General features: G+C 42.8%; 6 protein-coding genes across 17 annotated transcripts in view; 2 read left to right on the top strand and 4 right to left on the bottom strand.

Moving 5' to 3' along the window:
• KIF1B (kinesin family member 1B) overlaps positions 1-47,391 on the bottom strand; it is a 96,818-nt gene extending 49,427 nt beyond the window's left edge. For 2 of the 6 annotated variants that reach the window (XM_056508203.1, XM_056508206.1), the window contains exons 1-22: positions 46,720-46,977; positions 41,427-41,607; positions 28,109-28,185; positions 26,805-26,984; positions 26,387-26,452; positions 25,420-25,598; positions 24,648-24,759; positions 24,451-24,528; positions 24,220-24,285; positions 23,247-23,322; positions 22,867-22,945; positions 22,432-22,574; positions 21,249-21,290; positions 18,524-18,735; positions 17,427-17,506; positions 16,990-17,065; positions 14,549-14,628; positions 13,107-13,213; positions 12,603-12,686; positions 12,280-12,460; positions 11,827-11,899; positions 377-476 (exon numbers count right to left, since the gene is read on the bottom strand). In XM_056508203.1, coding sequence (XP_056364178.1) covers positions 377-476; positions 11,827-11,899; positions 12,280-12,460; positions 12,603-12,686; positions 13,107-13,213; positions 14,549-14,628; positions 16,990-17,065; positions 17,427-17,506; positions 18,524-18,735; positions 21,249-21,290; positions 22,432-22,574; positions 22,867-22,945; positions 23,247-23,322; positions 24,220-24,285; positions 24,451-24,528; positions 24,648-24,759; positions 25,420-25,598; positions 26,387-26,452; positions 26,805-26,984; positions 28,109-28,185; positions 41,427-41,532 — 2,197 coding nt within the window. In that variant the 5' untranslated portion in view covers positions 41,533-41,607; positions 46,720-46,977. Of the gene's footprint in view, positions 1-376; positions 477-2,876; positions 7,769-11,826; positions 11,900-12,279; positions 12,461-12,602; positions 12,687-13,106; positions 13,214-14,548; positions 14,629-16,989; positions 17,066-17,426; positions 17,507-18,523; positions 18,736-21,248; positions 21,291-22,431; positions 22,575-22,866; positions 22,946-23,246; positions 23,323-24,219; positions 24,286-24,450; positions 24,529-24,647; positions 24,760-25,419; positions 25,599-26,386; positions 26,453-26,804; positions 26,985-28,108; positions 28,186-41,426; positions 41,608-46,719 lie in introns of those variants that run through there. The other 4 variants (XM_056508205.1, XM_056508207.1, XM_056508204.1 and 1 more) reach the window with 3 other exon arrangements.
• Positions 47,392-50,367: 2,976 nt separating this feature from the next.
• On the bottom strand, positions 50,368-83,641 carry UBE4B (ubiquitination factor E4B). 2 transcript variants are annotated; one of them, XM_056507947.1, is made up of 29 exons: positions 83,404-83,641; positions 76,892-77,078; positions 74,002-74,137; positions 73,416-73,503; positions 73,098-73,242; positions 72,068-72,293; positions 71,198-71,608; positions 70,223-70,336; positions 67,933-68,074; positions 67,351-67,451; positions 66,542-66,656; positions 64,902-64,985; positions 63,829-63,885; positions 63,366-63,482; positions 63,152-63,250; positions 62,610-62,723; positions 61,934-62,132; positions 61,577-61,715; positions 59,759-59,858; positions 59,069-59,196; positions 58,617-58,715; positions 57,991-58,226; positions 57,125-57,251; positions 56,694-56,838; positions 55,491-55,625; positions 54,924-55,115; positions 52,638-52,812; positions 52,095-52,241; positions 50,368-51,722 (listed from the first exon to the last, which is right to left on the bottom strand). In XM_056507947.1, the coding sequence occupies exons 1-29, from the start codon at positions 83,425-83,427 to the stop codon at positions 51,664-51,666; spliced, it is 4,041 nt and encodes a 1,346-aa protein (XP_056363922.1). In that variant the 5' UTR covers positions 83,428-83,641; the 3' UTR covers positions 50,368-51,663. The 2 variants fall into 2 exon arrangements, with proteins under 2 accessions (XP_056363922.1, XP_056363921.1); XM_056507946.1 differs by lacking the exons at positions 70,223-70,336; positions 71,198-71,608 and having other exon boundaries at positions 83,404-83,638.
• Positions 83,642-85,764: 2,123 nt separating this feature from the next.
• RBP7 (retinol binding protein 7) lies at positions 85,765-88,097 on the bottom strand. The gene is made up of 4 exons (XM_056507964.1): positions 87,898-88,097; positions 87,217-87,395; positions 86,868-86,969; positions 85,765-86,594 (listed from the first exon to the last, which is right to left on the bottom strand). The coding sequence occupies exons 1-4, from the start codon at positions 87,968-87,970 to the stop codon at positions 86,544-86,546; spliced, it is 405 nt and encodes a 134-aa protein (XP_056363939.1). The 5' UTR covers positions 87,971-88,097; the 3' UTR covers positions 85,765-86,543.
• Positions 88,098-90,007: 1,910 nt separating this feature from the next.
• On the bottom strand, positions 90,008-95,176 carry NMNAT1 (nicotinamide nucleotide adenylyltransferase 1). 2 transcript variants are annotated; one of them, XM_056507959.1, is made up of 6 exons: positions 95,083-95,161; positions 94,722-94,857; positions 92,920-93,093; positions 92,292-92,475; positions 91,980-92,125; positions 90,008-91,609 (listed from the first exon to the last, which is right to left on the bottom strand). In XM_056507959.1, the coding sequence occupies exons 3-6, from the start codon at positions 93,041-93,043 to the stop codon at positions 91,206-91,208; spliced, it is 858 nt and encodes a 285-aa protein (XP_056363934.1). In that variant the 5' UTR covers positions 93,044-93,093; positions 94,722-94,857; positions 95,083-95,161; the 3' UTR covers positions 90,008-91,205. The 2 variants fall into 2 exon arrangements, with proteins under 2 accessions (XP_056363934.1, XP_056363935.1); XM_056507960.1 differs by lacking the exon at positions 94,722-94,857 and having other exon boundaries at positions 95,083-95,176.
• On the top strand, positions 94,537-100,854 carry LZIC (leucine zipper and CTNNBIP1 domain containing). 3 transcript variants are annotated; one of them, XM_056507961.1, is made up of 7 exons: positions 94,537-94,811; positions 95,919-96,060; positions 96,433-96,568; positions 97,049-97,147; positions 97,801-97,896; positions 99,624-99,705; positions 100,455-100,854. In XM_056507961.1, exons 2-7 carry the CDS (start codon positions 95,960-95,962, stop codon positions 100,511-100,513), a joined length of 573 nt encoding a protein of 190 aa, XP_056363936.1. In that variant the 5' UTR covers positions 94,537-94,811; positions 95,919-95,959; the 3' UTR covers positions 100,514-100,854. The 3 variants fall into 3 exon arrangements, with proteins under 3 accessions (XP_056363936.1, XP_056363937.1, XP_056363938.1); XM_056507962.1 differs by lacking the exon at positions 94,537-94,811 and adding an exon at positions 95,145-95,229; XM_056507963.1 differs by lacking the exon at positions 94,537-94,811 and adding an exon at positions 95,355-95,443.
• Positions 100,855-103,924: 3,070 nt separating this feature from the next.
• Positions 103,925-128,166, top strand: CTNNBIP1 (catenin beta interacting protein 1). Of its 3 annotated transcripts, none has more exons than XM_056507966.1 (5): positions 103,925-104,020; positions 117,256-117,342; positions 120,360-120,481; positions 120,891-120,981; positions 126,602-128,166. In XM_056507966.1, the coding sequence occupies exons 3-5, from the start codon at positions 120,386-120,388 to the stop codon at positions 126,658-126,660; spliced, it is 246 nt and encodes an 81-aa protein (XP_056363941.1). In that variant the 5' UTR covers positions 103,925-104,020; positions 117,256-117,342; positions 120,360-120,385; the 3' UTR covers positions 126,661-128,166. The 3 variants fall into 3 exon arrangements, with proteins under 3 accessions (XP_056363941.1, XP_056363943.1, XP_056363940.1); XM_056507968.1 differs by lacking the exon at positions 103,925-104,020 and adding an exon at positions 105,353-105,568; XM_056507965.1 differs by lacking the exon at positions 103,925-104,020 and adding an exon at positions 106,156-106,361.
• The last annotated feature ends 12,396 nt before the right edge of the window (positions 128,167-140,562 follow it).

Genomic DNA, 140,562 nt, shown 5'->3' with positions numbered 1-140,562 from the left:
CTCTAAGAATTCCTAGCAAGGAGGAAAGAGAAACTTTGAGATCAAAACAAGGAAACAAAGGCAATAGTGTTATTTTGTTTTAAGACATCTGAACTCTGTTAGTGCCAGGAAGAAAGAGATTCCTGCAAGACCACAAAACTGGGGTAAAACTAATCTAATTTGTGCATCAATTGTATCTGATGAGTTGTCTATTGTTCATGTGGAATGTATTCTATAAATGAGTATTTGAAATCTTGATGCTGAGAGGATTACAGATCAAGAACTTACAGTGTTTTGCAGCTTTCCAAAGCAAGTTTCCTATCAATTACAGGACATGATACAGCAGCTGTTCCTTTAGACTCGGCTATATCCAAATTATTTTCAGCTTCAAACTCACCTTCTTCCTCCTCCTCCTCCTCCTCCTCCTCTGTTGTTTCAGCTGCCAAGGACCGTGTCTCTACCTGCTTCTGGAGGGCCTGCAGTTTGCTCTCATAGTCCTGTGGGGAGAGAGGAGACACTGTGTAGGAGGACAGACAGAGGCAGGAGGAAGCTGAGAGACACCAGCAGCTCAGAGTGAGACACAGATCCCATCCACACAGGCACTGCAGAGCTCTCACACAGCACTGCTGCAGGGCAGCCTCCCTTGGAGAGAACACAGGCAACACAACTCAGATGTAGAGCTTTCTAAAATCACATCTACATGTTCACAGTGGCTAGAAGAGGGAAAGGTTTAGGATGCTCTTTTGGTGGAGTTTTTGCTAAAGACAGGAAGAAGAGGATTTTATTTGGAAGCTGTCTGCTGCTTTCAGAGAGGTAAGAAAGAGGCAGAAACAGAGAAAAATGTAAAAATAAATTTGAGAGAGGATGATTATTCACCTTCATTTTCTCAAACAGAAGGATTAACAGCATCACTAATTTGCCTTTTTACATAAAAAAAAATTCATTTCAGATATTAGTGGGGGAAGCACTTTGTTTTCAATTAGATTTTCCCCATGGCATGTAAGTACCACTCTCCCATTTGTATTTAATACATCAGAAGATAAAATCCCACCACTGCCCTGGCAGCGAAGTCTGTGCAGTGCCTTCCCCATGAGGAACACTCCAGCAACAGCTTCTGGTACAAGAGCATTGTCTTCCTGTACAGACTTTTTCGTGCCTTGAAACAAATTCTACTAAAACCTAATGAGCTCATTATTATTTGCTGGTAAAACAAATACAAATGAGAACAGACTGTCACTGTCACAAAGCCTATCCCACTAGGGTATTTTATTTTCTTAAGATAAACCTTTGGCATATATTACACAAATTAAACTGGTTTCTCAAGATTTTTATACAAGAGTTACAACAACAATTCGCTAAGAGTGTTGCTGAGTTCTTAAGGAGAATTCTTGAAGCCACTCATCTTGTATTCTAACCCTCTCTCTTCCACAGCTCCAGATCCTACAATTCTTCTCCAACACCCAGTTTGCAATAATATGTTCTTAAGTCCAAGAGCTACAGAATAAGAGCTTTGCGTTTTCCTCCCATCCCACTTACGTGCCCTGCCTAAAGAGCTGCATCACTTAACCACAACATGATTGTGTAAACTTAAACCAGCTTCAGCCAGAAAGGAGATACAGCTCCAGGACATTCCTTCAGGTTCCTAAGCAGTATTTTCTGGAAATAACAGTAACAAATGGTAGCTGTGCCCTTAGAAAGTGCAGGATTTCAAACACCACAAATTCAATATCCCTGAGAGCAAACCTGAACTTCATATGGCCCTCATATGATGGTTGCACTTTAATTTTCTAATTTCCTCTTGAATATTTGGCTAAAATGCTCCTTCTTCATTTGTTTCTGCTCCATTCACCATAAGTTAGCTACTTAGTTCCACAGGAAGTAACCTCAGCTCAGCAGCATACAAAACAAATACATATCCTTTCTTTTGATATTCATTCTGAAATTCTTAAAGATTCACCAAAAATCTATTTGAGACTCCATGAAATTTCTCATGAACTATCAGACTTCTCTACCCTTCTGAAATGCCCAGCATTGCCCTGATTTTTTTTAACATAGAGGCACTGTTTTGGATCCATGCAGATAATGCTATTACATTTGAAACCAAGATAAAACTGGTCAGATGCAAAGTGACACAAATAAACTTCTTTCACTTGCAAGGAAAGGCAAAATAATTTACTTTCCTGTAGTCTGAAGTGGATAATGTCATTTTGAGCAGCTAGATTGTAGAAATGGAAAGCTCTTCAAGTAGCATTTTAGTAGAATCTTTTCAGATCCTTTTGAAGAAACTGAAAAGCTGCAGAGGGAATGGTAGGTTGGGGGAAACAAAAAAAAAAAGAAAAAGACCTCAACCCACCAACAAACCCACACCCCATGCACCCAGACTAGACAAAGCTCTGTAACAACAGACTGGAGCAGTTAAAGCAGAACTGCACCACAAATGAGACGTGATGTCTGCCAAGGAACTGCTGGGGGGATCTTCCCCAGCACTGGAGGTGCACAGAAAAGTCCATTTCTTTTGCCTTCAATGAGCAAGTCAATGGATAAGAGCCAGCCTGTGCTTCTTCCAGAATTTAGACAAACAGAACACAGGATGGTACAATGGGACAGCACTGAAGACAGGAATGGTTTACAGCTCCTTGTGCTACAAAATGCTCCTATTTTCTTTCATACTGAATTTAAATAAGCTGAGATGGACACAAGTCTGTTTTGTTGCTTTCCACATAACAGCAGAAACACCAGGATGGATGAACTTAAAAGAATCAGATTAAGAAACAATTAAAGAAACCTTTATAACTCTGCTGGAACAAGCCCAACCCCAAGATAAGAAAATAAAAGCAGGACAAGCCTGCAGTCAAGTTTCATTTCCATTTCACTGAGACAAATCTGACACTTACAAGAGTATTTCATAGTTTATTGAAAGAGCACTTGTTACAATACAAACCAGTTCTGCTTCTCACAAGGCAGATACTTGCTCTTTAGACAATCCAAAATAATAGACAGATCTGAAAATCCCGTTTAATTCAAAGGCAGCTCAATGCTTTCTTTACAGTACAAATAGTTACACAGCATAGATTTCTCATGTGGCAGCTTTTGAAGAGATTTAATGGGAAGTATCCAAGAAGAAATTTCAACATATAAAAAACAAATTTCAACATATAAAGGACACAGTGAGGGAGATATTGAAACTATGCTGAATGTACTGATAAAAATAGCATTTGACAGATCCCTAAATTCAGACTGCTTGAGGAAAGATGTTGGAGTCAATCTGAGTGAGGAGCATCAGTGATGTGCATTTAACCCCATCCCCTAAATCCAGTGTCCCAGTGAGTCCTAGAGAACCTTGAGCTGTGCCCAAGGCACAGGTGGATCCAAGCCAGCTGTCACAACAGCACTTGGCAAAGGCAACTGAACTCAGGAAAAGAGCACTTCCACCATGGATGCCACATTTCCATTACCCTGAAAGCCTTTTCACACAGACATCAATGGAAGCAGCTGTCTCATTGCTCATTAACTCCATTAACACAGGATTTGGAGTGAGAGTTGTATGTATTTCTGAATAGTGCAAGGAGAACCACAGTTCTCACACAGCTTCCCTTATCAGATGAAGCACTGCACTGAACTCATAGCAAATTCTTAAATATCCTCCTAAAAACAGGAAAGAAGTTGCTTCCTTGAAGCAGGCCTGTCCTTTTTCTGTTTTGCCAGATCATGCAGCAGAACAGGCAGGGCTGTTCTTGTAGTGCTGCCCTAAAACAGTGGGGTGAGACAGACTGATGGCACCTCTGCTCACCAGCACCACCAAGGCTTTTACAGAGCTCTGTTCTGAGTTGAAGCTGAAGGAAGTTGGCACTAACATTCAGCATGAAGGCACCAAGCAGCAGGCGTTTTAGTCTCTGTCAGTACAGGTAGCTCCATGCACCTCAGAACAACTCCATGCTTGGTGACATGGGGATGTCACAGAGCAGCACAGCCCAGAGCAGGGGCAGGAGATGGGGCTGCTCTGCTTTCCTCCCACACCCATCCCAGCTCGGGCTGCCCCACACACTCCTATGGAATTGAGAGGCTTTTCCCAAGCACACATTACCAGAGTGCAAGGCCTTTTGAGGATATGTAAGAACTCATTATGCTTGACATGCACAAAACCAAAGTGCAATGCACCGCTAAAACAGGATTCTAAAATAAAGACAACAGCAAAACATTACCTGCAGCCCAAAACTCATTTTACAATTTGGACTCAAGCTCAAAGAAAGTATTGCTCATCTACAAGCCTTCTTTTCTTTAAGAATCAAGACATTTTTGGAAATTATGCTTTATTTCCTTTGTTCAAGTAGGCCAAAGCATGAGACAAATGCAAGTTACAAAGCCAGATCTGGGCACAGAATTAAACCTGCCATAAAGTAAAACTCTCAAGTGACCAGACCAGGTTGCTCTTTCAGGAGTTGGAGGAGTGACTTTGTATCCCCTGCAGCAGAGGCCACTATCCCATCAGTGATACATGTGCTGAGAGTTAAGAGCTGACACTTGATTAACTGATATGTAAATGCACGTGAGTTGCAACAGCACCTACAACATGCCCAGCTGAGGCAGGGGAAAAGTAGAATAGGACAAAAAAAAATATGGAAAATAAGCTTAAGGCACTTGCCACTCACCTACAGCTATGCTGAGCCACACACGAGTAACAATTACCAGTAGGGTTTATATTTTATAAAAAAATAAGCAACCTCAAGTAAATTCAGGATACTTGTGCAAAACAGCACAAATACACTTCAAAGTGGACCTACCTTACCAAATGTTGTAGAGTGGCCGATTTTGTTTTTAAAATTTTATTCAAGTTAAATTTAAAAGTAAAATAAGTCCTCAAATATTTCCATTGGCTTACAGTTAAGGCCACGGATTTTCAAAAGTAAGAGCAACTTTGTCTTGCACTTTTGGAAACTTGGGAAAAAACCCTGTATCAGTAAGGCGGGGAATCTCCAACTGAGACAAAACCTCAAAGCCTATTACTTAATCACTAGTTTTTCAGTTATTTGCTTGAAACAATCTGAAGCAGGAATTGCAAGCCTTTGTAAACCACCTGCAAGTACAAACCCCTTCAGAGCAAAACAGACATGAAAGATTTAAACTCGCATTTTGAGTGTGGGGAGAAGGAAAATTAATCTTATTTTCTCCTCAAAGCAACCTTCTCCTTTATTAAATGAGTCTTGAATTCAAGTTTAATCCAAGACCAGAGGCACTAACATGAGGTATCACATTAAGATGAAACAGTTCAATTCTCCCATCTGACAGGAGAATTCATTCAATACAAAGTAGTGATTTATAAATCTTCCTATGAGTAACTATTTCAAGAACATCTCCCAGACTCGTGCCTGAGAAAGCTGAAAACAAAATAAAAGAATTAGCTTTTTGAGTGCACCAGAGTGTTGAAAAATCCTAGTTCCTTTCCACAATCTCAGTATAATAATTAAAAACTATTATAGAGATACGATGGGAATTAGAAAAAGCTTATTTCCAAATACTTGCTTCAGCATTATATATATATTCTGACATAAAATTCCATCCAGGCAGGTTCAACTGTCACAGCAATTTCACACCAACAATTATGAACCTAAGCAGACGGAGAAGAGACATCTACTCAGGGAGTGTGACCCAACAGCTCTTCTTAATTTGTTTATAAAAAGGCGACACATATCTTGTCAGCTGACAACTTTTGGTTTATAGATTATTATCACTATTAAAAATTGAGTTAAGAGTTGAAAATACTGTTCAGAAGAACCAGATCCATTTATAAACAGATGGTCAGTTTCCTTATTGCTAAGAGAAAGGTCACAAGAAACATTCAATGCTAGAAACTAAATTCCTCTTTTGATTGTCTACATAAAACACAGGAGAAAGGTAGCACTTGATAAGTTCCAGACAATATTTTCAGCATTAGAAAAATACTTCAAGACACACACACACACAAAATACTTGGTAAATGAGGAAGTCCTCCCCTCCACCTCCCTCCCTCCAAGTCTTCTAGTCTATAAAGAAAGTTCTTACAATTTCTCAGAATATTCTTCCAATGGTGCTGATAAAACTCAAGGAAGTCACATGCAGGGTGGCCGGGCTGCAGTGCCGGCACCTGGTGTTTGTGCTGGGCCTCTGGAGTTGTGCGTGGCCTAAGCAAACTCAGCCTGGGGCGAGGCCCAGCCAGGCTGTTGCTGAGCCTGAGCCTGAGGCTGGGCCTGAGCTGGAGGCTGGACTGGGCCTGGGCCTGAGCCTGAGCCCGAGCCCGAGCCCAAGCCCAAGGCTGAGCCTGAGCCAGAGCCCAAGGCTGAGCCTGCCCGGCCGCCGGCCCTGCTCACACCGCGGTTTCTCTGCCCGCTTTCAGGTTGGGCGCAGAGAACTGGCGCCTCATGCGCGGGGGTGTCACGAAGGGGCCATGCTGGCCGGGCTGCTCGGCGTGTTTCGGGGCGCAGGGCTGGCGCTGCTGGTGCAGCTGGCGTTTGTGCTGGGAGCCCTGTGCCTGGGAGCCCTGTGGCTCGTGCAGCGCCTCAGAGGAGCCCGAGGTGCGGCGCCGCAGCCCCCTGTGTGAGCCGCTGCTCAGGGAGTTGCTCCTCCAGCGCAGAGGTGGCTGCGGGCCGGGCTGCGGGCCAGGCTGAGCGGGGCCCAGCTGCTGCCGGTTGATCTGGATGCTCTCGGGGCTCCTCTGCACGCCGTACACATTCCACAGCTGCTGCGCATCTTTAGAAGCAGCTTTGCTTTCTTTCTCTTTGCCTTCGTCTTTGTTCTTGTCATCTTCTTTCGGGATTCTAACCTCAATAACTTCGTCCTCGGTGATGATGATGTGGGTGCCCGGACTCCAGGAGTTCCTGTGTTTGGGGTTGCTTTTGAAAGGAAAGCGAGGTTTGCGATTTTCAGGTGGAATAAAGCGGTGAGGCATATTCTGTCGACGAAGCTGTTTTGCTATTTCCTGCTGCTGCAGATTTTTAAATCGAATCTGTTCTTGCCTCATCCAACGTAAACGCCCACGTCTGAAAGCTGGATCGCCTGCCATTAACTGAGACACTCGCTCCTCCTTAGCAAGTTCATCATTCTCCAGTCTCCGTGCCTCATCTGTGGGCTTCTTATCCACATCCACTGCACCAGCAGAGTTTGGAGACTTAGCGTTAGCTACAGATGACTGAGCTTTGTCTGGAGACCCTATCAGGGGTAAAACCTTCTCCATTTTTAGCATTTTATTTCTGAGAACTTTGATCTCTTCATCCTTCATGTTGTTCTGCTTCTTCACTTCTTGCAAAATATCTTCCAATTTGTCTATGTGCACCTTTAGGTCATCCACGTCAGTGATTCCTTTACCATTGGCCATTACATCTTCAATCTTTTCATCTCCGACTCCCACTGTATCCCAAACATCCCGAGCCACAGCTCGCCAAGATTCGCGCTCGTTTGGGTCTTTTTTCCCATACATGGCACAAAGCTCTTTCATTTTAACAATGGCCAGAGCCTCAATCTCCTGCCTACTGTGCCTGAAGTCATTGAGTGCTACCTCATAGCAAATCTCCTTCACAGCCTGAATCTTTAGGTCTGAGATGGTAACCCATTTGGAGTCTTTGCTAAGGCGTCGGCGCTGGGGTATCTGGTACATTTTAATAGGTTCTCGTTTCTTCCCACTGCTGGGGAGGCCACACTTTTTTACAATGGTTTGGAGCTTGCTGGGGGGCAGCTTCTCTCTCAGGGAAGTGATCAGTCTCCAACTCTCCTCACACGATCTCTTGTCCGAATCATCCCCACTATCAGAGTCTGCATCCTTTGGAAAAACAAAAATCAAGAAGTGGCCCCAAAATAACCAAAATTAAAATTGTAAGAAAATGGAAAAGCTAAACAAGAAGTAGCAGGCAAAGAAAACTAAATCAAAAATCAAAATAGAACAAGTGATAAGGAGGTCCCTGAAGACTGAATGTTAGGGTATTAAAATGTATCTTCAAGAGTCATGGATCATCAAAATTGGAACTCTTCACTAAATAAAGATTAATATTATATTTAAGTCTTGTCATCTCAAAGTAGATGATGATCTGAACTCTTTCCTCCCAAACCCTTCCAAAATCTTTAAACAGACCGACTAAAACCAAGTTCCTGGTTTTAAATCTTAAAACCAAGTGTAAACTACACTTCACACATGCTCCAAAGACATGCAAGTCCCCGCCACACACATTTGCCTTGGTAACTGCTGTTGCTTCTCTCAGCAAGTCCTCCCCAGAAGGTGAGCACAGCAGCCACAGAAGATGTCATGAGCAGCCAGAGTAAGTCGGGTTAACACTGGTTAGTAACGTTGCATGTGGTTGCAGGGATGCTCAAGTTTAGAATCCATTTCACTACAACAGCAGCCAGAAAAGGGTTAGACGATAAGAAAAAATGAAACAGAGGCAGCCGAAAGGTTCAATGTTAAAAGGACTGTAAGTGCCACTATGACAGACGAAGACAGTGGTTCATACTCCAAGACTTGCTACAAGCTAGAAGGATATCCAGAATCAGAGTTTCAGAGGTGGGTTGTGGTTTGTTTGTTTGATTCTTTTTTCCATTTGGCACCTTGTTGATTAGTTTAAAGAAAAAGACCCATTATCACTCTTGTCTGTCCGAAGAATGAGTTTCAGTAGAATGCAGAGAATGACTTTCTGGTTTATTTGATTAATACAAATTCTCTATTTGATATCCTTGATTTGTCTTCTTCTCAACCCCTAGAGCCTGGAGCTTCCACACACTTGCTAAGCATTATGCGTTTGGCTTCTTCATTACAAGTTTTCCACCTTTTGCTAATTGGTTTTTAATGAGCAGTGCTTCGGGTTTCCATATGCTAGGAATGTCTGTTCAGATCAACTGCCACCACAAATTAAGGATATCCATCACTGCTTACTTCAACCAGGAATTAAAATCAGACCACTTTTCTTTAAAGGCTTATTAAGACATCTCTTTAACAAGCAAGAAGTCCTATGCATTACTGTGATCCACAGACCTTCAACACAGCTGTCAGTATCTAATCCACCTCTAACTAACATCCCTGTTTTCCACATGGAGATTTGGAGCACATGAGAAATCAGGAACAGTCACAGCCAATCAGTCTAAAAACAAAGGAAACCCAGATCACTGAGCCAGCACCAGAGGCTCCTAGAGTTTAGACTTTGGCTAGATGACAAGGAAGAATGGGGAACACAACATAATTAGGGGGGGGGGCAATTATGAAAGTGGGTAAAGGAAACACTGTTCTGCCCTATGGTAAAGATTCACATTACTGAGCTTCTTGTGACTTAATGTAGTTTTAAGAATAATACTAGAGAATCAGCTTCTAGTCTAGGTCAAAATATAAGCAAAGCACTGGGTAAGAAACTCTTTGTGAGTTTACAGCTGCCAAAATTCAGGCCTAAAGAAACAGCATCTACCAACCTGCACATTGCAGTGGAAAGCAAAGGTTCCCTGGAGGAAGCCGCCCCAGTGCAGTTGGGCCACTCAGGGATAAGAGCAGGAAGCCAAAACATGAACTACTCTAACATGAAGTCACCAGCTGCACAGGACTCTGACAGTTATAAAATTACCATAGAACTACTTATGGGTAAAGCATGTCTTGATGAAGAGACACTGAGTCACTGCCCTGTGTGCACTCCGAGCCTACCCAGACCAGCCAGTGCAGCTATAATCCACACTGCAATATCAGCTGGCCACTGCAGAGGCACTGTGACCATTTCAGCTCTATTACACACAGTTTCACACTCAATTTGTAAAATGGAGAACAACTACTTCTATTCTCTAGTACTAGCAGGGCAAAGACGTTTTAGTTAGCAATTCTGGGGGACAAGAGCTATTGTTTATTTTTTGTACAGCACATCTAACAAATAAACACCCAGACTGGTTGGAATCTCAGCATAAAATCTAAACAATCTGGTAAACAGGATTAGCTAGCTTCTTACATCTGAGATGATACTCCAGTTTAGACCTAAGAAGAGTATTTATATCTCAATATCAGTCTTACACAGCAGTAAGTTACAGAACCTGAGACTGTAGCTGGATATGGCAGCACTGGAAATTAAGGTACACAAGCTGAAATGCACTCCCAGATTTCCCACTCATTATTCAGCTGTGGCTGCATGGATGCCCTAGTCCTGTCCATCCCAGGCTCTGCACACAGCAGCACAGAAATCATGAGCTGTGTCACCTGAAATGTTCTGATTGAGCACTGTGATAAGCAGGTACTGCTCCCCGCCCAAGGATCTCATTTGAGGTGATATTCAGGACAGGTATCCTTCAGAACAGCTGAGACATGCAGGGCAGCATTGCACCTTTGCCTGCTGACTGAAACCAGCAAAACGAAACAAACTTGCAAGGAACCAGCATCTTTATTACAATATTAACCAACCCACTCTCTAAAGAATTTTCCCTTAATCTGAAGTATTTAGGGAAATAAATTCCCTTCACAACACTTTATAAATGCAGCCTTATTGGAAGCAGCTTCCCAGACAGCCAATTCCAAATCTTTAACTGATACAAGAGCTTAGCTTGTGCCTGTCAGCTAAAATTTAGGAGAGGGAATTCCATTACTTGCATCTCATTTGACACATTGCCAAAAGTTACTCAATACTCAAATTATTTTCACATTTTTACTGTACTATTTTTTTGCTACCCAAATTTGAACTATAAAATTCCAGAGATTAAACATTACATTAGTGACATTTAAACTTGTTTTTTGAACTAAGGGTTGCTTTGGTCAAAGTCTGCAGCCACTCCTATCTATGCAAGAAATTAGCCCCTTGTGATGAAACAATTAGAGGTGCTGAAGTCTCTAGGTATATAATAGGATTTTTTTTTTTTTTTTTTAATTATGTAGTTTTTTCCTATGGAAGCCACAGTACTTTGCTCCATTCTGGCTTGGGGAGAAAGGCAAGAGCTTTACAGTGCAGAGTCCAGCATGCATTTAACCCACAGTTCGCAGTGGTGTCCATCTCATACTACAAACATGAATCTTGAGTTTGACATTTTTATGAGAATTCTGGCACAACTACATTTGTGATCTGTCTAAAGACAACCAGCTAAAGCAGATTCAGGAGACTCGGGTATCTTAGGGAAATCTAGATTGCATTCCTGGGTTTGGTCCTGTTTTTCAAATTCACAGGGTGCTTGAAGACTGCATCAATTTCTGTTTGTAATGCACTTCAGAGGTATTTGCTGTGAGAAGACTAAAGTCTTCCTATATCAGACCTAATTTATCAGACTTCCTACTTGAGAAATACGTGTAGTGGTGGAATTCCCAATGCTGTGAATGAGTTAACACACTGCTCCCTACTCAGAACCCCACCACTGGCTTGTGTACCAAGAGCCTCACAAGGAACTCCATGCAGGGAGGGAGAAGGGTTAAAACATGCACAATGCAGCAACATTTTCAGACATCATTCAAAAAATAAACCTAGTGTATCAATGTTCTAGGAATCTCTTTGGTAGAACAAAATTACTATGTTCTGGTGATCCAAGACAAAAAAAAAGGCAAACATCCCAAAGAGTAGCTGTTTATAAACTACTGAAAAGGAACTTCAAAAAACACAGAGCACAAAAATGCCCTTCTTTCAGGTTAACTTGCAAGAAATCCAATCTATCCCAACCAGAATTGATTAAAGTTTCTTTAATGTCAATCACAATCTCTGAATTAACCTGAAGGAGCTCACTCACACTGCTAATAATTCACTGTAGACACAAAGAATTTGAAAGCAAAGGGAGAACTGCATTGTGCAGACAACCCAAGCAGGTTTCCTAAACTTTCAGATAAGCAAGGACAGGAATTACTGTTTGCCAAAGGCATAGTTAATCAGGAGTAAGGACACATACCAGTCTTTGCTGCTCCAACAAGAGATCAGCTTCCTCCTTCTCCTTCTTATATAAGATCTCCATTTCTTGTAATCTGAAAGTGAACAAAAGAACAGAAGTAGTCAGAGGTCATTAGTTTTGTGTTGGTGTTACTCTACATGCACAGTCCCCTGAATTACAGTTACAAAAATAAAAGTCATTGTCATTAAGAGGAGCTGTTCTCTGGCTATTCAATACTCCAGAAGTGAAACCCTGCAAGCTGCATCTCAGCTCTCACCAAAAAGTCTGCAGTGTTAGTGGCCAGTGCTTACCTGTGATTTTTAAAGGGGCTGGAGCACTGAAATGCTACAGTAAAATAAGGAGCAAGCTTTCTTAACTTCCACAAGGGGTAGCAGAGAGTCTGTGTGGCAGAACCCAGTAACCTACTGCTGACTCTTCCTTGTTTCAGGTCAAAATTGTGAGTTATTTTATTACCTTTTCTCCATCTCTTGCTTCATGTCAATGCCCTGCTTCTCCAAAAGCTCCCTCTGAGCAAATGTCCAGTCCACTGGCTCTGAGGGAGTCTCAGCTGATGGGGTTTTCTCTCTTTCCGCTCGTGCTTGCTCTGGGTGGTTGAATCTGAAGACATGATTTTTACCCATGATGATGCGGTTTCCTAGAAATATGAAAAGAAACCTGCAGCTGACAGAAGAATGGTAGCAACTTCTGTTTAAAAGCAGCACCTAGCATTCCCTATATGTGATGGCAATGTCACATATAGAGAGTCTACAGAAAAAATCCATTGTAACATTTCTTACCTGAGCGCAGCTGCACAGGCTGCACAACCCTTTTGCCATTCACGTAGGTTTCTGATCGTTCACAAGGCTCCAAAGTAACAATAACTGCAAAGAAAACATTGATGAGTGAGACTTGAGAGAGTCCTGAAGAGAAACAGAAGTGTGCGAGCCCTGGAGGCCTCTCATTTGCTGCCTGTGCTCATACAACACTAAAGAAGTCAATCACCCCTGGGTGTCAAGCTGCTTAAAAACAGAGACCCAAAAGGAAATCAATACTACTGACTTCTCTACCTACTGCAGCTGGAAACTTCTTTTTTTTTCATGTTTATAGTTAACCAGGATCAGAATTTAACTGTTATACTGGCTGCAGCCTGCAATTTGAAGCTATTATCACTTAAAATTCATTTTCTTTAAGACTCAAGAAAACAAGTCAAAACTGATCCTTTTCTTGAGGTCAGAAACCTGCAAGTGCCAGCTTTGAAGTGCTAAAAGGGGAGGCTCAGCAGCGGGAGGAGGGGCTCTCACCTTCGCCGCTGTTGCTCCTCTCGCTGCGGAAGACGCAGTGCTCCTCCTTGATGTGAGCCCCGCTGAGAACAATGTCCTGCCGCCGCTCGGCGTCCGCCTGCCCCACCCTGCAAACACAGCAAACCACACCTCCTGCAGCTCTGCCCGGGCCAGCACAGCCCAGAAACTGCCAGCAAAAAGCCTCAACTATTAAACGACCCTCCAGATTTAAAGGTTTGGACCAGGGCTTAATTCTGCACTGCAGAGAACCTGCCTGTTGTGCCATGAACTGAAGGATGCCAGCTTTGCTAAAGAAAAGTTTTCTCTGCCTTAAAACAAGCCACTTGGAGAACTGAAATGTTAAATACCTCTGAGTTTAAAGCAATTCCTTCCCTCTTGTGAAACCTTTCTCCTTTTAGAAAGGGATGCAGAGGAGGGAAAAAGAGCCTGACAAGAACTTCCAGTGCTGTTTCAGCTGGCAGACAGGGATCATCCCTCCCAATAATCACCTTCTGCACCTGAACAAAGGAGCACAGATGGCTCAGGAGGCTCTTGCAGAATAATTTGATGCCACAAGCAATTTCACCCACCATCTAGACAGGTTGGCTGTGCCCCTGGAGCACAAAGATGTATGTCCATCTCAAACCCAAGTGTTTGAGCAATTCTAGGTACAGACAACTGAATTTCCCATCCTAATGTTTATGAACTTGCTCTACTTCTTGATTTACACGTCTGATGTCAATGAGCTAGGCTCAAAGCTTAAAATTACTTCCTAAGCCCTAAGCTATTCTAGTCATCATTCTCTGCTGAATTCTCTACACTTTGATACTCCTTCCAGTGGGCTTAATGCACATTAGAGCAGTACCATCTGCCATGCCCTGTGGTGTACTCTCCTTCATTTGTTCCCCAGGAATATACAAACTAAGCAACCAAACACAACTTGGTGCTCAAAAAATTATAAAAATCACCTTTCTCCTTCCAGTTTTGACAACAAGTTTCAGAATAAAATCAATTTTTAATTCAAAGTCTGGCAATTAATTTTATCTCACATCTGTGAACGCAGGATCCATTAAATGTGCACCAACACGGATAACAATTTATTTAAATAATAAAGCTAACATTCAGTCATATTCCTATGGTTTTCAATCCTGCACTCATCAAAATCTCTCATGCACTTCTAGTAAGTTTTACTACAACCTTAAGGGGGATGTCATGCCTGCTTTTACTGCCCAGGTGTAGTGACAATTTCTTGAAGCTGAATGACTGCACGTTACATTTAAAACACCAAGTCAGCTTAAAAGAAATTGCATTTCTGCACTTTTTTCCACCTACAGCAATCTCATTTATACCTGCAACTTGAACAGCTCAAGGCACAATTATGATTTAAACTCATGGTGTCTCCAGCATGGAGATTTAAGCAAGCAAAGAAGGCAACTCCAGAGTGTGTCAGCACCAACTCTCACCTTGTAATGCCATCTTTGATGTAGTACAGCAGACACTCAGACATGAGTGGATCTTCATTAAGGTTTACAAGATGAGGAGTCTGAAAGAACATAAAGAAAAAGTTAATTAAGAACTGAGATTTTGCTTTCAGGCTCCTTCCTGCAGCTGTGGAAGGTGTGCATTAATCCAGGGGTTTTGCCACATATATCAGGATTATTCCATAATGGATTTTATCAAACATAACCTCCTAAAGTATTGCAAAGCATCACAAAGTACCAGCAGAATACAGCTCAGATCACTTAATTATCCAAAATATCAATCCATGGAAGAACAGCTTCAGCTGGAGAAAAAAAAAAGTCCATATAAAGTGTCTGTATACTTTGATAAGGGAAGTGCAAGAGCAGAAAAGGTTGCTTCAGTGAAATTTTGAAACTGATATGGAATCAACTTTGGCTTTTCTTGGACTACACAGGTCAGGTGCTTATTTGGCAAAGTCTGTTAACATCAAAACAAAATCTAAAACTACCAATATTCTCTGATACCAACAGCTAAGAAGCTCTTCATCTAAACTTCTTCTAAATGTAAATCCACTACAGTTACTAAACCAACCTTCTTTGGTGAAAAAACCCCATTGGAATCAGCAAACAAGTCACAAGGCCTTGGTGTGAAAATCTAGCCAATGAGATGGCAGTAAGCACAAGCACAAAAGAAAAGGCAAAAATGGTTAAACATAAATACAGCAGAAGGATGAAAAGAGAGAAGTAAAACTGTTAATAAGTCACTTGTCCCTTTGTTACCCTCAAACAGAATAAATTTAGGAAAAAGAAGTAACTTTGGCTCAGATTCCTTATGAACACATTTTCATCAACTTAGATACAAAACAGTTTACTTATGAGAGCTTTTAACAGCATTACCTTTACAGCTCAAAAATTACTGGATGTTAATGGTTAATTTATCTTTGAGTGAAGGACTCTAATTGGCAATTGCCCAATGGAAGATTTAATTATAAGGATAGAAAGGAGAAGAAAAAAATACAGCTTTTTCACCCCTAAAAATCCAGGGGTGACCCAAAACTGCAGCTGAAGATGTTCCATGCTGCCATCACCGTTCACTGCACAGATCAGAAGTTGGAGCTGTTTAAAGCTCTTCAAGAGAAAAATGGAGAGAAACCAAATCCCAGACACAGTCAACTGCTGTAACACCACTGCAACCTGCACCACTTGAACACCTGGCAAGAAATAAAGCTCCACAGCCTGAGAGATGAATGATGCTGGCACACCCAACTATTCACTCCTTGCATATGATGAGATACACACTGGTACCTCAGTAGTGTAGTCTTTATACAGAACACTTCACATTTTCTAGGTTCTCATCTCAAATTTTCACAACAGCCACAGTTACTAGAAGGAGAACTAAGGGAACTGCAAGGATAGCAAGGAACAGAAGCAAACAGGACTGGGTTGGGAGTTTTTACTTCTCCTAATAAATCCTATATAGGTAAAAATACATACCATCTATTACCAAAGCAACTACTTTATTCAGGTGGCATTTATACACAAACCTGATCAGCTGAAAATGCACCAAAAGAATCATCAAAAAGAGCTGATGGCCTCTGAGGAAAAATCTAAAAGGAGATGAGGATCCACAAGGCAAGGGAAAGAAATGTAAAGAATAGTCAATGAATCAGCATCTTTACAAACCTCAGGCACTCCTGGAGTAGCTACCAAAAGCAAACCTGAATTCTACCAACTCCAAGCACCACGTCTAACCATTCTAACTGAAGGATTAAACATTTTTACCAGTCCTGGAGTTCTACATTTCTGTGCAGTGCCTCTAAATACATCCCTGTTTAACCCCAGATCAAGTTTATTACACACTTGCACATTAAAATATTACCCATGCTGCTTGGCCAAAGATTTTTAAGATAAAAGAAAGTTCTTTTCCTTGTACTTCTTCTATAATTCTGCTTTACCAGAAGAGATCGCTTCTTTGTTAACCTAATTTTTTGTAGTTACAGCACTGATTTATGCTCTTTTCCTGCACACTTCTGCTTCTTTCAAATTTCAGAAAATAGAACTAGTGGCAAGTATTGAATGAAATATTCTCCTGCATCCCCTGTGTTCACTGGTTCATTAGATCACCACCTGTTTTTCCAAGGGGAAGAAGGATTAACAAACAATTCAAGGAGGAGCACCTAAAGACTTTAATCGTCTCTGGATACCTCAAAGAAGAACAGGTAGAGCACAAAAAGGTCACATACAGCTACTGCAGAAAATAGCAACAGAATAAAGACACAGCATCTTCTGATTTGCTACTGAATCAAGACACAAAAGGAGCTGTAAAACTTCTTGCAGCACAGCATCTTCTAAACGAAAATCCAAACCAGTTAATTCTCACCACCCTCCTCTCAGGTCAATCAGCCTTTTGGAAACATCATGCAATAGTTAACAATTTTCTTTACCTTTTTGGGTGAGAAGACTCCCAGTGTTCCTCCATCTTCCCGAATGGCAACTCCCATTTCTGCCAACAATGCCTCCCTGAGAGAGAAAAACAAGATATTGAGCCCATTTTAGGCTTCTTAGACAAGTAAGGTCTAATGAAAGCCAGGTAATTACTATATTAGTATTATTATTGAACCAGCCTACCCAGCACGGTCATCAACTCAGAGGCAAGTTGGTAAACTTTAGTCTGCCTATGGAACAGCAACTTTAACTGTGAGAAACCCAGGAAAGAGCAGGACTTTGTCCCAGCACTGCCCCTGCAGCTTTACATCCAACACAAGGGTCAGCAGAGCTATCCCTAACACCACTCTGCTGCTCCACTGCTTTGGAACAGAGTCACTTTCTCATTTTCCACTTGCCAGAGACCATCCACCACACAGCACTTCCAACTCCTGACCTTTCCATCCTAATGGCCTCTGTTTTCCTCAGTTTCTCTTCCCATGTTTCATTCAGTTCTGCAATGATCTTCTCAGATTCCTGTGCGAAAATAACAAAAGCTGTTTTACAATTCTTCACACACAAAGTACTTCATATAACACAATTGAAGTCTGTGCTCTGTTTAGGCCTCAAATTAGTTGCACATATAAAAAGCATTCTTATCACCTTAAAACTCTTACTTGTTTCCCTTAATTTTTAAAAGGGCATATAGTCCTGAAGGCAAGCTGAGAAGAAAAGATGACTTCATATCTAACCACAGTCAGACTTTATTTTGAACCATGTAAACTGAACTAATTTCCCCCCTTTTTTTTTTCCAATCTGATTTACAGACATGATTCAGTACGTGAATGTCAAGGAAATGCAGAGCCCACACTGTTAGTGCCATGGCAACGCAGGGTTTCCAGGAGGGAAGGGAAATGCAGTGTGTGCTCAGCCCTGTGGCACTGTCTGATGGACAAACATGAGAATGCTGCAGGGTTCCAACACAGGCAGCTCTCCCCTCTCCTCCACCCATGCAAATCGAGGGGCTTTCAGAAAAATCAAGAAATACTTCAGTGTGATCACTTTGCTGTGGTTCAGTCCTGTGCAGCATTGGGACAAGGGTGCCTTTGTCTGGCCCAAACATGCCATTCTGTGCTTCACATTTTAATCTGTGGGGGCTGGGCAAAGACAACAGTGGCAGGATTATTCTTCCTCCTTTTTTTCAACTTTGGGGTAATTTGGTTTTCTGACAGCTGAGTGCATTTGCAAGTCAGACTTGGCTCGCACAAGGTCTTTAAGTCTACACTTATGATCAAATTTTCCATAACTACAACTGCATCAGAGGATAAATAAGAATGAAGAATTTAATTTATAATTTAATTGTAGCTCCAGGCTACAATTAAACCAAAATAATCCTAACAAGATAGGTTGTGCATGGACCCAGTTTCCAGCCCACTGCAGTTAAGTGCCCTCTTTAAGGTTCAAGTGGGTTTCAGACAGTTTCTACAGACCCAGGAAATATTTATGAAAGCAAGTTCTCTCAGCTTCATGATTTTTAGCCTCCTTAATACCCACCTTCAAACGTTCAATGGCCTCTTCCCCTCCAGGTGTTGACATGATTCTTTCCTGTATACTGGACACAGATGTTAAGCCCACCTGACTACTGAGAGAGCAGGAGGATGGAGATGCAGTGAGAGACCCCATGGAGGCTGTGGAAAAATTGCCAGGACGTTGATTCTCGGAGGCTAGCAAGTATCTATGCTTATTGTTCTGAAAATCTTTCAGATCTGAGAGAGAGACATACAGACAGAGGGAAGGCAGGAAAAAGGAAAACAGGAAGGAAAACAGGAAGGGAGGGAGGGAGGGAGGAAGGGAGGAAGGGAGGGAGGAAGGGAGGAAGGGAGGAAGGGAGGAAGGGAGGAAGGGAGGAAGGGAGGAAGGGAGGAAGGGAGGAAGGGAGGAAGGAAGGAAGGAAGGAAGGAAGGAAGGAAGGAAGGAAGGAAGGAAGGAAGGAAGGAAGGAAGGAAGGAAGGAAGGAAGGAAGGAAGGAAGGAAGGAAGGAAGGAAGGAAATACCAGTGTAAGAGGAAAGCATTTAAGCAGCAACAAGGCAAGTTTTGTAATTTTTAGACGGCAGTTCTGAAACAAATCCTTTAATACTAGCAACTATAACATAATAACTCAGGCCAGACCCAGAAGTTCACTAGGAAAGACTGCATCATAAAACTTTCTAAACAAAAAAACTTGAAAAAATAAATTACACATTGGCAAAAAGCAACCATTCTACTCCTGACTGAGCACAGAGCTGAGCACCCTGAAGCTCAGAGCAGAACCAGATCCTCGTGAGATTAGTGACATTTTGGGCTGAAGTCTGAGACAATCCCTTAAGCTCAGGAAAACATTCTCTTCCAGAGTCCTTTAACGTGAAATGATGATTAAGTAAATCTTTATCACTGCAGTGGTTCCACTGCTGAAGCACTCTGACCACATGGAAAAAGAACTTCCTCTCCCTAAATTCTCACCAGAGAGGATGTGAATCACCTATCAGTGGGACAGGGACAAGAGAACTTGAATTCACAACATTATTATGCTGCTTCTTGAACTTCCTTATCTGAATAAAAATGGAAATCTAAAATATCTGTTCAGCAAAATACCTGGTAAGGGTCTTACACTTCAGAAGGTGCTTCAAACCTTTTTGGCTGTTAGTTTAAACTGGAAAGGTCTTTTAAAGACCTCCAAAATTTAACAAGGTAGCTTTTGTAGCCTGAAAACCTGCAGGCCTGAAAATGCCTTGAAAGCCAGAGAATAAGAAAAGCTGCCTGAATGATTTAAGAACAAATATACAAGGAAAATTTGTATTAATTTAACTTGGCTTCTTGGATACATCTGTAAACCATATCCTCAGAATAACCATACACCAAAAGAAAAATCTTCCAACATAAAAATATCAGATAACTGAATATCTCTGTTTTAATAACTTAATATTTTAAAATTTAATTTCAAAGACAAATCCTTTAAAATAAGTCACTTCAGGAAAGAAACATATCAAATCAGACCCTGCAAGTTATAAACAGGGGCATCACACTTACGAAAGTGAGATGCTCACCCAGACACTGCATAAATTTCCCTGTCCTCCCTCGTCTCCTCTGCCTTCCCCTGAACAATCCTGCCATTGTCGGCCTTATGCCCCAGTTCACTCCACGCTCAACCTGCTCTTTCAGCCTCATGGAACTGATGAGTGCCCCGAGTCAGTTTGAAAACCACCATCTGCAAATCCAGGAGGCAGGGCTGGGAGTTTCACAGAAGAGAAGCAGGTTAAGGGAAGGGAATGGGCAGGATGAGGAAAGCAGGCATGACAGAGCAGGGATGGAGTCTCCAAAGGCCATGCAGTCCTGAAGAAAGGCAGAGTGGCTGTGAGCAGAACCAGCCCATGCACACCGCTCCTGCAGCGCGGCTCTCGCACCGCGACGTGTGCACGCTGCAAACAGCATCACAAGGTCACACAGGCCAGAAGGAGTCTTTACACCACCAGGAGCATCAATCTTAGGAAATTTCAGACAGATCTCTTTCAGCTGATATTGAGTGAGGGTCAAACAGACTGACTGAAAGAGTTTAAAAAGTCTACCCACACAAAATTTACATGGAGTACATTTCCCTTGCAATGGACAGCATATATTGCCCTTTCTTAGAGGCAAACACCAAGAGAAATAAAATGCTCTTTGCTGACAGGTTTTTAGCCCTTTTAAGTTAAGCAACTGCAACCAAGTACACTTAACCTCAAAAAAAGAGACCTTTATCAAGTATAAGATATCTGGCTTGTTTCTTTTTTCTTTTTTTAAGGACTATTAAAAATACACTGCAGTGTCCAGGAGGAACTGGTAATACCTCATCTTGAGTTCATCAACTGAAACATTTAAAACAAATACATCAAAGTGGAAAAGAGCTGCTAAAATGCCAGGAAACTACATGAGCAGGAACTGAGTAACTGGGAAAAGATTTGAAAGATTTTCTAGTTCAAATCTAAACCGTGCACTGTCATGAAAAGACACTGGAGAACTACCACTGTCCCTTCTGTATTCTGCCAGAAAGGAAAAATGAACACGTTGTACTTTAAACTTTGCACTTTTTTTGATTGTGTTCTCAATCTAAGAAGTGCTGGTGAGGCTGGTTTCCATGAACCTGCACTGCATTCCAGTGAGTGTTCTGTCTGGGATTTCCCTGTGAGAAATGCTGGCATGCAAAGCTCTGTTAAAAGCTGACCCAGAGAAAGCAGGTTAAAAAGAGAACCACACAATACACACATTTGACTCCACTTCCAGAGTATTCATCTCCCATTGGATCAACTGAAAGGAAGGAGGAGGGAAAATACAAGAAGGATCAAAACTGAAGGTTCACTAGTGACACAGGAAGGGAAGAGAATACTACTTGATGTTTAAAGAAACAAAACACAGTTTTCAGTAACACAGTTTTTTCAGTTTGGATTTAGAACCAAAACCCACAGACTGTAACAAGCATAAAAACTCTTGTATTTCATTGTCTTCTGGCCCCATTCTCTTGAAAACAAGCAAACAAAGAGGTAAATGTATGTTACACATCTTTAGTAGTCTGTGACTAAGTCAGGACTTTTGCTTCACTGACAAAAAGGTCTGAAAAAATCAGAAACTGGTGCAACATTTCTGGTTTTTTTAAGTCAAAGCAGCTTTTAATCCACTGGAATACTTTCTGTGCTTTTATGGGCATTTCCTTCACTAGGAATTAAATCACTGTTTATATTGTAGAAGAATGTAGCAGCTAAAATTTCAGTTCATTTGTTTTGTTTGGAATGAGGATAAGGAAATTGAGCACAAGTGTGTTCTAGTGCTTTAAGAAGTTGCTGGCAAAGCAAATCAGTACAACACTGCTCTGCCAACCTACCTCCAAATCTCCCAACAGGATTCATTCGTTATTCACAAGCAGCTGTTACACAGTTATTTCAAGATGACAAATGATTTGTCACTCAGGGCACTGTGTAACATCAGCCATTGTTTTCTTTTGTGAGCAAGGATAGCACTGAAGCCAGGTATCAAGTAATAACCTTAACCTCGAAGGAGGAAGGAAAGATGCCCTTTTTTCCTCAGTATGAAAGGGAGTTTCTGTATCTCAGCTCTTTTATTGGCAGCCAGACAAAAAGCCCTCCTTAACTCAGAATAGCAAGTCCTGAATGTGGAAGTTTTGTTATACAAAAGCATTCCTACAATAATAGGAAATTCAAACTCCATATTTTCCCTTGAGAGTTTGAAGGTTGCCTGTCAACTCCACACACAAACCTAAGATGGTCGTTCAAAGACACAAGGGGCTGCCATTTCTAAAATCATGTTCAAAACTTAAATATCAGCACCTATGTTTCAAACCCGTGTTTTAAATCCCTTTCTCTGGCAGGCTGGGGTCTTCCTCCTCTGGTCCAGAGGCCAGCCCAGCATGGTGAGGAGTGTTGAATGCACTTACTGTCAATAATGTCTCCCAGCCCCTGGGCACGCAGGAGATCCTTGAGCCTCGTCACCTCCTCCTTCAGCTCCCGCACCAGCTTGGCGTTGGGATCCTCGTTGATGACAGCATTGCATTTGATCTGCTTGGCACGGTCAGCATACCTGCAGACAGACAGAACAGTGACACCTCACCACAAACATGCAACTGCATGTACAGCTCATATGCAACACAGCAATGCAGCAACAGAAGACATTTAGCTTGCAGCTGTATGTCAGAAGAGCAGGCAATAACTCCCTGCTTCCTCTGGAGGGTAACTGAGTTCTTGCCAGTAGAGTTTTCTTCCCTACAGATAATAATCAACTTACAATAAACCAAAGGTTTAAAGGACAAAGTGTGGTCTCTAGAGCAAACAGTTACCCATACCCATACCCATCCCAGAGGAAAAGAAAGTACCTCAAAGTGCTCAAAGTTTCATCGTAGTTTATGTCTGCTGGACTGAGAGCAGCAACCATTGCAGTTCTGGAGTTACCACCTACAGTGAACAGGCAAGATTTTAGATGAAACTACAGCACACATTGTAGGCATCACCTACCTACCTAAAATATCTGTGCTTTCAATAAATTCTAGAATTCAATAAATTCTACAGTACTTAGAAACATACAAAAAACACAGGAAAGAGTTATAGCATTGAGACAAAATAGAATTATGATGACTCAGATTTGGCTACTAAAGATATTTAATCTCATATTCAATACAAATTTAAGTGAGTTAAAAGCAGTCAGAATATCCAGTGAGACTTTCTTTCCATACTGGCACAGACAAATCAGCCATACCCAGATTTTCTCGAAGCAGCCACGTTAGTACAGAATCCCTGTAGGGTATAAAGTCTGTCTTCTTCTTCTTTTTGCTCTACAAAGAAACCACACAATATGAAAAATAAGAAAGGTTTTCTGTGTAAGAACATCTTCCTGACATTTAAATTCTGTGTTCTAACACAATTCCAAGCAGCAAACCTTACACTAGGCAAAGAAACCAACATCTACGCCTACTGAGATCATCATACCTTGCTGGTGCAGTTATCCTAATTTGAAAGCATTAAGGAAAAAGAAAGAAAAAGGATGAGCTTCTTAACAGAGATTTAGCTATCATTTACCATGACAGTACTTCCTTTTCTTAGAAGCCAAATTAAAGAGAATCACTTCAATGGAAAAAAAATCATCTAAAAAAATACTTCAGCATATTCAACCTGTCCAAGGTGTTGACTCGCATTTAAAAGGCAAAATAATCATTTATTTGTTTTGTTTGGATTTTTGTAATAGTAGTTGAGTACAAAAATAAAAGACAGAGTGCTTTTCTAAACCCACAACGTTTCGCTTGGATCAATATATGCTGACTTAAGACATTATTAAGTCTTGCTATTACAAAGAAAGCCAGTGAATCAAATTATTGCACTGATGTTTCTATAAATTTTAACAACAAACCTTCAGTTAAGTTTTCTAAAATTATTCTTTCAAATAAAAGTAAAATTACTGCACTGAAGGTCTAAACTTGCTATGTGAACATGTCCTCTACATAAACACAGGCTTCTTCACAGTTAAACAAGCCACTGCTTCCATCTGTTGACAGCCTGTGTGACACCCACAGAATAGTATCAACTCTCTTCATCTATCAAAACACACCCAGCTAATAGGGCTGAGAATGCAAGGCCAAGAACAGCAGATGATTCTGCTGTACTCCAAGGATTTCACTGCTTCCATTTGACCAGCTATGCAAAGCTTGTTGCAGGCAAGGAAATGCTCTACTTACCACTTCAGCCAATGCTGAAATAACTTTGCCCAGAGTGGTGAGAGACTTGTTTATATTTGCTCCTTCCTGAGAAAGCATAAACCAGTATTACATAGTAATTAAAACTGCTCAACCATGAATCTCTGTAGTCTTCAGGTTTGCAACATTTTTCCCCAGTTACAAGTGCTGATTTGTGCAGCACAGAGCCCAGGGGATGCCTGTGCCCTCCCCAGCACCCCTGTGGCCCTGCACCTTTAGCCGAGTTCCCTTGGCCCCGGTGGAGTCAGCTCGCTCGCTGCCAGCCAGATCCACCAGGCTGATCTTGCTGACCTGGGCAGAGAGAGCAGGAACAGACAATCAGTGCTTGCTCAGGCAGAGCAAGGACACAGCTACAGAGTCACTGGAAGATCAGTGAAAATCAGGCAGAAAGGCACTTATCTGTAACACACCTTCTCTGTGGAAAGGTCAGTCTCTGTGTCATGTTTCTTCTGGGTAAAGACAATTGTAAACACAGCATGAGAGCGACTGCTGGTTTCATTCATGTTGGTGGCTGCCACAGTCCTGAAGTATGAACAGATATGAGCCTTTCAGAAAAAGACAATCACCTGCAGGGCTGAATACAGCTGCAGAGGAATGAGAGCAAGGGGCTGCACAGGTGATGTGCTGCCCTGGAACCAAGACCCAGCCACACCTAATATCATTACCAAGCTCTTTCATTTTTTCACTCCTGAGTTACTCCCATCTTGATCAGTTTAAACAGCTTTCTCCATCTGGGTACTCAGTAGTTCATCTTCCATGCAAACACCCAAGAACACTTGAGCAGCATTTATGTGAGTCTTTCTCACATATTGTTAAATGGAGCAAACAGCTGACATGGAAACAACTAATAAGGAACCAGAAACTGAAGCTGGAAGGCCAACTTTAGTCCTGACCACCTAAATTAAGGAAAGAGGAGACTATTCACATAGGTTTTATACTAGGATAATGACAGAGTACACAGCAAAGGCAGAAGTATAATTATTTAGACTTCATCTCAAGTCATTGCAATCTTTAAATGTCTACACAGCTATTTGTAGCACTAGTTCAGCACACAAAGCAATTTCAGCTTTCAACAGCATTGATCAGTGCATATTTCAATAACACTCCTGACTTACAAGAGGTTTTTTTAAAGTGCTAATGCGTAGCAGTGATAAAAATGCATAACACACTCCCATGACTAACCTGGCTTTGTTCCCAGCATCCATGAGGTCTGCAATGTCTGTGTAAGATGTGACTGCTAACTTGGACAGATCTTCCACGTAGGGTCCAAGGAGAGGATGCTCTCGCACCCTCAAATTCCCTTTGTTCTTCGGGTTCAATAAGTCTCTGACTCTCTCACAGTAAATCTCCATGTAACTCACCTGAAAACAGGAATTTTCACAGACAATTCAGTATTTCTGTAGGTCTCCACCACAGCATTTCAGAGTGCCAGTGGTAAAAATTCCCCCAGCCCACCAGAGGAAAGCTGTAAGTGGGTGTCTCTGCTCATTTAACAGCTTAAACACTGGCAGAGGCAAGAGTCAAAAGTCTCCAGCATCACATCTCTAACATAAGCTGATGGCCTTGCATCCATCCTTTCATCCTTCAATCATTTCAAAAAACATTTGTGTGTAATGAAAAATTATACACTGAAGTCCACAATCATCTTAACAGCTTTAATATGACACAGCACAAGCATCAAACAAGACAGATGGTAAAAGGATTCTGCTTCCAAGGAATCTCTCTTATGAACCACCAGAGCAAACTTAAGAAGACAAAAAAAAATTGATCTTTCTTGTATGCAGAAGCAACTTTTGATTTTAAAAATCATGGCTATAGTATTTGACTACAAACATGCAGTCTTCCAGCTATCAGAAAAAAAAAAAATCTGTAAATGCATCTTTAAACTTTTCAGCTCATCATTTCTTCCAGGATTACTACACAGGTAAAGGAACACTAGTTTTCTGATGAGGGTAAGAAAGAGTCACAGAAAGGTTTTTACATTTGTCTCAAACATGAAAAAGAGAAAAGACATAAAGCCTTAAAAAATAAAATTAAAAAACCCAAACTAATCAGAAATCAGCATTTTAATGCAACATTAATAACCCAGCACCTAAGCTCAGTCTGATGTGCAGCATACAGACATTCTGTGATCCCTCACCACACTCACCTCTACAGAATATGACATTTCCTCATTGCTGTTGTCATTGATTTTCTCAAACAGCTCTTCACATAGCTGAAAAGAGATTAAACCCAAGTCAGAAATTAGTCTTTACTGAGAAATAACAAGTAACTATTAGGACATGGCATGGGAATGGCTTTAGAATGAGGGCAGTGGAAGAAAATGAACGTAATGCATCGGCCACACGCAGCCTCAGTGGGAAGATAATTCATCTCAGTCCTACATCACTATCAACCTTGTTTTATCTAGTACCTCTACAATTGCTCTAGGTTTCACGAGTATCATTATTCTGTATGTAACATCAGCAGTAAGCTTTAGTTCTCTTAACTCTTACTGCAATAGAAAACACAAGTGTGTCTCTGAAGATGCCATAAATACCAAATTCCCTTTCTGGGCTTGCTCCTACCTGGGGAATGATGCCTGCTTGGCTCTCCTCCTGCTTGCCCATCATGGTGTAGGATTTCCCAGCTCCAGTCTGCCCATAGGCAAAAATGCACACATTGTAGCCCTCAAAGGCATGCAGGAGCATCTCCTTCCCAATATCATTGTACACACGGCTCTGAGATGCAAAGCAGGGATCTTCAGGCTGCAAAGACACCAAAATATCATAAACACAGACTTCCCCTATCATTAGGGTAAGATTTAAAAAAACAACTGAGTTTTGCTTTTTTTTTTATACTTCTATCGTGTGGGCCAATCCCTTAGGAAGAGGCAAATGAGGCCATTTTTACACACAGGTTTTTCCCAAGGCAGAACAAAATGGAGAAGAACAACAGTGACAATGTCACTGCATTGTTTGTGAGTGTATCTTATTCTTAATCTAGCATTCTCTTGCTTCCTGAAATGTTGCATCTTAACATTACCTGCTCCTGAAATCAGGACAAATTTAGCTGTGCTAACATTCTAACGTCGGGATCAAGATTTTATCAGCCCTCTTCTGTTCCTTGATGCTGCTTATCTGCTAGTTTTCATGCATTCTGTTCATAATGTTCCTGGGACTGGGCTATAATCAACTTTCATGCTGTTCTGAAAAACTCAGTAAGAGAGGCAAGTATTTTATTGTGAAAACAGTCTCATTGACCACACATTTGCTCAGAAATATTAAGCCTTATTTCACGATCCAACTTACTAAAATTAGTCTTAGAGAAATGCATTATCGCTTCTTTCAACATCTTTTAGAAAACAAGGCAGGGGAGGAGGAGGAGGTGGCAGAACAACACAGTTCTGCAGGAGAACAATTCCTGGAAGTCGGTGAGAGTTTAACACCGATTCAGAAGGGTGGGGCACAGGAGCTGGATGAGAATTTACTGCTTTTGCAGCTATTGGAAACAAGGATCACTGTTCTGCCTTTTCCAGATATGCCAACAAAACGCAGATCACATGTCCTTGAACTGTAAGAACACGAGCCACTGCCATTTGTCCAAGAGGGAAAATGAATTAACCATGGCATATGCACATCCTTAAAACATTTAGAACTGAACATTGTTGGAGAATATTTTCAGTAATCTTTCAAATATTTACAAGTTGTTTTAGCTTTCTGCTCTCACCCAAACAGGGAAACACAACATACAATGACAAGCTTTCAACCTGAATGTGGGTGAGAAAGACTGTGTAGAAACATCTGACAGGTGGCATATCAGAAGAGAATGTTAAATTCTCTTCTCAAACAGCAACAACAACAAAACCAGGTTTTCTTGTAAAAGCACTCACCGATGTGTGGGACCAGTAAGAGTAGTCAAAGCTGAAGGACTTTGGTGCTTCCTTAGGATTCTTTGGGTTGATAATACCTACAGGAAATAAAAATCAAACTCTTAGCTAACTTGGCACTTAGGAGCATAATTAATAAGCTGGCTGACCCACAGTCTGTGAATCTGAGTATTTAAAGTTGCCACACGAAGTAACAGACTCACTGATTCCTAATACTATTGTTTCTGTAGGATTCGTTTTAACTAAGACAAGAAAAGATTCCTAGGAGGAATATGCTGCTGCTTAATAGAATTCTGCGTATTCCACACAGTCAACAAAAGCTTTCCTAGATACCTTTAGGTTGGTGGGTTTAGTACTTGAGTTTTTTTCCTTCCCAGCAGCAGCAGTGCTGGTATAACCTCTGCCTGCAGGGGAGCCATGCACAATGAATGCAGCTGTCACTGTAGTGGCACACACAATGCCTGCAGTCTCTGCATTCCAAGGAGGGGCATTTATAAGCACAGCCCTTGTTGAGAAGTAAATCTGTACTGCTTCCTTCTTTCTGATACTACAGTGCTGGGAATACTTAAATCTACTATTTCCAGCAGCCGTTTACAACACCATCTGTGTCAGAAGGACTGTAATAAAGCATAATCCTGAGGGCATTAGATAAACCACCCTGGATTTACACATCTGCACCTAAAGCAGTCATATGCCCTGGGAGTGAGACACTAACTGTGATGTGTGCAAATAAAGTCCACAAGGAAATAAGCCATACAAAGGTGTCAGCAGTCTTCCTGGGGATGATTTACATCCTGACACCAGACATCCTAGAAAGAAGATGCTAATTTCTCACATATTCTGCCAGTTAGCTTATGCTTAGGGAGATGGGGGCTTCTCCCTCTCAGCTCTTACCATTTCAAACGTGATATTAGCATCTTGTTTCACCAAAATCTCTGAAAATGTGGTTACAAGATCCCCATTAAAATCAAATCATTCCTCTACCAGATGCTGTGTTCCTGAGCAGGGCTCCTGTCCAAAATGAGGGTGTGCAGAAAAGATCACTGTCAGCACTGCAAATAGCAACAGTTGCTACTCTACTGCTCCTGGCCAGCCCCGATTCACTTGGATGCACCTTGTGCTGACATTCTTGCCTTAAAAAAGCTGACAGACATGCAAAGCCAATGAATTATATGAACCAGGACAGTATCAAATTGCAAAAAATGCTTGTGGCTTCGGATAGCAACGCAGGCATCAACACAGAACAAACTGTAACCTAAGCAATCATCTATGGCTTGGGCTTCCCTCTGCTTTGCCTGAACAGCAGTACAGCTCCACTCACACTATGTCACCTAAAGACAGCAAAAAACAAACCTCAAAGACAACTCTCTGCCCAAATTTAAATTAATTCTCTCCTTCCAGAGTATTCCAGACCGCTATAACTCAACAACTTCTCATTTCTCGTTTTAAAATTTAACATCAAAGCTCCAAAAGGTAAGGGAGACATAATGCCTTGTACCTGGAAGTCCCCACCCAAAGAAGCAGTACAAATAACAGAAACTCCACATTAGTGTCTGAAAAAGCACTACAAACTTGCCATTAGTTCACCTTTCTTGTTTCCAGCCTGAATCTGATCCATCACACCAGAGAAGAGTAAAGTCCAGGCTCTCTGATTTATGCAAGTCATTCCATTTGGCCCATTTTTTTTTCTGTTTTTTAACCATTGTTGTTATTATTATTGTTACTGCTATTTTCTCAGACAGACTTTACTCAGCCCTTCACACTGAGTTCTATGTCCAGCTCATTATTTTGAAAAGCACTTTCTAGGATGCATGTTTTTGCAAAGCATATCTTGAGAAGTGTATTAGGAGAGGGAGTTTAACGTGCAAGCAAGCAGCTCTGTCAGAGGTTGGGAATGCAGCTGCCTTGCCAAAACCTTTCACTGCAGCACGAAAGGGTCAGAGAAAACCTCCCAGCTGCCAGGAACTCTGCATGCTGCCCCTCAGCACCATGATCCAGACACTGCCTTTGCACTCAGTTGCTGGGGCAAGCCTGAAGTCTTTTCTTCCCTATTTCTGTTTCTTGCACACAGGCTACTTCCTCCATTTTCAGAGTCATTGCTTTCATGGAATTCTCAGTCTACAAATGAATCCAGCAGAGCTGACTGGATGAGAAAAGAGAAGATTTCAGCTGGACTGAAACTCTCTCCATTTGGGGCACGGAGCACCAGGTGGGTGCTGTCTGATGTGGTCTGGGTTTAAGACCAGTGATCAGGCAGGCAATAATGTGATTAAAATACCTGGAAGATGATGAGGCAGCTAAGAAACCGGGAATTCCAGCTGAAATAACTGACCTCACTTGAAGGTGTCTATTGCACCAAGCATCATCTTTGGAGGGACAAGAGAACCCATGAAATCTAGCTACTTTTAATGCAAGCTAATGGGTTTTTCTGAAGAAATTAAAAGGCTTCTTATAGTACAGGTAAGCTTTATCTTAAAAGTTCATGTGCCAAATTGGGAAAGTAAGAAATGGCAATGCAGAAATTAGACTGAGTTGGCAACACTGATTTTGTGTGCCATGTTTCTCAACCTGCTGTGTTTTCCACTGAACACAGAAACAAATTAAATGAAAACAGAAAGAGGGCTGTTTCCAGTGTCTCCAATGCCCACAAGAATACTAACAGCTTTCCAGTTACTGTGTTTGGTTTTTACACCATGCAAGGCCACGATGAATTACCTCAGTGAATCATGAAATAGGTCGTCATCTATCTCCTGTTCCCACACAGCCTCAGCACACACTAATGTGTTTAATTACAGAGCCTCAGGAAATGAGAGAGGCAATAAGGCAGACAACCACAGCAGGAACACATTAATAGTCTTTTTATCTTACAGAATAAATTTGTTTATCTGCTATTTCAAAGGTCCAATGTGGCAATTAACTCTTCTGTTTGCAAACTGACACTGGTGCTTTGTGCTGCAGCTATAATTAGCAGCAGCATGGCACCACAGCAGCTCTGAACGCTGCATTAGGCAGTTTCTGAGGAAACCCCTCCTGCAGGCCCTTTGCCTCACCAAGAGTCACTTTATTAGCTCGTGGGCCACTGGAAGGGATCAGTGCAGAACTGCTGTCTGCTACACCACTGCTACTGAAACAGGTCACACCTGAACCCCAAGGAGAGGAGGATAAAACAAGCAGAGGATAGTATTTCTCTGCTGCAGTGCCTGAAACTTCTTCTGGGATCAAAGCAGGAACCACAGCGGGGATTAATTCCCATCATTTACCATTGGAATGGAAGGCCAAAGAAAAAAGCAAGGGAATGTTCATGGGATTAAAATATTTTCCACAAATCATTGATTTGGTTAAGAGAGAAAAATGCCCATATTATTACTTTTCTTTATTTGAATAATTAATTTCTGGAAATTTTGGATAATAAGCTTCTCCTTAAGAAATAGTATTTAGATCTGTTTTCTACCTTTGTACACATGTAATTACACGTCATAAATTGAGACCAATAAAAGCACACTGTGTGAGCAGCTCTGCAGCAGCACCCACTGAAGCAGCTGATCCAGTTCCCACTGCCATGCCCACCAGACTGCACTTTAAAGCTTTGTCTCCCCTTGCAGTTGTTCAGTGAGCCAAGCTCAGCCACCTCACACCACCCGAAGTCTCTCTAAGTAGGAGGAATTCACATGTTGTCTGGAGCTCAAGCAATTTAAACAATTCTTTTCAGCTGCTTAGCTCTTCAAGTTTGGTGGACTTTTTGATACTTGTAACTACAAACATTTTGTATCTTAAAAGGTAAGGAAACACATAGTTTTAAAAGAAATTTCTTTACTCCAAATAATCTAAATTTTTCTAGTATTATATAAGGCCCAAATACTGATTGGTCCTTGTACAGGACAAGTGCATAGCAGGAGCAGCACAGAGAAATAAAAGGAGAAAGCAGGAGCACAATAAATGAAAGAATTATACTTTCAGATGTGCTCTGCTAACAGTAACAGACTAATCTCCACAAAACATTTGGATTGTAGCATACCCTTACTTAAACAGGCAACTTCATCTTTTGGCATTTTTATTTCCACAGTCCATCCCACTTGTTCCTTAATTAACATTTTACACACCATCCACCATCTGCTTTATCAGCTAGCACAAAAATAACATATACTTTCAACCTTTCAAATCTATGAGCTCAAATTCATCCCTAGTTTTTAGCAAACACTCTAGCAATACTTGAAAGACCACTATTGAAATAGTACCCATATATTTAATAATATGTATTACATTGCATTCCTATTGTCATTCTGGACATCCAAATTTTTTGCCTTATAATCCAATTTTCATTTCCGAAGCTGAAATTCAAAAAGCACAGGTCAAATATGCACTTTGCTTTAAAATTATAACCAGAGTGTGGAGCACAACTGAGAGCTGATGCAAAGTTAACATCTTCCAGGGCATTTCCAACTGGAAGCAGCATTCTGTCTTCTCACTCCTTTCTGAAGAAATGCAAACACATTCCCACTTCAAGCCTTCATTTCTGGACTTACACTTCCAGTCTCCTTTAAATCTAACCAAGTAAACAGACAGTGGGAAGCCTACAAAGTGGAAAAAAAATCCACAAAAGAAAGGAAACTCAGCCAAGATCAGTCCCCTCATTCCATTCCCATCTACTGAGCCACATAAATATTTTTGCAGGCACAAAGAATGACTAGAAGTGCTTCTTAACCACTCCAAACTCCTATCAGATTGTGACACTGCATTTGCAGCCCAAGCCTGATCTCTTCTCATCCCAGCCAGTGCTGCTCCTCAGCATGTCACAAATTTGGCAGATGAGAAATTATCTGCAGTTCAGTACCTGGGGATGCTGAGCACACACAATTCCTTCTAATAAGCTCTTGGAACACAGAGGCAGAGTGCAAAGCACTCTAGAGATGAGAACTGAAATGATTCTCCTCCCTCCTGCATTTACAGTGCAGCCAGGGGATTGGAGTGCCCAGGGTCAGGGTGCAGGGCTGGCTGCCAGCAGCTGTGGCACCACTGCTCACCCTGGGTGCTCAGAGCTGGCAGCAGTGCAGCCTGTTCTTCAGCAGCACCGCTGCAGCAGTACAACCTGTCCTTTAGCAGCAATGCAGCCTGTTCTTAAACCAGCTCCACTGCAGCAATGCAGCCTGCTCTTCAGCAGCAGCACTGCAGCAATGCAGCCTGTCCTTCAGCAGCAATGCACCCTGTTCTTAAACCAGCTCCACTGCAGCAGTGCAGCCTGCTCTTCAGCAGCACTGCAGAAATGCAGCCTATCCTTCAGCAGCCCCACAGCAATGCAGCCTGTCCTTCAGCAGCCCCACAGCTCAACTGGGCTTCAGGCCAGGATTAGCTGCTGTGCAATCTGTGCTAGACACAGGGGTGCAGGGACAGACACACTGAGGGGTTTCTATAAAAAACAAACAATTCCTAATCAGAAATGAAAGCAATTATGATGAAAGTCGAGTTTGGAACTGAACAAACCAACCTCCCCAGATTTGTGCAGCACAGCCTGCTTTGTCCTTAACATCTGCCATCCTCATATTGTACCATAACAGGCAATGCCCAGGGCACAAAACCTCTTTAATTTCTACATATGAAATAAAATTAGATTTCTTCTCTTCACAGAAGCCTCAACAATTCTCCCTGTGGCAGCATTATTCTAGCCCAAGCACACATTCCTACCAAACGCCACCACTCAGAGGTAACAGCTAGCAAGAAAAGCACTGTCTTTACTTTTGCTCTCCCTAATCATTAGTAAAGGAATAGCAGACACTTTCAAAAATCATTCTGGTCTCGACAGAACTTTGGAAGGGGCAACTTCTGGGGGAGAGGAAAAATACAAAATAATTAATTTCTATACCTTCTTCAAACTCTATTTGGAACAATATAAGCAGTAACTTATTTATGTTTGAATAAACAGTTTATCCAATGAAAAAATCTGGAGCTTTCAGAATTGACTCACAAGACCAAATTAACATTAAATACAGAGTTTCTTAAAAGACATGGGTCTGGAAAATATATCTGTACCATCTGTAGACTAGAATGACAATGGGAACATGTTCCTTACAGGGAGCAGGGTGGAGCAGGCATTCTTTATTTGCTGGAACGTGAGTAACACCACAAAGACATGTTTAATACAGGCCTCTTTACTGGGCATACGCTGCAATCATGGCCATAGTGCTTTTATAAGACAGACTTTCAGGCTGTTATTAGAAGAGATAAATGAAGGGAAATGGACACTTCCAGCCCATGAAGCAGTGCTGGCTTTTCAAAGCATTGTTTGCATTTTTCAAATCACTAAAAGGGAAGGAAACCAAGTAGAAGCTAAGAACAGCTCATTTGGAATTCAAGCGGATTCTCTGCCCAGTGTGGAATTTCAGCCCTGCACTGGGAGAAAGGTTGGCTGGGGGAGGGAGGAGGCTGAGCAGCAGCAGAGCAAGGCCAGCTCTGCTCCCAGAAGCTGCTGGAAAGCTGCTCTCATCCTCAGCTGCTCTCACAGATCCAGGAGCTATAAATACCAGCTGGCCAGCTGGTGTTCTTGGAGCACAGCACACCACAGGCTCTTGCAGCAGGCATGGCCAGCCCAGCCCAGCCCAGCTCTCCCTGGCTGCAAAGTGACCCAGAGCTGTTCCCAAGCCTGCATTGACAAGGGTTACCAGCACTGTCCTGCTGCAGAGGCACCAGAGGTCCCAGGCCTGTGTGTGGGGCTGCCTGAGTGCTCTAGCTCCATTCTGGCCTCCTGCTTTCTGCCTCTCCATTTTTACCTTCAGGTACATGCCAGCAATACATCAAAAGAACACCTCATAGCATGGTAGATTCCATGATGGAATCTTGGGAAGCCAGGTCTTAAGGATTTCACTCCAGTACTTAAATCAGTTTGTCAGTTCTTAAGAGTGGGTTATCTCTGGAAGAATTTGTGCAGTGAATGAAAATATCAAATCCTTAAATAAATTCCTATTAACAATTTCCATTCTCTTTACTTCTACCTGCACACTAGAAGGTGACAGTTTATCTAAGTGTTTGATAAAAAGAATCACCTCTAGAGGCCTAGCTCTGTGTCAGTGGGCACTAATTCTCAAGGGGAAGCATTTCACTTGGAGAATCACCACTGACAGAAACTGCTCAGGATTCGTTAGTGATAGCTCTCTGCTCTAGTTCCATGCTAGCTCCATAACATAATGTAGTCTAACTGTATTTAACATCAGCTGGAACACCTCAGTCATCATCCCACAGTCTCACTCCAGAACCAGCATTTGCATCTCTAGCATTTAAAGTTCATTAAATGTTCATCTTCCCCCAGATCCCCAAAGTCATCTTCTAAAATTTTTAACAGTGCAGAATTAACACTTCAAGCTATTTTTATTCAATCCTGAGAAAGGCTTTAGAAGGAAAATCAAGCACCTAAAAGGTCCACATTTTTATTTCTTCTCCAAAAAAATATTCCAGGCTTGAAGCAAAACATATGAGCTGTCAATATTGCAGGGTATTCAGAGACAGTGACTCAGACAGACTTGTGGACACAGAATCCCTAATGCTGCAAAACACAGAGAGCTCCAATGCCCATACTGCTAACAGGGCATCAGAAGATGGAGTAACCTCTGCTATTATGACCTCTTTGACTTGTGTTTCAAACCTCAACCACAAGGCATTCAGGCACCCTCCATGTGACACCACTTATCTCCCCATAAACAGCCTGTTTTGATAACACACCCACCATGAATGCACTGCAGAATTATCATATTGGACCAGCATTCATTTAGCTTGCACCACCAACAAGGATTTACAGACCAGAAAAATCAGGGTAGGGGTAAAGTGACATTCCTGCAATGCTGCTTATTTTCCCAAGACAACCTCATCATGCAAGATACAAGTAGAAAACACTAGAAAGAAAAAAACAAACAAACAAGAAAACTAAGCTGTATGCTTTAAGAACCAATGCTTTTTGCCAGGCACAAGGCATCAGGCATCTAAAATTATTATTTTCATAAGACAGACTGCAAGTCAAAAGTATACCAATAAAAGATGGCTGAATTATTGATGAGGTTACCTTACTCTATGAACCTTTCAATCGTTTTGACTTTTGTATTATATTTCAAGTACTACTAATTTAGACAAACATGTAATAAATCAAAAGCCTTTCAAGTTCAGTCCTGCTTTCCCACCCATTTTTAATTTGCCTCAGAACAACTGCATAAAGCAGCACACATCATAAATGAAAAAAAAAAAAAAAGTAAAGAAAAAACCAAAACAAAGGAGAAATTAAAATTAGATGATTCAGTATTAGGTGTTTTGTTTTTTAATTTAAACCTTTTAGTCTAGATCTTAGGTTTATACACCTTAGGGAGAAAAAAAAGCTAAACAACAAAACAAGCATTAGAAGAAATACATTCTTTCCGTCCAACCTGTACAAATTAACTGCAGGATGTCTTACCAAGGTTTTCTGATGCCAAGGAAGCCTGATGAGATGCTGACATGTCCACAGCAGCAGCTGGGATATTGCTGCTGGCAGCACTTGGCCTGTTTTAATCAACACCCACCACGCTCAGCAGCCACAACAGAAGCTGCCAAGGTTACAGAAAGAGAGAGTCCAGCTGAGGTACAATGCCAGCAGCTCAGGGCTGACCTGAGCACCCAGCTGCACTCAGCCCTCCCCAGGTACCTGCACTGGGCAGGGGCATCTCTCCACTGCTGGTGTTTATTGAAACCACAACATGCAATCATCCCAGAGGAACTGGGGGCTCAGAACTTTGGCTTACTGTCACTTGCACATACAAGATGCTAAACCCTATTTTCATTCATCTAGTGCACAATTAATTGCAACAGACACATTCCAAGTAGGACACTTCCTTATTTCCTTGCTCTATTTTTTACACACATATTTAGATTTTTAAAAGAACAGCCTGCTGGGCTCTTTGCTAGTTATTATTTATGTCTAAATGCTGTCTTGTAGCTACTAGTTTGCATCTCTGCTTCAATTTCATTTGTTTTTATTTATGCATTATTTATTTAAAGGCCAGATTATCAAATCACTTCTACCAAAAAACACAAAACAAAGAAACCAACCAACGAAAAGAAACAAACCAAACCAAAAAATCCCTCAAACAAACAAAAGCCAAATCAGAAAAAGCACAACACTCTTGGACTCTTTAGGCACAGAACAGCTTTTTTCAGCTCAATAACCCAAGTCAGCAGCTGCCAATGTTTTTTATATTTGTTATGTTTGAAAAGCCCATACAAGAATGAGCACAAGAACTACTGACACACAAAACACTCTCAGATCTATAGCTCATCTTTCATGTATTACACTGCAGAATCTTTTTTCCCACTCACCACAAAAGCAGTCATTAACTGGAATAAGTAATTAATACATTGTGGGCAAGATGCACTGATGTAAACCTTTCTTAACAAAAATTGGAAAAAGCAGAAATTAAAGACAAAACACATTCAATCTAGATATGCTGAAAACCATGATCTACATTTCAATCATTAATTTCAAAAATCCACTTGTAAGTCTGGCCATGATGAGCTACCTATTCAGTAATTTAAAGAATATACCCTTCAGAACAGAGCTCCAAGTGAAAACATCATTTCAGCAACTGAATTCACTTGCTTAGCAGGTGCTTTTGAAAACAAAGCTTATGTTTCTTAGGATGATTTCTAAGTTACAATTATTTAAAAAGATGGCCTTTTCTGAAATTAGTCCCACTCAGTTACTGTTTTGATGGAGTTTTGTAATTACTAATTTGACGGTGACATTACTTCTTCTTTGGAAAGTATTTTGCATTCCCAAGTTAACTTAAATAGCAGAATTTTACAGCTTCTAACTTGTCCTGTCTCTGAGATTGCTCCATTGCCTTCTCTTCCCCTACCCCCACTCCTCCTGTGTCCACTGAAGAACTTGTGGCAGTATCATTCAAATAGATCCCATCTGCAAATAGAGATGATCCCAGCAGCCCTGGCCTTCTGCCAGATTCCAGCCCCTTAATGCACTCAGCACATGTGACTCCAGCTGAACTGCAGAATCTCTGGTTTGAAATGTCTATTTAAGACATAAAGACTGACAATTTAAATGCAAGATGCATAATAGTAGAGCAGACAAAAAAAAGGACAAAGAATATGTTTCAAGTACTGATTTCAAAATTTCCATATTTTGCATCCTTCCAGCACAGAAGTCCCATTTACTCCAAAGAAGTGTCCTTAATATTATGGGTTAAAGATCTTACTATGGATTCTCTCTTTCTGAGATTAAGACATCCCTACAACTGTGCTCAGCTGCGCTGTCATTTTTAAACAGTGAGAAATGATACAACAGAGACCTACTGTGAATCTTGATTAAAGGAGGAAAGTTGAAGCCAGGTAGGATAACAAGTAAATTCTGTAGGAGTGCACAAGCAAATGATGATGTTTTGCTTCCAAGGCAAAGAACTGTGTAACAAAATCGAGCATAAGCTTTCTAACCCAGAGGACGTTTTGCTATGCTGGCAAGTACCCTGTGAATGACAGGCAATCCCCAAAGCCCTAAACAGCCAAATTCACACAAAAACTGTCAAACTAAAGCAGCATGTCAGGCAACAACCCTGGTGGCATTCTGACCTCAAGAACCTATTCCATTATGTATGTCAAAAAACACTCCTTTTTTCACACATTCATCTAGAAGTATTTATAACCAAAGTACACCTGTCATACACTTTATCATCTGTATCTCTATACAGCTTTCCTTAACATAATCCTGAGCACTTTGCCTCAGTTTCACTGTAACGCAGTGGTCTCTGCCAACACATTTACACAACGCAGACTTGCACAAAGTTTAAATGCAGGACCCACAAAGGATCTGCAGAATAGCTCAGTCAATCAATACACACAGAATTAAAGTTTAAATAATTGTCAAAATCCCTTCTTAGCTATCAGACTTCACACTGACTCATCAATCCGGTATCATGACAGTGCATTAGGCTTTAATTCCAAGATAAGGGAACTTTAACTGTCTTGGAGACTTAAAATAGTCACTACTCAGTGTATCACCATCCTCTCAGGTTTGCCTCCTGTCAACTTGATCAGTGCACAAATGAAAAAATAACCTTCTCAGAGACAAGATATCTAAACCTTGATCACTTCACTGGCACACTGGAAGACGTGAAGAAGGAACTCTAGAGTTACTACTGAATTCCCTTTATTTTCAAATTGCTGCATCAGATAGTAGCCTCAGATACACTAATTTCACTTTATGTGCTCAGCTTTTAGTCAGCAAGTTCAGACCTTAATAATGAGTTCAATAATATAACTGTAGGGTTGCAAAAAACTGAGCATCGTGAAAATGAAAGAATCTTTGGCAGAACAGCACTTATCTAACATGTAACCTAAAAGCACACCAGCTGAAGAATTTCAGCTGCAAGTTATGTGTATCAAACAGCTTGGTTAGGAAGATTCTTTGGAGAAAAGATTTTTGCTGGGTTTTTTTCCCCACCAAACAATGCCTTATTCATATCCTTTATTATACAATCCTCTTCTGTTCAAACTACTCCTCTGTCTCTTGCTTTCTTGTATTTCTCCTCTAAGAGGGAAATACAGGGAAAAAAAGTCCCACAGATTGTGACAATATTTAACTATTGCAACTGATGGTTCCTTCCCACAGCCTGTAATGGCCCCGATGACTTAAACCTGACCATCTGTCACCTCACCCAGCTTGATCAGAGACACAGCATTCAAATAAAAGGCTGCAGATTAGAACATTTCAGAGTATAAAATAGAGCAAAAGAAGTAACTTCTATAAAGACATTTCCAATTAGATACATCTGAAATAATTTTCTCCTTTTGAAACCTGATGTAGTCTCTTGGAAATGTGTCACTGTAGTGCAGCTGTGGCATTCAGCAACAGAACCAGTGTCTGGCCCAGGCCTCATCAACTCAGACAGACAAGCTGCAGACACTGACTGCTCAGCCTTGCTGCTGGGCCACAAACAAGCTGCTGCCACAGGCTCCTGCAATTCAAACACCTTAAGCATCTGAAATTATTGCTGTGATGAGTGCACCAAGAAAAGCTGTTACAGAGATACTCAGTGGTGCTGCTGGAGCCTAGAGCTTGGTGGCATTTCCATAACAAATGTCCTCTAGTGAAGTCTACAGTTCTTCCATTCTACACTGGGATCCAATGATGGGATACCAGCACCTGTTCTACATGAGATGACTTCAAACCCCTCTCACCTCTACCTTAAATGGAAATTTCAAAAATGTTTCTTTGGGTGGTATTGCATGTAAGGTCTGAAGATAACTTTCTGCACTAAAAAACAAGCTCTCCTCTCTATGACAACTCTCTTCCAATGAAACCATAAACACTATATAATTTAAGTGACCACAACCAGGACTTAAATTCCATTGCAGAAGCACAGGCAGGCTGACATACAACCTTGGCTAAAAAAAAAAGGGAGAGGCCTGTATGAAGCCTCCTTTGTATGAACAGGCATGAGTAAACACTCAAGTAATCAGACAGCAAAATAACTCCATGCTCTTGGAGTGTTGCTTCCTACAGCTGCAGACAAGATGGCTCTACTTGATTACCTAACAATGAGAAAGTGCCCCAAGAAGAGCAGTTGGTCTGCAGGTGAGGAATGCCACTCCCTCAAACGCTGCCAAATACTGCCCTGACCTCAATACGAAAAACAACCAACCCAACAACCAGAAAAGGTGTGCCCACACACAGTTTCCCACAGAACACTGTCCTCCAAATCACACCCACAACAATTATATAGGAAGCTTAACACTTCTAATAGGTTAAAAAATAAGATGATTTTACGTAGTCTGTTATTTTGCTGTTGTTTAGACATCTGCTCTGGAAAGCAGATACTTGATACCCTTTTCATCTCAGCTTTCTCACCCAAATTATGTTCTTAACCAAAAGCACATACTGCAGAAAAAGCACACCAAGAACTAAAGCACCAGATCTAGGCAGGACTTAGACCCCCACAATTATCATTGCTGGTGGTCTGCAATGTATCCTTGTATCTGTCAACCCACATGATATTCCCAAACCCTGAAGCTCACAAAAAGGTTTTCACTTTGGAACTCCAATCTTTCTGTAGAATTTTCAGATCAGCAGAACTAAACACCATGAACAACTGCATAAAAATCAAAATATTTGTGATTTAGACTTTTTAGTCCCCTTCAGAGATCATCTAGTTTGTAATGACAGCCTCAGTATATAAGAGTATCTAAATGATTAATTCTAGATGATACAATGTGCACAGTTCCCAGTGTGACAGAAGAAAATATTTCAGTAGGAAGTTTGGGAACAGAGAAAGACTCCCTTACAAGATGAAAACAAACTTACTGGTTGAATTGCCTTGCATCTGGATGATACATTTGGACTCTTTGCTGGTTTCTCGGGAATTGAAAGGCCGGACCCGAACAGCCACCTTCACTGAAGCCCCCGACATCCTGGCTGCTGGTAGTGCAGTCAAGAAGTGGAAGTGAACAAGAGCCTTTCAAATTATCCTTCTTGTTGGTGTTTTCTAGGGAGAAAAACATCATTTAGTTATTTACAGCTGTGGTATCCAAGATGTTGATAAAATTAGGAAGGTTCAAAGTTACTTCATAAATGCAATTTCAGCTTTGCAAATCACCCTCACTTTCCCCCAAAAGGTGCCACCTCAAAGCCAGAACTGGAAATACACTGATCAGCACCTGTTCACTGTCTCCCTAGTCAAAAGTTTCTGTCACCTGAAGCGATTTTTTTGAAGTGTACAAATATTTGTTTCTCATACAATTTCATACATTTCTTTTCTGGAAGAAAACCAAGTATTGGTTTTCTTCCAGAAAGTAAGGATGCCAATACCAAAATAAGTATCTGGTTACAACATGTGTTAGGCTTAACCTAACAAAGATAATTTTAGCAGTAAAGACACAGCTACTTAAATTTCATCATGAGGCAATGGCCATATACCCCATACCCAGGTTCTCACACTGCCAATCCTTGCTGCCACAAGGCTTTAGCAATAGTAATAAAACTTATTCAAGTGTCATGGGCCACAACACATTGACTTTCAATACACATGACTCCAGAGAAAAGGGTGTACCCTTAAAGAACCCCTTGCAGTCCTGGGAAAGTCCTCTTCTCTAAGGAAATAACAACTCATCAACTACTTGTATATCTGCTGATTAAAGGATATACTGTAGGGAAGAAGAGGAATTGAGAGTTATTGCCTTCAGGGTAAATAGTATTGTCTATGTTCAGGCAAATGTCCACCATTAAATTCCTCTCCATTATCAAAATACTTGTTCAAATCCTACCACATCTAAATGAGGGAGCACTTTCCTTGCAGGAAACCATCCCTGAAACTGACCCACTATCCAAACTTCAGGGCGTGTCCAAGACACGGCTGGAATGTAGGGTTACAAAAGATGGGTTTGTGTTGCTGTCAGCCAGCCTCCTCCATTAGAAGAAAGGCTTCCAGTTGGTCCCCAGCTGAGGAGTTTACCCTACTGCCACAGGACACAGTCAGTACTGAAGTACAACAGCCTCAAAAAGCAATGATTCAAAGAATAAATCCTACTAAAAAGCTCCTACCCTTGGCTAGGAAAGCTTCCACAGCCAAAACACACAGAACCTGGATGACTAGAGTGAGAAAACATTATTTATGTTTGATTTATCCTTATGCCCTAAATATCTGCTATGGCCACTGCTGAAGAGAGGATTCAGAGCTGGATTCATCCTTGGTCTGATTCAACACAGGCATTTCTAGACTTATCCCGGGCAGAACTCAACTCTGCTCAGCCATGCATCCAGAAATCCTGACAACTCTTCTGGTTACCAATACACCACATATCTGGTTAAATGCTCATTTCAGGGTTGTGATCACAGAAGTACAAAACTCACTAGCAGGTCTAAAGCAGAAGCATTTCAGCTCTAAATTAAGTTCCACACTTGGTAAAAGTACTTATACATGCTTAATTCAAGTTATGACACATTTTCCCACAGTACAAGAAGTCTTTAATAAAACTCCAATACTTCATTAATGCCATCACATGGTGAAGGCAATTAAATCACTCCCCCAAGTAGAAGTAATTTAAAGTATTCCTTATTTTCGCAGGTACCTGAGGTATCTCATCAGACTGAAGGAATGTCTTAAGGAGCAAGCCAACTGAATCTCAATGTCAGTGGTACAAATGGTTGCTCAAACTGGTTGAGCAATGATTAATGACACAGCCACACCATCAGCTCGGGGTTACGATGGAATTTTAAGAAGCTTCACTAAAATCTTGAACATAGAACACAGCAGAAAAGTCCTGGGAATGAATTCACATGATCTGGGCTGTTCTAGAAACTGCTTCACTTCCTGTGGCTCAGAGGTGCCTGCTTGTGTGGAACAAAGTGTCAAACACACGGCTTCATTTTTAACAACTTCTCCCCAGAACCCACCCAGTGGATCTGGGCTCTCCCTTCCCAGCAGGGCCCTGGCACAAGGAGCTGAGCCCCCCCCAGCAGAGCCAGGTGAGGAGACTAATCCTGAATACTGACACAGCCCAGAGCTGTTATTTAACTGACCCTGGACATTGCTGCTGGAAGCAGCAGTGCCACTGCTCATGGCCACAGCATGCTGTTTGTGGAACACAGCATGATCGTCTGCCAGGTACAAAACATCCACTCTTGTCAACTTCACAGTGACACAATTCACTTTGTGTTCTTATAATATTGGTTATGGTATGTAGGGGGCTTGTTTTCCCTTCTTACTGTGGAGTCCCACAAAGAATGTTTTTCTGATGTTTTCATAAAAACACCTCTCAGAACACTGCATTAATTTCTGCAGATACATTTGGGAAGCTGGCAGAGTGGGATGAAAGACTCATCTACTTTAATATATATATATATATTAAAAAATATGTTCTCAAGTACCTCTAAACATCATATTCACAATAAGCAAGCATGAAAATCACACTTGCAGAGACTCCATATGCACTATCTAAATGCCACACTTGTTTGAAACACAACTGTGAAGAGACTCTCACAGAACAGATCACAAAGTCACCTGCAACATGAAAATTTAACTGCTGGACTTCTGGGGTTAGCAATTTTTCCCAACCCTAACTTTTGTGCTGACGGAAAATTAAATATGGTACAGTTTTAAATTTCTTTTGTTCTCAACTCTTCTATTTTCCATAGCTGAAGTAAGCAAAACACGTACTCGTATTTGCACATGGATTTCGGATGCTTTGAATATCAATTTCCTATGCAAGATTTAATTTTCATTAAAAAGAAAATTAACCAAAACCAACACAATTTGCCAAACTTTCCACACATTTAAGCTGTTGGGCTTTTGAGGGGTTTGTCCACTTACCAGTAACCTTAAATGGTCATAACAATTTATAAAAGCAGAATTGCCCTCATCACACAGAATGGTAAAAAAAGCAAAATGAGCCCCAAGTTACACAGCATGACAGATAATAAACTGCAACTGGCTTTTCAGGGTTCATATTTACCAGTAGTACCACTTCCTGCTACAAAATGCTGACTATAAAGTGGAAACGTAACTTAAAAAGAGAAAACCAAAACATGCAATTCAGTCTGTGGTACATATTTAGAAGAACAATATTCATAAAAGACAACTTTTTTTTTAATGTTCATTATAGGCTTAGAAGGCTGCCATCTATGCTAGAATGAATCATCTCCCTAATGCCTTGGAAGGAATCTCCCAGCTGTGTCTCTCTGAATGTCCAATCTGCATGAATGCAGTCGGGAAGCAAGAAGGGAACTGTGTGTGTGTGTGTGTGTGTGTGTGTCTCTGAGTGATATCCACTGCTCCAAAACAGCTGGTAGGTGACACTCGAGTTGTTCAGTGAGCTTCAGCAGCAAAAAGCAAATCCTACATTCTAGTTTTACACCTATTTGAAATTAAGATATCCACCCTGTGAGTCACAGAGTGAGATTTTAATATTAAACTGTGTCATTTAAAAAATCATCTAAATATCTTGTCTGTTTACTGGTATTCAACCTGACAAACCCAATTGTGTTGTTGAATCACCTTCACAGGCTCAACTAGATATGGGCCTTCACAAAAATATTTGAATAAACATTAAGACTTGAATACTTGGATGTATTTGAAAGTTTTGGCAAATCAGTTTTTATGTCAAAATACAAACACATTGCTATTTACTTAAGTGAAGTTAGAAGCAGAGCAGGGATTTAGATTCAAATTATTATTTATACATGCAGAGAAGTCTATAATAAGCTCCAAAACAATGTTCCAAATCTGTATCTCTGCATTAAAAAAAAAACCCCAAAAAACCCAACAAAAACCAAACTCACCACATTTCACAAATAAAGAATCACTTTTATTTAAGATAACCAGTCATATACCAAATAACTGTGTCATATCTGCATATAACAGAATGTGCTAACTTTGAAGCAAAAAAATGGTTTGTAACTTATTCAGTGCGAGAGCTCTAAAAGAATTAACAGAAGGGCAGAGATTAGCGCACGGAGAGTCGGCAGAGCAGCTGTTTGGGGCAGCGGGCCCGTGTTTCTGAGCACGGGGCCGCAGCAGAGCCAATTTTAGGCGCCGCACGAAGCTGGGGCAGCGCTGCCAGCGTGATAGCTCAGCTGAACTCACACACGCCCGGCTATATCGGGACCAAGTGGAGATGCCAGATCGAACAGCGCTGCACAGCTTGGCCAGGCACCGAAACCCGATCACATGCACATGGCTATTTACCAACAGCGGATTGTGCAACGGCAAAGAGAACTGAGCTAAGAAGCAGCTGGAAGAGAAAAGAAATATCCTTTAGAATTTGGTATGAAGATATTTACATTCCGGAAAGCAGACAAAAATTCATCACCGCTTCTGGCGAATTCTGCGCTGCAGGCGATGCCCGGGAGCGCCGGGCCCGGCCGAGAGCCACCCTCACGGCCCCGGGATTGCCGGCTCATCCTCAACATGGCTGCTGGAGCTGCCCTGCCTCACCCGCACTGGGCACCGAGAGCCGCCCTGCCTCACCCGCGCCGGGCACCGAGAGCCGCCCTGCCTCACCCGCGCCGGGCACCGAGAGCCGCCCTGCCTCACCCGCGCCGGGCACCGAGAGCCGCCCTGCCTCACCCGCGCCGGGCGCCGAGAGCCGCTCTGCTGCTCCCGCAGCGCCCCGCCGGCCGAGCCCCTCCCGAGCCAGAGCGGGCCGCCTCCGCCCCGGCCGAGCTCCACAGGGGGAGACGGGCGGCGGAACGCGGCATCCAGCCGATGGAAAAGCCAGGGAGCGGTCGCCCGCGGAAAAAGGAAGGAGGGAGAGGAAGAGAAGGAAGAAAGGGAAGCGAGGGCAGAGACGGAGGGAAGCGTCCCAGGGGACGAGGAGATGGCATCGGGCAGATGGCAAGGCCGAGCGGGGCCCCAAGCCTTTGCGCCACTGCCCTGACAGCTCCGGGGTATCCAGTGCTATGCATCCATCCATCCATCCATCCATCCATCCATCCATCCATCCATCCATCCCCCCCCGCTCCCGGCCTCAGCCCACCGCGGGGCCCCACAGATGCGCACGGCAGCATCGCCGCCTCCCCCTCCGCATTACGGCATCAGCCGCCACACCCGCCCCGCTCCGGCCCCCGCCAGCGCCGCAGCCCCTCAGCGCAGCCCCCTCACCTGGCGCGGGGTGTCCGCGGGACGCGGGCGGTGCGGAGTCAGCAGACGGCAGGGCAGCGCAGCGACAAAAACCCGGCCATCCCCATCGCCGCCTCCAGCGAGGCCGGGAGACCCCCCCGCTGCGGGGAAAGGAGCGGGAAGGGCGAGGGAGGGAACGGAGGGAGGGGAGAAAGGGGAGGGAGGAGAGCGAGGCCGTGCCGGGAGGAATGGGCGCCGCGCTCGCCCCAGCACCGCTCCGCACTGACGGGCCGCGCGCCAGCCCCGCGGGGGGAGAGGCCCCTCTCCGCCAATAGCCGAGCGCAGCCCCGCCCCCTCGGCACAGCTCGCCAATGGCGCGGAGCGGAACCTTCCCCCGCCCTGTCAATCACAGCCGCTGCGCCGCCAGCGCCGACTGCCGGTGCCCGGCCGCAGCGGCACCGCCCTCCGAGCAGCGGCATTGCCCTCCGAACAGGACCCTCCGCCGCGCGGGGAGGCGGTGCCTCGCCGGCTCCAGCCAATCAGAACTCGCGATGCAAACACGTCTGCGCCCCACAGCCAATCGGGAGCGGTATCGCAGCACCGCCCTCCGCTCTGCGTCCGTGCGCGCCGCGGCCGCCCGCGCTCCCGAGCCCTGAGTGGGGCGCGCGCTGGCGGCGAGCACAAAGCGCGGCCACCGCGTCATGGGCGGGGACACGGGCCGGGAACGGCGGGGACACCGCTTTATATGCGGGGACACGGGCTGGGAAGGGCGGGGACACCGCGTTAAGTGCGGCAGTGAACTCCCCAGCTCCCGACTCCGGGTGATTCAGTGGGATTTGCATCCTAACCTGAGGGGAGGGATTAATAATCCTTTCTCCCTCCCTCCAAAACGTTTCTTGAGCAGCTCGAGTCTTTTTTTTAGACCTCATAATGTATTTTTAGGCAAGTGATTAAATTTAGTCAATAATGCTGTATTAATTCTCATATTTTCAATAATTCCATGCATATTGTCATAGTAAAATTTAATTTTTGTGGCAATAATTCAGCTTTAAATTCCTCCTTATCATTAGTAATTTGGTAATTTCTGCTGTTAGAAACTGGTTCATGTTTAAGCTTATAAGCACCTTAAAATCATGAAATGCCTTAATTGCATCTACTTTATACACCATCATACACAAACTGGATTTAAGGTGTTGAGAACATTCAGGACCTGAGATTTCTAGTTTCAGAACAAGGTTTATTTCTGTTCACAGCCTCCTGGCTATTAGCTATGTTAATCTCTGCAGTGTCGCTTCAGGTTCAGATTTTTGGCAGAATGAGTTATTTTTTGCTCTGTTTGGTGAAAAGTGACTATTTCCCCTTGCCAGTCTCATCTGCAGTTATGGCAACAAAAGGCTGAACAGGAGGCTTAGGGAAATATTGCCACAGAAACACCAAATCAAACACAAGCGGCTGTCCTATGTCCTAGAAAATACCTACATCCTATTGATGGGACAGTTCATTTAATGGTGGTTTTGGGGTGGTGTAACTGTGTTAACTTCTGCCTAGATCTATGGAGAATTAGGTCGGCTATTCTCTGAAAAGGGCAAGAACACCTCAAAAAAACCCTCAAACCAGTTTCAACATCTCCTGCAAACTGCCCAGACACTGGTGCATGCTGTAACCCCCATGGCAACTGACACTGTGATTGATTTTACTTCAGCAAAGTTTGTGTAGTGTTTCCTGGGAACAGCAGTTCCTGCATCAGCCTAATGCCCAAGTTTGGGGAGTGCTCACACACAACAGCTCCTGCACGTTAATTCCACCCTTGGTCACAGAGTCCTGAAAAAATCTGCTAGAAACAGGCAGAGGATGCCAAGTTACATGATGAAAAACAGCAAGGGCAAGAATGTAGCAATTCCTTGCATTTATTAGTAGGGAGGAAATTGGTTGCTGCAGTAAGATCCAGCCCCTAAAGCAGGGCAGGGGCAGTGTGTGCTGGAACACTCCTGGGGCTGCTGGAGCAAACTCTGAGCAGCGCGGGCATCCTGCTGTAACAGCAGCAGTGACAGAGACCTCAGCGGGGCCTTACATTATATAAACTGTGATACAGTAGAATCAATTGGCCTCAATTGTATTGCTACAGCAGCAGTGCTTGCCCCAGGAATTTCTCTAGGCTCTCTGGTGAAGCTGGAGGACAAGGAGAGAGCAGTGCTAAGGAAAAATGCCAAGAAAAGTCACTTTGTACGAGTTAGCCATTGCTGGGTAAACCATCCCCTCTACATTCTGCACACACATGGACGTGTAAAAATCCCTCCACTGATCATTTCTGGGACCCCCAATAAAATCTCTCTGTATTGCAGTGAGGTTACAGTTGGACTGGAAAAGGTAAATGACAGATTAGTGAGAGGAAGGGAAATCACCAAAAACTGCAGGTAGCAATTAATTAAACTAAGAATTGTCACACAACCAATATGCTTTGTGGGAGAGTGATTTTTAATCCAGTTTCAGCTTTGCTTTTCAGACTCTCAGTCCACTATCCACCGAAAGACAGGGGTTTGATTCAGTTTTGTGGCCAGACACAATAGAATTGCAGCTTGTGTTAAAATACATTTCATTATTCTGCTCATGAATTTGGGAGAACACTTGTCTGAGCTCACACCTTTGAAATACTCGATACTAGTTGCCCAGATAAAATTGTTTTGGCCACTTATGTCAAGCTGCAATATCTGCATTGACATGTTTTCAGATGATAGATGTATGCCATAATTAGACAAAACATTTCAGTAATGCACTTTGCTATTTATATTCCTCAGGTCAGTCTGACACAATGGCAGATAAATGTAAATTCAGATTCTGAAGGGCATTGTGTTGATTAAAACATCCCACACCAAATGTAAATATTTCTATGTCCTCCTGGCAAAACCCAAAACTATAGAATTTTCTTCTTATAGTCTGTCAATAGAAGCAATATACGATTGTAGAAAATAAAAAAGAATGTGAAGCCATAGTTTAATCATCCTCCAGTAAAAACATATTCACTACTGAAGAGCTGTACTTCATCAAAAAAGGTATAAACCCTGGGATGTTCCTAGAGATTTCATGCAATAATTCTCACCGATGAGGGAACGTGTAAGAGTTTATATAGAAATTACCTCTTCAGTAAAGAAGAGAACACGCAGCTCAGCACAACCTGTAACACATCACAACCTCCTGCTGGGTCTGGGTGCTCGAATGGCAGCCTGCAGGTAAAAGCAGAGCAGCCTTTGATCTGTGACTGAAGAGAAAAGCAGAGGGGGATTTGAACTGGTTGTAGCTATAAAACAGTCAACAAACCTCTGCTGCAGCATCGACCCAAACGGAAGCTTTGGAATCTTCTCCTATCCTTGCAGAAAAGAAATACACACTCATGCTGTTAGAGTAAGCACCACTAAAAATCCCACAAGCAAACAAAAAAACAGCCCACAACACTTTATAATTCACCGTTATTTGCACACCTGAAAGGTCAAGGCTGGATTCTACAACCTCCTCAAAACTTCCCCTGGAGCTGTCACCAGCTGTCACAGAGCAATGAATAGGTGCTAGTGGCACCTGCTTGGGAACATTCTTGAGTTTAAAGTATTACTGATATCTGTGTGCACAGAGATTTTCCACATAATTTATTAAGTTAGCTCCAGGTCCTAAATCACTATCAGCAAACCTGAACAAAGACATTCAATCATTTGTATTTTTATTTTTTGATTGCCACTCTTACAAGAAAGAGCAAGAAAACATTCTGTGCGAGTGTGTATCATTTATTGTAGTTCAAGAGAGTCAGGAATTGAACAGAAGACATGGCAAAAAAACAAATAAAAGAAAAACAACCTTTTTTTCCAACTTAATTTTAAAATGCTGTGGTTTCAAATCCTTTTTAAAAAGGAAATTCAAGTATCATATGCAGGGGGCAGTAATATAAAAATGTTTGTGAATTTTTTTTTTTATTTTTTTAAAAACGTAATTCTACATTTCCTGCACCCTTTCTGCTTTGGTAAGGCCAAGCCATGGATACAAATTGGTATGCAACATAAAAAATGACCCCTGCCCCAAACTGCAGCCTCCAAGGATGAAAGTATCTGCTCTCTGTGGACAAGCTCCAATGGCTCAGAACTGTCAGTTAGCATAGATCTGCAGCATTGAAAGAATGTATTTTCTTTTTTTTAAAGTCACTGAAATCCTGGTATTCCCAGGCATCTCATTCATGGCAGCTGTTTTAACGTATTTCTATCTCAAGGCTTTTCACAAGTACCAGAGCATCCTGATCAACATAAAGGAAAGGGACATCTCAAGGAAAGGAAATTAAAATCCATGTGTCAAGTCTTCGCTTTTTTGAAATTATCCTTGCGTCTAACACCAATTAAAAACCAAATAGGCAAATATGTGTAATATAAAAATACGATCCCAAGATGAACACTTTGTTGCAGGCACAGTTATCGCACAAAATATGCTCTTTTAAGGGCAGGGGAATGATTTTGATTTTCACGGGGTTTGTATTTTTTTGCATTACAAAAGAAAAAGACAGCAGTGCAGGTTTGATGGGTGGAACAGAAAGAAAGGAAGGGAAAGAGAAAAAATTACTTTAGCAGCAAAATGTCCAAGGTTCTAACCACAATCAAATTAACGGATATCTGGCGGTAAAAAACAAGGTTGAAGGGATGCTGCCCTGATCCATTCGTCTTTGCTAAAATAATTCAGCTGTAAAAACTCCAAAATGTGACATATTGAAGGACAGTTTTGTAACATAAGTAACTTCCTAGCTTGTCCTCCATGTTATTGACCATCGTTATCATTTAAATATATGTACAAGAATTAAGCTGCTTTGTCTCCCCGTCCACATGCTCCTGGTCACTATTTGAGTCAGTGCCGTGGGCGAGCCAATGCCACAGCAGCTCCAGGTGTGTCTGCTGCACTCCTGCCAGAGCAGCCACACCCTGCTCTGCCCACTGGGCTGCTGTGCACTGCAAGGGAATTTCAATGGTCATTCTGCTTGTCTCTCATCCAGGCTTGGATTTGCTCTTTAAGTTCTGGCACTAGTAAGGTAAAAAAAAGAAAAAGAGAAAAAAAGAATGATTAAATTACTTGGAAGTATTACTATAACAAAGCCCCTCGTGACCAACAGCCATTACTCATTCATCCACCATGTTTTTTAGCCCAGTAGTTATGAAAGCAAAGGTGTGAGGGTTTCTCTCCCCAACCCCCCCCCCCAGAAAAAGGGAAAGCAAAGGGAATGAACTTTCCTGTGCAAGTTGCAATGAAAGAACTGTTACCTCTGCTGAGGCCTCAGCACTGTCCTAGGGAAGCACAGAGCTGCCCAGCCCAGAGCAGAGGAGCTCTCCCTGTACCTGGTTCCAACATATTTTCTGTCCCTGTCCCTGGTTCCAGCATGTTTTCTGGCCCTGTACCTGGTTCCAGCATGTTTTCTGTCAGCGTCTGACGGTTAAAGGGATCCGTGGAGGAGTTCAGCAGGTGCCTCAGGATGATGGACCTGTCCATGATGGTTCCTGAGGGCAGCCTCACAGGGTCGGTCATCAGAGTGTCCATCAGGGGGTCTGAGGGCACAGGGTCCTCATTAGGGTGAGCAAACAGCTACAAATGTTATCTGCCCATAAACCCACAGTGCAGAAGCATTGCTCAGGGTCCCCAGTACACTGCTGAAGTTAAAGAAAATGGTTAAATGGACATAAATCTTTACAGCACTTTCCCCTTTCTGGCCTGGGACTCAGCATTCACTACTGTCACCCTGTTATCAGTTGGGGGGGGGTGGGGAGTCACTGTTTTCAAGTACATGGAAAAGGAACTCTTCGCTCTGTATTTGCTAATTGCATCACTGAAATAGAGCCAGACGCAAGCTTCATAAACAACATATAGTTTCTATTAAGATATAGAATCCAAGTAACAAACAAAACCCCTCTACTAGACAGACAGGGCTCAGAAGATCCACTTGCCTCTGAACTCATCTGGAGCGTCGCTGTAATCAATCTCTGCACGGGCGTTCTTGGCAACCATTTCCTCCACTCTCTCTGCCAGCAGTTTGAATTTCTCTATTGCTATGGTAGATTTGATTCCAGCCTTCCTCATCTTGGAGATAACCTCCTCAAAGAGCTCTTTACTGTAGGACCTCTACAGGCAAAGCATAAAAAGGCAACTTTGCTAAGTTGTAGTATCCTTACATGCCACAAAAGTAAAGGTATTTCATGCATTTTTAAAATGCAGAAGGAAGGATCAATGAAACCTCAACCTTACATCAAAGCAAACAGTGTGTAGGTAGCACTCATCTAGCACCAAAATGTCAACATTGGGGTAGACTTGGGATTTTTTTTACCAGTCATCACCACTGTAGAACTACTAAGCACCCAAAAAAAAGGGCAACATCACCTAAAGAAAATGAGGAAGATGCTCAGAGAGGCTGACTATAATTATTAGAACTATTCTTAGACAAAACATCTGTCTTGCCATTCTTAAAATACAGCATAAAATGATTTTTTTTTTTTATTCCATTTCTTAACTTGCCTGATAATATGCAAGACAGCACTGGAAAAGGAGTGAATCTTTCTCCTAATCCAAACAAGAATTAACAAAAACCCCACCCTATGATGTGGCAAAAATAGTAAGACAGCTCAGAGAGAGTGAATGCTGAAAATCTGCCATCCAGTGCAGTAGGAATATCCAGAGACCAAGTGCAACTGGAGCAAGCATTATTTCATGTGAAAAAGAAAGTTAGGGAAGGACTTTTGTGGCTGGCTGTGTTCTACAGACACCATTTTCTTTCAAGTTCACAATGTCATGTTTTGACATAAACCTTTTAATAATAAGTGATATAATAAGTGCAAAGCTGAATTCTATGACAAAACAAAACACACTAAGTCTCACAGATTTCTATTTGCACTGGGATGTTTAAAGTGTTGGACACAGCCCCACTTCCTTCACCCCCACCACAGTGTCCCAGGCAGGACCTAGTACCCACCCCAGTGCCCTCCTGGTGCTCAGAGGGAACAGAATCATGGCAACGTGCCCAGGCCTCAGGAAACCTTTGCAGATTGCCTCTGCTGCGTGCTGGGATTTGCAAATGGGACATCTCTGAAAATGCTGTAGACAGATCCTGCCATGATCAAGCAACTTTTTGTTTGTTTTGTTTTTTCTCCCAATACCAGCAGCCATTAACCAACCACACATTTCCTTGTGTTTTTTTCCTGTCACTGACAGTGTCCAAGAGACTTGTCACTCCCCCCACCCCTTTTTGATGAAGGGACACTTTGTCAATGAAGCTTTTTTCCAGTTCTCATACCCGCAGGCTTCTTTCTTTTGAATCCCTGTGTCAGTCTGTGCATTTGCTGTGGCTGGCATGGATGAATGATGGTTAACATCCTCATTTTCATACTGAACAGCATGAAAATATTCACTATACACATGCAAACACATAAGGTCTGTTTCAAATGTGTTACTGGTATTATCTGAATTATCAGAACTTAAATAGCTACAGAAAAACAAACAATCTGGAGCTACCTCAATGCTACTGCTTCACTAGACATGCAAACAGCTCCCACTAGAATCTCAAGTAGCTGCTCTGAGCATTTCTTCCTCTCCACACTTTGAAAAGTTTCTGTTATAAGATACAGGAATGGGCAGATGTGGCTCAGCAGTCTGACAACTCTACAAGAACACAGAGCTGGGCAATAGCTTATCTTGCTCTGAACATTACCATGAGTTCAAAGGTGTCGTTAATTGTCTCATTCATGCTGTGCTTTGTCAGTTTATTACACAGCCATTTAATAAAGTGATTTCAGAGGGAATACAATTTGGAAACTGTTAATCTAGAGAATTAACTTTGATTTGTTGAAGGAGGCTCTTGGTCCCAGCTCTGCCTGTTTCAATGAGAAAGGGGCAGGGAGTGAAAACTCTGCCTCTGCTCTCCCGCTTGCAAAGGGACAAAGTATTTCTGCTGATTTACAGTGAGGCTGTAGGAACAAGCACATCATGCTCAGGACATTTCTTATGTGTGTGCAGTGCTATGGATATTGATGCATGCTTACAGGTTTGCAAAGCACTGAGAACACCTAGAAAGAGCAGACAGAATATGAACAGAGCTGATCTGCTGAAAGAGAACAAACTGCAGGGCTGGAAGACAAACCGGCTGGCAGCACACAGCAAGATGAAACACTTCTGGAATGTTCTGCAAAGTCCTGTTTGTCCACAGAGCTTTTGGCCATCTCCTTCATCCTTCTGGAGCTCACCTGATCATCAGCAATTGCTTTATAAAAGCGAGGACAATCCAGCTGCAGGTAAATGTCAGTCAGTTGGTCCAACAGCTTCTTTGGTTCAAACCCGTATTTCTCCGGGTTTTCAACTTTCAGGTCACGGCACTTGGGGCCACACAGTTGCTGTAAGTTAAAGTTCAGCATAGCAGCCAGTCGTGGTCCAAGTTCCTACAGGAGCAAAGTAAAACACAGATCAGAGTGTGAAGGCAGGGGTAAAGAAGATTATCACTAGAGTTGCACACTGCAAGATCAGGAATTATTAACTAATAACATTTTCTTTTGGTAGGCTTGCACCAAGTGTCTATTCTTTATGCATGCTTGCGATTAAAAAATGTCAAGCAAACAGTTTCTGTCTGGAAGGATCACACCATCTCAGTGACTCAGGTAATGCTCTCAACATCAAATAACATCAACAGCAATTAGATTTTAATGAGCTGGAGAAAGGGGAGGAGACTGGAGACTAAGTGCTACCAAACATTTCCAGGTTATAATCCAGAGATGTTAGAGAAGCAGCGAACCAACTTAAATCTTAGCAGGACTTACAGGTCTGAGAAAAGGCTTTTGGACCTGCTTGGTGAGGATATGGAACATATCAACAGTTTCTGTTGCCAGGGCAAGGTAGGAGCGGGAGACGCGCTCGTCCTGGGCCAGCTGCGACTGCCGCGCCTGCTGCTGCTCCTGCAGAAAACACAGAGCTTACAGCCCAGGGAACTACCAGCATCACTCAGCAAAACCTTACAGCCACAGTGCTAAGGGGAGCTAGACAAAAAGAAGACAGTAATTCACATACAGATGTGGGACATCTTTTAATCTAAGGTACAGCTGCTCACTTTTATTACCTAGTACTAATGTCTGCATCAATTTTCCAGAAGTCTACAACACTAAAGAATGAATGCAAACAGCATAACAAGCCCCCGTGGTTACTGAGTTTGTTTATATCCTCTAACTGCTCCACACAGCTGCAGAACTGGGTTATGCCTCCTTTCCATCCAAATGCCAATACTTCAAAACCAGCTTGGATCTGAGAGTCAAATGAATTCTAATTCTCTCTAATTTATGCACCATCACAAATAATAAACACTCCCCAGTGGAACAATCTGTAGATGATGTACCAGCTCATTTTGTAACTACAGTAATGGCTTTACCTTGCTGATAGGCAGAGACAGGAAAAAAGGCTTCAGAAGAGCAAACCAGAATATGTTTAACAAACAAGATTTTTATAGCTTCTCCTTTTCTACTTTTTCTTTTTTTAAATCAATAAACTTAAAATAGAAATATCTGACATTGGTGGGTCAACACACACAATTACTGTTTAATCAGGCCAAGCTCTGAGGTACAGGACTATAATTGTCTGCATCGAATCTACCAAGGACCAATGCATTATCAGAATAAAAGCTTCTATTCCTTGAAGTCAATTCAACTGGCGAGCATCTTCCCAAACCTCCTTCAGGAAGGTTAAAGTCTTGGTTTCTCCACTTAGAATTAAGTCACAGTAATCTGAAACTTTATACTATTTCTAGTTCACACCACTCTCTTTGCCAGCCACAACATAACTAGGCAGAATGATGTTATTTGCAGAATGTCATCCAGAGTGACCATGGCCATACTGGCAGCAAGAAAAGGATCAAGAACTGCTTCTCATAAGCAGCTCGTTGGTGCTGCCCCTTATAAAAAAGTTTTGTTAATGGTCTTGTATTGAAGAATTAAAAATAAGTAAAGGGCACTTTGAAAAACAGCTCTGTTCACCCTGGGCAGCAGGTCCCATTGCTCTTTATTCTTCATCTCCTCTTGCACTTCATGGATACGTTTTAGGGACTCCAGACTCTCATCCAGCAAGAAAGTTGTGTCATTTATCAGCATGTTGATGTAGCGAACAAACTGCTTCCCAGAGCTGAAAACATCAAACACAGGTATCACGGCAGAGCAGGTGGGTGGTAGAGCACACTGCCAGCCCAGCAACACTCCTGCACTGAATATTTCCAACAAGGATCCCATTCCCCAAGCCAAGCTGGTTGTGGTGTCCAGAGCTCAGTCTAGAAACACTCCAGTTCTACTGGAAGGGGCTCCATGTAAGGTACAGCAGAAAGCAGCATCACCCAGTCCCAAAGCAAGGACTCCTCAGGCCCTGCCTGAGCAGCCTGCATGGCAGGAACTGCCTGACACAACCTCTTACTCACTTGAACTCTTCCATAAATGTACCATGGTGAGCTATGTTCTGCCAGAGGCTTTTGAAAATGGTGCTGATGTGGTAGCGGATTGTAAACTTGTCATAGAACTCGCTCGTGGCTCCAGTATGTTCCACATCTGGAAAACAGAACAGATCCTAAAACTTTCCCACCAGGATTCACTGGCAACACACCTCTCCCTGCTGCCTCCAATGTGATGAGCTTCAAGCACCCAGAGAAACTTGAAGAGATGAAATTCAATTCCCATTCAGAGGTCGCCATCTTAATTCCCATTACAAGAAGCAGCACTATACATTTTCCAATCTAGACCAAGCCACATTTCAAAAGAAAATCCCCCAGAAACCAAAACATTCTGCTCTATTCAACTCTGCTCTTCATCCCAGTCTAAAATCTCACTAAGAAAACTCTGGGTACCCTACAAAAATACTTGTTTTTGTTATAGATGCAAAAAATTCTGAAACATCCAATCTACAGGACTAGCAAAACTACAACAAGGAGTTTTAAAATCCCAATGTTCCTTTAGAAGCAAAGCAAAGAAAAAGCTTCAATTTTTGAATCTAAAGATCACAAAAGCAATAGTCACATTGATTCACACTGCTGGATTAGTCAGTGCACAATAGCCTGTGCAAGGGCTGGAATTCTCAAGGTTCCATCTAATGCTATTTCCCCCAATTCCTGAGCAATGAAGCCTCATCTTCACAAGATTCTAACTCAAGATCTATTGGGGGAGTTTTTGGGTTTGTTGGGTTTTTTTGTTTCGGTTTGTTTGGTTTTTTTTTAATAGTTACAACAGCTAACAGAGCCTTTGGCCTTAGAATACTACTGTGCACTCAGTGAGCTACAGACAAAGCACTTACCTGTGTAAAACTTCATCAAGGAAGGGACTAACAATTTAGTGGAGAGAGGGTGATTCTCAATCATTTCAAAGAACTTCTGTGTCCGGGGCTGAACAGCTGGATTTGTCATGAACATCACTTCCACCAGCTTGGCTACTAAATAAGGATTTCGGATGTAGTTCTGGTTGCACAGCATCACAACAAGGAACATCACTATGTCCTGAGTACAGGGCTCATACAGCACCTGAGGAGCATATCTGGAAACCAGGAAAACTAAATTAAAAACCCCAACCCTAATGCTCTGCTCCTAAGCTATGGCTTTTAAAAAATATTACTCTAGTGATGATTTAATATATCACAAGATCAAAAGGTCTCACTGCAAACCAAAAGGAAAATTCCTGGGGAGAGAACCAAAAAACTTCCAAATTTCTTCCAAGAAAAATCTAGATCAGAAGGGACCATGGAGCCACCCACGCATTACAGCTGCAAGAATGCTGCCATCCCATAACCTTATGGCTGCTGTTAACAACCAGAACATTAACTGCACCTAGGTAGAAAACTACTTTTGCACCCTCAATTAATGTATGTGCCACCTGCTAAAGGGACAAGTGGTAGTACAAGTTTCTCTCAAATACAACTTTACTTACTGTACAATAAAAAATAAAAATTCAGCAACATCTTCCACGTAAAACTCTGGCAATGATGCAAATACTTTTGGAACCTCGGGAGTTAAAGGCAATTTTATGCTGTAAAACAGAAGAGAGAAACAGAAACAGTAGAGTAAGCAGGGTTAAACAGAAAGTGTTATGTGCTCACTTATTACAGAACTCTTCCATGGGAACCCTTTATCAGAAGCTGACTTTTTAGAACTCCACATCAGTACTTCAAGGGTACCAAACACAGCTGAGGGAGCCCCCAAAGCCAAGTGAACATTAAACTGGATAACAGACATATTCCACCCAAGTATGTATGTCAACAACCACACAACAATGCAGACACTGCAAGTAAAAATAATTCTGGAACTGCTAAATCCGTGAGCAATCTAACACCATCAGAAATATCTTTGATACAACTTACACAGATAAAACCTGACACTCACTTGGGATAGGCAGGGTCGAGAATGCGAAGCATCAGCTGAATCACCATGCCATAGAAATTCAGGCATCTCCTGAGGAAGTTTTCATCCAGCAGACCAGCATCTGCACAAGCCTTGCACCTCACCAGTTTCTGCAGAACATGCACACAAAAACTAATCAAGGGCAAGACAGCATAAAGGAATGTGAAGCCTCTCCAAGACAATCAATATATCTGTGAATTACAACAATTATACAGTGGTCTCTTCTTACAATACACTCTTGTTTCAAGAAAATAGGGCACATAAGCCCCAACACAGCAAGTAGAATACAATTTAGAGTTGCAGGGACAGATGTGCCTTACACAACCTTTATGGGAACAATGAAAGAAGTAATAAATGCATCAAAGTGGGAAATCGTGTGATTAAAGCATTTTGGTGCTACAGCTCAGAAAATTTGTGCCAATTTCTATGAGGAAGATCTAAGCAGAACAGGCCTTCAAAAAACAGAGCACTCCAGGCTTTGCAGGAATTGTGTGAGATCAGTGACTTGAGATTTCCTTCTTGTGCATGGACTGTGCACAGAGCTACCCCTTGCTTGGTCTCTCTCCAATTAAAAAAACGCTGAATTTTCCTATTGCTGCTACATTAGGACACAAAGCCAACTCACACACAGGCCACAGAAGTGTTTAGCTGAGAATAGAATCACTTACAAACCTTAAGCTGTGTCTTGCACCGTTTCAGCATCTCTCGATGCCTGGTGGCCAGAGGAGAATCCTTCCACTGACTTTCATTGTTTTTCAAATCTTCAACAGTCCTGAAAATGAGACAGAGTTCATTCATCTTCTAGTATCAAAAAGGAAACTGGAAGACAAAATCAGCTAAGGAAGGAAAAGGTGGCCAGCAGAAAGTCTTGCTAGAAATAATAAAGTTGCAGGTCTGTATTCTGTGCATCTTCCCCCTTTCTACTATTGCAAATGATTTCTCTGAGTTTTGTTCTACACTTCTCAAGCTCCACTCCCAAGAAAACTCAAGCTTGTAGAGCTCAGTACATGAACAGCCCAAAATCTCCCTGTTGGTGTAAGGACCAGAAGGTCGGGGGACTGATGTTCCTCCCCTTCTTTACTCATCTTCTTACATTGTCCCACAGAAAAGAGAACTTCAATGTACATTGCACACACCATTTGCATTAAAAAAGTTCTACATATTCACATATCTTAATCCTTTTCAGGAAGTGCAGCTGATTAGAACAAAACTCATACCCTGAACTGTATCAATACACGAGTGCTTTTCATCCCTCCTCTAAACACAAATCCTCTTCCACATCAATCTCTGCCTACAGCAGACAAACATCCAGTGTAATTTCTACACTAACAAGACCTAAAGACATTTCCAGTGTAGCAAGCGGCTCAGCAATTCATGGAAAATGCTGAAGCCTAAGCTCCTACAGCTCAGTAAAGCCAAGAGCTCCTCACTCTGCACCGTTGGATGGGGACTGCTGCATCAGCAACTACTGTGAAACAATTCTAAATAAGGAAAAAGCAGCAATTCCTTTTTCAAGCCAACATATGGCTTTTTTTGCAAGTAATCCACAGGCTGTTTATAGGAAAATAGTTTTTCCTTTAACATATACTGACTCTTCCTGCTTTGCTCTCTGCTGCTTCCCAGGTTCTTGGCCTGCATATGCCTTAAAAATGAAATAATTTCAAATGCAGTCCAAAATTCCTGCAATGAACTGATGGCATTATTGCCAAGGAACATTTACCAAATTGCAGTGAGTGTAATTATAAACAATGGAAAATACTGATGATACAAAAATCTGTTCTAATTTTAACAGAGTATTCTTCAAGGTTTAGCAACTGTAAAACTCTATTTGAGTTTATGCCAAGAGAAATGGAAAACAGGAGTATCTTCATGTTAACACCATAATGTATTTATGATTTTAAAATAGTACACCATATGCTGGATTACATGTAGAGAATAAGAGTTCACTGCTGAAAGCTTCTTTCCCCTGTCCTGAGAGTACGACAAACTGTCTCAGAAGCTGAGAGGAAGAAGGTAAATATCTTCTGGGATGTTCAAAACAGCTCAAGCACAACTCACAATGTCTTGTTTCTGAAACCACAAGTGACCTGCACAGTGACCTGAGTATGAGACACAGAACATGACCTGCACTCCTCCAGCTGTGCCAGAGAGCCTGAGGCACTGCTGCCCACACCCACCCACACACCACACTTTAGTTATAGAATGGTGTGTAAAAGTAGTGCCATGAATCCCAAAATGTTCTGAAGGGAGTTACCTTTTAAATAAAAAGTCTTCTCATCAACCAGAGCTGCCTCGTGTAACCAACACCCTCCATCTTACTGTTACCTGAACTCCTGAGTCAAGCCACAGTTCCTCCAAGCTCCCCAAACCCCCAAGGGCCAAAAGGAGCAGAGGGCTGAGGCGCTCTGCACTCAGCACTGGCTCCCCTGAGCTGCCACTGGACTCTCAGTTTCTCAGCCCCTGCCCCGGAGGCTGCCCGAGCCCGCAGACCTGTTGAGCTCGCGGATGGCGCGCAGCCGGCGGATGTAGCGGCGGCAGCTGGGCAGGATGGACAGGTGGTGAGCGTGCAGCGTCAGGAAGAAGCACTCCGTGGGGAACTTGGGCTCAGAGAATGGGGACGGATCCCTGTCTAAAAGCCAAAAACAGCAGAGGTGAGTAAGTTAAAAAATGAACTGCTTTATCTAGAGTGAGACCTCAAACTCAACTTCCTTTAGAACCAGGAAAAGCAGGCAGCATCAAGAAAAGGGATCTAGGAGAAGGGAATTCTTTGCTGGAATCAAGTACTTCCATGTACCTCCGTATCAAAGGGCACAGTAATGCTTAACTTATCTCAGTAAGAGTACTAACAAAGTTCAGCAGTCCAGGCTGCAACCTCCTCCATTGTTGCTTTCACTCTGGTCTCATCGGTGGGAAGCTCGATGCGACACCTGGGATGAAATATGTACATGGGATCAACCGTTTCCAGCTTGATCTTCATACTCAGCTGCTGCAGCACCCAGAGGAAGTTGAGCATGAAGCCATCTGTAGACACCAAACGATCGTCTGTCTGTGGGAGGAGAAAGCAAAGGGCTGAGGACACGAGCTGAGAAGTACAGGGGATGTACAGTGCCAAAATCCCAAAATCACTGAAGCCAGGCCATTCCTTATCTGCACTGCTCCTTTTACAGAGCCCAGACAAAACCCAGTACTTCACCAGCTGGGAAAACATGTGTCAAACACAGTCATTGGAATGATGCTCTCAGAAATGGGGCAGGGCAAGCACAAAGCTTTGAACATGTAATATAGAAGCCCTGTTAGTGAAGTGACATCTCAGTTCTAAGTAAGGAAATAAACTTTTAAAATAGGTAAAACAGATTAACTTCAGAAATAGAAAATGTATTGAAACAAAGAAGACAGGGCTTCTTGCCTGTGGTAGCCGGCAGTCAAAATTCTTTTTGCCTCCATTCCAGACCACCACTGCATGAGCCATCTAGTGCTATTTGTGGCTGGATGACTCACAGGAAGAGCATTTCCCTTTATTTACCTGCATTTGGGCCTTCTTCATGTTAGCATTGACCACAGCTGCCATGTAGCTGAGAGCTGCCTCCCGGGTGTCCCCGTTCAGCAGGATACTGTGCAGGATCTTGAACAGCTCTTGCTGCAATTGCAAATAAACACCTCTCAGCATCACAGCCCTGCTTTCTGTTTCTGCATTTTTATGTTCTACAAAATCCACAAAACTCAGTAAAGCTTCTCTTATAGTCTGATCACCACCTTTATATGCATATGTTAGTTATGACATTAGTTAACCAAAGATGTAAATACAAGAGTAGTGCAACACTCCACTAACACAGTTATGTATTTACTCATCCTTTAACATCTGTAACTCATGACTAACTGATCTGATATTTTCTGAACTGGCCTACAGCCTTAGAGAAATATTCATAGCACTCTAATGTTTTTCCCTAATTCACTTCAGCCATATCCTGAAGCATTTGCTGTTTACGACAGAAGCTAATTTTTTTAGATTATATTCTTAATCTATGTCAAGAGCAAAAAACCCACATGCCATGTGAGAATACTTACCCTTGCTAATTCCAAGTAATGCTGCAAAGACTGGCTGACAACCCGGGTGTTCTCAAGAGTAATGGCAGGCCCTGAGAAGTACTTTTCAACTACTTTGTTCTGAAAGCAAGATGAACATTGGCAAATGTATTGAAACATCTTGGGGCAGTAAAAAAGCTCCTCAAAACAAAAGAATCCCACCATGATATTGTCAACATCCTTCTGTGACACTTACATCGTCTTCAGCAAAGACAGACAGACTGAAGAAGGCTCCAAGGTAGGAAAGTCTTTGCAGTTCTCTTCCTGCACCTGTGCTTAAAGATTTAGGCAACCACAAGGGCAAAGAGACAACCTAAAAATAGGAGAAACAGCAAGTTCTTCAAAGCTGCTGTGTCAGCCATCCTGCTCTGCCACAAACCCTCGAACCTCCAACACTCAGCTATGCTGATGGCAAAAAGGAAACATCTCCTCAGTATTCCAGCAACCCAAGCAACTCGTGTTTGCCCCAGCTTTAATAAATTCTCAGGGTGAAGGACTCCCTCTACCAGTTTAATTTAAATTACTGCTTTGCATGAGAAGCTCCAGTAGCTCTTGCTAAGAGTTCTGGAGAACATTATCAACAGGGATTCTACAACACCACCTAAATAAGTAATACAGTTCTTCTGAGTTTTGGAAAATCTCAAACTGGAGACACTCACCAAACTGCACATGGGGTGTGTTTTCCCAAACTTGATTTCACAAAGTTCGCATAGTGCCTGTAAAGATATACCAGCAAAAATTACTTTTTTGAGTAATTCTTAAGTAACCTATCTGCAACAAGCAAGTTTACTATGACAAACTGCTGAAACAGCAGAACCGTTCTCCCTTGATCAGTAGAAAAAATTCACAATCACAGTGAAAATGTCCAAAGAGAACTAATGCACACCCTGCTCCCATTTTAGCTTTTACATCTGCTCCAAGGTGTCTCAAAAAAAACCAAGAGGTCTCACAGAATAACAAATTATTTCACTTATTTAAAGAATTAGCTGTGCAAAAATTGTTGTTTCCTTAGAACATGACAATGCCTGTGCTGGACTCCTGACCTGCCCCAATAAAACCAGTAACAATAATAAATAGAGTAATTGTTTAATCCATACACCAAGGCCTTTGTCTTCTGAATCAGAGCGGAAAAACATCAAATGAGCACAGAACCCAGAACAAAGAATCCTATCCAAGATGTCCAGCTCACTTTCAACTGCAGCACAGAGAGAAGCAAGCAGTGGTAACAGAGAATTCTAGAAACAGAGACACTGCTGGCTGTGACCCCTGTCCTGTGTTACACCTTCTCACTCTTCACTTATACCACAGTGAGTGACTACTATCCCAGCCTTTTGTGCCAACTTGAGACAAGGAAAACCAACTCATTTTCAAGTAATCCTTCTTTGCAGACAACAGCCAGATTTGTAGCAATTCAGAGATTGGGAGGATAACAAAAGTGCAGGAAAACACAAAACCAGAAAAATTCATGTTTTTGCCGAGTACCAGAGTTACTTAGTCAGTTTGATTTGCAGCACCCCAGTCCAGATGATTTCCTTAAATACAAATTAAACCTGAGATGCAACAGTCTTTTTTTAGCATCATACACTGAAGATCCTAAAAGCATCTGAAGGTGTTAAGTTGACAATGCTCAATTTACCAACTTGCTCTTTGGTGGCCAAACAAGCTTTGCCACACTTTGTTCATGTTATCAGTGAACATAAAGAAACTGCTTCTAGAAATGGACAGTCCTTACCATAAGGGGATATTTAAAATTGTCACTATCGAGGGAGCACTCTTTGGAAGCCACAGCCAGGCCTTGTAAGATGGGAATAAAGATCTGCAAAAACACAAGTAAATCACTTTACTCAAGAACAGGAAGCAACCAAATTACTCTTGCCATACAAAGCATGAAATGCCTGTTCATTCTTCAAATAGTGCAACTTAAACGAAACAAAAACTAAGATTTTTTTAAAACTTGTATCAGTTAAGCCCGAAGGCTTTAGAGAGCTAAAACCCAATTTGATTGCTGTAGTCTAAGCAATGGAGTGTTGCTCCATTGAGTTCCCTGCAAGTAAGTTCTGTGTTGCAGACACAAAGGAGAGCACAGGCTCTGAACAGGTGCCCAAAATCCTACTGCCCAAATGGGGAATCATTCACTTTTCTGTGCACTTGGGGCAATAGAACAGCTCTCATTTTGCCTGATTTGTAAGTTGGTAAAGATAATAAGCAGCAGTCAAGGGTTGTTAGGAAAGAGGAAGTGACTTGACAGGAACTCATTAATCAGAAGTAATTATAGCCATTTAGTAAGTCCCAATCACACAGTTCTGACAACTACACCCTCACAAAATAAACCCACAGTAATTAAACCCACAGTAATTTTCCAACAACAACAACAGGAGTCCCTCTGAATTTTAAAGTATATTGTGTTGCTCCTGTGAAGAGACAAGAAATTATTATTAATTCATATTCCAGAAAAGCACTATACAGAAGGCCATGTGCTTCAGCTCCAGGAATGCTTCCCTTCTCCAGGGCAGGACCTCAAACACTTTTAAAACTGCTTTTTGTCAATCTTAAATGTGTACTTTCAACTACATGAACCTCCACTAAAAGGAGTCCAGACAGAAACATAAATTATTAACAGTTACTTGCACTACACAAAAATTATCTAATGTCTTTCTTTGCAACACTGGAAGGGTCAAATGCCATTTCAAAGGCCCCTCTACAGCCAAATCAGACCATCCTATGGGAGTGCTAATTAGAGACAATCACAACCTTACTGATCTGCTTTACAGCATACAAGCCAAAAGTTTGCTAGTTTTATATCTTAATTATCTATCATCTCAGTGAGCTCCTCTGACACACAGAACAGACCATCTCATGTTTCTCAGACATTTCCTCTGTAAACATGAAGAATTACTGGACTAGGATTTGCAAAGTGCTCTTAGCACTTTATATACAAATAATTATAGAAGCAAAGAAAGGTAAAGATTGCAAGATGGAAAACACCATAAACCTGAGTAGGATTACAGAAGATTCCTGTCTTAACATGTACATTTTTAGGAATTTGGTACAAAAGGATGAAAACCAAGATCAGTCTCACAATACATGCCTGCACATTCCAAGTAGTCCACTCCTACCTAAGTGTTGCTGCTTATTAGCAAATGCACTTTTAATACTTAGAACCAGCAAATACTGAAAGTCAGCCTTTTTCACAAAACACTAAATGAGTTAAAAAAAGAACAAAACCAAACTTCAATTGCTTTAACAGGCTGCTAGTCCTAGAGGTAATGGGTAGAGGACTATGAGACACTGACAAAAGTCAGGAAATCCACTCTCTTGGATACTGCAAATTATAAAACCATGTGCTATAGCTGTTTTTTACCTATGCCTTACCTGTTTGAACACCTCTTCATCCTGGTAAGTTGTTCTCACCAATTCCTGAATGAAGCCAAATGGGAGATTCCTACACAGCATATATGGTACCAGCAAAGACTGCTGCTGCAATGATCTTAATTCATATAAAAAATAAAAATTAAAATCTACGTAGTAATATTTGCAAGAACATCAGAGCAGTCACATGCAAGGATGTGTCTGCAAGCACATTATCAACATCTGGATACACCTATTCCTGTCAGAAGTAACTAATCTTGTCTGCTCAAGTTACTTGGGGAAAGGTTATTCTCAAACAGATGCTGCTGCCAACATCTCACTTCAGTCAGTGAGGCTGGAAGAAAACAACAGCTTCTCTGTAGTAATTGGTTACTTCTTCTGGCCCCTCTAATAGAAAAAAAACAAACCCTTTGCTACGCTCAACCGGTGAAGAAATATTTTTTAATTACTTTTTTCAGATTAAAAACATAACATCAGTCTTTTCTGAATTAATGCAGTCATTACTTTTAACATCACTTTTAACATCACTTTTAACTGCTTCTTAGCAGTTCGAAAGAAATGTCTCTTCTCTTCTCAGTTCCTGATCCCCCATTTGAACTGCTCACATCACCCTGGCTGATTTTACCCAAATGCAGTTAGAAAGCACTCCAACTGCTCCCCACCAACTCTCCACTAGTAAAGCAACAAACTATTCCTCTGGCACATAATTCTTCTGCTCCAACAACTGACCTTAGTTTTCTAATCTAATCCTCAGAAGGAAAAAAGGATCCTGGGACAGTCTAACTCTCCTGGTTAACATCAGCTGGATTTACCTTGGTTGTGTTAAGGATCCCTGTAGCACCAAAGCAGCATGTGAAATGCACTGGGATCGGATGTTGCTCAGTAACTGGCTAACTGTTGGCTGGCTACACATCTGATAAAAATAATTTTTATTTTAATACAAATCAGAAATTAAATACAAAACACACAGGAAAGACGATTAATTTATTTGTACAGTATAAATGTAATATGCAAACTAAGATTAGAACTACTCCAGTTAAAACCTTCCAGATTATATATAGATAGTGTTGGTTAGTTGGTTTTTCCTCAGAAGCAAGAGTTCGGAGTAGAACGCAGAACACTGACAGGTAGCTGGTCTCATAAAAATGTTTTACTTGGAATAAACTTAGATAACATGTAGTAGATCGAAAAGGGAATGATGATTTCTAAGAGTGCTTATTTAAGAGATAGAAAATCTATGCATCACTCAAATTTAATTAACAAGAGTTGAAGGGCCCCAATATATTCAATAAATCTACTTCTACAACAAAACCATCAAGAAGTATCATTCCCATTGATGAGTCAGAGAAGTGCTTGTGACAGCACTGACACCACCTCACTCATCTCAAACATACCTTTGGTGCTTTTCTCTCCTCTATTCCAACCCTGTCAAAACACTCAATGAGGTAGTTCAGCATCTCTGTCTCCTTACAGTTTTCAATGGTGAAGTGGTCACTGCAGGAATCGGAAACACTCGAGCTGCCAGAGCCCCCCACACTTTAAAACACACAAAAAGCAGAAACAAAGCATTAGGTAGAGCTCTTAACTTCTGCACAGTCAAAGAATTCATCAACACTCCTTTGCCAATGCTCTGAACACTGCACCCCATCACACACATGGTCAGTGATTCAGGCCATTCCTGTCTATGGACAGCTCTCCATGTAACAGCTTGTCCAGCCCTGGAAGTTCAGAGCTGTAAATGTCGTCTTAAGTAAGTGTCTGAAAGACAGCCACAAGGGGCACAACTCTGATGGCAATCAGTAAATCCTGCTCTCACAAGGCAGCAAAGAAAACAAACAGCCTTTGAGTGGTACCTGACACTCAGGACACCACAACCCTTCCATGCCTCCACTCAGAACGGCAGAAATGTCAAAATTCTGTTAACACCACCAAGCCCCAGGAGAAAGGAGCCTCCCACTGCTGAGAAGAGACCTGGCTGACAGACAGGGGACACACAAGCACCTTCAGTGCTCTAAGGAAAAAGAATCAATAAAACAGAGCCAATACATCCAAGCTGATGCTGTTTTTGACACTCCCTCATTCAAGATAATTTATTTCAACTTAGTTCATATCAGTTCAGTAAAACACATCATTTCATTAAGTAGCACAGCCTCAGTGGGGAAAACACCGAAAAACTAAACCCACAAAACCAAAACCGTCCTTGAGATGAGAGACATTGAACACAAAAGTGAGAACAGACCCACAACTCTGAATTTCAGATTTGTTATCTCAACAGAATTCTTCTCTACATAACAGCTTGACAAAACTAATTAAAAGCAACATCCTCATTTTGTAGAAGAGACTAAAGACATGATATAATGACTTTATATAAGTGAAATCTAAAAACCAGCAATTCTTAAAGAAAAGTCTGTGTACAGATAGATTTGAAAGACGACCAAGTTATAAGCCCCAGATCTTAAAGTGGAAAATAAGACTACAGGTTTCCTTAAATGCAGCTGTTTGAAATCATATTTAAAACTACACACTGTCAGAACCGGGATTTCCTCTAAACTGTAAAGTAATTTACATTTCTATTATTGAGCCAAACAAATCTATTGTGCAAACTTTACAGTCCAACAATGAATCCAGGAAAGGTTATTACTATTCACATGCTGAGCTACCAGATGCTTAAGAAACACAACATTCTAATAGGAGCAATCTCTGTTTACAGAGAGATGTTTTCAGTTATTCGATTAAAACTAATCAATGTAAAACACAGCTCTATTGAAGCAGTGCTCAGTAACCACAAAATTATGCACATGGGGGGGTTTTTTTTATGGTCTCTTTTTTAAACCTCTTGACTTCTCACATCTAGGTTTAAAAATAGTCTTAAGTACATGAATTTATATGAAAACCTACTAGTTCTACAGTCATTCTGCTGAAGATTTCACTGCAGCAATAACTCCAACTATTCTAACACAAAGCTCATACATCCTTCACATACACTGAATGCCTTGGTGTTTTCAACATGCCAGTTGTTGCATAGTTGTACAGCCGCTGTGTTTATATTCTAACAACTTACTGCTGTCTGCAAAATGCCAGGACACAATAAACACACTAAATCCCCAGAAGCACAGTAGAAATCCTATCCAAAGCTTGGCAACTCAATCCAACATTTGGATTGAGTCACCAACAGGATAAAAACAAAACAAAACAGTGGGGAAAATAATCCTAAATTGCACATACACACAGCCCTCCTAGAGCTGTGTTATCAAGCTCACTCTCCTGAAATCAGACTGGAGTAGAAAAGAGGTGATGGTACTTGGAAGGTGCACATTAACCCTTGCCCTCATTTTCCACTTTTTCATAGGAAAATATGCACATGATGTACCAAGGATTTAAAATTACAGCCATGGGTGAATACTATTCCTTCTACTCATACAGCCAAGAGAAGCTCACTCCAACATCATCTCAAAACCACGCTCATTAGAAGATTGCTTGATGAGCATTTCCCTTAGTCATGTCTCCAAAGGAGAGCTGACTAACTGCACTCATTACACGTTTACACACCAGCCTAACGAGGCAGCCAAGTCACATCGTCAGCTACAGTTGCTCCCCAAATGACTTTGAAGATCACTTGACTCTACACAGACTGTTAGTTCCTACACAACCAAACATGCAGGTTACATTCTCTTTCTCCAATACCTGGACCCAAACTGGACACAAGAAAAATCATCGTCTTCATTTTCTTCATCACTACTGTCCTCAGACACATCAGAAACAGCAAGAAGGAGGAGGGAGAAAGGGTTGTCGTATAAACTACCACAACAAAAATGGAAAAGGCCATCAGATGTTTTAAGCCAGAAGAAAAAGTAAATGGTAGCTTTTCTTTCTAGGTCTGTCAAAAATCGTCTTCTCTAAACATGCAGACAACAGGTAACTCCATGTTAGTAAAACCAGGACCATACTAACATGCTCTGTTACACTATTACAAGTTATTCAGGTATCATAAATACCACACATTTACAATCCAAAAAACTGAAAAAGAATTGTTGAGAACCAAATAAAAATTAAGGCTGAAGTGGAATGTTAAGTCATGACTGAATAATAAGTATTACAATTCTAAGCTAATGACTTGAAAGCCATGGTCTCAAAATTGCCTTGTGTCTTTGTTTCTCCCTCCTGCAGGAACAAGGGTTTCCAGGAACAGCCAGGAGAGGAAAAGCAGTAGTACTTAGCCTGGCATTCTGAAAATGCTGATCTGTAATTTAAATTTGTGCACCAGGGAATCAAATCCAACCCAGTCCAGCAAGTAACAGCATTCAACAAATTAACTAAGGCCCTACTAAGAAAACTGATTTTGGAGCAGGAGTTTAATGTGGTTTACCATCCAGCAGCAGCAACTGAACAGAAAGTTCACAGTTTAACTGGAATGGATCTACGAAGAGGAAGAAATTAAAACCATATTGCTTCCTTTAAAGTAATTACATCACACCTCAAATGCACACAAGCAGGTCAGACTCCTGGTTAGCAAGTCAGGGTATTAGCACAAACCCAAAGGCAGAAACCAACAGGGAGTGAGTAGGGTGAGCTCAGCACAACCAGAAGCTGCTGCACACTGCAGGCTGATGCCACACCCCGCAGAGCACACAGCAAAGACACTCGGCTCTTGTGCAATACCTAGGAGGAGTCCTGCTCTGAAAGGAGGGACGCCTGCGCAAGGCACCTGGTGAGGCAGGAAACCAAGGAGGAGCCATGGCTGTGGGCCTGTGCCTGGGTGGGATGGCTGGCACGGCTGCAGGGCCAGCAGCCACGGCTGCAGGGCTTGGAGAACTGGATAGGATGGAAATGCTCAAGGAACGGGAGGTGGCAGCAGCAGCAGAGGCTCCGGAATGCGCCACAGTGTAGGGGTGGTAGCGAGGAGAGTAGGGCTGTGTCCACCAGGGGCTGCCTGCTGGCAGCTGAGTGCTGACAGACAGGCCAGCCACTACTGGGCTGGCAACTGAGCTGGCTGGTGGGGTAAGAGATGAACCAGTCATTGGTACATAGCTTGTGAAATTGGTAGGAGGAGCTGGACTAGTCCCATAGAGACTAAACCAGTTACAGGGGAAAAAGAAAAAAAAAAAAAAAGCAACGATTTAGGATATGCAGAAGAAGGGTGAAAAAGATAAAATGAGCAAGAGAAGTTCTTGCCCTTCTGATGACTCTTCAGCAATATTTTTGCAGCTCACACACATTATTCTTTTCTACTGTTGAATAAAACTATGTCACAATCTACACACTTGTAAAAATCATGGCCTTTGTGATGCAAATTAGGGATATTTCTCAGCAGAAAACAGTTACATGGCTTGAATCTATCAAATACACTCCTAGCCATGGTAGTGTGATCAAAAATGGTGAAATGGAAGGACACTCACATGAAAAAGAGTGAAAAACTTTAAAAATCCATTCTATTTATCCTTCTTGGGACACTTCTATGCCCTTTTCTCTCTTCTAGTCTATCAACCAGTATTCAAGTGAAATCACCATTCAGTTACAATCAGAAGTCACCTGGATAATGAGCTGGAACCAAAGGAGCCCACATTACAGAACATGGGGCTGCTTCCAGGGTTGGAGCCCATATTCAAGATGCTTCTGTCAGGAGAGCGGGCAGCTGCAGCAATGGGCTGGGAGGTGGCTGTCAGGCTGGCAAAGGGGTTCTCATCCCTTGCCTGGGTGGACATCATCAGCACTTCCATCAAAATCTGCCCAATCAAGTCCTTAAAATCTGAAAACACTGTGAAGAAGAAGAAAAGAATCAATATCCTCACCTCTAATTTCATCTACACAGAGTCAGGTGTAAATATTGAGAAAAAAAAGGACAGAAAGACTTCTGTGAATTGAGTGCTGGTTTTGGCAAAAACAACCCACTGACACACCTGTAATTATCTCTGTCTGTATTAACCTAAGTTCTGGAGTTATAGCTACACAAAAAATACAGCCTTCATGGAAAACACAGATGATCAGAGATGACCTAATGCTCCTACCGTTAGTTATTAAAGTGTGTTGCACTCATATTTTCCCACCCTGCTGTTGAGCTGGGCAAGTTGTGTCAAAGAACGGAAAACAAAACATGCACATACCCCACACACATAAAATAACAATTGTTTTGGTCATATCTTACAGCTAGAACATATAGTCTGTTACACAAAATAATCAGGAATTTTCAGCTTATCAAATTAACTGCTAGATGTCTACTATGATGCAAGACAATCCTTTAATTCACTAAAACATTTCTGAAAAAATAATCTGAAGCAGCAATGTGCTCTGGATCAGCACGTAAGTTTGAGGACAAAAAACACAACCAACAAGAGGAGTGCAATTGATTGAAACAGGAACTTTGAGCCATCGGTCCCACTTTCCTGCTCCAAAATTCCATTTCCTGCTACATCTGCTGACAGCAGATGTTGAAATTCAGCAAAGACCACAAGTAGGTGGCTCTGGTATTGCAGCAAAGTGATAAAAAGGTAAAAGTAAAGAGTGGGGAACATGCCACTCAAGAGAAAACAGCCCTGCCAGTGCCTCCTGCTCAGGTACCCACCTTCCTTTGGGTTCTGCTTGAACTGGGCAGAGAGTGAATTCAGGAAAATAACGTCTCTGTCTCGGTCCTTCCAAGAGACTCTGAAGATCTTACAGACCAGCTGTAGAGCTTGTTCCTCCGACACTTCTGCTCCTGACAGAGGCTCCTGGGGGAACAGAACAATCATCACCATTTTAATGAGAAAATGCAGTGAAGAAATTGTTTGCAGATAACACCTGAGGGCTGGCTCCAGGATTAGCTCCATCCTCTCAAAAGCACGCGTTCAATAGATGAAGGTAAGTGAGCCTTACCTCCTCCAGGTAGCACACCCGGGCTCACCTTGTCCGTCAGACTCCGCTTCTCCCTGCGATCGTTCTCATCAACCTCCATGTTCTCAATTCCTGAATCCACATCTACCTGCGACATACTGCAAGTGCAAATAAGAGAAAAAGCCCATTAACTTCTAGAAATTTGCAGACAGTCCTGTGTAAGATGCTGAGTGTCCCCTTAAGCAGATGCAGCAGAGAAAGCAATGCACGAACAGCAACTAAAATCACTGGCTGATAAATGTTTCTCATGTAACGTTTGAGTTCTAAATTTCTTCAGCAGGCAATACAAACTATACAGCTATCACATCCCACAACCTATTTCTTTTAAATAGAGTAGCTGAATTATCCCCACCAAACATGCTCATCTCTTAATGTCTAAGATAATGCTTTGTCTTTTACCACTTAAGGTCAGGAATTCCCATTAAAACCAGACTAGAAAAAGCATCACAGTTGTTTAAACAGTGTATGATTTTTAAGCATTAACCTGACTGCATTAACACAGCTGGGAGGGAGGAAGGGCAGAGCCTTGTCCTGTAAGAGCTCTGAACACCAGCATTGTGCCATATCTGCCAGCTGTTACAGGCTACATCCTTTACCTTTTCTCACAGGAGACACTATCAATGTCCATGCTCTGAGACCGAGAGAGAGACTGAGACTGGGTTTCAAGGCTGTTTGATGGAGAACTGCTGAGGGAACTCACTCCTTCGCTGCTCTGGCTTCGGTGGGCTACTCCTAAAGAAAAGGCACCACCAAGATTACTGCTACAGCAGTGAGAAGGCTCTACACATTATTTGGATGGAAAAGGAGAGAAAATACTGTTTTTCAGTCCAGTTCTTAGCCATTTTTAGCAGTGCATTAGGAAATAGAAGTTAATAACCACATTGGACTACAGATAATCACATGTTCTACCTCTCCTTGCAGCAGCAATGTAGGAATGCTTACCTGCATTAAACAAAGAACAAAGATAAACTTGCATCCATAAAGTGCTCAGAGTTTCACTCCTATAAAAACTGATCTCTTATAAGATTGCTCTACTATCTTAAGCAGTTGTCAGAGCCCTTCTAAGACTGTCCTATCAGAATAGGACTTAACACTGGGCCATTACAATGGAATTACATCATCAATTATAAAGGGGCAACAAATATTCTTCGAGTTCTTCATCTTTCCTCCTCCCTCTTCCCAAAGAAAATCTAGCTAAGTCAGTAGACAAAAGAGACCAGAGCAAACAGGGCTCCCCAGGGCAAAGGACTGCATTGTTCTGCATTCCCTTGGGGTCTTACTCTTATAGCCAGGAAAATGTACTTTAACAGTGATGCTGCAGCACTCATTAACAGCCCTCCTCAAACCTACCTACCATCTTTTCACACAGATCTTCTAGAATTTACTTGCATCTGTACTTTGATCAGGTACACAATAAAATACCCGAGCTTAAGTTCCAGTTGTCACTTATAACACTGGTTCTAGGTTCTCTGAGGTATTTACAAAATACATACAAAATAATAATTTATTCCATGAAATTTATTCCTGTCTGATCTCACCATGATAGGCAACTCCTGAGAACAATGGATGCTTAAAAGGACACTATTCTGCTGGAGCTGCACTCTGTGTGTCCAAATGAATTAAAATCCTCTGCAGTCACTTTAGTCTGCTGCTGAAAGGAACTGCTGCAAACCACACAGCATTAGCTGAGTCTTCATTTATGCTATATAAACACACAAGATGAACTGCTATGAATATTTTTTTCCTGATCCATTCCCAGTTTAACCATATCTCTTACCCTGATGTGAAAAAGACACATTATTCAAGAGCTGCACAAATGGCCCTGGAGGAAGCAAACACTAGAAACTTCTGCTTTGGCTCATCAGCCAATCCAGCTAGCCCAGACAGTCAGGTACTGTCCTTAGGAAATCTTTACACAGAAATCTCCAAGCTGTCACTGCTTGAGCACTTCCAGCCACAATAAACCCGTCTGCCAATACCTGAGCACTTCCACCTCCAGGTACACATTTCCACACCTCCTGCTCTGCTGGCAATATTGTTTATCTAGTTGTGCCTTAGATGGATCAGGACCTCTCTGTTTGAAAAGTAAACATTTACTTTTTCTGTGTTAGTTTTCACTTGTATTAAGCTCACGATCCCGCTCCCCACACAGCTGCCACAGACAGCAGAGGAACAAATACTCCTTTCAGCAAGAGTCAGACCTCAGATGGATTAAAACAGTCAAGTAACCCCAGGCTGAGGGAACACAGTGAGTGAACTCTGCACCGTTCTTCAAAAAAAGAAGTCACCTCCACTTCTGGGTTGCTGTCTTTAATCATGAGGACAATACAGAGTGTTAAATTCCATCTTCAATGAGTTTATCTCAGGAAACACTTTTGATAGCTTTTCTCTGTCCTGCTTTTGATGCAAGGAAACAAAACAACCAGGAAGGAGTTACTTCTAGGTATTTCTGAACAGTGCTGTAATTGAATTACAAGATTTAAGCTTGTAAAATACTCTACTTGACAAAGGGAAAACCAAAAAATTCAAGAAGCAAACAGGTAAATGCTAATGAATTTTGCAAGCTCATCAAGGAGCACTGGAAAAACATTATTTCCATTAAACTATTAGAAATCATATTGAAAACCTGGTTAGAACCATCTTGACATTTGTTTTGGGATGGTTTTGAGAACCTCTCAGCTTACTGACACAACATGCAAAGCAATTTAAGTTTTCAGATAAAGATCACTATACTGGAAAACATGCCAATTTATTCTGATTTCTAAGTCAGACAACTTGAAATCAAAATTAATTTCTGTTAGGTCAAATGTGGCATAAATACACACATTTTGTCTTCAGCTCTCTATAGAGCAATCCTCCCAACCTCCAGTGCTTGCTGCATTTCTATGATTTTAACAGATCTGTTATTTGTTGCATCTTCTGAAATAAATACAATCTCTAAATATCGTGCCTGTATTCCCTCCAGTAAATAGTGAAATTGGCAAAGTAATACAAAGCAGAAAGTAAATACTTCATTCTTACATGACAATGCCCAGTCACAGCTTGCTATTTTTAATATTGCTGAATGCTTGCAACTAAAGATCAAAAATTAACTTGAGACCGATTGCTAAAATGTACCTAGAAATCAATCAATAGAAACTGTGTTGCAAGACTTAAGAGGGATTTTCCAGTCTCCTTGACACATCTTTTCCATAATATCGGGTAATAATAAACTTTATTACAAACTTCTTCAAGCTTTGGAAACCCATATTGTAAATGCCATGAGTTTACCCACACCAGGAAAACAGGTGCAAATGGAATTAATGGAAAACCATTCGTTACTTGGAAGATTAAAACAAAAAGTAGCTCCATTCACCGTTTTACAGCATTTGTTTCTGAAATGACTTTCAGCAAGAGCAGAAGCACTGCAGTACCAGCACTGTACAGGGAGGAGCTGCGGAGGCACGGCACAAACACACGAGGGGCACACAGGAGCTGCCAGCCTACCTGATGCCCCGATGGGAGAGGTAGCTGGGGTCACGCTGTGCACGCCGAGGCCCAGGCTGTGCGAGGGGCCCGGCGCAGGGGCTGCGCCCGGCGGCCCTGGAGGCGTCTCTCGCTGCGGGGATGTCAGCGGGGTGCTGGGCTGGGACGAGGAGCCTCCTGCCAGCCGCGCCAGGCGCCTCCGACGGATCTGCAGAGAGAACCCAGTGAAGCCTCTGTCTGGACAGATCTGCAGGGACAGAACCCAAGTGAAGCCTCTGCCTGCTGGGATCTGCAGAGAGAACCCAGTGAAGCCTCTGTCTGGACAGATCTGCAGGGACAGAACCCAAGTGAAGCCTCTGCCTGCTGGGATCTGCAGAGAGAACCCAGTGAAGCCTCTGTCTGGACAGATCTGCAGAGAGAACCGAGTGAAGCCTCTGCCTCCTGGGATCTGCAGGGATCACAGCCCCAGTGAAGCCTCTGCCTGCTGGGATCTGCAGGGATCACAGCCCCAGTGAAGCCTCTGCCTGCTGGGATCTGCAGAGAGAACCCAGTGAAGCCTCTGTCTGGACAGATCTGCAGAGAGAACCGAGTGAAGCCTCTGCCTCCTGGGATCTGCAGGGATCACAGCCCCACTGAAGCCTCTGTCTGCTGGGATCTGCAGGGATCACAGCCCCAGTGAAGCCTCTGCCTGCTGGGATCTGCAGGGATCACAGCCCCAGTGAAGCCTCTGCCTGCTGGGATCTGCAGGGATCACAGCCCCAGTGAAGCCTCTGCCTGCTGGGATCTGCAGGGATCACAGCCCCAGTGAAGCCTCTGCCTGCTGGGATCTGCAAGGATCACAGCCCCAGTGAAGCCTCTGCCTGCTGGGATCTGCAAGGATCACAGCCCCAGTGAAGCCTCTGCCTCCTGGGATCTGCAGGGATCACAGCCCCACTGAAGCCTCTGTCTGACAGATCTGCAGAGAGAACCCGAGTGAAGCCTCTGTCTGGACAGATCTGCAGGGACAGAACCCAAGTGAAGCCTCTGCCTGCTGGGATCTGCAGAGAGAACCCAGTGAAGCCTCTGCCTGCTGGGATCTGCAGGGATCACAGCCCCAGTGAAGCCTCTGCCTGCTGGGATCTGCAGGGATCACAGCCCCAGTGAAGTCCTCGGCAAGTCCAGCAGGGCTGGCTCCTGCACAGGCAAACACTGAAGCCTCACCTGAAGCCTGCTCAGTGCAGCTGGGCTGCCTGCCCTTCCTTTGTTCTGTCACAGCACTACAGCACCCTCCACAATCAAATTTTCAGTATGTATTTGCTGTCTTGAAAGTCATTTGCACTGGGAATGCTGTATTTGTCCCTTGGTTGTGTAAGACCAGTTTAACATTTACTGCAATTTCAAAACCTGCAACACTCCTCCCCATTTACTTTGACATTTGACAAACCACGTTAATGTGATAAAAGGGACAACATGATTGCTTTAATCTCACACCACATGATACCAACATTGCTTTAATCTCACACCACATGATACCAACACACCGTGCTAAATAAGGTCCAGTTGAAAGCTATTCAAGATCACCACTGTCCGAATTAATCCAAAACAGAACTGCAACACCAAAAACATGCATCCTGTGTGTTGGACAGAAGCACCCTGACAAGTAATGGCAGAGTAAAAAAAAAACATCCTCTCATCACCTAGACATGCCATTATAACGAATTTTAAAAACAGTTTTTGCATGTTACTTTTAAAACAGTGAAGAATCTGCCTTCAAAATCCAACTACAGAAAACTGTTACAAACCTACTTCTTAAAAACTGTGATAGCATAACACTAATGTTGTACATGAGAAATAAAACAGACAAAACTTACAAAACTAGATTTATAATGCTTCAAGCTTCACATAAACAAAAATCAGAAAATAAATTATTTATTATCACAGGCTGCCTCACAGGATCTGTGCCCAAAGCTTACATCTTTGGCTTGAAATAGGCCCAAAAAAAAGTATCATATTTGAGGATGTCAACTCCCTGCAAAAATCAGCAATTCCTGTTATTCTCTTTTTACTATGACACTCAAGCATTGCACACAACTTAGAAGTTTTCATTTCTGCTCATAGTCCTAAAGAACTGCCAGGCAACTGAAAGAGTGAACAAAAGATCTGTGTCAAGTCAATGTCTACACTACATTGCTGTATCATTTAATGGCCCATGAAACCTACTCCAACAGGAAGAAGAACAGATCAAATTAAAACAGACTTCAAAAACTGTGGGAAAACAGTGTCTGGAACTACATCTCCCTCCATGACAGGTGTCACCCCATGAACATGGAAGGGAGCTAGAATTTTTTAACACTCCAAAAAATACCTATGAATAGAATCTCTAATCCTTCCTCCTTGTCAAGCAAAGTAGGGGAGCTTAATGCAGAAATAAAATGTTAAATAAAAGTAATACACGTTAAGGTCTCCCTCTTCTTTCAGTTTTTCAGTTTTCCATCCAAGTGCTTACCTGAAAAACTCTAGAACTAACTCAGCCCTTAGAAGTATAACAGAAAATGTCAGCTACATGTCCCCACATCTGAATCCAAATTAAGTGTTCACAGCTCACAGATACAACAAATACAAGCACTCCATATACACACCAGTGTCTGAAGGAGAAAGATGACTTACTTTTCTTGCTTTTTATATAATTAATGTGATATTGAACTCTTCCACAACTGTTCACATTAACACTTGCTAGCTAGTTCTAAGCCAGATGTAAGGAGGGAGATAGGTACAGAAAAAAGGTAGAGATGACACCCAATACATTTACTAATTAATTCACAAGTATAGTCCAATTGATCACTCAAACAAGGTCCCCTCTTCATCCTCTCCCAGTGTCAGGCAGATAATTGAGGACACTGCTGGCACTTGACATCCCTTCCCTTCCCAGGCAAGATCCATGCCCAAGTTACAGCAAACCCACCTGCAGTCAGCACTGCTGAAGCAGGAGGACACTGAGACAAACCTGCCTTGCATTTGTCACTCTCAGTCCATCAACCACCCCCCTTCCTTAGGGCCCAGTCCCCCAGACTGCAGCCTGCCCTGCAAAATGGGCTGAAGGGGGCTAGAACAGAAACCTGTACAGATACTGGGCTGCTCTAAAAGACTGCAATAAAAACTGAAACAATATTTTTCCCTGGCCCTCTAAGGATGATGGGCAAATTACACTTACCTTCCTTACTGCTAAACAAGATAATGTTAACATATAAATAAACTCCGAATATTTTTATCACTGACAGATACAGCTTTCACAACTGTGGGTACATGGAGTACATGTTACAGGACCAGATCTGGTTCTTGGACACCCCAAGCTGTCAAATTCCCCCAGGTTTATATAAAATTATTCCAGGAATCTGAAGACTAAGAAGTTTTAAGTAAGAGACAAAGGAGGAGAAACATACTATGCTAAAAAGGCCAAGCAGAGGCTGAAAAAGGTTTGAAAAGATGGCATAAAATTGGTGGACACACTGTACCCAGTTAATTCCCTGTATCTTCAGGCTGAGTAGCAGGGACACAGGGAAGATGGGCTTTATGCTGAGGGACAGCTGGGGACTCAGAACACACAGTTTGTTTGCACAACATAAGGTACAAATGAGACCCCAACCTGCTGCCTCCACATAACACAAATACCAGGTCACAAGTGTGGCAGTTTCCTCCAATTAACCTGTTCCCATTTCAGACTGAATGAATCCCCAAATTACCATGAAGCAGCACAAAGGTGGGGGCTTAAATTAATGTTTTAGGGAAGTTTAGGGTATCTGAATAATCCCCAACCCTTGATTTCAGACCTGAGCCAGTGACATATGACAAAGCTGTTATGTGTCATTATGTTACCCAATAGAGATAAGGTTTTCAGTCCTGTTACATGGGCATTACTTGCTCCACAGCCCATCTTTCCTGCAGAGCACAGCTCCAGAACTCTCATTTTAAAAGCCTAATCTTAAAAAAACTAATTGGTTGAATGTGAAGAGCACATTGCTTTTTAACTAGTACAGTCTAATACAGTTTTTGCTGGACACATCTGGACAACATCTATACATTTTTGATCTAAATGGACTTCTTAAAAGCTGCATGCACCACAACAAAAAAATGTAAGAATAGCACTTTGCTAAAGATGGTTGACTGTTAATTCCATTTTGCACCAGGTAATAAAGATACAAGCAGGAAGGCTAGTCCCTCAGGCTCACACATTTCCAAATAAAAAAAAAAAATACTGTATCAGAACCTGCTATAGTGGCAACTGCTTAGTGAGACTCTAAAGAAATCTCCTATTCAACCATAATGTAGAACAGTTCCAAATCTGTACAATAAAGGGTAATTTGAATTGATAGCTTCATTTTTTTTTGTATTCATTAGAGCATGTTATACTGGTTTAAGAAATGCTTCATTGTTCTGCTGATAGTGGTCATATTCTGTGCTCAGAAAATGCTACTCAAAAATCACATACATGTTGGAAGATGACAAACTCACATCATTCTTTCCCACTTATGCTACGTTTAGCTGGATTCTGCTTTTTTTTCAGTCAAGCCCCTGTTCTCATCTTGTGCTATCTGCTGTGCTAAAACATACTACGAAGGAAATTTCTTTTTCCCCCTCCGAATAATTTTACTATGGTCTGTAATAAATTACAACTTCTAGTGCATTAAAGCAAACACTGAGAAAATGTCAGTGAGAGACACTGTCAATAGGAGGGGAAAATATATGTATGATCAATTGTGTATCTCTTCTTTTGAAGCTGCAACCGTTAGTATCATATTTAATTATGCTCTGATAACAGAAGATAACCTTATCTGTAAGAGCCTTGCAATTAAACTTCCATTAAGTACTATTTCACCTTCAGTCACTGCCTGTAAAATGTCTGAATCTGAAGAAGTCACATATAGCATATTTCAGAAGGTTATTTTTCAATATACTCTTATCTAGGCCCACTGTGCCAAATAACAGCAAAGTGGAGATGTGGAGAAATATTAAAATCAACTTGGCTCTGACTTTTCAGTGAGTGATCCATTAATAACAAGAAGTGACACCATGACTCCGTTAAAATGATAAAAGATTGTCACAAGCAATCACCTAAAAGATCACCTAAAAGACCATTTGGTTTGGTCCTTGCTGAACTGGACAAGAAGGTCGTGGAAAAGTCACTCCAGACAAACATTGGGCCAAAAAAGGTGGATGAGTCCTCACTGGAGAACTGCTTTCCTGCAGCCTCAGAACCATGATGCAGTGGTTTTGATGATGTCAGTAATGTGCTGAGGCAGTGACATAAATAAGCCTACATAGGTTAAATAATTCTGAAATTAATCATGAAACACCTCAGGATCAGAGCAGTTTAACAATGAGAAGAACTGCATGTAAACAAAGTACTCATGAAATACACCTGCAAAATTGGAGATCCTTTCTCACAGCAGACTTGCACTACCAGTCCCATCCCATCCCTCCCAACATGGCAACTGTTCTCCTTTTCCCAGTGCTTCCACAGAGCACAAGGACCTTCAGCAAGTAAACAGCACAAAGTATTTTTTCCTAGATCATGATGCAACACAGCAGGATTGCTAAATCGTGACAGACAACACCATCAAAAACATCCCAACTTTTTGGAATAAAAATCCAAGTGACAACAGCAGCCACCCTGCTCTACAATCCCACTATAAGATATGGACAGAATAAAAATAACTTCTTTTGATCCTTCCTGAAATATAAATACAGCACTGAGCCTGTATTGCAGCCGTTCAATACAATACATTTTGATTTCAGGATTACACTGGGAGAGTGGGAAATTCCCTGGATCCTGCTATAATATATCCAGAACACAATTAATTTGGAAATCCTCTAATATATGGGCAAAACTTAAGACCTTATTCTATATTATAAACCAAAGGAAAACAGCATCCTTTCAAAAAAAGAGACAAGGAACAATTCATCTTATTCTATGTGAATAATATATATATATTATAGATAGATGTCTGCCAATTACAGCATAACACTGGAATTCTTCAGTGAAAGATGAAGAGGTGGAATAAATAAAGAAAAGAAAATGAAAGGAAACACTGGAAAATGACAAGCCTGATTCAGTGTTTCAATAAGAAATGATACTAAATATAACACCAAGAACGCACCCATCTCGCTTCTCAGCAAAGTCTAAGGAAGCAAAATTTTAAGTGTTTTACTACGTTAAAAGGTTGGGTGTTTCAAATCACACAAAGAACGCATAAACGCCTAGTATTGGAGCCAGAGAGGGAACCGCTGCACACAAAGGCTACCTAGCAGACGGAATTAGAGAATAAACAATTAACCAGGAGAGCAGCAACCCAAGCCCATCGTCGAGCCGGGGGTCGCAGGTCAGGGACAGCCTGGAGACAGAAGGAAAGGAAACCATGGAGCACAGGCACGGGGCGAAGGCAGAGCAGTTCAGGCTCGTTCCGTGCACACCTCGGGGTCCAAGCAGGGCCCGGCGCAGCCCGCTGCCCCCTCCCCGCGGCCCGCCCGCCCCTCAGGCCGCGGCCCCGCGCACTCGCCTCGTCCGCGCTCAGCTCCTCCATCGCCTTCCTCTTAATGGTGCCCGGAGGGGGGGCGCGTTCCTCGCCCAGCCGCGGGGCCGCTCCGAGGCAGCGCTCTCCTGCCGCCGCTGCCCCCCGCGCCGCCTCACAAGGGCATCTCCGGGGCGACCGCGCCGCGCCGCGCCTCGCCCGCCGGCAGCACCGCCGCCCCCGGCCCGCTCCTCGCCGCCCAGCCGCGCCTCAGCTGCCGCCGCGGCCGAGGGGAAGCCGCCCTCCCGGTGCCCCCGCGCCCCTCAGAGCTCTGCACCCCTGCCCCCGCCCGCCCGCGGCCGCTGCCCCGCGCAGAGATTATTCATCAAAACAACAGGGCGGCGGCGGCCATCTTGGGGATCACGTGACCCCGCGGAGGGGCGGGCATGCCGGGGCCGCGCGCGCGCCGCGTCGGCCAATGGCAGAGGGCCGAGGGGCGGGAGGGAGCGGGGCCAGACGCGGCTCCGCCCGGGTGGGTAGGGCGGGGCCGGGAAAGGCGGGCCCGGGGCTAGTGAGGGGCCCGGGAGGGGCGGAGCCCATGGCTCGTGAGGGGACCCGGGAGAGGCGGGCCCGGGAGGGGCGGGGAACGGGACTCGTGAGGGGGCCCGGGAGGGGCTCGGGCTAGTGAGGGGGCCCGGGGCTCGTGAGGGGACCCGGCCCTGCGGCTCCGGTGGCCGTGAGGGGTCCGGGAGAGGCAGGAATCAAGGGCCGTAAGGGGACAGCTGCCGCTCAGGGACGCCGCGATCCCAGGGAGGGCCAAGCTGCTGGAGCCTTCCCATTCCAATGGGTCCGTAAATATTAACCCCTTCTTCACAGAATTTCTAATTATTCAAGGATAATCTAATTTTTGAGAGCTGAGTAACGTACCAAGGGAAAAACAAGATGCCAAGACCCCATTGAGCATTTGGCCTCGGCCTTTTCTAAGTGTAGTTTGAACATGAAGGGGGTTTTTTTACCTTATTACAAACTTTTCTGCACCTAATTCCCTCATTATACCACAAAATTTTTTTTCTGGAAGACATCAATCTTTTCCCTCATACTCGATATGAAACTCAGCTACAGAACAAAAGGCCACTTACACTGTAAGTACATTGGAGGCTCACCCCCAACTCTGCTTATTTAAGGTATATTGCACGTAGATGAAAGAGAAAATTATTTTTAAAAGTTGCTCTTTTGGCAAAGGATAAACGAATGGAGAGTTGCATCAGCAAGTTTTTAGGCCAGGATGAACAGTCACTAGTAACATGACCCAAGCAGTAAGCTGTGCACGGGGCAGTATGATTTGAGTCAGGAGGGGAAGGAATCCCGTAAAAGCCGTTCTTTGAACGTGAAAAGGATGTTCTTAAGATGGAACTAAACTGATCCACGTGAGCTTTTAGGACTTATTTTCGTACACGCCGAAAATAATTATGTAGCAGTAGAACTGATCCAATTTGTTAAATGCACGGATGGGGCGGGTTGGCTATCTGGTCTTGTGTTTTTATATACATCTTTAATGTACTTTATTGATCTAAATATTTTTGAACAAAGTATTTTGATGGCTTAACCAGGGCGCTCAGAAAGGAAACCAATACTTGGATCATAATACATATTGCCAGTCTTTTTATAGAATAGTTGTATATTATTATCTTTGATTTTTAGATTACATTTCATTTTGTGTTTATTTCCTTGGGATTTTTTTTTAAGATAATTGAAGTGGTCTGAAACACCTTTGAATAAAACCCTTTAAGTGCTTCTCTGGGGAGTTCTGTTCCCATCCTTCAAGGCCATTCCTGCCTTTCAGTGGTGCCTCTCGGAGCGGTTTTACTGGGGAGCGCAGCTGGGTTTGGGAACGTCTGCCCCTGGCCGGCTGGGATCCTGCCGGGTCCGGGGAAGGAGCAGCACGCTGCAGAAGCGCCATCCGGTGGCAAAGAAAACTCTGCCTGCTGCTGGCTTTTATTAACTGATGAGTTAATTTGTGATTTCTACTAACATAAGACTCTAACCACAATTTTGTTATCAAGGAAATGAAACCCCTTGGTTCCAGAAGGAAGACGCTGTCAGGATCCACAGCATAAACACCAGGCATTTTACTGCTGGGCCTCACATTTCCCTAACTGTATAAAGACTACTAGACCTTTTCCTTTTGGAAACCAGCTTAAATTTATACAGATCTAGTAATTAGGGGAGAGTGTTAATCCAACCAAAAGCCCTCCATGTTTCAACGGATTTTGTCTTACTCAGAAGTATCAGAAAGGTGGTGCTACCTGTTTCAAAATTTCAGTGACTATTTCTTTCATATCAAGTAATTAAGTTACTAAGCTTAAGCTGCAGTTCAAGACTATGCAATGAAGAAGATGCAGCAACACATTTCATTTGTAACTACCTAGTTTATCTTACATGTTCACACAAGGAAAGCTTTTCTATGCACACTGTCATAAAGAAAAACATTTAGTCTAATTAACAGTTGCATGCAAACAAAGCTTAACTAAAGCAGCATTGTTTTCCCTCTGTATATGTGCTTACAGAGTTCAATTATTTTGCAAACTGGAATCTTCTTGGATCACTCAGACCCATCTTCATAGTTCTGGGATTTGACCACAGGCTTGTTTCCTCTGGTAAGTTCAACTGAATTATTTTTGAGACAAAGCAGCTCTGGCACAATATGGGGCCTCACACCACAGTGTGAAAGGCACAACCAAGTAAAGTAGTAGTCTACAGCTCAAAAAGAAGCATTTTAAAAAATAAATCCATACCTTTTCTTGTTTGCTTCATTATTTATCTTCCCTTCTCTATCAGCACCCCACTCCCCCTGTTTTGTTTGATAATGACATGCCTCTTAGAATTGGCAGGTTTTCTTTTTTTAATTGAATTTTGATTACCTAGAAAGCTGGGCCTCATCACTTATGTTTTGGGTTGGGATTTTTTTCCTCCAGAAACATTCAAAAGCAAGGTACTTAAGATTAGTTTGGGGCATTTATTAGCAAAAATTAGACCTTTAACACTGGTAACAGCAGACTTATTTCCTGAGGCAGAAACTTCAGACCATTCAGGTTAATAGGTACAGAAGACTGTTCTTGTCTGCAGAGCCTCCCTGGACACCAGGTTCCCGTGCAGAGCTGTCCCTGCAGGCAGCACCCAGCACAGATTCAAGCTCTCTTGAAGACCTGTTTGCATACTTGATTCTCACAACGAAGCTCCTACCAAAAACAAACAAACAAACAGAAAACCAAAATTGAACACACATCCTTTGCCACTGCTCTGGCCATGCTTATAACTCAGGCTTAACATTCCCAATTTAACTACACATCACAGTGAAACAATGAAGCTGTTTCAAAGCAGAATGTGCTCACAATGTACCATCCATTACATATCCTGCAGAGCTAGAAGACTTGTGCACACCATGACCACATTATAAATCTAATTATTTTTGCCATACAGAGATATAACTAGTAGAAATCTGAAGTCAATACCAGGTGGAGGTCATCCCCTTCAAGCCAGTGAGTCCAGCCCCTGTTCTTCTTCTCCCCAGTCTGGACACAGACGAGTTTGTCATTTTGCCAGGTAACGAGGCTCTATAGAACAGGGAACAAAAATGTGTTTCTGCATGTCTGTCTCATACTTGTATGATGTAGAAAATACTTGTAGAAAATGTGCGTTTTCCTGGATAAAAGGGGAACTAGATATTGCTTGAGTGAAAGTGACACTCCTTGTCTCTAACTCAGGCTCCTATGGCTGTCTTGCAGTACAAATATTATTCTTGAAACAATTTCAGCTCAAGCATCTGGATTGATCATCACCACTTCATATATTTACTCTTACCTTGCATTTTCTGTTATCCAAGCCTTTATTATCTTCCTCAAACTCTTCTCCAACTTTGAATTCAAGCAGATAATCTCTGAATGTGCTAGTGGTATGGATATAGAATGAATCACCATCTTGTTTGATCACTTTCTGAGGCTTCAGCATTTTTGCTATTTTGCGTGTTGCAAAGTCAATACCTTTGGACAGAAGGCAAAAATCAGATTTGTATTTATCACCAGCCATTCTGGCAGCCAGGAATTAACCTTTATTACTACAAGAAGCATTTCTTTGGTAGTTTGACCTTACTGCTATGCAGCATTTTGTTGTTGTATTGGAACATTTTGTTTTGTTTAAAGCTGCATGTCACACAGATTAAGTTGTCCTCTTCTACTTTTTACTCTTTGAAAATCACTTTACTCAGTTGTTGTACAATTCCTATGTAAGATTTCCAGGACTTGGAGCCAGAAGACTCCTGCAGAGAGTTGGCTTCCCCCACAGAGATACCGAAATTTGGTTTCAGACTTCACCTCCACTTAGTAAGAGGTTAATGCCTATTCTCATCCTTTGTCAGAGGAAAGGCAATGAAAGAATTAACAAGAACTCCCTGCATTCTATACCTTAAAAATGAAGAGCAGTCCTTAAAATCCAAGACCCTAGTAGGAGAAAGGAGGAAGGACAGAAACAAGTATTTTCACCTACCTAAGGCCACCATATAACCTTCGAAGTTGTCATTGCTGACAAGGTTCCAGGTTCCACTGAAATCCACAGGCATTGCCAGACAGTAGAAGGAAGATCCAGACAAAAATGCAAATGCACTTTTCTAGCCAGGCTTTTTATAAGGCAGCCCGTGGGTGGGATTCCATCCCACCCCTTTCTGCTGGTGGGGAAGGGTGCTACTGCTGAGCCAGTGGGTCAGAGGGGATTTGTAGAATGGCTTCAGCTGTGTTGGAGGGAAAAGTTCACTGTGTCTGAAATCTTAGTGTGGAGCAAATGTTAATAGTCCAAGAACCACAATGCAAGCCAAAAACTGGTTTAAACAATTTTGTCCTTCTTGTATACTTTAAAGGGACTGATATTGTCATTACTAAGATTTCCTGCAAGTTTATTAGATTTGGGGCTTTATGATCTGAAATCCAGATATTTGTTCAAAAGGTGATGTACCCTTGTAAAGACATGCTGTACTTGAACAGACAAGAGACTGACTGTTAAACTGTGGATTGTATTATATCAACAAATTCTAAAGCAATACCTATGGCACAGATACAAGAATTCTATCATGTTGTTTATGTCTGGAGTCAAAGTAAACAAAATTTAAAGAGTAATCTTGTGTATTTAGGATGTAGCTCCTGCCTTGGCTTTCTGTTCTTGACACATAAAGGACAGCAGTTCCCACTGATGGTTTATTAGATGCTACACATTGTGGCAGAACACACAGGCAGCAGAGCACATGATGCAGAGGGTAAGCTTCACTGTTGGACTTCACCTTCAGTAAAGTGAAAGAAATCCCTGATGACCCAGCGATGTGTTTTGAAAAGCAAATGAAAAATGCTTGACTTTGAAGAGAAAGCACTTAGGGAATTTGTGAGAGGAAATAAGGGATTTAAAGGTGAGGAAACACACCTATATCTACTACATTTTTTTATTTACTGACTTGTGTTAGGCTGAGTAAGAAGGATAATATTCTGCAGAGAAGTTTCTCCAAAGTATAGCTCTGTTTTAGGAGCTGGCAGTCTGATCCATATGACTCAGAATCATGCAAGTAGGAACTCAGGACGTCAAAGCTTCTTTCCTGTTTGCAGCTGGATATTGTTCTCTAACCCACACTAAACCAGGAATGGCACAGAGAAATTAAAATTAGTTTCCTCTCCACTCAAATAGTCACACTTCACCCACAATTTGGTGTTCTGAGGTTATGGTAGTAAAGCACTGTTGCAATACTACTGACTCTTGCAAGTAAAGAGAAGTCAGTACTTGGTAAGTCCTGTCAAAGTCCAGATATAACATTTTAAATTATGCAGATAGTCTGGGGTGTGGTCCTTCTTTCTGCAAATCAGTACTTAAACCTCACACAAGGACCTCTAAAGGGCACCAGGGTTAGTGTTTAAAGTCTCAGCCATAGAACTGCCTACGGAGCTCCTAAGAACTAACTGCCTATTGCCCTGGCCACATCCTATGACGGTTCTTTCCTTTCTCCCTTCAAATTTCTGATTTTATTTTTGTGGAAATACTTTTTTCCATTTCCATGCTAGTTGCTGTGAAGCACTGAGCATCTAACACATTCTCTTAGGAATGTGGCCCAATTACAGAAGCAGATCAAGTAGGTCCTGCTGCTGCTGCAGCACTAATAAAATATTTCGAGTCTAAATGACGCATGGTTTAAAGGGCCCCATGTTCTCTTGAGGATCTGGCAAGAGTCCACTCCTGAAAGTTCTGCCTGTCTGACATCCATGAACAGCCCCAGCACTGACTGTGGTGCTGGTGTTTCCAACTGACTGGAACAGGAGATGGCCAGTGTGCAATTACTTCTAGTGCTGTAACAAGCAATCCCCTGGATGCTGCCAGTAAAACCCATGCTGCACAGCCAGCAGTCAGTCAGGGTGTGGAGCAGGGCCCTGCTCTGGCCTTGCCTAACAGCCTCTTGGCTGCCTGCCTGCAGAGTCTCAAGTTCAGCTGGGTTTGATCTGAGAAACGTGACCAGTCATCCTGTGGAGATCCCATGAAAGAGCTGTTGACCCTTGAGAAAGTGGCTGGCAAACCTTGGCATTCTCAATAAGGCACATAATCCAAACAAAAATGAGATAGAAGCAAATAAAGGGAGGTAGAATTTTATCACCACAAAAGTCACAGTGCCTCTCTAGCTTATGTTCATACATTGTAGACAATAATCTGTTAGGTTTAAAACCAGATTTCTAGCACAGAAAATATTTTACAGTCAGTATTGATATCCTACCATTTTCTCTCTAGTAACAGAAAACAATTCTGGCTACATATAATTATATTCTACTTATAGCTCAAAAGCAAAAAATACTTTGTTATATGAAATAAACTTATTATTTGTAATAAAGGGACAAGTGTCTGAGAATCAGTGCAATGACACTATTATTAATTTCTATCTATTAAATCAATGGCTTTAAACCAGTTCCTGAGGTAGGTTTGTCCTTCCATCAGAAACAATACTGAGCTTAACATTACAGCCCTGGAAACTTGAACTTTTACTTGAAAGTAAAGTACAAGACATTTCTGGAAGCAAACTGTATGACAGCAAACAAGCAGCTGCATAGCTCAAAGTCAAGCAGCTCAAACCACGCTATACCTAAAACCACTTCAGCCAGGAGGAAACTTTTCCCTTCCAGGACAGAGCTAAATAATTTTTTTGAGGTGAACCACATGTTGACAATTTAAAAAAAAAAATTACATAGATTTACTCTAAGTAAATGGTACCTTTTGAAACCTAATAACTTTGTTAAGACACTGTAAGTTATTAAAATACTTGTGTTACTGTTTTATAAATAGCAGAGTAGTTTGAATTAAAGCTAATCAGAACATTTTCATTTGTTTTGCTTATACATTTGCAATTTTCATGTACCAATGTGAATTGTTATACTTGCTTCAGTGCACTGGGACAAAACATTAAAATGTGGAAATCTTGTTCTTGGACTTAAAAAAGGTTGTGTAGGTCCAATCACTGAGTGCACAAAACCTCACTACTAACTACAGATGTACAGAATTAGCCCACTAGTACCTAAGAAAAGCCCCCAAGTAGACCCTAGAAAGCACACCTTCCTGTACTGAAATGTAGCCTTTCCCCTGCAGAGAGCAGTTCAGCTGTTCAGTGAGCCCCAGGGTCAGAGACATGTTTCGAGAGAAGCCAGCAGCAGTTCAGTTGCTCAGTGAGCCCCAGGGTCAGAGACATGTTTCTGCAGAGGAGCCAGCAGCAGTTCAGTTGTTCAGTGAGCCCCTGGCTCGCTGGCATGTTTCTGCAGGGGCGCCAGCAGCAGTTCAGCAGTTCAGTGAGCCCCTGGCTCGCTGGCATGTTTCTGCAGGGGCGCCAGCAGCAGCCCCGCGTTCCTGCCCTCGCTCTCGGCACTGTACAGCCCGTGCTGCTCGATGTACGCCCGCACCGCCTCCGGAACCAAGTAACGGATGCTCTGCCCCCGCCGCAGCGCCCTCCGGATCTTGGTGGAGGAAATGTCATTGGTGATCCATTCCTCCACCAGGTGGATGTTGCTCTTATGTCTCCACAAAATGTCAGATTCGTAGATGAATTTCTGGACGTTGTTTCCAGCCCTACTGATGCACACAAGACCGTGTTTTTCCACAATTTCAGTGATGTCTTCCAACTTCCACAGATTGGGGATTCCAAAAGATTCCAGCATGTCACTTCCACAGAGCAGTTTAACCTGTGGGACACCTTAAAGAGAAAATTAAAGGAGAAATAGGGCTTGGTTTAGGGCTTGTCAGATTTTAGCAAACTTGACAGGGACATTTAATTTCTTGGCTTGCTCTCTCTGTACTTTTGGTTAAGATGAGACAATGGAATGTATTTTTTAAAAGAGCCAGAGTATGTAATTTATAATTAGTGCTACAACACAGGATTTTTCTGAATAAAGGTTATGGGAGTCCCTTTATTAAAGGGACCTAATGCCTTATGCTGTGGAATCTAAGGGAATAAAGTTACTGAGTGACATCAGAACCAAGAGCTACCATAAAAGTTACTCATCTGTGCAATTCTCTTGAAATAACAAGGATCATTAACCATTTAATTTGTAAGCAAACTTAACTTTTTACAGCCGGACTCTGATTTTTCTTTTTAATGGGCTCGTGCCTATTTGATTCCTGTTTTCTCTTCCGTCCCAGCTTTGTTATGGGTACAGCATCCTGCAGACTGTTATTGACACCAGCAGATAAAAGCTTTTGATGATGATATCTGCAAAACAGATGTATTTTAGGTATGTTAAAGATGTAGGAAAAATTTGGGATATTATGGCCTAGAAAAGAACCTATCTCTCAGTTATCCCAGCTTGTTAGAGTTAACACCATTCCTAATCCTTCTATAGGTTCATTAGACTTTTTAGAGGTTGGCTGAAGAATACCTTAAAACCTTTAGGGTTTCCAACCACTCGCTCTGGCAGCTTTCCCAATCATCAACTTCCACCCAATCTGAGTTTTTTGTAGCCAGTTTTGCCATGGTCACTCGGTGATTCGCGCTGATCAGACCTTTCTTCTTATATGCATCACCCACTGGTGAAATGATGCCTTTGATTACTTTGTATTTTCCTGTGGAAAAAAACACATCACACAAGAACATGACAAGTGGTTGAGCAGATGTTACTTCCCCTGCATTGTATTTAACCTGTGACATAACCATTATCCAGTGCAATGGCAGCTGATAGCCAGCCTTGTGGAAAAATACAGGACACTTCTGCACTATCAGGGCAGCACAATGAAAGAGTTAGTGAGATATATCAGAAAGATATATTTCTATAAACTACAAACCCTGTGCTTTAGCTCATTAAAATCAGTAATAGGCAACACATGAGTTCTCTCATAATGGCCTACATGGTTTTGTATAAGACATAAACACATATCAGCTTCAATATCTGATTAGCATTTGCAAAAATATCTGTCACTGTCAAACAAGTGTTCAAAGACACAAGATATTCACCTTAACATTTAAGTGTCTGGTTAGCAAAGCTATTCAGAGTTATTAAATTACCATACCTGTTTCATTGAAGTAGTCTTTAGCCAGCTCAAACAGCCTCAGGTGCATGTTGGTGATGGGGTTGAAGGACCCACAGGCCAGCAGTACCACTTCAGTCTTCCTGTCAGGATCTTCCATGGCCATTCCTCACAGCCACAGAGCCAGGTGGGAATGCTGGTGCCAGGTACCAGCCTCTACAGGAGATGGGATAAGAGTTAGTGTTACTTACTTGTGCTGCCAATAAGCAGAAGATAAAATTTCAAGATCAAATTGAAAGCTGTATTTTTCTTCCATCAACCTGGCTTGTGACTGCTCACGTGACAATTCTTTGTCCAATTTCTAAGTGATTAAAATATGAAATCACTGATTAAAATATGAAATCACTGCAAAGAGGCTGCTTGTCCAGAGAGGATGGTGTAGTGCCCACTCTGAAGAAAAGCAGCTCATGCCTTTAAACTTCACATGGAGAGGTTATCTGTCCTGATTGCAGGACAAACTTCATTAAAATTTTGCACCTTTTTTAAGCTGCCAGTGCCAATCAACTGCAAAGAGACACATAGGCAGAGAACTTCTTTGTTAAGTAACTTCCTTCTTTTGCTTATAGAGAGAAATAGAACATCCTGTTACCATTCCTAGTCTTGCCCCTCTAAACTGCAGTGAGCCTTTCCAGCATGATCTATAAAACCAAGACTGTGTCACATATTATATTGTATTAAATACTGGAGGAGAGCAGCATCAACATTTCTTCATTTGGGATTTATTTACATTTTCTGAAATATAAAATGTGAACGGGGTAATTTATATAATTCAGCACGGTATGTGGGAAGAGAGTGCTATAGACTAAATATGAGAAAAGTCAATTTGCTTTGTTGCAGCAAGTGTTAGGTGTACCAGTGGAAAAGGTGGGAGAAGAACAGTAAATTACAGAAGTTTAGTAAAAGCTGCAATGAAATACTGGGGTTTTTTCCCTTTTCTAAAATACCACAGTTCTGTTCCAATTCTGAGCTTCAGTTTCAAAAAGGTGTTTAAGAATTGCTGAAAATAAGGAAATTTCACTACATATCATTTAATTTCTCCTCACACTTCACTTTGTCCTCATACCTCACACACATTTTTGCTTCTGTATTCTTTCCTGAGAATATTCTGCCTTGCCAAGATGTTTTCCCACATGGGGGCCTAACAAAGGAGAACTGCAATGGGCTGTTGCTGTTTGCGAGATGTCTGAGACATCCTGAGGAGCACAGAATTGTCTGCCATTGTTTCTACAGGAACATCACCACTGGAGAAATACCACAAGGTCACCCTGACACTGTGTCTCCCTTACAGAGAGGCTGAGTGATGTTCACAGCAGCCCCAGCGCTGAGACACCATCACAGCCAAACCTTGTAACAGCAACTGTGTCCTCACATCAAACAGCCCCTGGATAAAAGGAACTCTTGCAAGGCTTCCTATTTTGTAAGTGCTAGTACTCTTCTGTGCTTTCAATAGTTTCACAAACTTTTAAAATGTTCATTACTGCAGAGTAGCTCAGCAGTGGAAGGGCTGGTGGTACTTGAAATGCAGCTTCACAGGGGCATGGCTAGGAGAGTTACTATGGGAACAGGAAGAAGAATTAGCCTATCTTTGTAATGCACAAAGAGTGACTCATGCTGCAAAGCTGAAAAAGGTTGGTTTTTCTCCTTTAAAAAAAAAAGTGCAAAAAATGTAGAAAATTTAAAGATGGAAATATAGAGTGCCTTTTCGGGAGTTAGTCAAATGTCTTTTTCCGTGCTGCTAATTTTACAGTTTACAGGAACAGGCAATTATTGCCTCATAAACTCACCTTGCACTAAAAGACATCAAAATATGCCTACAGCAGGTCTTGGGATGGCTCTGGAGCCCAACCTGCCAGTCACCTTCCGGGGATAAGCAGGTGAGGATCCTTTGCTTGATCTCATTTATGTTTCAGAGGCAAATATCTGTCAAATATGTTCATACATCGGCATGTATATAGAACACAAGCATGATGCGGGCTTTCAGGGACATCCTCCCGCGGCTCTCCGCCCCCGGGGGTATGCAGGGGGCCCGGTCCCCACCCAGCGAGCACCCCCCGCCCATCCCCGGTGAGCCGCGCTCTGTGCCTGCTTATCCCTGGGGCTGTGCCCGCTCACCCCCGGCTCTATCCCGGCTCTATCCCCGCTCACCCCCGGTTCTATCCCGGCTCTATCTCCGCTCCGTGCCCTCTGTGCCCGGGCCAGCAGGGCCGCTGCCGCTCATTGGCCCGGGCGCGGCGGAAGCGGCGCTGCCGGGGCGGGATGCGCCCGCCCTGCCGCGGCCTTCCTGGCTGAGGGGTGAGGGGCCAGGGCCCGGCGGGCGGAGGGGGAAGAGTGGGGCTGGAGCCCGGCCTGGATCGGGCAGGAGAGGCCCGGGGAGTGCCCGAGTTCCGCCCTCTGCGCCCCGCAGGCCGCTCGGCGCTCCACGCTCGGCCCGTCCGGAGCGAGGGTCGCGTTTCCCTGCCCGGCCCTCAGAGCGGCCGTGGAGCCGGCGCGTCCCGTAGCTGTGGCTGTGTGTCGATGTGGCTGTGGCTGTGGCTGTGGCTGTGGCTGTGGCTGTGGCTGTGGCTGTGGCTGTGTCCGTGTCCGTGTCCGTGTCCGTGTCCGTCCGCCCCAGGGCGATCCGGGGAGCGCTGGTTCTCGGCGGCCGCCGGTGCTGCCTCAGACACACCTGCACCCGGGCTGCTCTGAGCAGCGTTCCAAGGGGCCGCCCGACAGTCCAGTCTTTTGTTTCGTATAGCGGGGCCTCTGTATTTCAGAATTGCTGCTTGGTTTGACATTTGCTTGGTTGTATGTGCTGTGCCTGTTGGACCACCTCTTGCTTTGAAGATAATTCTGTACCTTGCATTTCTGTATTTCCACTGCAGGGATCTCTGGGTGTTGTGATTAAACGTCCCATCAGCAAGATAGTGCATATTTTAATATTTAGATAATTTTAAATATGTTTTAAGTTGTTAATACAAACAATGATATGTACTTTCTCTTAGGAGTGTAATGTAGAAAAAACATTTTAATGTGAAAACAGAAAATGGCTTCAAGAGGAACAACGGAGACCAGTAAACTAAAACAAAACCTGGAGGAGCAGCTGGACAGATTAATGCAGCAACTTCAAGATCTGGAAGAATGCAGGTAATAAAAATAGTTATTTTCCTCTTATATAGTAGTATTTTTCTTAAGTGGTTGGTAGAAGAAAGTGGTACCTTTCAAAAATCTTGGGCGGGGAGAGCTTATTTATATTTGTGTTTTGCTGTGGCTTTCTGTTTTTAAATTAGGTAAGATATTAGTGTCAGATAGTAAAAATACTTCTAAAAACCTTTATTAAATTTGTTTTCTATATCTGAGGAAAATGCAAGCAGAAATACTCAGTATTTTCTTTGAAATGTTAACTTTTAGTGTGACTTTTAAATTTCTAATAGCTGAAATCACAGTTTTGCCCTCTGCTCAATGGGATGTCTCAGGTTAAATCCTGGGAATCAATGTGTCTTCTTGGGTCCTTTCTAGAGAGGAGCTAGATGCAGATGAGTACGAAGACACCAAGAAAGAAACTCTGGAGCAGCTGAGTGAGTTCAATGACTCCCTGAAGAAGATTATGTCTGGAGATATGACTTTGGTGGATGAGCTCAGTGGCATGCAACTGGTAAGGATGGTGTGTTGCTGAAAAAGTTCATGTTCTGCCTGGAGTTGATGAAACAGCAAATAGATTCAAGTGATTCACTATAATTTTTATGTGATATCTAGATCTATGTAACTAATGCTTTTTATAATTTAATACACTTGTATATGTAAAAAACTTGGATAGGTGTCATCATTTTAAAAGGGAAAAAATCCCATTGATGAATTACAACCTTAACACTGTAGGAAATTAATGGACAGTAATGAAAAATTTCACAGCTCTTTCTCAGTCTAGTTACATTAATGAGAGGATTCTTTAAGCCCTCCATAAAGGTAATTTTTAAAAAAATTTCATTTCCTTCGTTATGAAATTAAAAAGATGAGCTCTATGTATCAAATTATGCAGAGGATAGTAATGATTCTCTCCAGCCCTCATTAATCTCATCCTGCTGCTATAGTTTGTGATTCCTGTTAGTCTTGGTCATTCTTGCTCTTCTCCTTGCAGGCAATACAAGCAGCCATCAGCCAAGCATTTAAAACTCCAGAAGTCATTAGAATGTTTGCAAAGAAGCAGCCAAGACAATTGAGGACAAGGCTGGCAGAGGTGAAGGCTTCTGTTTTATTGCAAAAACTGTTTATTTGAGGCAGACTGATTCAAGTATGTAATGATTGCAGGGAAAGCCCTGAGTGTGCTGGAAGACTTGGTGGTAAAGTCCAATAGAGATGGAGAGGTTCTCTTTCAGAATTTGTTCAGTTTTAAATACTTATTGAGGTAACTGGGACAATCATGTGTATTTCTTGAGTATTTCTGTCTTCCTGCTTCAAAGCAAGGATGGGATAACAGAGTGAACTGAGGAAACTGCAGATGGAGAGTCTGTGATTGTACTGAGGGGTGGAGAGTTCACTCGGTGTTTCAGAGATCTAAAATGAAGATCCAGATAAAGTGAAATCAAATGTGGTTCCTCCATGGTACCAGTGATGTGTGAATACATAATTTTAAAGGATTATCATTTTTTGATAAAAAGAGATCCACGTTTGGAGAAATCAAGTAAGGCAAGGTTAGTGGTAAAGAGTATCTGCTGAACATTCAGGAAGAACTTCACAGACATCTTTTAAATCACAGACAGCTCTGTTCCTTACTGCTGCACGTCCATGACTACTGATGATATTTTTAGGCTGTTGCATTTCTCATGCTGCTATGTTGGGTGAAATAATGGGAAGCTTATATATTTTGACTGGTTTCCCCCTGGTGTGCAGATGGACAGAGACTTGATGGTTGGGAAGTTGCCACGAGACCTGTACACCCAACAGAAACTGGAAATCCTGACTGCCCTCAGAAAGCTTGGTGAGAAGGTAAGGCCTTGGTATGACAGTCAGGTGAATAGAATATTTTGCCTATTTAGGAGGAATTAGAAATAATTGGAATAAGAAATTACAATTTTATAAGCAAATGATAAAGTGCAGCTTGCTGTTATTTTATATAATGTCCTTCCATTTTAATGCCAAACTTTCTGAAGCTGAACATGTATCAAATAGTTTGGTACCTTTCTCTAAGGCTGTTTCTACTTTTAAATACTTCCTTTGGTGGGCTGTATGCATGAATCACACACCAGCTGGTACAAGGTGATGGTATTTATAAAAGCTACAAAACAAGTCTTTACTGCCCATCTAGCACCAATTCATCAGGAGCTATTCAAGACCTCTGACATGTATCCAGCTTCGCTTTTATAATGTTGGTTATGCCTACCCCTGGCTATGAGATAAAGAAATTGGAGAGATGAGTGATAAATTAATTGTTGTCCCAGTGATCTACCAGTGGCAGGAAAAGCCCTGGGTTTGCCACCAGAGGGAGGAAGAGAAGTTGCTTCTCTTTGTGGATGGTATATGAAGCAAATGGGTTGCTGTATCTCTGTACTTTAGCTTTTCTAGGAAATGAAGGAATGTAAAGGAAAAGGTCAAGTGCAGTACTTAAAGGAGCTGCAATCCAAGTAGTTTCCAAAGCAGAGGCTTTCCCTCACAATATTTTATTGCTTGACTGTCAAAAGAAAAACAAAATACTTTGTAATTATGTGAAAGCTAGTTAAGATTGTGAACTGAATGCATGAAGCTATCTAATCCTCTTGGAATGAGCTCCTTGGACCACAGCATCAATTCACCTCACCACACTCTGACCTGTCCTCTTCATCTTTTAAAATGGTCACAGAGGGCTTGCTAGGGCAGTAATGTCACATCTGTTCTGGATTTGGACAATGATAACAAATATTGCATGTTTGTCTGCACAACATTGCAAAGTATTAAGTAGCTGTATGCTTGCTTACAAAGCCAGCAAAGGCAGGTAAGTAATATGTTTTCCTTCATTCCAACATAATCCTGAGTGTCTGTACCAGATTTTTATATTTCTAATAAATAAACTGACACAAACCCTGTGAAGGTTTGACACACATACTTTGCTGTAATAAAGATGTGTATCTGAGGCTAATTAAATTAGTGACTTTTAACTTAGAATACCTGAACCTTCCAAATGTAGGTTACTGCTTCATTATTGTAAATATTTTATGGGCATCTGTCACAAGGCATCAGAGCACATACATAAAAGTAAAATATACGTGGGGAAATGTCACTTTAAAGGAAGGGAACCATTTCTAGGTCATTGGCTCTTAACATGGTCAAAACTGGCAGTGACTGCTTTTTTTTGCTTTCCTCGGTAGATGATAGGAAGTAAATTGACCATGTGACAAAAAAGTTATTGACACCTTGGCATAGTTTAGGTACACAGGTACAGTGTGACCTTTTAATAAAAAATGCTTACTGGAAATCAACTTGAAACTTGCATGTGCAGGCATGTCTGACACTACACATGCTGTCCTGGGCTGACAGGAGCCAGGGAGGGAAAATGCACTGCTAGGGGAAGCAGCATTTGGTTTTGTTTTAGGTTTCAGTACGGTAGATAACACTGCCACTTAAAAGCTGTAAATGGACAATTGCTGTAACCTGTCCGGGTTCATGGAGGTGCACAAGTGGATGGTGGGATATGCACAGTTAAGGTATCAGCTGCACAGTTGTGGTGGTTTTTTATTTAGCTCACTGGTGATGATGAGATGTTCTTGTCCACAAATGCTGGTACAGCCCTGAGCCAATTTGAGAGAGTCTCCACTGACCTTGGTAAGTTTTCATTCTCATAACTTCTGATTCCTTTGCCTCATTGAACACTGATTAATAGAAATATGTCTGTTTCTCCTATGAAAGAGAAAATATGAACAAGAGATTCATGCCATTAAATGTTAATATATATTTTATTAACAATGAGATTCTGATACATTATCACGAGGAAAAAGTAACACAGCAGATAAATCCAATGCCAAATGTCCATGAAGTGCCAAGTGTGCCTGTTATGCTGAAGGCTTGAATAGTCTGTCTCAAGCAGAGATGCTGCTCTTAGGATTAAACACAGATGTAGCAGTAGTTAAAGCTGGGATGGAAGAGCTATGAGAGGCAGGAACGTGCCAGACTAGCTCAGGGTACACACAAACTGTCTGGGCTTCAGCTTTCAGCTCTGCTCTCCCTGCCAGTGTAAGCCAGGTGAGATCCCTCTGTTCAAGAGGGGAATTTGGTAGTAGCTCTGTGTGGGGGGGTGTTACCAGCACCAGTCCAGCTACAAACAAATCACAAACCAATCACACTTATGGAAGAAAGGGAGCTCCATCCCAGCCAGGCCCAGTAGGAGATGGCTGCTCTAGACCTGGCAGGCCTGTGTGGGTTTTTTTTTTTTTTTTTTTTTAATTAGCTCAAGTGTTCTAGTTTTCACAATGAAAGTTTGATTTCTTTGGATCTCAAATGTTTTGCTTGATTTAAATTGTATATAAGGTAATTCACAATTTCCACTAATACTGAAAATGCTTTTCCCCCCTCAGGGTCAGGAGACAAAGTCTTTGCTCTTGCAAGTGTTGAAGTAGAAAAGGCAAAACAATGAAGAGGTTCATGAGGCTCATGTCTCCAGTTATCAGCAGCATTGGATTTTGGTGATACTGCGTTTGGTTTTTCTGTTTCTAGCATGTTGAAAAAAAGCAAAACAAAACAAAAAACCCAAGCCCTAAACTTCTTGGGTCCTTAACCAGAAGATACAAAGTAAACAGCCTTAAGTGCACTTTGGAACCTTGGTGTCTGTACCCTTTAATAATACAAGCTCTGAGGCTGAGCACTAAGAGGAATTCTAAAACAAAAGCATGGTATGACTGTCTTTGGAAAGAGGCAGCTCTTTTGAACTTCTCTGAATGTGTATTTCTCTAACAATTAAAACTTAATCTTTTTGCATGTGGTTGTAGCAAGCAGATCTTTTTAAGAAGTGGTCCTGATGATTTTTTTTGGGTGATTCTTCACATTGTCTTAATTTTTGTCTGGACTCCCTACTAAGTAGTTTGTGCTAGGAAAGCATTGAAGCTTTGGAAAATGGATGTAGTTTATTGAAATGCCATCTTTCTACAAACTGTTTGCAGAAGACCCAGAAGGAGGCTGGATGCTGCTCACTGGCCCTTGGCTGCTTGTCTGCCGTGCACGTGAATGAGCACTTTATGTCCCAGCCTGGCTGGGGACAATGGCAGCCCTGTGGGGAGGCTTCTGGAGTCCTTTAACCTTGTGTATGGGAAGGACAGGAATTGACAGGACATGGCCATGAGATGCTGTCCCGTGGCTCTGCCTTCAGCTCTGCTGTGTAACTGCACACTGCTGGTATTCAGAGGGAGCATGGAATCGCTTGCAAGTAGGAACAAGTTTGAAAAAGGGGGAAGCTCCCATTACGTGATCAGTGCAATTGATGCTCAGGAGGGTCTGTGTCTCCGCTGCACCCTGAATAAACTTGGCATAGGAGGATTTGAAATCTAATGTAGTTGAATTTTTCGTTCAGAGACGTAAGTGGGTAGTATAGACTGTAAACAGAAAATTAACATGGTCAGTCATCACTTAGAGTGCACTTACAGGCCATAAAAACCCTATAAATTAGCAACCTTATCTAATTGTAAACTAGGACTGGAGTAGACTAGAAAATGTGTTTCTAGAATGTATTTTGCTTTAACAGATAAACTTTTGCTATCTAGCATTTAAGAAATGAAAGGATACTTGGTATAGACAGCATAATTTGTTTTTCACTGATAGAACTTTTTTCTCCCTGTTTTTAAAAAGCCTTTATCGAGGAGGGGTCTTTTGTCCGTTCCAGCAGAACTATTTTCCTGTCTGGGACAGCATTGTGTTCTCTGACAAAGGCTGATTGCAGCTTCATAGCTGAGAGCAGCTTATTAAAAGGCATTATTAGACTCTGAAATTATGGGAAACAAAACAGTCTGGGTACTGGAACTGCCTTCTTTTCCTTTCTGCTCATTACTGGTGCTAAGGAACTCTCTTCCATATACACTCCCAGCCTGCTTGCAGCATTACTATGTAAATTAAATCTCTCAGCACTCACAAAAAGTTTACAGTACAATGGCATAGAAATCTCTTTCCTTGTAGCTTGAGAGATGTAAGTTTCCAGGAGAAACTTTTTTTAATTGGTTTGTAAATATTTCAGGATTTTTGCAAATTCCTGTATTGCGGGCAGTTGTAACATTCCAATTAAATTGATCCTTGACTGAACATCTTTCCAACATCCTGCTGCTTCTGCTCTTGGGAGGATCTCTTATGGTTTAGATGGACAAAGATGAGACTGAGATCAGTGACCAGTACTGCAAGATTCAGTGTGTCAGGTCAGACTTGTCTTCTTGGGAGCTGTGAAGGGTCAGAAATCAGAGCTCTACCCAGAGACTGGCTGTGTCCTGCAGAATGCCCTGACCATAAATGTGATTTAACAGGGAAGCTGCTGCTGCTGTGAAGCTATTCATGTGTTGACCCTTACAGATAGATAAGTAACCCCTTGAAATAGATTGGTTTCAGGTATAGTAACTTAATTGGTGTGTTGTGCTAAATAATCCTGGGATGTACTTCCACCACATCTTAAATGTTTTTGCAGGGGTTGGGGAAAAAAGTCCATAATCTATTTATTATAATAATGATTTTCTCAAATAAAAACTGCTAACAAAAGAATAACTGCTAAATGAAAGCATGGGTTTGTGTTGAACAAACAAGCTTGTGATATGTGAGTTCCATCCCCAGTTCAGTGTTGGACCTGGGCAGATCACTCATTCTCTACACATCTTTCTTTCCTGGAGTAAAATACAGATTATGGTCCTTAAATATCGAGTGCTGTGAAGTTGTTATTGATCATACATTGCTTTGAAGATTAAAAGTTCTTTGTTTTTTGTTTATAATTTTATTTCTGAAATAAGAATTGTAAAGTACAGTAGCTTTAGACACATCAGCAAAGTTCCCAGAGTCCTTTTTTGGCCGTATATAACCTCCTTTTTTAATCTTCTTTCTCTATAGAGTGAATTCAGTGATTGTACTGATCTGAAAGAAAAAGTGTTAGAAAATTTAAGCTTCAAATGTTCGGTCTCTCTTTCTTCTATCTTTGTCTCCTTGTGTTATTTCCCTTCTTTGATCTTGAGTGGAAAAGTAGCAAGTTCTTTGTGTTGAAGAAAAAATACAAGATTTCTTAAGAGATACCTTAGTTCTCAAGCTACTTTGCCTGTAAAAGTCCAATTCATTTTGATAGAAAGCTCTGTGTTAATGACACCCTATGGCCAGGCTGTATCATTAGTGGCTGAAGTGGGATTGATGCATGATTTTGATGGATTTGAATTATCAGACTAAGTCTGACATATTAAAGATTAACAAAAGCAAAAGAGATTCCAAACTAAAAACAAGTCCATCATTGGGTACCACGCACACCTTGGAGAGAAAGAGTTTTCATTATTGTTATGTGTAGTTGAATACTGGATAATGAAAGCAGGGATTGTGTGTGCAGATGCTGCTGGAAGCCCTTAATGAGTGGGGAATGACAACAAGTACTGACAGACTTGGGGGGTGGAAGCAGCTGTGCTGTGAAGGAATCCTAAATGAATTTCAGAGCTGATTAAGAAAGAATTGAAGATCAGGAAGGACAGGATGAATTCAGAGAATTTTTTTAAGTTAAGTAGGGATTCAGAGGAAAAGGTTTCATGAAGTTTTGGCTTACACAGCAGCCTCATTAAACAAGAGATTAGAAGCTATTGAAAAGAAAAATCCATTTAATCAGATAGATTTCTGTAAAAGAATATCAAGTCTTTATACAATACTTGTCAAGATGTTAGACAACCTTTAGATAATTAAACTTCTAACATTCTCTGGCGGAGGGTTAGGTCAAGCAGTGTGATGATTGGGAAGGAACAGATTTGATCAAGTGCAGCTCTATGTTCTGTTTGCTTTGTGCATTCCCATGAGATATGAACAATATTTTACTTTATCTCTTGCAGAACTAGCATAGTTGAGAGGCCTCTTGAGCATCCATCATGTCTTATGATGATACAAGTGACTGATGGCAAGATGTCACCTTGCTTGATAGCTAAACATCTCGGTAAGCTTGAAGGGAATAAACTAAGGTGGAGCAGGAGCTCAGTTTTAAGAAAATAAATCTAAAATTCTCCTAGGCCAGAGGAGGCCTTGTGGTATCTCTTCCTGCTAAAACCCTTTCTAAATGAATGCAGGATGTTAAATTGATGATCTGTAAGATTGCATTGCACTGCTGTACAGTCAGCCAGCTGAATGAGGAGAGTTAGACAGTACTTAGTCATAAAATGGTGTTGTGCCCATGATGTTATCAGTAAGGAAATTCATACTATTGCAAGGATGCAAATGATGGCTTAATTATATGCTCTCACTAGCATAAGATGTTTTTAGATCTTTCCCTCAGACTCATGTACTGTGCTAATTAACAGTAATCCAGCTGGAGGATCCCAGAGCAATGCTTCTGCATATTTTTTTCAGCTTATGCTGGAGCTCTTATTTTCTTTTCTTAAATAATTAATAATCATTACTGCCTGCTGTGCTGTGGGTATGTGCCAGTGATCTCAGATCCCAGCACATTTGCACCATTCCTGTTCCTGTCAGAGGCTTGGGTTTGCTCTTTGCAGAGGCTTTCATGTTAAGCCCTTCATTAGCTGGCAGTGGGGTTTGGATTTCAATGGCATCGGGCTTTGATGTCATTAAGTATCAAGCTGTTAAAGGAAGCGCCACCTATTTCATTACTGTGACTATCTTTATGCAATTAAGTTAAATACCGAGTAGAAAACAGATGCATTTTACTAAACAACACTTGGTACATAAAGTATTTTTATCTCCAGGAATTTTGTACTTACCTTACTGGCCTCACCAATGCACCCTGTAAGGAAGCAGGGTTACTGTTAACCTAGTGGGAAACCATAATGCAGATGAGTGATGGAGCAGGGTGGAGAGCCTTTGGTGGCTTCTGTCTTCTTTGGTTTTTAGTTTTAATTAATTCCTCTCTGTATTCACTGAGGTTTTACTGTTCTTCAGTCAATGTTGATGAAGCATTACTTTATTTCTGAGTGCTTCAATGACCATTTATTCTAGTAGGAGGTTGTCATTTTCTGTATTGGCCGAATGAGCTGAGGCTGTACTGGATGTTGCAGTGTCTGTAACTTTCTCAGCGCAGTGTTAATGAGCAGCGCCCTGCTGGGATAGATCTGGGCTGGCCCCGGACCGGAGGGCCAACGGGAGACCCGGGCCAGCCGGACCCCGGGCCAGCCGGCACCGCGTCCCTGCACGGGCCGTTCCCCAGGTGAGTGCGCTCGGCTCCGGCCCATCGAGCGCTGCCCCGGGCGCGCCCCCTGCCCGGGCCTGCCCGCCCCTTCCCCGGGCCTGCCCCGCGTCCCGCCCCTTCCTCCCGGCCGGCTCTCGGCTGCTGCCTGCGGCGCCGCCGCTGCCCTGGGCGCCGGGCCGCGCCGGGTCCCTCCCCCGGAGCCGCCCAGGCACCTCCCTCGGGCCGCGGCGGTGACTCACGGCGGAGGAGGAGGCTCGGCTCCGCTCCGCTCCGCTGCTCTCGCCGCCCCTGCCCAGCGCGCCCGCCGTCGCCGGAGCGCCGGGGCCGCGGGCCCCGCACCAGGTGAGCGCGGTGCCCTTTGTGCGCGGCCGCGAACAAAGGCGCTCGGCGGCCGGGCCTCCCGCTCCGCTCCCGGCTGCCGGCCCCGGCAGGGCCCGGCCCCGCCGCACCGGTACCGGGTTGCCTGTGCCGTCTGCTGCCACCGCCCCTACCGGCCCCACTCCGCTCCGCCTGTCCCGCCCCGACCGCGGCTGCGCTGCCCCGGCAGGTGAAGGTGTGCAGGAGCCGGGCGGGGACCGCAGGTGTCCCTTCCATGGCCGGGGCGGTTCGGGCGGCTGGGGCAGCGCCCCGCGCCGGCGGTGCTCCGCATCCCGGCCCCGCCTGCGAAAGTGCCTCTCGGACAGCGCTCGTAAAGCGCTTCCCTCGGGGTAATTCCTGCCTGCGCTAAAAATTGTGTTTCTAGAGCCTCTAATGCAGCACCCGGGTACTTTCAGTTTACATGGACGATATTTGTTGGCACGCGTTAGATTTTTACCTGTTGGGAAGATACGTGACAGGGGGGCAGCATCACCCTCCAGATCAGGATGTGTTAGTGCTCCAGAGACTGATCCTCGTGTCTGCTCAGCATCCAGATGTGCTTCATCAGGGCGTGTTTGCCTCTCAGACTCGGGTTTGCTTTCTCTTCTAGAAGAGAGTATTTTTGCTCTGTTGTATATCATCTTTTATTTGTCCATTCCTCATCTTGGCATGTTGGACAGGATGAGCTTTGATGCTGTGTGAGATGAGCATGAGACATTCTGCAGATGGAGAGGATTTAAAACAGAAACAAAACACCAAGCTCCAGCAGACTTTGGTGGTAAGTTAGGTGTGCTAGTTCACAGTCTGGTCCAAGCTGGCTCCAGTATTGTGAGAGGCATGTTTAGAGAGTATTTAAGAACATATTCTAAAATACATTTACAAAATCCTACTATATTTGGGTTTTTTTTGGCTGCTGAATCTGCAGGTTTTCCATTTCTTTTGGTCTTAATTATTTTTGGAGCTCGTGTGTGATGTGAAGTAGCCTGCTGAAGGAGAACCTCTATGTAAATGGGGAAAAAAATGAGGCTAAACATACATTTGAAAGGGGTTTATTTTGAAAGTACAGGTATTCAGGGTGAGGGAGCATACAGAAAGCTATGTATTACTACTTTTGAAAATACAGACTGTTTTCTTACCAAGATACAAGCTACTTCTGCCTTGACAAACAGATTCATCTGGAAAATTCTGACAGGTGTACTTCAGATACATTTCTGTTGCTGCACTTTGCCCTTAGCTAAAAAAGCATCATCAGTTTTTTGCATCTTGGGAGAAACTGGCAGCTCCCTCAGTACAATTTAGAGTTGTTGGGGATTTGTGTGCTTAGTTGATGTGGTACACAGAAATAATAAATCTATGAAGAAGTGTGTTAGGACTGAACAAATGCAGGAGCAAAGACCATTTTGGAACACTTAATTGGTAGTGGGTTGGACCCAAATCTGCTTTAAAGCAGTTTTCTCTTTTAGTTCATTGTAAGCCTTGCAACAAGTTAATAGGAAAGTTACACAGGGCAGAAAAGTGCTCTCAGGATTCTTCCCGATGCCCAGGTGGGAAGACAGTGAAATCTTCAGCAAGAAAGCCGTCCCCTGGGCTGGCAGGGTCCCTGTGCTGATCCCCAGTGGGCTGCCCTGGCAGGAGCTGTGTGGGCAGCAGGGCTGGGACTCACAGTGAACAGGAGCCTCTGCCCCTGTCCTGACTAAACTGGTCAGCGCTCATGGGCAGAGCATCCTGTGCAGTGTTGGGAAAGCAAGTTCTGAACCCCAGTTTTATGGGAAATCTGTAGCTGTATCAGTTTCTGCTCCCTTCCATCCTTTCCCACTCCCCCCCCCAGGGTTTGTGAGTATTTCACTTTGCAGGAGGAGAGAGATGTTTCCAAAACAATTTGTGTTGTTTTCTAAACAAAGCCAAAAGTGAACAGAAACAAAACCTAGATTTTGTAATTGCTAACAATGACTGTGATACGTATCTGCTGCCAAAAATTAAAAATCATCCTGCAGTTGCATATGGGCAAAAAGAACTAACACCTAAATGTGCCTGATGTGGTTAAGCTGTTCAAGGTTGATGCTTTGCCTAGGAAGCAGTTTGTCAGAAATAGATCTATTTATATATATTTAATATAAGTTTTTCCTCTCCAAAATGTTTGTCATCTGTAACCAACACAAACATTTATGTTTTCTACTAAGTATTTCAGTTCCTAAGTTGGTTGTTGACTACAAAGCATCCTCTTGAGCATCTGACCTAGTTTGAAGCATCAAACATCCACCCAAGTGCTATGCACAGAGAGGCTTTTGGAGGCTGCTATTGGAGATGCTAGGAGAAACTTCCAGGAGATTTTTTTTTTCCTAAAAGAATAATTTATCAGAAATATTCCTATACATGCACAGGGTAAAGTGTATTTCTTTTTACTGCAAGCAGTCATCAGATTGGGTTTCCTCCTGAAATACAGCAAGGGCAGAGGCAGCTGTTACAGCTGCACCACCCCATTGAGTGTACAAGAAGTTGATTGGGAAAACTGCAATCCTCACAAATCCTAACAAATTTGCTAATTGTTTATGTTCTGAGCTAAAGCATGATACAAGTGTGTGACTAGTCCCAGTTTTGATGGTGAATGTGCACCAAAGATATAAATTATTGGAATGAAAACATTGTCATCTATTCCACATCCAGTGTTGCTAATTTAATGGTCTTGCTTCTAAGTACAAGGGAGAAATGACATGTAAATAGGTTTGAAATGTGCTAAAAGCTTTTTACCAAGTAACTTAACTTCATTTAGGAAGAACCCTCCCAACCACTTTGTTCAGTGCTGTATCTCTGAGAATGGAGGGCTCTTGCAGTTCTTTTTCCCGTTGAAGAGCTGAGCCCTGTCCATGAGGCTTCCATTGGCAGGGGAGTGCAGAGTGAGCAGAACTAGAGGTGAAAAGAAATCAAAGATTGGCAAATTAAACAAAACCCATTAGTTAGTACTAGAATAAAGAGAGCACTCTCCTGACTCTGATTTATTTTCAGCCTTAGTGTTGAAGAAGCATTATATAACAAATGCTCAGAAAGTGAGGAAAGCTCATTTTTTTTCCTGCTCACTGCTGGTGATCTGACTGTTACAGAGCTTCTATATGTTTTAAATGTCAGTCTGGATTCAGAAAGTGGAGTCATACTTCTTGCTTTTCAGTGAATACATCCAAGGTTTTACAAATATCAAATCTGCCAAGCCTATTTCTGTTTTCAAAAATATTATAGATGTAATTATTCATGCTATTTAAAAACAAACAAAACAACCTAAAAGTTCCCCCAAAAACCCTAATAATTTCAACTCCTTGCATTATTGGAATTCCAGTGACTGACTAAATGAGCTACTGATTGGGGAGCAGAGATGGAGTCAGTAAATTTGTACAACTATTCCACTTGTCTCAGGATGTTCTGTTTTATTCCATGCAAATACACAGACCAACAATTGATTTGATTTTCAGCAAGTGCATTTTCTCTGTATTATGATGAAGCAATCACCTCTGTGTATGACCATGACCATGCTCAGATACCTTCTGACTCAGTTTATCCTTCCATTAAATTAGTTGACTACTTCACATGGAGGGGGAGATGTTTAATTAAAGTGTAATTGTTCTGCCTCTGAACTCATCCAGGTCCTGATTCAATGCACAGTGAAGTCAGTGAGGAGCTTTTAATTAATTTCCTTGAGCTTTAAATAAATACATGTGGACGTGCACCCTTAAAGGAAATGTGACCTAAATTTTTGCAGCAGAGTTGTTGTAAAGGAGGAATATAAATCCTGAAACAGCTTAAGGTAAACTACTGAAGGAAAGCTTTTTGCAGACCTGAGGAGGGGATGGTGCAGCTGCAGGGATCTCTGGTGCCTGTTGCCATATTAATGTAATTTTAATGGAGTTTCCTAGCTTTGAGTGTTTGGATCTTATGTGGAAAACTGGAAATTTCTTTGTGCCTTGGCAGCTTGCTCAGTTGGTCGGGGGAGGCAATATCAGACTTCAAGATAAACATAGTTAACTGAATGTTTATGCAATACAAATCAGCAATAACACTTACAGTATAATTAACTTTAAGAGTTGATGCCAAATTGAGAAAAATAGGAGCATTCATGTCTTCTTAGCTGCCTTTTTCAGGAATGCCTGTAGATGCCAAATAATACTCCTTGGTTTATGAGGAATTTGTGAAAGGTTTTGCTTAACTTCAGAGGTCAGAAACATCAGGTTTTGCTAAACAGAACTTTTATTGCTGAAATCTTGGTTAGCAGCTACAATGAACTTAGTAAAATTGCCCTTTCACATTTCAGACTGCAACCATTCTCTTACAGTTTCACTGTCAGATTCTTAGTTCACTAACTTTTACAAAATACCTTTTAATCTTTAAATAAAGTACTGTGTGTGAAATAGCACATGTGAGGCACTACAGTTTAGGCCCCTTGTTTTTCATGTGTTCATTTCATTGCCCTTGCTGCAGTTTCAGATGGAGCTGCTGTCAGCTCCTTCCTTTTGTTGGGTAGCTAACCATGATAGAGGTGTATCTAACTGTGCTTATGCTTTGGGAGCTGCAGAAATCTGGCTGCACTTCCAGTCATTCTCTTTGCCCATTCTGTCTTAAATTGTGTGGTGGCTGGGTGCAGTCCTGCTCTTGGGAGCTTCCTGGAGTGATCTGGGATCTTTGCAGTGGTTTTAGCTTGTGTCACAATCAGCCACTCTGATCATTGTTGTGAATGGTCTCTGGGCTAACTTCTGTTGTTGCTATTGTTCTGTGGTGGAGTTTGATTGATCTAAATTACTATTTTTACATATGGTTGCCTTTAACATCTCTGTGTAGTGTCTTGCCTGTAATTCTTCCATTGTGCTCAGGAGTTAATCAGTCCCAGAACTGATGGGAACCCTTCAGCCCTGCAGCCCCTGGGTTCTTCCTCTGCAGCTCACAAGTGTTTGTTCAGTGCTGGGGGGACTCTGCAGCTCTCACTCCACTGACCTCGTGCAGCTTTATAGCACAGCTCATGGCTCATAGAATTAAGGTAACATTCAGAACTGTGGCTGGGCAGGAAGGAAATTGCATCCATTTTCCTGAGAAATAAGAAGTCTTAAGATTTCCTTCCTTGCAATCCCACTTGGCCAAACTTAGGGAAAGCCAAATGCCCATGGTGAAATTGGTGTGCAATTAGGAATTTCTTTTGAATTAGTGAATGTTAAAAGTCCTCTCTTAAAACTGACAAGGATTTTCTTCCTCCCTCCATCAGATATCTTCACAGCACAGTCTTGTTTGGTGACCTAAGATGAGAACAAAAATCCTTTTCTTGTGCTTTTTGTTTCTAGTAAGTCCTTCAGAGAAGAGAGGAGCTGGCATACTTGGCACACCGTGAGACAAATTTGTGGAACACTATCCAGGATGAGTCTCATGGATTATTATTTTATGAAGGTCTTAGGAACAAAAGTCTCTTGCCCATATTATCCAGTAACAGTGCTGCTGCTCACAGGTCACTGAGGAGGCAGAGTTTGTGTTCTGGTTGGTGCTGAAGAAATGATCAAGGCGTGTAGCCATATTAGACAAAGAGCCATTAATTCTTAGTTCAACTACAGCAAGAGCTATTAATAATAGATCTCTTTAAATTGTTTTGAAAATTAAACCTTGATTCAGAATTGAAATCTCTAATTTTCTTTTTTGTTTGTTCAGAGCATCCATGGGGAAAGCAGCACAGAAGTTTGGGTTTTTTTTCCTAAAGAGGCAAGATAACTAACATAGGGGCTGTGTTTGTCACATTTTATGTTGTAATTAGGTAAATGAGGTATAAGAAATGAAATCAGCATACCCTGTAACCTCCTTCCGGCTGGTCCCCGGTTCATGTCCTCTGTGACCTTCCCTTGTGACCTTGCAGCCCACCAGGCTCGGGTATTCTGATCCTAGTCCCCCTGTGTCCTCATCCCATTGGCCGCCAGCCAAGGCCACTCCCATTCCCCTCTCCTGAATACCTGGTTCGGAGAGAGACTCGCCCTCTTTCCGGCCGCACCATCGCCATAGAATAAACTGAGATTGAAAGAGCCTCCTTTGTATCCTTTTCCATCCATGCTATGATACTTTGTCTGATCTTAAGTAATTTGGAAAAAGACACAAAGTATCGCAGCAATTTTACAGCAGATTTTACTGATATATGAGGCCAGAGCACTGTTTTATGTTGTTGTCCAATGGTTACACAATTTTGGTAGTCAGGAACTATTAATCTGAGTCTCTGGTCCTAACTATGTTCTTTGATACACTATTGCCAAATATTAAAATGCTAAGTAGTCACCAACCTAATTACAGCTCACATTTTAATTGCTTTTAAAAATCTAGTTAGCCATAGTCTCTCTACCATAAAAGATTTATGGCCATTTGCAGTGTGAAGTGTCTGTGCCCTGGCAGTAATGATGTTCAGATGTCAGAAAAAATTACAGGGCAGCACAGGTCACGTTTACATTGAGAGCTCTCACTAATACCTGGCTGGCTGTAGATCTGTGGTGATGAGTACTAGAGAAATGCCTATAAATAAATATGTATCAAATATGTACACACAGTGACAGCCTTTCTGTGCCAGCACCTGTGCTCTGCCATTCCAGGTTAAATGCACCCAGCACTGGCTCCTTGGGCTGGGAGAAGTTGGAGAGTTCACTCCAGAAATGACACTTCTGGTCTTTGGAGGCTTTTTCTGTATGATTGAATTGAAATTCAGTGTTGTTGTTATTTTAACTGCTTACAGATCCTTACTGGAATTTTTCCTGTTCTCACTTAGGGTTTTGCCTGTTCTGATTAGGGATTTGTGCTCTAGGATGACCAGGTGACCCCAAACTGATCCCTCCAACCTCAGCCATTTTGATTCTGTGATTTTAGACTGTTCTCTTTTCATTTATGAGTAGTTAATAGTGTCTCTTCCCTTTGGGTTAAAGTTGCCTGAAACACCAAATTTTTGCACTAGCTGCAGTTTAATACCAAAATCTGAAAATGAATACACTATTAATGAAACTGGTTGGGAGTATACTAAATATTGAAGTTCTTCACCATTAGCAGTGCTGGTAATTCTGACTGTTTGTGTTTCCTGTTCCATTTTAAGTCACTTTGAGAATTGCTGAAGAGGCAGGAAAAGCACCTTGGGCACATGCACATGCCTGAATCAATTTTGACATTGTACTGTGTGGTGGAAGCTTCTTTTAGGTTCATTATGAAGAGAACCAATATCCTCCTCCTCCAGTCAAATAACTCTTTATCAGGGGTTATATTTCCTGAGTGCAGGGTGTTTGTGTCCTGTGTATTGTTATTTTTTACCCTGTTGACTTTAGCTTCTCTATTGTAAGTGTCCATCTTCAGCCAATCCCAGATGCAGTGCTGATGATCCATAAGTCCTCAGGGGATCCTGAGTCTGGTGTTGCCCCTTTGTGCAGAGCTGCTTTGGGAATGTGGCTTTACTCATGGAGCTGATTGGTGTGACCACAATTAGTGGTCTCCATGTTCCTTGTGCATATTTGGGAATTGGCCTCGGCTTAGGTTCAGCAATGACCACAGAACAGACCTGGGGACTGTCATTGGTGTCAATAATTAATAGCCAAAAAATATCACACCTCATGGGTGTTCCATGGGTAGCTATTTGTACCATGCATGGCATGTCAAACATATAAAATGGGGTGGAAACACTGAAAATAATTTGTTGATTCCTGTGCGTAGTTCATCATTTTTACCTTTTATTGGTGCTCCATTTTTTCACTAGTTTATGTTCCAAGTTAATATCAAACTGTGAAAATGGTCCTAATTTCTCAGAAACAATTAAAGGCACCTCAAGTTTAGGTCTGTGTTCTGGAAACTTCATTTTCTGAAGTTTCTGAAATATTTACAGATAGATCCTACAAAGCTTTGCTGTACTGTTCTGTTTTAATGATGGATGCTGGACACTTTTTACAGCAGTAATTCTTCAGTGGGACACCTGGTAATTAAATCCTTGGCTATCTGTCATTAGTGCCTAATTTCCTGCCTGAGGATTTGTAGCTTTGGTTTAAATAGGAAGAGGTGCCAGAGCCTCTGTGAAAGGTGCCCATGGCTGGGAGGAGAGCAGCACTGTGCATCCAGCTGTAGGTGAGTAAAATATTGGAACATTCCACTGGGATTGTCTCCTGTTCTGGGATGCAATTTGTGTATAAACTGCTGTTTATAACATGTTGTCACTTTTTAAAGAATTTTTGGCACATTCATCTTTGAAGTGTGAATACCTTTGTGAAATGAAAGGGTTTTTTTCAGGTTTTGTTGCTGTTACTACGTTTAATTTCAGAGACTTCAAGTTGACTGACATGAACTACCTAAAACCTTGTGCTGCCTCTTTTAACTGTGTGAGATGTGTGAGGTGTCCTCTCCTTGAGAGAAGGAGGAGAAATCATCTGGTTTGTGTGTGCCTGAAGGTCAGGAGGCAAATTTTAATTTCATGAAAGCGATGATCATTATAGTAGGATTTTTAAAATTTATTTTTTAAGTCAGCTTGAGCATTGATGTAAGAGCTGTTTTGGTATATTGGGAAGCTCTGTAGAATCCACTTCATTGCTACTTTTGAAGTCCGTTTTGAAAGGTGATCCAGCACTGGGGAGAAAAACCCCTGCTTGTGTTCATAAATGTTTCATGAATAAATGGCAGTGTTTGGGGCTGTTTCCTGTCCTTCTTCAAAAAGGAGGACTGTGGCGTTTCGTTAAAAATTTAAATCTAACATTTAAGAGATTTGAATCTACCACGGGAGTTCCAGCAGTAAATTGACCTAAATCTGACACTGGGGTTCAGATTCTGAAGTCAGCTAAAAGGTAGCACTGAGCATAGAAATGAAGACAAAAAAACTCTGTATTAAATATTTCAGTTCTTACTGTTCACCTATAAATAGGTAGCTGTTATGAATTCTTCATTGTATCCCTCTGGAGATGGGAATTAATCCAGTCTCCAGCTGCCTGTGACTGAAGGTCATGAGTCAGAATGAATTAGAGGAAAATTTGTAGCAGGATTTTTGCAGACTCTGGTTACTGAGTTCAGGTTTCAGGCTCCAGCTTGGAAGGTTTTTCTGGCTCTAGCTGTTCACTGAAAAATGTCATTTGAAAATTAACAAGGCTTAAATTAGGGGCAGCATCCCCTTGCACTTCCAAGCTTCCCAGTATGACCATGTGGAACTGTGGAGGGGAATGGCTTAACCTTGGATAATATCAGAGAGTCAAAGGGACCCTTCCTGCTGCTCTGAACTGCACTTGTACACAGCAAAGGGAACCTGCAGTGCTTGGGTTTATTCAGCATAACTCCTTATCTGAGCTTTAAAATCCTGTCCCATTAATTGAGGGCTTTAACTGCCTCCAACACAACCAGTCAGATTAAACAAAAAAAATAAATTGTAACTGAACTAACTCCTATTGGGTTTCTTTTGGCTATCACAGGAAATGCTACAAGATATTAAAGAGGTAGTCAGCTGGGACTTGGGTTTTGAAGAACTTGCCAGATGGTTGCTCTATGTACTCTAAATTGTTTAGACTGAATATATAAAATACTACATTTTCCAACAGCTTACTGCCTTTTTATTTTCTTCTCCCTTAATTTAGGCTGTTCAGATTCCTCAGTTGCACTTTGTGTTTTCCCATACCAGTAAAATGTGGTTGTTAGGGATTTCAGCATTACAGAGGACTGCAGTGTTGGGGTAAATATGAAATTTGAAGAACAGAAGCTCATGTTGCATTCTCATTGCATTAAATAAGCATGGCTTCAAAACTGAATGGGATGCTCAAGTAACTTCCTTCATGCAAAATTTATAAAAATCTCTTTTTTTGGTGTGTCTCTTTTTCTGTTGAGATATGCAATTTTTGTTTATTTAAAAAGATGACAGGAGGGGAGTCAGAAGAATTTGGGAGTTCTTAATTATGAACTGATCTGTGGCATTGTCCAGCAGAAAGTCCCTTCCAGTTTTAAATTCATACCAGTGTAGGTGGAAGTGAAGGAAATACAGTTACAAATCTGTAATTTTCAGTTGCTGTGTGTTGGAATCTTCTTCTGAAAGCGTTCAGTCAAAACAGTTCTTGCTGGTGAGGCTTGAGTTTCCTGAGGAGCTGTTTCCATCTGTTGGTAAAACAGACAAGTTAAACTGAGATTGAGTACAGATTTCTTCTGTCTACAATTTTCTGAAGTGAAACCCCGGTAGCTGATGTTCTAAACCAATTGGGGAAAAAAGAATAAAAGGGAAGACTGACTGCAGTTACAGTATTTATTCATGATGTACTGTTGTGTCTGGGGTCAGGAATTGAAGAGAAAGTCACTGTGGTCTTTTAATTCATTTTTTGGGAAGAAATAGATTTTATTTTCACTAGAGACTTTTCAGAACAAATAACAGTGAGGAGAAGTGAGGAGGTATCCCTTAATGCGAGTGGGAAAATTGAAAGTACTCAGCTTTACGTGGCTTGGGTAATATCCTTGTGAAGGAGCCCGGGTGTTTTTGGGTGCAGAAGGATCTCCAGGTTCTCATTCCAAGCCGTGTCTGCTCTCCTCTGATCTCTGGCTGCACCACAGTGTTCAGTGTTCAGTGCTGGCTTTGCCAGGGGCCAGGGCTGCCCAGCCTTTCCCAGCCCAGGAGAGCTCTGCAGGGACACAGATGGGGATGTCAGGCGTTCCTGGCTCTGCCCAGTCCCCATGCTGGGCCCTGCTGAGCTGCAGGAATTCCTGGGATCCTCACCCAGCCTCGTGCAGGCAGCGTGGGGAGGGAAGTACTGGGCTGCAGGGCAGCTTCCCATCTGTTCCTGGACCTCCTGGGTTGCTTGGCAAAGGGAGGTAGTGTTTTCAAACTCAAATTATTGCCTTGGCAAAGCTGGGCTGGCAGTGTTGGCTGTAATGTATAGATCTTGGTTGTTTATTATTCTGTCATGTGAATCATCTTAGAAATAAATGAGAACTAAATTTCCTTGCCTGTGCCTGGCAAACAAGGGAGAATTAGGTGACCCAATTATGTCCATTTGCAGTGTGTTGGGTGCAGCAGGACAAGCTTGAAGCATTTATTCTTTTAACACAGTTTAGTGAAGAATCCAGTCATTTCTAACACTGCAGCTTTTGAAATGCACAGGTCAGTCTTTGTGAGAAAGGAATGGAAAACTGGCACTGGGCAGCAGATGCACATTTAGCTGCCAGAGGTGAGCACAGGCAGCCCAAACTTTCCTGTTGGCTCTGCACATCTGCCTCACCCTTACCTGGAGAGACCAGTTCCAGATCTGATAGAGCAGGGCATTCTCTATGGCTTCAGCAGCCTTTGGCCTCCCTTCCTGCAGTGCCAGCATCCAGGATATGATTCCCAGAAACTCAGCTGAGATCCCATCCCTTCTTTGCTGAGGCCAGCATGTATCAGTTGGGTTTGATCTGAAAGCTTCCAAAAGAATGCAAAGCTTGAATGCAATTCATTCTCAAGTGATTGGGAATGTCATTGGTGTGGTCAGGGTGGGAATCTTGCAGCTGAAGAACAGCTTGATTTTGAAAAACTTTAAACATAAAAAGGTTCTTCTGTTTAACAGCTCCAAACAAGTGAGCAGTTTTATGAATTTTACCTGGATTGTGTTCTAAAGCAGACTGGGAGTGAAGGTATATTGCATTAAGGATCTTTCTGGGGTTCAGCTGTGGATGTTCCGTAATTCTTTGCTCATTTGTTTTCACAGGGCAGTTCCCTTGTACATTTTTCCCAGCTCCAGTCACTGATCAGGACTGAACACGTGGATTATCTGATCTGTGGTTTCTAGAAGCAGGTAGGTTGGCACAGAAATCTGGTGTTTTGTTGGTTGGGGATGGGGCAGTGACCACTCATCCTTGTGCCAGAAAGATCTGTGGGAATAAGCAGGGAAATGCTGCTTAAGGAGCATTTCATAATGTGCAGCATATTCTTCTGGAGAGAACAAAGTTGATAAGTACTTTGATAAGATTTTTCAGTCCTTCATTTGCAAGTGTGGATCATGCTGTCTTCTGGGCACAGACTAGCTCTGTACGTGGGTTTGGAAATTTTCTCTTGTAGCATATGCTGGGTAATGTTGTCATCCTAAATTGTGCCTTCTGAAAGCTTTATGTAAGGAGAAAACAGAGATGTTCACATTTCTCATGCTGGGGTCTCACTTCTGGTTTAGGACCTTTGTCCTTCCACTTTGGTGTCATGGAGTACATGGAACTGTGCTGGCAGGATCATTGTGTGGTGCAGGGAAAGCAAAGTGCTGTTGCTCTGAAAGCTTAATTTTACCTCTCTGTACATATTTTTTGAGCCATAATGAGTGCTTTTTTCACCCATGCTGCTTACTAATTGTGTGAAGCATTCACTGAATGTGGCTTAAGGATTTTTATCCTTCCTGTTAAATAGGTGGCTTTGTGACAAACTCACCTTGGCTGAAGGTTGCTTCAAAAGAGCCAGGCTTAGATAGGGATTCCCATCACCCCTTTTTAAAGTTTGAAAATTAATAAACAACTAGAAAATATCTGTGGTGGAAAACAGTGAATAGTAACCAAACCAGGTCTTGTAATATGGGCTGTGCAGAGGAATGCTGAGGTGAGGTCTCCCTTGTGGGCATGGGGGCAGCTGTGGCATTTTCTTGGTGCTCTTGGTGCCACCTATTGATATCCCATCCACTTTGTTTTGTCTTACTACATTTCAGCTTTTGTCATGCTTTTTCTTTTCTAGGTTGATTGGTTACTAGTATAGCAGTTTCCTTTTTTCAAGTACAATATTTTATGAAAAGTATTTATAATATTGAGAACCAGTCACAATCTCTCAGACTGACTGGGTATCTTGGTCAATGTTTATTGTTTTATCAGTCTCTGGTGTATATAACTTGATGTCTCTTGCTCACTGTCTTGTTTTTTTCATTGCCTTACTATTGGCATCATTTGTTAGCACTCAGTAAATTGCACTGTGGAGTATATACCTGGTAGCATAATCCAATTTACTTACTTGAGTTGACACTACACAAAATTAAGGGATTGTTTAATTCCCCCTTCAGAGAGCAGTTTGCTGCCTGTAGAAAAACCCCAACAATCATCACCTTGCACATGTTCAGGCTGCAGGTTTCCAAGCAGAATCATCTATAGCAGATCATCTTCAAGCAGATCTTCCCACTGAAACATGTTCAAGAAGCACTGGTGATGGCTCTTTCTCACTTTTTACTGCTGTTATCTCCATGCTCAGTAATGTGGGTGGCAAAGCCTGTCCCAGCAGCTGCTGCTGAAGTTTGCATTGCTTCTGACTCACTCAGGAGGGCCTATGTGTAATTTTAAATGGTTTCCACACCCAGATTACTTTCCCTTAAAAGTAATAATGAAAATGAAGTGAGAAGAGAGGTTGGTAATGACTGCAGGAAAACATTACTGGGCAAACTGTGTTTGAACCTGCTGGGATGCAGCCTTCCCTCTGCAAACCCTGTGTGGTGTGTTCCCTTCATTACTAAGGTTCAGGAAATCACAGGTTGGTGCAGGACCAGACCCAGTTCTGGGAGTGAAAAGTACTTGAAGACCTGTTTTGGAGCCACTTCTCTGAGGTGTATGTGGTACAGGAGTGGCTGGGTCACACCTCCATCCACTCCTGGAGCACAGAGTGGTTTGGGTGGGAAGGGACCTCAGAGCACCTCCAGTGCCAGCAGTGCCATGGCAGGGACACCTCCACGGTCCCACTGCTCCAACCCCAATGTCCAGCCTGGCCTTGGGCACTGCAGGGATCCAGGGGCACCCTCAGGGAGGAATTTCTTCCCAGTATCCAATCTAAAGCCCCTCTCAGTGAGTGTGAAGCCCTTCCCCCTTGTGCTGGCACTCCAGCTCCTGTGAATAGCCCCTCCCCATCCTTCTTGTGGGGTCCCTTTGGGGGCACTCAGGGGTGACATTTCTGCACACACAGCACTGCTGAGGCTTGGGTCAGTTTGGGACACTGCTGGAACAGTGGGTTATTTGAAGCACCATTATTTTTTGCATTTCAGGTTAAGGTTTTTACTATTGTTGACTTAATAAACATGGTTCAAGATGATTTTTAAGAGCAGCTGAAGAGAATGCCTGAATGTTGTTTGTTTTTTTTTTGTCGTGGTAAACACCCTGTTGTAGAACTTAAATATTACCGGATACTCATATAATAAAGTATAATCATGCTTTGTGCAATAGAATTTGGATAGCACAGTCTGTTTATTCCATAGTGTAATTATTTTTATTAAAATAAGAAGCCAAAGCTCAGCTTTTCAGTTTTTTCCTGCTCCTCTTAACTCTGTTTTCTCTTCAAAACCATTTCATAAATTTTAATAACTTTTACAGTAACACAGTGGCCTTTTTGTATGATATATAAAGGAAAAAAGAAAAAGAGGAGGAAGACTTGAGAGTTTAGATTTCACACAGCTTTTGCTTAGCCACTGCAGGCTTGATGGCTGTGCATTGTGAATCCTGTTTTCATTCTGCTTGTGCTTATTTATGGAAAAATCCCCAAACCACGGACTCTTCTGTCAGGGTGATTCTTTCATCTGGTTCTGAGAATTCCTTTTCTACTCATGCAGTAATGTAAGCACAGATAATGAGCAGTGGGGATGCAAGCATGGGCTCTATTTCAGTTGCATATGTAAGGCCCAGTTTAGCTGCTCACATTTTTGAGGGTTTCTCTGGGGAAGGATGTGATTCCTTACTCTCCCAGGATATTCAGTGATCTGCCCACTGATGAAAAACAGGTATTTTGGAAATGAAACTTTCCCTCTATTTCCTGTTAGACCCCATTGCTATTGTAGTTTGTCTATTCCTGGTTTTGTATCTGCAGGAAATCCAGGAGCTGGCAGGAGGGGAATGAACCGTGAGGGCGTCCCCGGGAAGAGTCCGGAGGAGATGTACATTCAGCAGAAAGTGAGAGTCCTGCTCATGCTCAGGAAGATGGGATCAAATGTAAGATGCACGTCCTAGCTCATCCTTTGTGGATTTTCTTTGGGCTAACTGAGATAATGCCTGTTGAGATGGGCAGGTGATGGTCTGGCGTTAATGCTGAGTTGTTTTAGCCATCCTGGATTTAACTGTTATCAGTTAAACACAACTGATTATTGCTTAAATATTGTGAGGCTGTGATGCTTGGAAGTGCCATATATAGATAAATGATTTCAAGTTTTTCATTACTGGAAAAAGAGCCAGGGGAAGCAGCTGTAAGGTGACACTGAAGCTGCCCATGGGTTCCTGGTGTCCCATTCTCTGGGGTGGAGGTGCAGGTGGTGGGCAGTGGGCAGAGGCTGCTGTGCTGCCTGTCCTTGGCAGTTGCTGCCTAGCTTTGCTGGGAGCTGAGGTGTCACCTCTGTGCCCACAGCTGACGGCCAGTGAGGAGGAATTCCTGCGCACCTACGCGGGGGTGGTGAACAGCCAGCTGAGCCAGCTGCCCCAGCACTCCATCGAGCAGGGTGAGTGCTGCCCCGTGCCCCCTGGGCCCTCCCTGTGCATCCCTGTGTCCTTCTGTTCCCCCCTGTGCATCCCTGTGCCCTCCTGTGCATCTCCATACTGTCCCTGTGCCCTCCCTGTGCCCTCCTGTGCATCCCCATACTGTCCCTGTGCACCCTGTGCCCTCCCAGTGCCCTCCTGTGCATCCCATACCCTCCCTGTGCACTTCTGTGCCCTCCCTGTGCACTTCTGTGCCCCCAGTGCCCCCTGTGCCCTCCCAGTGCCCTCCTGTGCCCCCTGTGCCTCTCCATGCCCTCTTGTGCATCCCATACTCTCCCTGTGCCCCTCAGTGCCCTTACAGTGCCCTCCTATGCATCCCCATACCCTTCCAGTACCCCCTGTGCTCTCCTGTGCATCCCATACCCTCCCTGTGCCCCTCTGTGCCCTCGCAGTGCCCTCCTATGCATCCCCATACCCTTCCAGTACCCCCTGTGCCCTCCTTGCCCTGGCCCTGCCTCCCCTGTGCCAACAGCCTCAGAAAGCACCACCTGTAACCCCCCTGGACTTCCAGAATAGTGTGCCACCTGCTGAAACCCGTCCTGCAGCCTGGGATATTCCAGTTTTGTGAATTCTTCGCAGAAGTCTTGGTAAAGGATTGTGTGGAGCTGCTCTGAGCCCACTGATCTCTTCTGAGCCTGAATGTCTCTTACTGTGTCTCCCTCCCTTGCACAGCCTTTGTGCCAGATCACATTCAAAAAGTGCAGTTTGGTATTGCAGGAACATTGTAAGGCTCATGCCAGAAAGAACTGAGCAGAGATTTAGTCAGGATCTGAGACATGTGGAAATCCATTACAAACACAACCTGCACAGACTTGCTGCTGTGCTCATTCCTTACATAGCTGGGGGCTGATGGAGGTGGATGTACTTGAAGAATTCTGAGCCAAAATACACAACTTTTTTGCCAGTCTAAAGTGAGAATTTTCTTGTTTCTTGTCAGAAACTGAGGTAGACACATTCAGTTTAGAGACTTACTGCAGTTGGCATTTTTCAGCATTATCCTTAAAAGGTTCATTTTTCACTGTGAAATCTATGCTGAATTACCTGTACTTTGGCAAAGACAAGGTGATAAAATTAGAAGTCCAGCCAGGGGACACAGATACTTCCTACAGTGGTGCTGAAGCTGTAGTGTGCTCTACAGATGGAAGCAACTGTAATTTATTGCTCAGCGCTTGGATTTTCTTAGAAATCTCTCCAGGTTCCTAACAGTCAGGGTAATGCTCTGCTGTGTCCTGTGAAGCAGGAGCAGCTGAGTTTGGAATTCCTGGAGCTGAGAATGTCCTGACACCTGTGGCACCCTGAGGGAGATCCCATCTCCACTAGATGGCATTGCCTTGTGCTGGAAACCCCTGCAGTCCACACACACTGCCTCAAGACTGCTTAAAGGAATTTTCTTCCCTACTTCTCTGTTTTCATTGAATCTCCTCTGGAGGATTTATTTTTCCTTTACACGGCTTGTCTTACACAACAACAAAAAGAGGTGTTATTTGGGGAGTAACTTACACCAGGTTAGCACTTCAGTGCATTTCAGAGTCTTTTGTTCCACAGTAGGACAGGTTGCTCTCAGCCTGACTTGTCCCTGATGTATCTTTAGAGACATTTTCCTCCAGCAGGCACAAAGGACACAAAAACTCCACATCCCCCTTTTGTTCCAAAACCCAGAATGATACTGTTGGCCTGAGCAGTCTGAGAGCTTTGTTATGGACCTGCAGGTTTCTGTGTCCCCTGAAGTGCTGCAGGCTGGCTCCAGTTCAGGAAGGCTGCTTTGGTTTGTTGGGGTTGCCTTGACAAAAGTGTGGAGGGTGGATGGTGCAGAATTCTGTAGGTGTTTTACAGTTTCTGTTGCATTTTTTTGTATTTCTTCTCTGTGTCCATGACCCATGTCTGAGGCTGGTGGCCCCACAACAGTGACCTGGGCAGGATTCTGAGCTGCTCCCTGGGGTGTCCTGCTGTGATTTCTGAGCAGATCTGTGGCTCCTGGAGGAGCCCCTTGGTTTGGCCACAGGGAGTCACTGCAGCCTCTGTGGCTGTTGTGTCAGGATGTGGCAGAGCAGTAGAGGAAGGAGTTCGTACTCTCCCTGCTGAATCCAGCTCGTGCCACCAGCCCTCCAGCAGCCACTTCAATACCAGTGTCTTAGACATCCATGAGACTCTGTTGTCTAAGATGCAGCAGTGGAAGTTAATTTGGATCAAAAAGGATCTTAGAATATCTCTGTAATTTTTAATCAAGCCTGAAGGCCAAGACTCCCCTTTGGTTTATGCTTATTTTTATTGGAAGAAGAGATATGATAATTGAGTCTAATATCAATGTCATGCTTACATTTTTTATAACCATTTTATTTCTCAATCATTGTTAACACCTGTGTGAAAGTGCAAAGTCCAGGGTGTTTTCCTTTACCCCAGGAGCTCTTTAGCTGACATCCGTGGAGTGCTTGTTGTTTGTTTTTATGGCTCCAAGAATAACTGAGGAGCCCTGAGGCATCTCAGTTCAAGCAGTGTGTGTGCTGGAGAGGGGATGTAATCCTGGGCTGTTCTGGGATATTCACACACTGTCCTGCCTGCATTGCAGCAAGAGCTAACACAGCTCACACGCCATGAAATTCAGGCTTTCTCACATATTTTGGAGTACAAGCAAAATGCCTCTCAGGAGGTTCTGTGCACAGAAGCCTCTCCCATCAGCCCCATACCCCTGCTGCCAGCTCCTTGCATTTCCTGAGGGTGGCTGGCTCTGCAGGGCTGCCCTGGCAGCTGTGGGGTGGGAGCAGTGCAGGGAGGAGGCACAGGATGGGAATTGTGCTGAGACCTTGGTGATTGCAGCTCTGTGTTCCTATAGCAACAGCAGTGTGCTGCTGGTTCCTGGAGGAAGCTGCTCCCATGGGAGGGCAGGCTGAGCTGCAGACACCAGCCTGCCTGGCTGAGATGGGTTCTCTGCCTGTGGGGCACCAAAAGCACCCTAGGTGCTTGGGGGGCTCCAGGGGACCCTTCTCAGGGCTTGGCAGAGGGTGGTGGAGAGTGGAGGTCCAGCTCTGTTCAGTGCACTTGCATTTTGTAGAAACAAGGCTTGTTTGAATGTGCTGCCGCTCTCAGCAGTGAAGGCTGTATTTTTAGAATGCCAGACTAGGATGCTAATACTGGGAATTTCAGGGAAGAGTTAATGTTTAGAAGATTGTTGCTGGAAGGTGGTTGAAGAAATGTATTTATGCAAAGATCTTGTGTGAAGTGAAGAATTTCTTTTTTTAAATTTGGCAGCCTTTCGAAATTCCCAACAGGCTAAACCTTCTGATCTCTAAATGCTTCTGGGGTTTAATTAATTCTGCAGGTGACTACAAGCAAATCAGATGTACATATCTATTTATCACTCCAAGAGCACTTAGAAATAGCAGCTGGCAGAGGTGTCAGCCTCTTCTCTTGTGTTGAGGTGGTGTGGTTGTAATGCAGCTGTACCTGCTGGGTTCATTGTCTGGAGCCATGGAGGGGAGCTGAGGAGCAGCTGGGGTCTCTGAGCTCAGGGCACCTCTGCAGCCTTCCCTCCCCTGAACTAAAGTCACTTCAACTTCAGCTCAGCTTGGCTTGCGAAGACTGAAGAACAAGTGCTGTAGAAGAACTCTAAATTCAGCAATCCAAACAACTGCAATTGGAAATGTCAGTGGGATTTTGTTGGAAGCTAGTGGGGTAAGATTGTCACTATTACTTTCTAAGATAGGACATAAGCCCACCTGTTAGTTATTGTTCATTTCTAGCAAGAATGAGGGTGAGAAAGCATAAGGCACAAGCAGTAAGAGAAGTATCTGAATGTCTAAGGGTTTGTGGCAATTAATGCTTTTCTCATAAAAGATGGGGAATATTTCACTGGGTGTGTTGTAAGTCTCTATTTCAGGGTAGAAATGTGTGCCCAGAAAAGGGACAGCTGTGGAGAAAGCAGCTGTATGCATAGATGCAGGTCAGGTAAAAGTGTGCCTTTGTCATTGTTCTATACATTAATTGCTGGAAGTGCAGGGCTCAGTGCAGGATGTACTCAGAGCAGACGTGGTTCACCATCCCATTGTCCCAGTCACAGGCTCTTGGCCATGTACAGCTTAACTTTATAACCTGGGCTCTGCTTTTTGCATTATTTCACTTGATGAGTAAGAAAACATCCGTTGTGGGAGCCAAGTGGGGCTGCAGGAGCAGCTCTGACCACTGCAGAGGCCCAGCCCTGTTTTCTGGCAGTGGCTGTGTCTGCACAGCAGCACTGGGGAATTGTTAACCAGCCCCTTGTTAGCTCTGGGTGCTATGGGTTATAGGGCAGGGCTGGAACAAACCCTTTGTGCTCAGAAACCTGGATGGCCTACTTCTGGACTAATGTCACCCAGGTTCTTTTGCTGGGGGACACCTGCAGAAATGGGTAGGCAGGAGAAGAGAGCTGTGGGGTTATCTGGGATGGATCCTCCTTTCCTGGGTGGGACTGCAAGGAAACCTGTGAGAATTTTGTTCCTGTTTAGACACTGGAAAGGGGAGACCCCTGGGCAAACAGTCAGATATGTTCAGGAGTGCAGCTCAGCCCATGCTGGGTGATGTCTCCCTGGTTCTGTGGCTGCCAATGACTCCAGCTGTTCCTGCACCTTTGGGGATGTGAGGAACACTCAGTGCCAGGGTGCAGCTGTTCCTGCACCTTTGGGGATGTGAGGAACACTCAGTGCCAGAGTGCAGCTGCAGCTACCTTTCCTCCTGCCTGCTGCTGCATGGGGCTCTCCCTCCCCAGCACTGAAGGGTTTGTCACAACCCTGGCAAGTGGAACCCTTGTTTTTCTTTAGGGGCTGGTAGTTCTTGCATGGTTTAAGATCAACAAGGCAGCTCGTTAGTTCTGAGCTGGATCTTGGTGCTGTATCATTCACGTTTTGATCAAGGAAGAAGCAGTTTGTGCAGGAGATGAGAAGGGAGATGGCTGCAGGGCTTCTGAATGCTGGCAAGAGGCTGCACCAGTTTTTGATGTAGTTTTATATAAGATAAGGTCCCTACATATGAAAAACAAACTACTACTGCTGGGTCCTAATATTTCCTTCTTTGAGTACATATAACATCAATTGTGAAGTGTATCAAAGTAAGTGCAGTTGCATTTCATGAGCATTGATTTAGCTTTTAAGGACATTAGCAAGGGGAATTTACAACCATTTTGTCCACTTTTCCTGCTATAGCACCTGAAGAGCAGATTAGATAAGTCAGAAATGGAATTTATATAGTAAGAACAGATGAGGCATTTTTATTAGTTCTCTTTTACTTGTGTGCAGGTGTATAGGCAGAAGTTGCTTGTGGCACAAAACTGAGATTTGCTTCTTGATGTGCTTCAGGTAAAAGACTGGAGAAATTTTACGTGCTGATGATCTGAGTTGAATTTGAACTTTGCAAAGCCCTGGAAGAGGATTCTGTGGAGCTGAGCAGTTACCTGGCTGGGACAGCAGTGCTGGTGCTTTTGGCATTCCCCAGTTTGTCCTTTGCTTTCCTGTTGGTTGTGTGGATGTGTAATGACACTTTGGGTGCTGCATCTCTCCACTGCTCTTCGAAGGAAGTAATTATGGCACAGCTTTCCTGTACCCATTGTTGTTGCAGGTGCTGAGGATGTTGTGATGGCATTTTCCAGATCAGAGACAGAAGACAGAAGACAGTAACTCCAGGACACCTGAACAAGACAGAACTGGAGAGGACAGTGAGATCCCTGAAGATAGAGGAGGATGGCTGAGCATTAATAAGTTCCTCTGCCCACCCTAATTGTACCTTGGTGTTCCTTCTCCTTTGTAATGTTGTTTCCCTTTGCCCAATCCTCAGAATGCATCTCACAGCCATCTCTTCCTGTCAGATTTTGCAACTCAGCCGGGCTGTGTTCATTAAGGACAAACCTGAAGGTGTGGTTCTGGTTGGCTCAAAGGGACAGGCTGTGGTTGGATAAAGGAAGGCAATTGTTCAAACTTGACCAATGGAAACCTTTTATCTCACATTTTATTTTATATTTTAAACAAAGTCTCTTGACATCCTACTTCTAAAGAAGCTTTTCATGCTGTGGTGCTTATTTAGGTCAAACTTGTGAATTTGAAGAGGGTTTGATTTCACTGCATAGAACTGGAAGCAACTTGTGATTGGGTGACAATGCAAAAGCTTTCCCTTCAGTTGGCTTGCAGGTATTTTGCTGACTCCAACATTTTCATTGCAGGAAGCTGATGTTTCGGTGCATTGTTTATTTCTTTATACTTACTGACTTGGGGGGGAAAAGACAGATGTGCTTTGCAATATTTATTACATCTACACACATATAAATGCTTGCTTTTGGGGGGTTGTTTTGGTTTTTTTGATTGGCTTTGAAGTCATGGTTTGATTTCCTTTTGGCTGCAGTGTTTCTGATGCAATCAGTTTTTCCATACTCAGCTGCTCTCTGGCCTCGAGCTCTTTTGGGAGCGTGTGTCAGAGCAGATCTGGGTCAGGGGTGCACCTGGCCAGGCTGGGGCTGCCCAGCCCTGCTGCCCTGGGGGCAGTGCCCAGCCTGGCACTCCTGCTGCCCACACAGGAGCTGGAGGTGTTCTGCAGGAATTGAGAGAATGAGATCTAAGGCTGTGACGTGAACTTGCCAAATTTGTATAGAGAATGTGTGAACTTGTTTAAAATACTAGAGTTCCACTTTAACCCTTTGATTGCTGCACAAGACTAGCTTTCACATTAGGAACAATTAATGATGATTAACTTAAATCCAGCTTGCACTAGGCTGTAATAAACTGAAGTTTCTAGTCACTTGAAAAATCGAACCTGGTTTCCCTCCCTGCAGCTGTGTGGTGCTGGGGACATTCTCTGGACAGCAGCATGTTTCTGGGCACTACACAGGAGGCAGCAGGGCTGCACTGGGCTGTCCAGCACTGAGTGCACAGGGGACACTCTCAGGTTTGCTCTCTGTAGCTGCAGGGCCTTAAAACACACCCAGACCTTCACAGACTGAAGAGCCTGCAGTGGAATTCCTGTGGTGCACTGATGTTCAGGAATCCGCACATAGTTCCAGCACTGCTGCCTAAAACCAAGCACTTCATTTTTCTCTCATGTGTGCAGGTGGTTTTTACAAAACTTCTGGATTTTGCTGTGGGTTGCACTGACTTTGAGATGTTTCAGAATCTATTAAAGCTGAACTCAATTTACCTGCTCCTGGTTCTTTTCCTATGGTTCTTAATTATTGACAGTAACAATTCTAGAATCTAACTGTGAGAACATGACCATTTTCATGGCTAGAAATTCTGCTGACAGATTGCTCTTGTGGTCTCCAAATGGGGGAAGGGCTGGAGAGAAACCATGGACTGTCTGCAAAAGGAAGAATGGACTTGTGAGCACAAGGAAGAAATTATCTTGAACAAATAAATTTAATGAGAGCAATTGTACATCTATTTATGAAAACGCTCCTTTGGATTCAGTTGCAGCTTTGTAAAAGTTCTATGTGAAAGTAAATCTTTTACCCCTTTTTATTGGGGCCAGATAAGAAATTTCTTTATTAAAATAAACCAGGAATGAGCCCAAAGGATTCTCTAGGTTTTGACTTGGTTGCCTAAGAAGCAGTTTAATGTGAATTTGGTGTAGAGGGGGCAGCCCTTACAGTAACTGGGGGGTCCAAGTGACTCTGGCTGCTCTGGTGCCTCCCAGTGCTGCCATGGCACTCCTCAGCAGATGAAGCTCTTCAGGAAGAAAAGTGAACTGTTTGTGTAACTGTTGGGGAGGGGGAAATACAGTTTTTAATAGCTACTCTTGTTTCATATTGATTTATTGGCTTCACCTTTGAGAAAGACACAGGACATCAGCATAGTGGACTTGTTTTATTGTTTGTACAGACTTCTCTAGCTTTGCTGTTGTGCTTTTGCCTTCTCAAGTAAACCATTACTAATAAAAGCAGGAAATCAAATGTTTTAGAGGCCAGAGTTGAGCACAGATCTAATTTGAAATTGGTTTGTAACTAGAAAAGGCTTTGTAGTCCCATTATCAAGCATATAGTGCTTAAGGCATTCAGAAAGGGGGTGGAAAAGCTTTAGAGGCATCTTGCAATGCTCTTTGGGTGGTCTTTTGGGGAGAAATGTTCCTTTAGAGATCCAAAATGTGCTATTGTGCTGTTGCTGTCAAGCTGCTCATCCCTCTCAAACACACTGTGTTTTGCAGAGCTTGAGGAGAAGATTGAGAGCTGAGTCCCACTATCCTCTCTCCCCAGGTGGGCAGCAGGTGCTGCAGTGTTGGAAGCTCCTTGTGTCTGAGCATGGTCTGTAGTAAATGAAAGTGTTGCTCCACCATTCACACAGGCCTTGAGCTTGATTCTCCCAGGTCCTAAAATAAACCCTGGAGTGACAGAACATGTGAGCTGGAGGCACAGCAACACTTTGGAAGGAAAGAAGCTTGGATCACAAATTAAATTAAAAAAGCTCTGAAATTTTTTGTTCCTTTTCCTACCTAAGATAAGCAGTTACTAGAAGTTGTATCCTCCATGGCCTGTGTGAGAATTTCTAATGCTTGACCACTAAATCTGTTTCACTTCCACAAAGTCTACTTTCTAATTCACCAGCAGCCTGCATAATTCTGTCAAAGGCTGAAGATTTAATGGCCTATGAAGTAGAAAGACCCATCACCTATAGCAGAGATTATCTAAATGAGATATTTGGATCAGATGTGGGATCAATTCCCATGGCTGTTGGAATCCCTCACCAGAACAGAACAGTGTTCTGCACTGCAAAAAAAAAAAAAAAAAGTAAAGGCTAGAAGTTAAAAGCTTTGAATTAAATGTATAAAATCAGTTGGAAATTATTTTATGAAATACACTGAGTGTTCTGGCAGGAGAGGAATATATGATTTGGATTCATTTAACATCAGTCCTTCAGCTTTTTTTTTGGTCTCTTGCCTCCTCAAGAACTGTGGCAGAGCTGACAGCAAAAAAGGCTGCAGGGCACTGGGACCAGCAGAGACCAGGAGTGCAGGAGGAGCAGTTTTTGGAAGTTTAAGGAATCTTGAGTTCTATTCAGTCTGCACAGAAAGAAGTCCTTAGTGAGTAGCATCTTTTCTTCACTGTTCCCATCAGAAAGAAAGTGTTCCAAAGCTTGGAGGTTGATAAAAGGTGCTCAGGAAGATCCATGAAAGGTCCAGTATAGTTTTTCTGGGTGCAGGAGTGGCATGGAAGCGGTTGCTGCCTTGGGGTATTTGCTAGAGGCTGTTGATTTTTAAGGCACCTGAGAGATGTGGTAAATCAGCCTGGGCACCAGCCCCTCCCCTGGGATGGAGCCACATGTTACTCACAGAAGGGTGTGCTGTGTGCAGGGCAGCAGCCACAGGAATAACATCTGGTTTTCAATTTCTTTCAGGTGAAATGGGTTTTTTTTATCCTTAAAGATCCTGACAGTAAGGCCTGGATGAATTATTCCAATAAAGTTAGGTGGTGTGAATGGCCTCAAATAAAACTAGCTTGAAAGAGTGTGAAAATGTCAAATTTCAGTAATCAGGAGCAGGCACAGCACCAAGGAGTGATTGGTGGACGGACTTTTCCTGCAGCCCCAGGTGATCAGAGATTTGCATCCTGCCAAGTCTGTACCCTGTGTTCTGTGGATACTGGAGCAGTCAGGAAATAAATCCTGGATTGCTTTGGAAGTTCTTCCAGATCTGCCTGAGACTTCCTGTAGTTACAGACACTTGGCACTGCAGGTTCCCTGAAACCTCCTTGTTCCTGATGTTTTTCAGCGTTACAAATACCAAAGTGCTGTGTGTCAGGGAGGACATTGTTGTTATTACCAAGGCAGGATCTGGATCTGTCCCAGATAGGTTCCATCCAGAGACAGAAATCATCTACTGCCTTCTGAGCTCTGCTTTCATTTGCTCTGCAGCTGATTTGCCCTAAGCAGGTTTCCTGCTGGATGTTGTAAACAACCTGACTGGTTTCCTTTGTAGCCTGAGAACTTAAATTTGAAGATTGTTTATTTTGGAAAAAAGGAAAAAAAAAATTTTGAAGCTTTATAACCTGGCCTGCTCATGAGCTGCCTCGTGTATCAGCATGAAATGGTCCCAGCACAGAGCATTTTGCTGCCTTGACATTTTCCAGGTTGACTCTCCTTGGTACTAAATGGTGCTCTGTGACCAGAGGAATGTGAAACTCAAAAAATAAACTTCCAGCTCTTGTTTTACAATTGCAGTAGTGACTCCAACCCAGATGGGGACTGATGCCTCTGTACTTTAGTTTTTCACCATCTACAGCTCCTGCTGCTCTCTTCTGCTGCAGTTACAGGTGCAGCAGTCCCCACAGGGGCAGGAGAGGCTCCTGCCTGTCCCATGAAAGGAATAACTCCATGGAGGGACACAGGAGCTCCTGTTGCTGCTGACTGTGCACTAATCCATGTTCAGCCTCATTGTGACCTTCTAATCAGAGAACACCGTGGAAATTGCCTTGGATGTGATTGGAATGGACAGTGGTGGTTGAGCATTTGCCTTCAGCCTTTTGTGCTGCAGCTGGAGTGCCTGGAGCAGCCACACACCCTGAGTGCCCTGCAGCTGTGTGCAGGCAGTGCTGGGATGGGCTGCAGCCACGCTGCAGTGAGTGGTGCCATGGCTGCAGTGAGTGAATGATGCTGCCATGCTGCAGTTCTGCTGCCTAAGCACAGTGAGCCATGGTCCTGCCTCCTGCCAGGAGAACAGCTCTCAGGATGGTCTGTACTCACTGGTGGTTTTTTAATGGCTTGATTCTGCTAAATCTCTGGGGTGTGTGGGGAGGGAAATAGGGGTGGGTCAGGAAGGGATGAGTTGCTGTAGGTGGAGGCACAGGAGGAGAATTCTGCCTCTCTGTTGTGTTCTCATAAGCTTCTTTGAGCCTGCAGAAGGATGATAATTAAACCAGACAGAATCTTAAGCTTTTGCATTGCCTTGCCAGCAGCACCAGATTTCAGAGTCTCCCTGTAAAAGGAGCTGTGCCTTGTGCTGGTTCTGTGCATGCTTAGCTACTCTCACACCATATGGGTGTACAGCCATGCCTTTTTCTGAGTCTGACCTTGACCTTGAGGTCACAGGCTTCTGAAACTATATGGGACATGTGGACTCAGCCTGGCTCTTGTAGCTACATGATCATCTTTACCTGATTTGTTCTCTCTAAATGTAGCAAAGTTTAGATATCAGAAGGTTGAAGCAGTGCAAGGAATTGAATTGAATTAAATTTTTGTTTTCAGTGCCATTGTCAAAAGGAGGAGGGGAGACTTGGATAACTTAGAATTGTTTAGATAAACTACAGTAACAATGAGGAAAGGCTGGCTGAGGGTTTTGCAGAGACCAGAACCTTCAGAGCTCAGTGTTCCTGCTCTAGTGAGTAGCAGACTAGCGTGGTACCACTGTGTGTGCAAAGACTGCCAGCTCATACCTTCTGTGAGAAGTCCTTGAGGGTTTAAATAGAGAATTTGCCAGGTACAGCACCTTGACTTAAGTACTGGTGAGATGGATCACAGAGAACGGGATCTTTGGCATAGTCAGATCCTACACCTGGTCATGCTTAAAGCTGAAAGTCAGCACCTCCAATTCTGCCCCAATAGAAGGAATGTTAAATTCAGCTGTGTCAGGCTGCTGCAGAGCAAAGACTCAAAAACACTTTGAAACACAAGTGCTATTGGATATCACTGAGGGATCATAACATTCTGTCTGCAGGATTGGGTTGTGGCTGAGTTAAATTGGTTCTGTAATTCTAAAATGACATTGACATCTTTGCAGGAGAGGCCACGCTGCTTTTGTGATGTGTTTGAGTGTGTTCTGTCACCTGTAGAAAGAAGAGGTCATGTGTGTTGTTTTTTTAGTCTCCTGTCTTGACAAGAGTGCAGAGTTGGTTTCTGTCTGGACCTGAATAAATCTTTGTGAAGGTTGTTAGCACCGTTCTTGCTCAGAGCCACTAAAAAGAGAAGGGGAGCAGTAAGAGAAGAGAGATTAAAGGGGAAAACCCCAGTAGGTTATAAATGCATTTTCCTCTGTGCTGGAGGTTAAATAATGTTTTATGTGTGTGATAGATACTGTGATTAAGGAGCTGTTAGGCAGAATGAGAGCTGGGCAGCAAAGGGAGCAGAGATGCTTGAGGGGAAAAGGGTACTAAGATGTTCTAGTGCTGAATTCTCTTGTGCATATCTACTGTGTGATATGTGGCTTTGTGTGCCTTTCAGGGGAGAAAAAAATATAGGATATTCTACAGACATTTAGGGTGTTTTTCCCTTTCATTGCTTTAGCATCTCTTCTGTTTGAGATGTGTCACTGGTTACCAGTGACGTTACTTTAGAAATTGGTCAGAGGCTCTAATCTCTGCTGCTCCTTCAAGGTCTAGGATTAGGACTGTAGAAGGGCATATGATAATCTTGTACATAAATCATGGCTTTACCAAATGGAGAAGGTTTATCCTGTTTACTCTGCTGCAGACAGACTCGCCCCTCTGTGTCTTGGTCAGTTTGAGGACTCTCAATCACTGCAGAGCCTCTGGAGTTTCAGTGTCATCATATCCCCTCATTCATATCAGTGAAACCTGGGCACTCCGGCTGTTTTAGATTAGGTTAATAAATACTTGACCTATCCTGGGTTGTATTTTAATGTTCCACAGATGCCTGTCATTGCCAAAGCTCTTCCCTGCGCTGCACAAAGCTGCCTGTGTAAGCTGGGCTTCAGACAGGATGATATGCCTGTCTCATCTCATAAGCTTTTTACTTCCACTCAATGGACAATGTCTCATTGAAGCAGCAGTAAACAGGGAGCGCTGGGTGCTGTTAGCATGCACTACAAAGCTCTGGACTTCAGTCATTTAACACAACATGGGATTTAAAGCCCCCCTGCTTCCTTTTGCAGAAGACAGTGTGTCATTCCACTTATTCAGCTGATCCACTTCTGATAGACAGCAGTGGATAGAGCAGAAGGAGAAAAAGTAAAAAGTCTAATTTCAGAGGCTCTTTGTCCAGACTAGAAATAAGAGAAAGCCTGGAACGTTAAAAGGTCCAGGTGAAGTGGAAATTCGTGGCTGTTGAATGTTTGTGTGAGTAGTGGGATGGTCATTGGAGATCCTGTGGGGTCCAGCAGGAGTAGAGCCCATGAAAGAGGTGGGCATATAACCTTTCCAGAAGGTTATTCACTGGAAATGTTTTATCTGCTCTCACTGGGCAGAGGAAACCATGGAGTTAACAATCTAATGGATACATTAGTTGGGATGGGGTAATTATTCTAAATCTCTCCTATTCATTTGCATATATTGGATTGGCTGGGAAGGGCCCTGCTGAGTACCAGGCTTGTTCTGCCTGGTCTGTGAGCCTTAACTCGGTGGATGTTTATTTCCTGCTTTGTTAAGACAGAACAGCTCTTTGCTGACTCCCTTTTAGGGTTCATGTGTTCATAACACCTATTGGAAAGCCACAGAATAGAATTCTGCTGGTAGCTGAGGCTGTGATGGCAACAACCCTCTGTACATTCCTAGAACGGTGTTCACTGCTTCAGCACCAGCTTCCCATCGCGGGACGGGTCCCTGGCAGCGTTTGACCACGCTCAGAGCAGCGAGGGAAAGCAGCAGCCGGCGGTGCCAAGGGCAGCCAGAGGTGTCCCGTGGGGAGGGGGTGCCGTGGCTGTGCTCTGGGATGCTCTGGAGTGCCCGGGCTGTGCCCTGGCTGTGCTCTGGGGGTGCCCTGGCTGTTCCCTGGAGGTACTCAGAGGTGTCCCGGGTGCTCATGGCGCTGCCTGTCCCTAATCCCCGCTGCCCCGTGCCCGCACGGACGGGCTCTGCCGTGCCTGTGTCCCCTAACGCGGCTCTGCGTGCGATCACACGGCTGCTGAGCGAAACGTGATTAGCGAAGCTGCAATTAGAGAGGAGGCCAGCAGGGCAGTGGCTTACTGCAGCTGGGGTCAGCGCTGCTGTCTGTCAGAACAGAAATAAATCGGGGAGATGACAAAGGATTTAGCTGCGCTCGTGTCTGAGGAGTCTGTAACTTAAATAGCCAGGAAAGCTGGGAGCACTGGAATTTCAGACCAAGAGTGGGGGGAAAGAGAGAAAAAAAAAAGAAAAGCAAAACTGGGTTTTGCTCCTGACCAGATAATTTCAAAAGAGACTTTTAAAAACTTTCTAAGAGGTAGGTTATTGTAGGTAGAACATTGCCTTAGGGAAATCTGGGAAAATTATCCACAGTGCAGATCCTGGAAACTGATTCACTGATCCCAATTAATGGCATGGGGTTTGTGCGAGGAGGGACTCGGGATTGTGGCTGCAGCCTCGGGTTTCCTTATTGCTGAAAAGTGCTGGAATGTGCTCCGGAGAGCAGGAGGGGATGAGTGGGAAGGGACAGGGACATTGATTCTTTGGGTGACCCCCACTTCCCACACACAGCCAGACCTGCTGGACACCTGCACACGGGATTTGCAGGACAGGCTGCTGAGGAACCTTCCACCGGTTCTGTACTCTTGCAGAATGATGTAACCTTTTGCTCCTTCTTTTCTTCCTTTCCAAAAAAACAGAGAAGGAAACTGCTGGAATCTTTCTTTCCATTTTTTTAGCCATAGCATGAGACCAACTGGAGGTTCGAGATCTGCTTTTAGAGAAAACTACAGAGAAACAGTAACTTGTTTTTAGAGGAACAGTAATTTGTCCTGAAGGTAAAACCCCAAATCCTTGAGGTGTCTGGATGTACTTAATTTAGTGAAATCTACCCACCTTGATGTTTTACAGCACTGAGTGCTTGTTTTGTTTTGTTCCTAAATATTCCTGTGCAGTATATGCCAAGTGTTGATTTGTGGATGGCCTGTGCAGTTGTGAATCATCTTGGCTGACCTTTTGTCACTTTTGTTTTTGCTAAATGGCACTGAGTTTCACAAATGCCAGGGGAGAGCAGAGGTTTTGGTACCAGGGAGCCTTTGAACCCATGATGGCATTGGAAGAGCTCAGTGTGGCACTGCCAGTTCAGTCCTTTTGGCCCTGCTGCTCATGCTGATTGTTGTGCTGGATACACAACTAGAGGATGGTAATTTGGTTCATTTTGGAATCTCTGAGATAGGCTGCAACCCAACAGGAGAGCATCTGCTTTTCTTTTTGCTGAAGAACAGTGCTGGAACTTCTCTGTACAAGCTCATTTGAAAACCATTGCTTGATTTTATTAATATGTGATGATTTGGCTCCTTTTACCTACAGAAAATTACTTATTGGAATAAAACGCAGGAATATTGGCTACAAAAGGGGAAAATAAAGAGTGTAATTGTGTTAATTATCAGAATACCAGACATGTAATTAATATGCCACAGGAATAAAGAGCAAATGTAGTAATAGCACATAATTGGACTTAAACTACACCCTTGGTAGAAGTCTCTGCAATGGAACTGTTGTGTTTGTGCTCCTTTTCAAATTAGCAATAAGGAATAAATTAACATCCATTTTCTTGCCCGTACAAAGACAGAATCATATTGTGGGGCTGGGTAATGAATTCAGAGAATGCCTTTACATTCCCATATGGCTCTTGGGGAGAGGAATACTCATGCACATGGCTCTTCTCCCTTGCAGGAGGAAGGCAGAGAGAAAAACCTCATTGTGTGACCAGATGTTTGCAGAGTATCATGAGCCTAAAGAATACAAAACATCTGTAAGCTGAGAAATTTAAACACTGTCACCAGGACCTGGTACAAATACACGAGGTGGTTTATCCTTTTGTACCTGCTGTGTTACTGGACTGTATTGTCAGACAAGGAGATAGGGCAGGGGCAAGGCACTGTCCCAGAGGGACATCTGTGATAGAACTGGAAAAAACCCCACAGTTCTTCACTCAGCAAGTACTTATATTAATAAAGCCTAAATATTACTGAGGTTCTTAGTAAGTATTGCTTTTCAGGTAAAGACTTGAAAGCCAGTCTGTTCAAGGTATTTCAAGGTATTTCCAGTATATCTTGATTCAAGATATTTCAAGCTATTGCAGCATGTAATTTTTCCTCCCCTCTTTGTTCCCTTCTTCCCTAAATATGTAAATGGAAAGCCTAGAAATTCTGTCTTATTCAATTGTAATGCACCTGTCACCACAGTATCCAGACACCTGCCTTTTGCTTCTCAGAAGTATTGAGAGTGCATTAATTAATGCTTGGAAATGCTTGGAGATCCTGGGATGGAAGGTGCTAATGAGTTGTAAAATATTATAATAATGATGCAGAATATTCAGCCTCTCTTTGTAAGGAAGGACTTGCATCTCCCCTTCATTGCTTTCATGTTTCTGGATGCATATTTTGCTATAGAAGGTAAGTGTGAGAAGGAAGAAGAACTGAACAAGGTAGAAAGATTGCTAGTGCTGCTGCTTTTCTTGTGAGGGAGCTGGTTGGTTTCATGTACTTCTTTGCTTATTGAATTTTCTTTTTGTCTCTCTGATGGACCCCTACTTCAATGCTTGTTGAGAATTCTCTGAACGTTCAGAAATGTCAGGGGAGAAGATTTTCTTCTTCAGATTGCTAAGGCCTTCATTTGCATCCCCTAAATCAATTCTTATACATGATCAAAGCAGTTCTGGAAATTTTCAAGTGTGGGGAAAACCAGTCCCGTAATTTTTTCTCCTCTAAAATAGACAGTCAGGTTCCAAAGCATTAAAAAATAATACTAGAGTCTTAATCTACTGAATCTAAAAACACTTGGGTTTTATGCCTGTGTTCTGTATACTGGGGACAGCAAGATTAGAAATTATCTAACAGGTCACGTACGTGTGTTTTTTCTCTCAGCTGGTAGGAGCATTGCTCTGGTATTGTGTTGTGGAGTTTTCTTTTGAATGACCCAAAAGATCTCTGTCACTACTGCCTGTTGCCTTACAGGAGTATTCTGAGGTTTCATCGACCTCATTGTGTAGAATTAATCCTTTATATTCACCCTGAAATATCTTAGTCTCATAATTGTTTGTTCTTCAGCCATGTCAGAACCAGAAAACAAAATTCAAATTCTCCAAATACTTGGGGATTGTCCTATTGCCTTTTCCAGATGGAAGCAGCTAGAGTGATGCTGTTACAGCTTCTCAGCTGCTGCTCTCTTGTTGCCCTCGTCTAATATTGTGCTTGGGTGTGCATGCAGCTCTCATGAGCTTAATTACTGCATAGTCTCTATGGCAATTGGTCCCTTCTCAGAAGTGGTTTCAGGCCAGCTGTGATAAACTGGTGGAGGAGATAAAGCTGGGTTTTTAACTTCCCATTAAAAGAAATCATCATCTGCAAACACACTACTATGCAGCCATTAATTGCACTGAGATGAAAATCAAGCCCACACTTGGTTCCAGCTCTTTTATTTAAAGATAAGCATTTTCTCAATGCTGTTCTAGACTATTTGAAGTTTGGGTCCTTTCCCTATACGTCCCACTTTAAACAAGAGTCCAAGACTAATATCCAGAAATAACTGCATATTCTGCATGTATTCAAAATCCTTTATGCTCCTGAGCTCTAGCAAGCAGATCCAGATGTGCTGTTGATGCACCTGAGCACGTCCTGCTGCTCCCTGTATTCACAGTGTGCACTGCCTGCCTCTCAGGAGCAGGCAAGTGCGTTCATTTTTCCCTATCACCCTCTCTTTTCTGTTCTGGCTGCTCAGCTCTGCTCTGACAAGCGCAATAAATGTGTCCTCCTGGCTCCTTGCAAGCCAGGCATTAGTCACACTGTGCATTTCAAGGACATCAGGCCGATAGGTTTTCAGCTGAAACAGAGAACATGTTCTGCCAGGAGCCATTTGTTCCAGTTTCGTTGCTTACCAATAAAATAAAAATCAATGTTTTTTTGGAACCTGAGAAGCAGGACAGAGAGTAGGAGGGAGATAAGTGGTGAAATGAAGGTGCTGAAGTTAGTTCCCTGAATTTCTCTGAAATAATGGCATGTGGCATTTGGGATAGAGTGAGGATCTCTCAACGTGGGAAATGCAGTTTCCTCGGGCAGACAGGAGGAACAGGACAGCTCTTGCCTACCAGCAACAGGACTGGTGCACAGCAGGACCCACGCTGGGGGATTGAAATCAAACTGGGGTTTGTGAGAAAGGTGATGGGATGTTGTATTTGCTGCACTTGCAGAGTGAGTGCCAGTGGAACACCCGTGGTGCCAGGGATCAGGATTTCGTGTGGCTGCCTCACCTCGTGTGCAGGGCCCATCCTGTTTGTAACAACCTCTCAACTGCCTGTTCAAACCTCTCAGTCAGCCAAGGAAACAAAACCATCAAACTGATCCCAAAATACAGCTAAAGAATTGTTTGCTTTACTGAATCAGTGCCTTAGTCACAACTGACTCGGAGGAGTTTTGCTTAGAAAGTGAAATGCCAGCAATGTCTTCTCCTTCCTTGGAAATTTCTTACTCTCAGCATGACTGATTCAGCTGGTTAATTCATCTAAGGTGGTGTAATAAATAAGGACATAGCATTTCTTCTCTTAAAAATGTCTCTTCTTCCTAATTCTGCAGAATCAGAATTGATGGTGGTAACACTGAAGTCCCCTTCTCACTGTGGTCCATGGTTTCTCCTGTTCTAGTGCATGATACAGCCCACGTGAAATGCAGAGCTCTTTTATATTGTGTTTTTGTCACACCTAATCATAATTTATTTTGCAAAAAATGTTTTAATAGAGAATGTATATCTGAATGCCATTCAGCCCTCTTCAGATACCTTTATATTGACATTAAAGCTCTGTCCACAGTTAGATCCCTAATTAAAATCCAGTATTTGGGTGAATACTGGGTGTATGTTACACTGTGTATCCATTAATGGGCAATCATCTTTCAGTGGATGAGATCTAGCCTAGCAGATCTTTACTGATGGGTGGTTCTTCCTCAGACAGTACATTAGCCTAGTTTGAGAATCACACTGTGCTGGACTGTCCTACTCCCCACACAAAGGAAAACATATCATGTAGCACCCTGTCAGCTGAAGCTGCGTTGGCAGAATGTAAAGACTCAGCTCTCTGGCAGCAGATGGGCTCCAGGCTTCTTCTGACATGATCTGCCACCCAGCATATGTTAGCCAGGCTGAGAAATCAAGGAGTTTTAGACTGAGGCTTTAGCTTTATTTTAAAAAAGAAAGGTGTCTTAGCTCTTGATAGAGCAGCTGCCCTACAGTCAGTGGAATAAATGAGGGGTAACTTGGCTAAGGAGAGCTCCAGGGCACAGGATGGAACTGGGGATGTTCACTGTCCTGGGCCTCAGGGCTCCTCAGGGTCCTGCTCTGCAGAGAGTGTACAGCAAATTAAAGTGGCTCCTTTTGAGGATGGAACAGGAAGAACATTTTTCCTTTGGGTGCCCAAATGCACTGGCTTGTACAGACCCAATTCTGTCACCCCTGAGACCCCAGGGCAGTGAACAGGCTGGTTTCTCACTTTGGTTTCTCCCCCCATCTTGAGTGTGGCCAGCCCTGGGCTTGCCTCAGGAGCGAGGAGGAGGCTTTTCCAGCACACATCAATCTTGGTATTTAAAATGCACAGAAAATAAGGAAATACCACATTTCGAGGATCCTGAACATTCTGGACTTTATTTTTATTTCACTGTGGGAGTGAAATGGCTATTAGGTACAAAGCGTGAGTAGTCAGACCTAATTATAAAATAAGTTG

This window comes from Oenanthe melanoleuca, chromosome 21 (assembly GCF_029582105.1).
Source record: "Oenanthe melanoleuca isolate GR-GAL-2019-014 chromosome 21, OMel1.0, whole genome shotgun sequence".
In the NCBI taxonomy this organism is placed as follows: domain Eukaryota; kingdom Metazoa; phylum Chordata; class Aves; order Passeriformes; family Muscicapidae; genus Oenanthe; species Oenanthe melanoleuca.
Note: the sequence above shows the minus strand (reverse complement) of the source record. Positions and strands in the feature narration are given on the sequence as shown.

Coding starts and splice junctions, on each gene's coding strand:
- UBE4B (XM_056507947.1), bottom strand. CDS start 83,427: ATGGAGGAGCTGAGCGCGGACGAG. Junction 59,197..59,758: donor GGTGCAAGACACAGCTTAAG/GTTTGTAAGTGA, acceptor CATGTTCTGCAG/AAACTGGTGAGGTGCAAGGC. Junction 55,116..55,490: donor AAAAGCCTTTTCTCAGACCT/GTAAGTCCTGCT, acceptor TTGCTCCTGTAG/GAACTTGGACCACGACTGGC.
- RBP7 (XM_056507964.1), bottom strand. CDS start 87,970: ATGCCTGTGGATTTCAGTGGAACCTGGAACCTTGTCAGCAATGACAAC. Junction 87,396..87,897: donor AGGTTATATGGTGGCCTTAG/GTAGGTGAAAAT, acceptor TTCTGTCCAAAG/GTATTGACTTTGCAACACGC. Junction 86,970..87,216: donor TGGATAACAGAAAATGCAAG/GTAAGAGTAAAT, acceptor CCTGTTCTATAG/AGCCTCGTTACCTGGCAAAA.
- NMNAT1 (XM_056507960.1), bottom strand. CDS start 93,043: ATGGCCATGGAAGATCCTGACAGGAAGACTGAAGTGGTACTGCTGGCC. Junction 92,126..92,291: donor GAAACCCTAAAGGTTTTAAG/GTATTCTTCAGC, acceptor TCTGTTTTGCAG/ATATCATCATCAAAAGCTTT. Junction 91,610..91,979: donor TCAGAGTCCGGCTGTAAAAA/GTTAAGTTTGCT, acceptor TTTCTCTTTAAG/GTGTCCCACAGGTTAAACTG.
- LZIC (XM_056507961.1), top strand. CDS start 95,960: ATGGCTTCAAGAGGAACAACGGAGACCAGTAAACTAAAACAAAACCTG. Junction 97,148..97,800: donor TGAGGACAAGGCTGGCAGAG/GTGAAGGCTTCT, acceptor CCTGGTGTGCAG/ATGGACAGAGACTTGATGGT. Junction 99,706..100,454: donor GAGAGTCTCCACTGACCTTG/GTAAGTTTTCAT, acceptor TTCCCCCCTCAG/GGTCAGGAGACAAAGTCTTT.
- CTNNBIP1 (XM_056507966.1), top strand. CDS start 120,386: ATGAACCGTGAGGGCGTCCCCGGGAAGAGTCCGGAGGAGATGTACATT. Junction 120,482..120,890: donor TCAGGAAGATGGGATCAAAT/GTAAGATGCACG, acceptor CTGTGCCCACAG/CTGACGGCCAGTGAGGAGGA. Junction 120,982..126,601: donor CCAGCACTCCATCGAGCAGG/GTGAGTGCTGCC, acceptor TTGTTGTTGCAG/GTGCTGAGGATGTTGTGATG.